Here is a 137,124-nt window from a genome sequence, read left to right as displayed (position 1 = left end):
TGACCATTTTGGGGCTTTTTAAGAATTTGGGAATTTTTGATCTCAGAAGAAACTTAGACAGATTTTTTTTTTTTACATATAAACGTAGTCTATTCTTACTTAAGATGACCTCATCGCTTTCCTGACATCACCTTGACTTACAAGTTTAATTTGTTCCGTGACAACTACAATTACTCATATCTGCTATTTTTCTTTTCCAGCCTCCCCCCCCCAAAAAACACCACTCTTGTTTCATTATGTTTTGAATCAAGAAAAATAGCCCAGTATTGTAAGATATAAATAGTAAAACATAATAAATGCTAAAGTAAAGAAGTACCGTAAATGGGTTTCTGACTTTTATCACTTGCGACTCTCTCTCCCCGCCGTGTACGTCAGCTGCTGTCTGCCTTTTTTTAGTGGAGGTTATGTTCCAAAAACTTCAGCTTCTTAATAGCACAATCATTTACACTTTTCACTGTCTCGTGAGCATTACTGAGTGCTAATTTACAGGTTAAAAAAAACCCAAAGCTATACCTTAAATACGTGGCACGCAGAGCAAATGACGTGTATGTCGTGAAGCACAACTGAGCGTTTTGCGTGGATGTCAGGAAGCATAAATCGTGAACCCAAGCAATGTTTGTCCAAAAAAATGTGTTTGTAACCAACGAGCAGAAGTTCCACCTCAGCTCACTGCTTGCAACTCGAGGCCATAAATCGGACGAACGAAGGCTTGTACCACAAAAACCCGTAAGTCGGGTTACAACTGTTCTTTGGTTTTAAGGTGACGGTTGGGTTCGCGTTGGGAACAGTAAGGGAATAAAACATTTACAAATTGAACATTCAGAGAGATTCAAAGCGTTTATTATCTGAGACATGGAAAAGAATGGTTGCATATCTTGCAGCAGTCTACACTTTTAATTATTACTTAAAGAAGAAATGTTATGACATCTTGTAACAGTAAACAAAAACAATGTAAAAGGGTAATTTAAAAAAATACATCTTTTAAAATTATTTTTAATTTAAAAGTTGTGTGATGTCTTATAACAGTATATTATAAAAATCCATGAAAAAGTCCCCACTAACAGATTTTGAAACATTTGTGAACAAAGTTTGAGAGAAATAGGCCTTCGAGTCTGAGTTCAGCTCATGATGCTGCTTTTAGATGCTTTTATGTTCTAAAAGCATCTATATTTTTGATCAGTATATTTTAAACATTGAACATTTCACTTTTTCCTTATAAACCGTCTGAGCATGTAACTTTACTTACTTACTTTAACTTTACTGACCTTGAATGGCTGTTAGAAATATGTCAAATATCAAAACTATGTCAAGGATATGAATGCCACAAGTTCCAACCTTCTCTGACTGTTTTCCCTCCACTCGTCCCTGACGGAGCTTTAAAAAGGGGAACATTTCCATTCCATGTTGATTCATGAGTTTGTTCCAGGAGCCAAGCTGCCACATGTGCAGGAAGTGAAACCATGGCGACGGAGGCCTTGTGTAACATGTGACGCACTTCCATTCAGCATCACCCCAGCAACCCTCAGCATGTCTTGCTTGTCTTCTTTGAGGCTTTCAGTTTTAAACACAACATTGGCCAAAGCTGAATATTTCTATTGGACATCATTAGATTGTGTACCTAATGCACTGTCTTGCTCACATCATCTTGCGTATTTTGACAGGTGGCGTCTCTCCTCTGTCGCCACAGTAACCAGGGATAACCATCGCTCCCGTTAGCTGTCTTGACTGAAGCGTGTGCGTCATGGCGATAATGCTTGACAAGCTCCCAAAAAAATGGACCTGTTTTTGCCTCTTAGTTTTTTGTTTTTTTAGGTTTTTTTTTTGTAGGACTTTTACAAACTGCGCAAAAGTCATAGGCCACCATAAAATGTGTTATTTTAGCAATGCTATAGTGACCATGGTGAACTCAAACTCAACATATTAGTTTAGGGTGTAACTGTGAGTGCCTCGCCGATACAACATTTTCATAAAAGTATTTGTGTGTGTGTGTGTGCGTGCGTGTGTGTAATTAACTAAGAAAGTGAGTGTATGTTAGAGTGTGTGTTTGTGTGAGTGTGGAACTCTACAAGTGTGTGTGTGTAAGTACTTAAGAAAGTGAGTGTTTGTGTGTGTAAGTGTGTGTGTACGCATGTACGCACGTGTTGCGCATGTGTGTGTAAGGTAATGAGTGTGTTTTAGTAACAAAGTTTGTGTGTGTATGTGTCCCTGTGTAAGTAAGCATACGTGTGTGTGTGTGTATGCATGTGTGTGCTATTTAACAAACCGGCGGCTATGAGGGGCCGTTAGGGACATTATTCAGGATTAGCTCTCATACTTACTAATGAAATGTTTTCACACTCACACAAACTACTGAAAGGCTCTCATAAGGACTACTCAAACACTCTCATGCACACGAGTCTTGCTCTCATTAACACTACTCAAATGCTCTCATTGACTACTCAAATGCTCTCATTGGTACTACTCAAATGCTCTCATTGGTACTACTCAAATGCTCTCATTGGTACTACTCAAATGCTCTCATTGACACTACTCAAATGCTCTCATTTACACTAGTCAAATGCTCTCATTTCGCTACTCAAATGCTCTCATTCACACGAGCCATGCTCTCATTGATTACTCAAATGCTCTCATTTACACTAGTCGAATGCTCTCATTTACACTTGTCAAATGCTGTCATTTACACTACTCAAATGCTCTCATTTACACTAGTCAAATGCTCTCATTTACAATACTCAAATGCTCTCATTTACACTAATCAAATACTCTCATACGCACGAGTCTTGCTCTCATCAACACTACTCAAATGCTCTCATACACACGCCCCTTGCTCTCATCAACACTACTCAAATGCGTTCACGCGAGCACATCAATCACATTCTCGCACGCATCACTATCTTTCACACGTGTAAATGAGAGCATTTGACTAGTGACAATGAGAGCTTTTGAGTAGTTTAAATGAGCATTTGAGTAGTCTCAATGAGAGCATTTGACTAATGTAAATGAGAGCATTTGAGTAGTGTCAATGACAGGATTTGAGTAGTGTCAATGAGAGCATTTGAGCAGGCAATGATAGCATTTGAGTAGTGTTAATGAGACTCGTGCGTATGAGCGTGTTTGAGTAGTCCTTATGACAGCTTTTCAGTAGTTTGTGTGTGTGTGTGTGTGTGTGAAAGCGTTTGAATAGTAATTGTGAGAGCTAATCCTGAATAATGTCCCTAATGGCCTCTCATAGGCGGCTCGTGTTCATCCATGTTGGGAAGCACGGTTGGACATACTGTATGTTGTTTGTGTACGCCTGACGCTGACTCACTTTTTCTCCATGGAATCATTCATGAAGCCCCATTTTACCCCCACCCCTCATGACTCATGATCCCACCATATTCCCAAAATGGAGAGAATGAGGAGGGGGAGGGGTGACCGATTCAGGTGGCTGCTCAACTGCTTTAGTGGCCGAGAAAAGCGTCCCATCCTTGTCACCCCCTTTCGCTTTGCATGAAGCGCCAGTCGTGTTTGATCAGCTGCCACCTTTCTCCAAGTTTGACTCTCGTCTATTCAGTATTAGCTAGGCTACGTATGGCCTTCAGGTCACTGTAAAGTGAAAATATGTCTTCTCAATGTGACACACCATAGAGAAGAGTGTTGTTAACAACCATGCCAAATTTGAATGGTTAAAAAAAAAATAATCGACACATACCGATATATAAAATTAGGCTTCAAAATTGTGAAAAATCAAGCCGTTGTCTCCACTCTCAAATGTGTATTACGTGTCTTTTCACTCGTGCAGGATGGCACTTAATTCCCAAGACGCTGAGTTACACTTGCTAATCAGTTTAACGGATCCTTACATGTGGCACTGCAGCGGACACGTTGTTAAGAAACAAAGAAACATTCCACGTCGACACCTTCACCAAAATATTTGAGTATGTGTCGCTCATCAGAGGCTAATGCTAATCTGTGCTAAAACCGCACGTCGGTTGACCTTACCCAGCCAGCCGAACTGCCGAGTAAAAAATGGGTGTGGGGGCGGTATTCTGTTGCCCGATTTTGACATCAACGTTTTGGCAAATAGGCAGTTCCACAGTCTCCACTTTCTTGCTCTTTGCCCACAGTCTCAGCTTGGATAAAATGCTTGATTCCTTACCGTGGCCGACACTAAATAACAGAAGACCCTCGTTCCGCTTGACTTTATATCATAATATTATGACTTCATTTTAATATTATGATATTAATCTGCACCTTCAAGGCCATCAATAACCGCGGCCTGCCATATCTTGCTACCCTCCTTCATTTTGCCTTACTCTCAGATCTTCATCCTCCATTCTACCTCACCGTCGCTTCTGCCTGTCTGTCCACCGTGGGGGACAAAGGCAGAGCTTTCAGCCGCTCTGCCGCCCGTCTTTGGACCTCACTACCACTTGATCTCTGAAACACAGACTCATGAACCCTCTTCAAATCCAAACTCAAGACACACACCTCTTCCGGACTGCCTACTCACTTTAACATTTCCCATATCATTTGCTATTTCAATGGATATTTTATGTTCTGTTATTTTTATTGGATTGCTTGATTTCTTTTTACTGTTTGTACGGTGACCTTCAGTGGCTTGAAAGGCGCCGATAAAGAAAATGAATTATTATTATTCATTCATTCATTTTCCGTACCGCTTATCCTCACTAGGGTCGCAGGTATGCTGGAGCCTATCCCAGATAACTGCAGGCAGGAGGCAGGGTACACCCTGAACTGGTCGCTGGCCAAACGCAGGGCACATAGAAACAAGCAATCATTCGCCCTCACATTCACACCTACGGGCAATTTCGAGTCCTCAATTAACCTACCAGGCATGTTTTTGGGATGTGGGAGGAAACCGGAGTACCCGGAGTAAAACCCATGGAGGCTTGGGGAGAACATGCAAACTGCACACAGGTGAGGCCGGGATTTGAACCCCGGTCCTCAGAACTGAGAGGCAGATATGCTAACCAGTCGCCCACCGTGCCACTTCCAGGTATTATTATTATTATTATTTTGTGGAAACTTTATTGTTGTTAGATTATACTTTTTTTTTTTTTTTTTTTTTTTTTTACAACTTTTTGGCAACTTTTCAATCCGACAAAATACGTCTTTTGTTGTCGAGATTGCGACATTTTTTCTCGGGAAATTCAACTTTACTCTGAGAACATTAATTTATCATATCATTGTGACTTTTTTCTTGAAAAAAGTTGAGTTTTTAATTCCTATGGCATTTCAGGGTTGTACCCCGAAATGTAATTATTTTAAAAAATATATATTATTATTGTTATTATGTTATTATTACTTTTATGAGGGGGTCCATGGAAAAATGTCTCCCCTGGATCCCCAAAGTCTGAGAAACCCTGATTTAGGTACAATTAATCCTGGCCGATTCACTAATCGTAATTATTATTATTTTATAATAGTGTAGCATGTCCTTCCACTTCCAGTGCCATTTATATTTTTAAGGGTAATGTAGGATGAGTATGAAATTATATTTTGGGGATATATTTAGGGTTTAAAACTATTAATACAGGCAATTATATTTTTTTTATTTTAGGATAGGCTGCGAATAGGTGAGTTTTTCAGCAAATAGTTGTAAGTTAATTTCTACAGAAAAAATTGTGAATGGTAAATCACAAATTGTCATTTCTGCTGTACGAAGTTATAACTCGCCAGTCCCAAATGAGACGCATATTTTGTTGTGTGGTTGAGTTGGAATCCAAAATGTACAAAATTTGGCATTGGCATTTGGAATTGGTGGTGGTTACGCACATGCCGGCCAACAAAAAAAAACGACAAATGGTTGCCGGCCACTCACTCAAAGACCGAGAAGGGAAATCAGCCTGTGGTCCTGCGGGTCTGACGTCAGAAGAGTTGCAGATGTGTTTCGATTTTACCCTCAAGACCTTAAAAAGAACTTCTCGAAAGTGCTGCGGTTTCATTTGAGTCACCTCAAAAACACAACAGAGAGGTCCTACTAGTCTGTACTTTTACAAGACATTAACCCAGTATAAAATTTGGCAAAGTTTCATGTACAGAAGACATTTTTAAAACATGCAAAACAAATGTAGCGTGCATGCCAGGCCACAAGCTGGGGATGCCACAATTCACAGGTGTCTAATAATTCAAAATACCCCTTGGATCAAGAACGGCAGCACTCCTTTCACTCTTTTTTTAAGCCTTGTTTTAAGGGGGCGGTCCTGTCTCATGCAAATGAGCTACAGCTCACCACGCCCAGCTCTACTGTGCGGCCAACACAGGGTAAGGCTTTCGTTATTATGACGATCTGGAACAGAGCTAGGGGGTTGTAACCAGGCAAGTGGTTACTACTAGCCCTGAATGTAAAGACCAATCAAACGAATGCACATAAAGACAATAAAAGCGTGGATTGTATTTTCACTGATGGAGGCAGAACTTAATCACCAGCTGCTGTGTTTCACTTGTCAATTACTGTAGGAGGTAGTACGCTGATTTAGTGATTAACACATCTGCCTCACAGTTCTAAGGTTCTGGGTTCGAATCTCGGCTTTGGCCTCGAGCTCACCCATGACCTAATGTGCACCTATATATTGACCACAGGTGTGAATGGTTGTTTGTCTTTATGTGCCCTGCAAATGACCAGTGACCAATCCAGGGTGTACCCCACTTCTCTCACCAAAACGTCAGCTAAGATAGGTTCCAGCTCACCTGAAAGTGCAACCTTTTTAAAAATATGGGGTATAGAAAACGGACGGACAGATGCCGTTTCCCTGTAGTCGGGTGTCTGCTTGAAAATGGCGGATCTTCACTAAGTCTAGTTGCCAACTCGGGCAGCGAAACTTGTGTTGGCAGGAATATGTAAATTAGATCAGCTCGCTCACAGATATCAGAAATTGTCAGCTCACAAAAGGTTTACTTGGTTGTGTAGTGGGTGGTCTTGTATACAACTATTTGTATGCAAGACAAATAAGTCATTTTTAGTGGGTGGTCTTGTATACAACTATTTGTATACAAGACAAGTCATTTTTTTGCATAATATGTCCCCTTTAAAATGAGCTATAGCGTGCTAACGTGAGATATTGGTCGCCACTTTTAGCAGATGAAGGAAGACAAGCAAGCGGATCAATGACATGAGAAAATGATGTAATCAGTTGAAACCGGCAGTGAGCTTGTAAACGTTTTTTGTTCCCCGGGGTCTGGTTGCAGCATGCAGTCTCCGAAAAAAATGAAATGTATGAATCTCCTTAAGGTTCAAGAAAGTTGAAATTCTTAAGTCACAATACTGGATCTGACCCCTTTTTTCCCCCGTTCCTTTTCAACTTCGAAGCATCTCATGTCTCGTGTAATTTTAGCTGTGTTATGTAACACAAGCAACCCTCCTTCCCAGAAGTGACTGACGCAAGATGGCCAACACAAACTGCACCACAAGCATTTTTTCTTCTGACCGCTTTCTCTGTCACTGTTGCAATCACTAATATTGTGCACTTCTGAATAAAGCTCTATTTTATCAGTATTTATATTTGCAGAGACCACTTTTTAAACATACAGCTGACGTCATTTTTTGGTTGCGAGAACAGAAGTCCTTGTCAACAATTTCTTTTAAAAGTTACCTGTGTATTGTCGTTTATTAGCATATTTACAAGGTCTTCTATACCTTTTATATAAAGTTAAGGCAATTTCACTTATGTTAAGAAAAACAAAAATACTATTTATATTAGAGGTATTTGATGTCCAAGGTCATACATTTTATCAGATATACTGAGAGAGTGTATGCCAATTTACATAAATGTAGCTCAAATGTTTTTGGAATAACTTTTTACAAAAATGTGATACTTGTTTATAGTATGAAAAGATAACATTTTCCGTTAATGAATTCCTGAACTTAAAAGTATGAATTTCAATGTACTTTGTGGCACAATGAGACAAAAACTGCAAAGCAAAGTTTTTTTTAATGCAGTAATTAAGACTACAAGGAGAGCAGCTAACATTTAGAAGCTTGTTTACGTACACGCGGACATACAGCGACCCAGAAGCACAATACACAAATAATATTTCAAATTTAAATGATATTCCCTCTCTTCTCCCTTCCCCCCTTTTTCAATACTGTATTTGCAATCTTGACGTGAACTCCATCTCCCTTGAGGCATTGGAGCATGGCAAGCACTACAGACCTGCTGTAAAGTGAAAAGGAGATCGTGTGCTTAGCCAGTGTGAAAAAAAAAAAAAATATATATATATATATATATATATATATATATATTAAAAAAAAAAAAGCTGTGAGCTTGTTCAGACACTAATGAGCTGGGGGAAGAGTTCGCTGGCAAACATGTCGTCCCAGGCGTTCTCGGAGCACAGTGGGGACGACATGTCACTGAAGGGGGATGGGGAGCCCTCGTATCCAGAGTCGCTGTAGTTGTCCGCCAGGCAGGCTTCCTTGTCCAGGCCGCTGATGGTGGGCAAAGTGGAAGAGGTGGCGGCGGCTATGCAGAGGAAGTCATCCATCTTTGTGGGGATGACCACTTCCTCCGGCTCATCTTTAACACAGACATCCTCCTCATCTTCCTCGACCACCACCTCGGCGACAGGGAAGGAAGCCATCACGCTGTCGTCGTCGTCGCTGCTCTCCTCGCAGTCTTCCATGGCCACCTCTGCTGGCTTGGTGTAAATGTGATCCAAGTGGATCAGTCCATTAAGGGCCTCCAGCTTAATTGATGGGGTCCCCAGAGGTGCAGGGGCGGCGGCAGGTACTGGGTCCCCTCCGCTGACAAGAAGCACCGGTGGCTCCTTGCACTCCTGCTCGCAAGACTTAAGGAAAAGCTCCGGGTCAAGGATGTCCAGAATGCCCAAGAGCAGATCAGACTGGAGAAGGGGCAAGAAGAGAGGAGATTAGGCTGGTGAACTCTCGCTCCATTGCAGAGCTTTCTTGGTTAAGCCTCATTTCAGCATGTATTGCAAAACGGAAGAGAAAGACAAGTTTACCACATACACTAGTGGCTGTGGCGCACTACGTTTCCACCAAGGGCGTGCTACTTTACAAGTATGGCTAACATTACTCGTAAATTACCTTTATCTGGCATAATAGATATTTGACAAGGGGGGAAAACGACCTACAGCCATACCTTGGCTTGCAAGTAGGCTTTACACGATCAGGATTTTTGGGACAGATCACAGAGTTGAAAACACCGATAACAAGATGGAGGAATGTGTATTTAAATGACCTGTTCATTTACTGGTGTACTTAATTGCTCAAAAATTTATATTTACAATAAATAATGTATCTTTGGTCATCTATTTATGCCAGTGAGGCATAGTGATAGAACAAATGGTCTTCTATTAGATGGCAGGAAGTAAATACAGTAATGTATCCACGCGCGGAAAGGCTAAAAGTAAACTAGCGTTTGGATTCAAATATACTGTGCATGATGGCGACGCGGAGTAAATGACTTTTGCAGAGCCGATCAATGACATCATTGATTGTGGCCTAAAAACATCAGTACAAAATTCTTGTACTTTTTTCCATGGGCCAAAAACACCAGTACAAATTTATTGTAAATATAATTAATAATCAATAATAAATTATTGACAGCTTAAATAATCATTAGTTGCAGCCCTACTTTTAAAGAAACTCATGACTGAATCAATAGCGCCTCTGCTGGTCATTACCTAGTACTGCACTCCTTTAAGCCATTTTTAACAGCTAACTTTTAATCCATCCCTCGCATGTGCAACCAATATGAGACATTTTAACAAAGACACTCGTTATTTGAAAAAGAAGAGTTGACTTGCCAATAACGTTAGGACGACGTTATTAGCAGGTGATTATTTTTCCCTGAGAATTTGAATGTGCCGCCATGATTGGTTAAATTTCTTCTTCGGCTACTTGGCATTAAGATGTGAAGATGTATGTTTTTTTTACAGGGATCCCATTGTAAGAGGTGCCAAAATTGTAACCTTTCACAGTGACGTATAAAGTGCTTTGCACGCCTACCTCATTGTCTGCAGCGTCAGGACTATCTGTATCCATTGAGAAGTCTTCAGGTTTTGGAATTGCTGGGTCTGCACCTGCTGCAGAGGCACACGTAGCCTGAGTGCTGCGGACTCAGAAGACCCGATTCCCAAACCTGCTTCATTCCCACCGGACACCATCACCTGAACCTGGGAAGGGAAAAAAAGAGGGAATACATTTGTGTTCAGAATGCGAGGCTGCCAAGATGCCTTTTTTTTTTTTTTTTTTTTTTTCCCCCTCTCCCCGAATCACACCTCCTTTGTGTCGAGGGTGTGCAAACCAAGTCTTTCCTTTAGTTCAACGTTTTCTGTCAGCAGTCCTTTGTTTTTTTCCCAGAGGAGGCGGTTCTCGATATGAAGTTTTTGGTTCTGGTAAAATGCAGACAATACAAGTTTATCCTGCTTGCTGTGATGACAGTTAACACTTAAAAGTGGGTAATTAAACTGAATGGAGGCTGCAGCATTCCAGTCACCGCAAAAAGCAAATACCTCTAGTTCCAACTCCAGGACCTGCTGTTCCAGTTCACCCATTTTGGCTTTTTTTCTGTCTCGAGCAGTCTGGGCTGCAACTCTGTTTTTCAGTTTCCTGCAAGGAGGAAGAGGGCGAGGAGGCGGGTGAACAAATGAGGATAACTGAGGACATTCTTTCCGTGATGCTGCGTAGTCATCTCTACCGGCCATGTTCCTGCCACGCAGGCATGTCAAAGTCCTGCCGGGCAAGTCCACTTTGGCCAGATAAACAAGTTTTAAAGTCCAATTGATACAACCAATCGTGTCGGGTTTATAAGCAGTTCAATTAGCTAGCGTAGTAACAAATCATTCGAGTCATTCTTTATTCATTACGGTGTAATTAACTTCAGAATAACAACCACAGCTGAAACGTGGTGCTACACATACATAAAACAATTAAAAAACAAACAAATGCAACGTAATCAAAGCACAAAGGAGAAGCTGAAAGCCAAGGAATAAAACTGGCTTCAAAACTACTTTTAGAAATGATTGAGACATAAGGAAATTAAATCTTTAAAAAAAAAAAAAGTTTTACAACACAATTCTACAAAATGCAAGAAACGCGAGGGACCACTTTATTACGCTTTGGGGAAACGTCACCGCCATTTTGTGCGTTTTAATCGATAATGTATCCCTGCGCGTGACCCACTTCACAGGAAAGTGTCTTCAAAGGGAAACGTCATTTTCACACGTACAAAGCCAAACAAATATTCAAAGCGAACCTTCTTAAGGCTTTCTCCTCGGGGCTCAAGTGTGTGAGCCGCTGCCTTTTGCGCACCGGCGGCCCCGCCGAGCTGCTCGACTCCGAGTCGGACGACGCCTGGCTGGAGGCGGACGGTAGGACGACCGAGATGGGGCGGCCGCTGCTCTGCTTCCCGGAGATCAGGAGCAGTTTGTGGGCGCCCCCGCTCGCTGCTGCTACCACCACCATGTTTGTTAGGATATTCTCCTCGGTTTCCAATTTTTTAAAAATAAAATAAAAAATTATAAACAACCGCGTATACTGCCTGCGGCCGGGGTGAGTCTCTCCTTCTGACAGCCAAGAAAGGCAGCGTTGGCGAGTTTTCTACTATCGTGTTGACACCTGATTGGCTGGAAAGGCCGGGGACGTCACGGCGTTACGGCTTGTGATTGGATAAGGCTCTGACTTAATTTGCATTTCAAGTTTCATCCTCTTGCAGTAGAGGAAAGCCCCCAAACCTTATCTCCATACCGAACAAAAAGTCCATAAATCAGATTTAAAATTCATTACTCTTGTATGCGTTCTATTGCGTAAGAATCAATTTGTCAATGTAGTGTCGGAGATTTATTGAGAAGAAAGTATCAAAGCTATTTGAGTCCATTTCAATGTAAACCAAAGGTGTTGCATCATATTTGATGTGGACTTTCCTGGACTATGCAAACACGCTTGGAAAATTGTAGTGGATTAAAAAATATATAAACATGTAATAATAATAAAAATGTAAAAAAATGAAGCATTTCACATAATACACAAACACAACAAAATAAAATGGTTAAAAGAATAAATCTATATCTGCACATGCCTGAACTTACATACAGGAATCATATCAAGATATTTTGATGTGTGTCCCAACCTGCTAGTAGGAGAACAACAAAGTATGAAACATGTTATTTCCTCTTGCCAGTAGGTGGCGCTATGACTAAGCCCCCCCATAGATGCTTTTAGGTCTAGACTTGTCTTCAGGCTGTGACTCTTATCAAACAGGAAGTTGGGGATATTTTTTGGAGCATGGGTGGGTTCATACAAAATGTGATCTATCCTGAGGTGTTTAACATATCTAGATGTAAATAACATGACATAAAAGCTGGAATTCTGAACGTTTGGCTCATACTCCTCTTTTGATCTGAAACCCAAATGTATTCAGTATACAACAAAAACAAAGACATTGACCTTGCTGCTCCAATACGTTTAGACGGGAATGTATATTTGCAAATCATTGTGTACATTGTTGTATTGTCATACAATCAGTATCGTGATACCACTGGAATGCAAAGTTGTAAAGAAAACATTAGCTAATCATAATGTATCATCCGTCCCTGTATCGTGATACTATCTGAATGGTAAAACGGTATCACAAAATCGCAAAAAAACATAATTTATATTGGCAGATTGTGACATTCCTGTATTGTGATACTCTCCTTATCATACGATCTGTGTTGCGATACTATCAATAGCCCTGGACAAAGCTTGTGATCATGATCCATATCATAAACTCTTTGAAACTGGAACCAAAAAAGAATGTTGTTCTGTGTGATTAGTTTATATCAACACTTATGTCAACGTTGGACAATCAAGGTTAGTGTTCGGGAAAGCCTGCAATAAACACCTGACCACTTATGTAGTTTCCTCCTTCTTTTATGACCCTTGTTTGTTTCCTGACTTCCTGTTGTTTATTTGCAGAAATTAGCTCACAAACCAATGTAAAGTAAGTCAAGTCAATATAGCTTTGACCTTTTTGTAGGAATCCAGTAGAGCAGTGACGGTGTTTGAGCCTGTCAACAAGGACGTGTCTGTCGCCTCAGATAAAAAGCATACCATAATAGTCAGACCCCGTTAGAAAAGAAACGTGTAAAATTAGTTCGCAAGTATATGTTGCCCTGGAGAGGACTCTGCATTTTCCCAACCCGGCAGGAGCAAACATTTGCCGAGCTTTGGATTCAATCCACTTCTACAACACGGAACATTCAACAGGGAAGTGAGCACTTCGGCACTTAGGGTGAAGTGTTTGCTCCTTTCGTAATGTCGCTCGAGTGCAGCGAAATGAATACGCCGCCAAAGTCCTTCAGTCATATTGTGAAACAGCTGCTGCAGGATCAAACATCTGAAGGCTGAAGAGGAACCATTTTTGGTCACTGAATTGAACGTTCTCACAAGCGATCAACGGAGACAGAATAAAAAAAAAAAAAAAAAAAACATTTTAAAAATCTGTCAGAAGACAATTTCACAAAACATTCAAATAAAAATAGTACAAAATTAATCCAAAAGTTTTAGTATATATAGGAAAATAGTAACACATTCATGATGGTATATAAAATGTATACATACAAATTTCCAAAATATATAACAAATGAAAATAAAAATAGTTACAAATAATACATAAAAGTTGTGAAACCTCAAAAATGTAGAAACATATATGAAAACAATACATAAGAAATACAATTTAAATTGTAAAAAAAATATTCTAAACAAAAAAACAAAATCTAATACACACAAATAAAATAGTAAAACAAGAATATAAAAGTGTACAACCTAAAAGAGATAAGAGTAAAATGCAATAAATCAAAATATTAAATTCAAAGTTAAAATAAATTGACAAAAACTAAAACATATGGAATATGTATAATTAATACAATAAGTAAAAAAATAGACAATATAATAATAAATACAAATAAAATAGTTAAAACAATTTGCGAGGCGGCACGGTGTACGACTGGTTAGAGCGTCTGCCTCACAGTCTGAGGACCGGGGGTTCAAACCCCGGCTCCGCCTGTGGAGTGTTTTCCCCGTGCCTGCGTGGGTTTTCTCCGGGCACTCCGGTTTCCTCCCACATCCCAATAACATGTATGGTAGGTTAATTGACAACTCTATATTGCCCGTCGGTGTGCATGCGAGTGCGAATGGTTTGTTTGTTTGTATGTGCCCTGCGATTGGCTGGCGACCAGTTCAGGGTATACCCCGCCTCTCACCCGAGGTTAGCTGGGATAGGCTCCAGCACGCCCGCGACCCTAGTGAGGAGAAGCGGCTCAGAAAATGGATGGATGGGAAAGAATTTCCATGCAAAATGATAATACTCCACTCAGAAAAAATATTAATAATCTAATGTGTTTATTTTCCAGTTTTCACTACTAACAATGCCGCGACGCAACTTTTTAAAAGCCGCACGTGAAGTACACACACACACACACACACACACACACTAGCTGCTAGTTTAACTGCAAACAAGTTCATATGTGAGGAGGCACTTGCAAGAGCATGACACAAATGTGACATGACACAAAGTCCACAAAGCTTTCAAAGCCTTGCAAAATTGTTGGGAGAGCGATTAACAGCTAGAGCATGACCGCCTGCTACTGTTCTTTGCAGTCTGACCGGTTCTTTTAAATACATTTACGTGCAAGCCAAACTTGAAGCACTGATGCAGGTGTTTTCTTATTTTATGACGTCAGTGATGTCTTATTCAGTGTTCTGTGACACACTTAAAACACACTACAACTTCTCTTTCGTTCAGCTTATTATGTCTCTGGTGAACTTCTGTTCTCCCCCCCTCATCAGTAGCACCAGCAACTTCACATTTAAAGGAGAAAAAGTTTGTTTCACATATTAATGCAATAATAAAAGACAATGGAGATATTTACCTTTATGGGTCTTACTTACACAAAATTTGGACATTTTAGGATTCATTTTGTTTCATTCCATGGGGTCACATGCAGCATATGACAAATTTTAAATTGCATTTCTATGGCCTTATTAGTGGTAAAAGGTCCTCTTAAATTCAGCCACAAATCATCCCACTACCCATCATAAATTTCAAGTCCGAAGTCTTTTTCCCATACTGTTTTGACCTTGCTTGTGTTCGGCCCCGCCCCCTAGTAAAATATTTGGGAAAAATCCAAAATAGTAAAAATAAAAATAAATTAATGTTTTCTACTGAAAAAAAAAAAACTATAGTAATAATGCATGAATAAGATATGTAATAATTCAATTTGGAAAAAGCCACAAAACTAGAAAAACTGAGTACAGTCCTTACTATTTAAAGTTGTAGAATTGTAATTAAAAATAATTGTATTTATTTACAATGCTAGTATTAATAAATAACATAAATAATCATGAAGATTATTATTATCATCCATCCATCCATTTTCCTTACCGCTTATCCTCCCTAGGGTCGCGGGCTGCTGGAGCCTATCCCAGCCATCTTCGGGCGGGAGGTGGGGTACACCCTGAACCGGTCACCAGCCAATCGCAGGGCACATATAGACAAACAACCATTCGCACTCACATTCACACCTACGGGCAATTTAGAGTCTTCAATCAACCTACCAAGCCACGAAGCTATAAAAAAAATACTGTAATGTATATACTATTTAGGGTTAAAACAATTTGGATTCCACCACAAAGCTGTTGAGTGAATAAAGAAGCATTAAACGCAGAGCCTCCCCCTCAGTAAACAACAGTGAGGCGGGGGCCGTAAAACTATACGGTGGTCCCGCCCTGGGACAGCACCCAGCTGGAAAAAGTAGGGGGTGGGGGTTGAGTTGGAGGGGCATTTTGTTTACTCTACTCCTCCCAAAATGACACATTTGGCTCCCGACCCACAGTGCACTGAGGTCTTGTTTGCTGGGCCTGCGGGCTTCCCACAGCCTGTATCGACATTCTCCAGTAACTCTAGCACTACACTTTATTGGGTCTCAGTAACATGACCATGATGGAACAAATGGCTTTAAAAGGAAGCTTTTAAGATAGGATTACAGTTTTTAAAATAGGGGTTCTAGCCAGTGTTTTTAAGTCTGGACATGGGTTTGTGTGTGTGTTGATTTGCTGGAGACCGTGAAAGTGGCAGTGAGCTCCTTCCTTCCATCCATCCATCCTACATAACTATCTTCATAGAATTCATGTTTCCTTCTACTTCCTTTTCCTACCATCCATCCATCCATCCTTTGTTAATTAAAGGCTGCAGGCGTAATGCCAAGTTCTCTGCCCTGATGCCCCCTGGTGTTTAAAGCTTGCAACTGGTTCTTCATTTGGTCATTTGAACTGGTCGCCAACCAATTGCAGGGCACATAGAAACAAACAAGCATTCGCACTCACATTCACACCTACGGTCAATTTAGAGTCTTCAAATAACCTACTTTTAGGATGTGGGAGGAAACCAGAGTGCCCACAGAAAACCCAAGCAGGCACAGGGAGAACATGCAAACTCCTACAGGCAGCCCGGATACACACACACACACACACACACACACAAAGTGGAACCCCAATTAAACGGACTAATAGGGGTGTGTGTGTGTGTGTGGGGGGGGGGGGGGGGGGGGTCGACACATTGAACCAGTTTTTCTTTTTTTTTGAACCAGTTTTTCTTTTTTTTTTTTTTGGCCATATGCACCCATATTACTGTGCAGAAATAAATTAGTGTTTTCTACTTTTTTTTCGTAGCCTAAAAATTGCAAAACATTATAGGAACATCGACTAATTTGATGGTTTTAGGCCTGGGGCCTTTTTGGAAAGTCCAATCTCCTAACCTCTATGCCACCTGTCCTTGAATACATGACGGGGTCACGGAGACATGAAAAGGGGCCTCCTGTCGTCCAGAGGAAAAAAGGATAGCCTTGTTTCAAATGAATCCGACTCCACTTTTCCAAGCTGACCTTATCGCGCGACGGCGAGTATTGCTGATGAAGTCACTAGCTTGCTGACCTCACTTGAATTATTATTTTTTTAACTCAACAATAACATGAAAGGCGCATCTTTTAAAATAATTCACAGATTCTACCTTTGTACAATATCTGTTCAAAGATGAAGACATAAATAAACCATAGCAGACTTCTTTGTTTTTATTTCATACAAATGTGATACATGTTTGGGATCGTTATCTCACTATATCTGCAAAGCCTGCCTGCCCTTCCCGCGACGCAGGAGCCAATCGTTTTGCAGCGGGGCATGTCTTGCCTGGAAACAATGTGGGAAAACGTGGCAGTTAGCTTAGCTTAACATTATTAATGGACCAGATAGTGAGAGCTAGCTGACAGTTAGCAAGAATGGTAAAGCAAAGCAAATGTATTTATATAGCACATTTCTTACAAAAGGTAGCTCGATGTGCTTTACATGATTAAAAGCATTTAAAAACAAAGAAACAAAAAACATATGCTATTGATTTATGATGTCATAGAAAGAATCCTTTTGAATTTGAGCAGCCAACTTTCAAAGTGATATTTTTCCTTTCTGTCATCGCTCGCAGTTATCAACTTAAGTTCATTGAACTTTGGGATTTTAAATGCTGTCTAACGGGTGTATCTTGTCACACATGAATTGTTCTTGTCCCCTTAGTCGAAAAATTTCAACCAATGTCTATCAAACTCGAAAGGGTTATTTTCTTATATCATGGCAAGAACCCTACTGATTTATGTAATCGCACGAATCCTTTTAACTTCGAATGATACCTGGGGGGGTTCTGATATCAAACGTCACCGTCTTCATCAAAAAATGTTGACCAATCAAACGTCGAAAGGATTATCTCACTGTGTCACAGCAAGAAATGGCGCCCCTCGAAAGATGACGTGAGATACTTTTCCCATGATGACAGACAATATGGCGTGTTGCATGTTTACCATGATGTCACCGCTCTGACTCCCCGAGCAATGTGTCATGACATCAGTAATGCGAGGCACTGGAGACAGCCAGTGACCATGACAGTTCGCTTAGTCGAGCAACGGCACCGTGAGCCGAAGGTCAGTGGTTTCCACACAGTATTGGTGAGTGTGCCAGTTAGCTTAGCTTAGCATTGATGATAGGAACAAATAGTTGTAATCATCTTAGCACTGATAATAGACACAGACAGTGACATTTGGATTAGCTTACCGTCTATATTAGAAGCAACCTCGTTTTTTAAATTAGCTCTCGGCGTGGTCCGGAATGAGATGATTTGAGCATACGCCGCCGTTTCAAAATCTGAAAATGACCTGTTTAAACAGCACATTTTCGTCTCAACTAATAAGAAACATGTGGACGGGCATTTTCCTACAAAGAGTCAAAGGTTTCGGTCACAAATTTCCTACTGATTTAGATTGATTTCTGGACAAATCAATTTGGGCCGATTTATGAAATACAAACTGCCATAATATCCTTAATCCTTATCTGATTCTTACAAACTAGGGCTCATTTTATTCGTGTTTCAAATCTCTGTCCAATGATATCCTCTAGTTTTATATACAGGTGGTTTGAAATTTTTAGTCACATACCCACTTGTTGTCAATATTGAAAGCCAAAAGTGTGTGGGTTTACTTTAGCTTAGCATTAATGATGGAAACAGGCATAGCTTAGCCCTGAGGCGAGAAACAGTGAGAGTTGGCGTAGCTTACAGTCGATACTGGAAGACAAAAGTTTGTGGTTTTAGCTTAGCTTAGCTTAGCACTGATAATGGAAATAGACCGTGAGAGTTGGCTTACACTAGAAACACAGAGTGAGAGCTTACACAGTCATTCGTCAAAAATGTCATGCTAGTTAGCATAATACTAATACTACTTCTATTACTACTACTAATAATAATATAAGCATAGATATGTAAGATAATAAAAATAAGCAGGTAGTGGCGATAGCAAATGGATGGATGTGTGGTGGCAGTTAGCTTAGCATTAGCATTGATACTAGAAACAGATCATGAGAAATTAGCTTAATTTAGCATCAACGCTAGAATCAGCTGTAGTGACAGCTAGAGGCTGACACGGGAGTGGATTTTTACTCCCACTCCCACAGAAATTGTTCCGACTCCAAAGAATCCTCCTCCCTCACACTCCTACAGAGATTGATCCCACTCCCTCCAAATCCCAAACCCAAATTTTACAGCACAAAACTCGCAACGCTCCCCAACTTTTTTACTTCCAAAATATGCAGTACATGGGTCACACCGTGTCCACCTTAGTCACCATTGAAAATACATTGAATTACCAGTTCAATCAAGAAACAAAACATAACTTTAAACTTGTCGACTCATCAGCCCATTCAAACTTGAACACTGCTCAGAACTGCCTCTTACAGGCACATATCTAACACACAGACACCACAATATTTACAGTATTTTCTATATTTATGGGGTGTTCAGATATGTTCAAAATGTGTTTTAATATGTTTAAAGCATGTGTGATGTGTGAGGGGGTAAAACTATATTTAAAACACATTTGGATATGGTCTGCCTTCATCACAGATTTCCACCTGTTGCGTATCCCCGCGATAAACGGGAGTCTACTGGAGTGGCAATTAAGCCAAGTCAGCATTTTCACGACTAATAGTTACTACTTGCTGTGCCATATCAAATCATCCAGCAGAGGGCAGCGTTATCCAAAAAGTGGGATCGTCTGCGCCTTTGTGAACTTTTCGACTGTCCGTGCCGCTCACAGAGAGATTATTCATAAACAATTTTTTATTATTGTGAAAAAATAACCGAATTAAGTCAAATGTTTTTCATTTTTGACGGCCTAATTGAGGAGTGCCTCCTTGCCTCCTTGCTGCCGCCTACACTTTTGTAATGTGACTGAAAAATTCGCACTCTGGTCATTTGGTTTACGGTGGAACAGCAGCTAAAGATGAAAAGCGAACACAGAAAAGTTTTTATTTTTTTCTTCATCTATAAATTACTATAATTCATTTTCCAAAAACTGTTATTATTACGAAAAAGAGGTGAAGTAAAGATGGGCATAGTTACATGCCAACTGAGGAGTGCCTCCTTCACTCTTCACTACCGTAAATGTGATTGAAAAACTGAACAGCAGGTAAAAGTGACAGCCAAACTAAGAAAAAACCCCAATGAATTATAAAAGAAGGGATTTAAGTGAAAATGTTGGCACGATAGTAACGTGATTAAAAACTAACATGGCAGGAAAGGTGCCAACCCAATTCAGAAGACCGAACTACACTGTTAGACATTCCTGTAAATTCTACAGTGGTATACCAAATACCATACAGCAAAATACTTTGAAGCGATTATACAGTAATTAATGAGTTTCCACTGCATCATGGGATTTTGGTTGACGTCACACAGCGAGTTACTGTATTTTGCAGTAAAAGCCGTGCAGCTCCAAGCATGCATTGCACTATGAAATTCTGAACTGTTGTCGCCATAAAAATGTTAATCTTCAGTGTTCATGAATGATCAGGATTAACGTAACATGAATAATGTGCTTTGTTGAATGTGTGTCTTATTTAACTCTTGCGTTACATTTATGTTGCACTTTATTTGTTTTCATAAAACCCTGACTGTGTGTTGTGTGCGATACAGTGACATCCCAGTCAGTTCAGCTCTCTGCTAAAATCACCGTTACCAGATGATTTATCAACTGCAATAGATAGAAGTAGGAACTTCCTTATGTTTACTTAATCTGGCCTACTTCTGGAAACTGAAAGAAAGGTCCCATTTAACTTGTGTGACATAACAGCACCACAATGAATAAAAACATTGATTTAAAAAAATACATAGTAATTCTCTGTTTATACTGTTTGATGTTAAACAAAATCACACAATGCTGTGGAAACTATATTTAATGAAAGCATAATCACTTTAGAGTATTTTACTGCACGGTATGTGGTAAATAACTGTCGAATTTACAGCAATGTCTCAGTGTACTGGAATATATGTTTTTTTTTTTTTTTACAGGAACTTACAATTACTTTAAAAACCGTATGAAATGTCTAACAGTGTATTGACATAATAGCACAGTGCAAACCATTCCTATTATTGGGAAGTGAGTTAAGTCATTTTTTGGCACGATGATGTCCCAGCAGAGGAGTGCTTAGTCAAGTCTTCACTAATAGTAGCCGAATGGAATTGAAAATGAGCCCTGTTCAGTGGTTGTCTATTTTGTCCTTCATTTACTTACACAATTTATTTCCATGCTATGCATATTTTTACAAAAAAATAAGTGAATAGGTTTTGGCATAGTGACATTCCAACTACATGAGTGCCTCTTTCACACTTCTCTAACCTGCAGTAATTAGCCCTGTTTGGTGGAGTTGGAACGGCAGGTAAAGCTGACAATCGAGCTGAGGAGAAAGTTTATACCATTGACAAAATAGCATAGTTTATATGTAAACGACTCCTTTATTATTGGGCAAAGAAGTCATTCATTCATTCATTTTCAGTATTGCTTATCCTTATTTGGGTGGCGGGCGTGCCGGAGCCTATCCCAACTATCTTCGGGCGAGAGGCGGGCTTCACCCCGAACTGGTCCCCAGCCCATTGCAGGGCACATAGAAACAAATAACCATTCACACTTACATTCACGGCGGCCGACTGGTTAGAGTGTCAGCCTCACAGTTCTGAGGTGCGGGGTTCAATCCCCGGCCCCGCCTGTGTGGAGTTTGCATGTTCTCCCCGTGCCTGCGTGGGTTTTCTCCGGGCACTGCGGTTTCCTCCCACATCCCAAAAACACGCAGTAATTGGGGACTCTAAATTGCCCGTAGGTGTGAATGTGAGTGCAAATGGTTGTTTGTTTGTATGTGCCCTGCGATTGGCTGGCAACCAGTTCAGGGTGCACCCCGCCTCCTGCCCGATGATAGCTGGGATAGGCTCCAGCACGCCCGCGACCCTGGTGAGGAGAAGCGGCTCAGAAAATGGATGGATGGATGGACTTACATTCACACCTATGGGCAATTTAGAGTCTTCAATTAACCTACCATGCATGTTTTTGGGATGTGGGATGAAACCGGAGTACCCGGAGAAAACCCACGGAGGAACGGGGACAACATGGAAACTCCACACAGGCAAAGCCGGATTTGAACCCGGGTCTTCAGAACTGTGAGGCAGATGTGCCAACCAGTCTTCCACTGTGCCAGGAAAATAAGTGATTTAAGTACTATTTATTTTGCATGTTGATGTCCCAACGGAGGAGCGCCGCCTCAATTGGTTTGATTGAGTGTTTGATCAGGTCGAACGGCAGGTAAAGGTGACAATCAAGCTGAGGAGAAAGTTTATACTGAACATTTTATCGAATATATTAACTTGTGTAAACTATTGTTGTTATTCCTAAAACAATTGAATGAAGTTAACTTTTGTGACAGTGACTTAAATTAATCCTAAAATGAATTAGATCGATCCTTTAAAATTCTAAAGTTAATTTTACCTAATCTTAAAATTTAATCATTTAAATCTAACAGTAATTTGAAAAAAACAAACAAAAAAAACAAAACAAAAGCCCTGTTTACGTTTTTGTTTTTATTTAATTTTTTTACGATGGAATGGCAGGTAAGAGTGCCAATCGAGCTAGCAGAAAGTTTTTGCTGTGATAATTTTATAAAATATTACATTTGAGCTCCGAACTATTGTCGTTATCAAGCAGCTGATTAAGCCAAACTTGGAGGAGTGCTGAGTGCGTCCTTAACAAACCGAGTGCTGGCACTTGAGCGTGAAAGGGGGCGGGGCCAGAAGCCTTTTGGGAGGGAGAGAAGAAAAAAGTAAAAAAAAAAAAAAAAAAGACCAAAAAACAATCACGTGTTTGAGATCAAAGGAGATCCGCTTTGTAGAGAAGGGCGGGGGCGAGGGGGAGGGACGGACGGGGAGGGGGAGGGGGCTTGAGCAGCAGCCAGCCAGTGTCATTGACAGACGCTCAGTGGTGAACTAAACACGCTCCCCCGGTGTGTTCCGCACATTTTCGCTCCTTATCCCCCCCCCCTCCCCTTAAAAAGAAAAGATTCATTTCCCCCCGCATCCGCACTAGGGTCCCGCCGCGTCGGACATGCCGTTCCGCTCGGCGCCGCAGACCCCGCCGGCGAGATGATAACGACGACTACCGCGACTACCAGGACGACTACCAGGATGCTGATGCCGACGATGGTGGCGCCGTGGCGGGGCGGCTCGGAGCGGGACCACCCCCACTCCCAGCACCACCACCACCACCACCACCATCCCGGCTCCTCCGCGGCGGCGGCGCTGCTGCTCCTCGCCGCCGTGCTTGCCGCCGAGCCCCGCGTCGCCCTCGCCAAGGATACGGCCTATGTGGAGGTGGTCTTGTTCGAGTCCAGCGCCAACGGGGATTACACCACGTACACGACGGGCTTGCAGGGTCGCTTCTCCAAGGCTGGAGCCACCATCAGCGCCGAGGGGGACATCGTCCAAGTACGTGTCAAGTGTCTCCAAACACGCTGCTTTCTAACTTTTCCCTGGCGGAGGTTGACAGCAGTGAGCGTGCGTGCGTGCGTGTGCGTGCACGTGTGCGTGCGTGCGTGCGTGTGTGGGTGTGTGAGGATGGTCCGACTTTGCAGCCCCAATGCGGTCACAAGATGGCTCCTATCTGGTGGAATTCATTCACGCTGGCAACTTTTTTTTTTCCCGTTTTGTTATCCAACAAAAAGTTTGTCAAGTTTATTTTTGTGGTTTGTGCACGTGAAGATGCACACGCACGGTGTTTTGGTTTTGCGTGCTGAAAAAAAGTTTGTTGGTGGAGTTTTTTTTTTAACGTGGGGGGGGGGGGGGGATCTTCTTCCGGCGTTGCACACAGAAAACACGATGGTGCGTTCAGGTGCGCAACGTTTAATATTAATTAGAAGTTTTTTTTATGCTGCTTGCTTTATCAATTTGACTGCCTTTGCGTTGAGAGTGTCTCAAATCTCGGATGCGACAACTTTTTGTTTCAAACATTTGATCAGAGGCCTGACAAGTGTTGCAGTGTTTGTTGTAATGTTGACGGCTCTAGTGTAGCATATTGACATAATATTTAACGCCTAGACCTCAAATCAGCCATATTTTCATATTTAATGTTGATGTAACATATTAACAACAGATTTTAGTGTCTACAACTGTACCTAATTATATTTACATAATATTTAACATCTTTGTCTAGACACCTCTAACATACCATATTTATGATATTTAATGCCAATGCACCTTTAACATATTTACATCAATTTTAATGATAATGTGGCATGTTGACATCCTACTTATTGTCTAGACAACTGTAATGTAACATTTTCATATTTGAATGTTTCTATACCATAGTTACATCATCTTTAATGTCTTTACACCTTTAATGTACCATATTTGCATTATATTTAATGTCTATACCTCAAGTTCACCTATCATTTCTAGCACATGAAAACACTGGTGCGTTCAGTGGTCAACATTTGTTGCAAGTTTGATTTTAGTTTATTTTTATTTTTTTTTAAACTGCTTCCTCTTCTTGGCTGCCTTGTCTATCTCAGATTTTAAATTTGTTTCCCCCCAGCAAATATTTGATCGGAAGCCTGATTGTGAAGCTGATCAGGCTTTGAAATGGTTGTCATGTTTGTCGTAAAGCTTTGCTCGTTGACTGGGGCGCACACATTCATGACATACCTGTAGAGTTTTGTCACAGTTTTCTAAATGTATGTCAGGAAGTGCTAAGAAACAGTAAAACAAAAAAATAACCTAGAAACTTTAAAAAAAAAACCCACAAAAAAAACAATAATGACACATTGAATGCATCGGCAGATGCAAACAAACAAACAACTATAATATAAAAGAATGAAGGTATGTGTATGTACAGCACTTCTCGAATGTTTTGCTTTGCTTAACTTTGCATATCAGGCACACTGCAGGTGCTTAATTAAGTGGCAATGTTGGAATAGTTTGGTCCGTTTACATCGCTGCACAGATGTAAACCAACATCATGTTAAACTACTAGTTACTTATTGCCTGTGTCAAATTGGCACCATATTTAATATCTCTACACCAGGGAGCTTCAATTGAAATTGGGAGGAGTGAATTTCTCACAGCAAAGGTCGGGACATCAAAATGTTTAGATTTGCGTCGTCGACCCATCCATACATTTTCTGTACCGCTTCTTCTGACAAGGTCGCAGGTTTGCTGGAGTCTATTCCAGCTAACTTTGGGCGAGAGGTGGGTTACACACTGAACTGGTCACCAGCCAATTGGAGGGAACATATAGGCAAGCAACTATTCACACTCGCATCTAATATACCATATTTACAGTCGTGCTCACCGTTATTGGCACCCATGAAGTTGAAGTTCTAAATGTGGACTATCTCCTGAAGAAAAAGAATCAAGTGGAACAACATTTTTCTATAGAGAACTTGTAATTAATACAAAACAGCAAATGGTAAACAATATTTTATGGACAGCTGAAACAAAAATAGAGCTTTTTAGCAATGCACACAAACAGTATGTTTACAGATGGCGCAATGAAGCCTTTAAGGAAACGAACACCTGCCAACAGTCAAGCGTGGTGGAGGATCCATAATGCTTTGGGGCTGCTTCATGACATCTGGTACTGGGGGCCTTGACTGTATCACAGGCATCATGAAATCAGAAAATTATCAACAGATTTCACCGTGAAAGAAAACTTGGTTTGAGGCAAAGATCACGGGTCCTCCAGCAAGACAAAGACATAAAGCACACACGAATGGTTGAAAAGGTTGTTTTAAAATGGCCAGCAATGAGTCGTGATCTCAATCCAGTTGAAAATCTTTGGGAAAATAACCCTCCAAATGTTCAAAGTGCAAAGGAAGAGTGGGAGAAAGATGGATTCAAGAAACGTCATATCTGCCAAAAGGGCGTGCAACCAAATATTCAAGAGGGGTGCCAATATGCTGTTTTCTGTTCTTTTTAAATTACTTTGATCGCAAATTAAAAGATCCTGATATGTTTTCCATTTCATTCTGAAGCTATTATACAGGTTATGCAAAAAATGAAAGGTTGCCTGCCAATACTGGTGAGCAGGACTGTGCATTAGATTTAATGGTTGTTACATATTCAGCGGTCTGTGCGCCTCAATTGTACCATATTTACATCCTATTTAATATCTGTCGCATATTTACTTCATATCTGATGTCTCTTCACCTCTAATGTAGCCTATTTACATCACATTTAATGTCTATACTGCTAATGTACCATATTTGCATCAGCTTTAATATCTATGTAGCATATTTCCATCATATTCAGTGTACCTCATATTTAACATCCATGCCTCCCTAAAACTGCATAATTTGTATGCATCCATAGAGTTCATCGCTGTCGCTTGAGTGACATGCAGCAAGATGAAAAACGTCTCTCGGTCGTGTTTATCCTCCTCCGTGGCCATTTTGGCGCCGTCCGGCGACCACGCGCGAGCGCCGGACGTCGGCTTTACGTCGGGAAACCGCATGCAGTCTATTTAGGTTTGCCGTAGCGTAGCCGGTGACCGCTTGTGTTTGCTCCCCGCTATAATGGCTACAATTTGTTTTTCCGTGCGTGTGTATGATTGATGCATGTGACGACCTGAAGAGTATAGTTAGCTACGCTGTTGTTGTAGCACGCGGCTTGAGGGAAAATATTTGGGTTGTCCGGAGTGACCTCTCGGGGTTGTTTTTGCACACGTTGGTCTGGGGGGAAACTGTGCAAAACAGGCTGCATCGAACGCATCGGCATCTCAGTTTCCTGTATTTACTATGCTGTTTGTACTCATTTGATCCCACAGGAGACTGAGGGCAGTAGCAGCATCGCAGAGAGACTAGGGGGACTTCTCAATGGGGTGGTTCCCTTGTTCTCTTAATTTCATGCCATGGATTAGTTTTTTGACTGTGGATTATTTCTAGTTGTTTATTTCGAGTGGGGAAGGTGATGATAATCATGAATACCCGGCAAAAGGAACCGTCACAGTAATCATGTGATTGTACGTGGCACGGACAATTTTTTTGACTCTGGGGATTATTCGTAGTTGTTGTGGTTATTTCTACTTTGTAAGGTGGCAGTTATCACGAATAACTGCCAAGAGGAGCCGTCGCGTTAATCACGATGCTTAGGTTGCATGCGCATATGTCTTTCCATGGACTGTTATTTGACTCTAGATTATTTCTAGTTGTGTTTATTTCTATTGTGCAAAGTGGTGATTGTTACCAATAAATGGCGAGAGGTGCGATCACATAGTTAATATGACACATACATTTCATGCGTACATATGACTGTACATGCCATGGATTATTTTATTTATTGATTCTGTAGATTATTTCTAGTTGTTCTGTTGTGCAAGGTGGCAGTTATCATGAATAACTGGCAAGAGGAGCTATCACATTAATCACATTACGATTACATTGCATGCGCACATATAGTATGACAGTACAATCCATGGATTATTTTCTTTATTGACTCTGTCGATTTATTTCTCGTGCTTGTTATTTCAAATGTGTAAGTGGTAGCTATCATAAATAACTGGCGAGAGGAGCCATTACAACAGTCACATAAAGATTACGTTGCATGTGCACGTATCTCACGGACTGTTTTTTGACTGTGGATTATTTCTAGTTGTTGTATTGATTTCTATTGTGCAAGGTGGCAGTTATCATGAATAACTTGCGAGAGGAGCCATCACATTAATCACATGACACTTACATTACAACTGCTTTGCAGGTGCACAAAATGTCTGCACATGCCATGGACTGATTTTTGACTCTGGATTATTTGTATTTATTTTGAACTCTCTAGGTTCTTTCTAGTTTTTCCTCTTTATTTCTTTTGTGCAAGTTGGTGGTTGTCATCAATAACTGTCGAGAAAAGCCATTGCATAATTCCTATGACACATTCATTGTATGCATTTATGACTGTACATGCCATGTTTCTTTTGTTTTTTTTTAACTGGATTATTTGTAGTTGTGTTGATTTCAGTTGGATGGAATGTCATTGTGGCGTTGTTTAATTGACTTCCATTGTGCAATGTGGCTGCCATTGTTAATAACTGCCGAGAAGAGCAAACACATTAATCATGAAACACTTGTTGTGGAGGTTTTCTTTTTTTTTTTTTCTTTTTTTTTTATAAACTCCATGGTTTAATTCAGTTGGTGTTCATTTCAATTGTGCAGGGTGGGACCTATCATTAGTACCTGGTAACTGTGTTAGGGCTGGAACTCGCGTTCGTTTTAAAAATGGATAAGTCTTTCAAATGTCTTTTCGCCGAATTGAGTAAATTTTTTTTTTGTAAATTGCCAACCTTTTATTAAAAAAATATTTCAAATTGGCTGTGCAGAAATTACACAAACATAAATTGATTATGATTCACTTACTGGTTGGGTCCATAACATGTCAGAAAATAGGCAAAAATGTTGATCATTCTTTTCCAAAGTAAAAGCAGATTTTTTGCAAATGTCTTATTTTGATTGAACACAACAATAATCAGTTTTGCTGTCATAGAGGTCTACAGATATCGGAGAATATTTACTGATGAGAGGCTGAAATTCTGAGGATTTGGACAATCTCTAAACGATTATCAGAGTAATTGCAGATTATTTTGATAATCGATTAGCTGTCAATTAATTAATAAATTGTTGCCCTGCTCGTAATTAGTCATTTTGGGGCTCCAGGAAAACCCAGTCATGAATCTCACATGCTCTTTTTGTTGTTTAATAATGCAAAATAATTTTTTAGCCGATTACTCGATTAATCAGTGGTCTAATCAATTCTAAAAGTTTGTGATAGCTGCAGCCCTAGTGACAACCTTTGACTGCAACCAAAATCATTGGGGGTTATTATATTGGATCCCCATCAAAATCAACAGGATTCTAGCTTTTGACCTGTAAAAGTCAGTCGCGAGACTCTAACGAGGTTCATCTAAACTGCGGTGCTGCCGCTCGTATACCTTTAGGGGCTGGCAGGACTTATGTCGTGCTGCATTTAGACTATAATGACAGCTCTGGTGGTTTTAAGAGGCATCCAGCGCTCCTTCTCCCGCCCGCCGTATGCTGGAAAGGCCAAAAGCAGGGCCGTAATAGGCCCGTCCCAGACGGGAGGTGCCAGGGAGCGGACAACTCCTAGTAGCGGCGGCGGCGGCAGCAGCGGTGGTACGAGAGAGAAAGTCTGGAGCTAGCTCTCCATTTCGCAGCTGGATTTGACTTTCATCTCCAGGCCAAAGTCAGTCCCCGACATCCCCCGCCCCCACCCCCTCGCCATCATCACTGCTTTTGATGCCGCCGCAAATTTGTCAGCGCATGACCTCAGCTGATGCTTTCCACTACTTCATTACTTGCATGCAGTGATGACTTGACACTAAAACGCTGGGGTGCCCAGCAGAGAGGAGAGGGAGGGACTCAGGGCCTGGATTTGTACTGGAATGCATCCTCGCTTGAATAAGCATCCTCTTGTTGAGGGTTGGCTTTTTAAAGTGATGCAAAACGTGACATAAGCCGGTTGACAGGCGCTTTTGAGTAACTCAACTCATTTAATGTCTATAGAAGACAACATGACGTCAGCGGTATGCGACTTGTTCTGCTCCATATGATGTGGGTATGGAAACGGGAGTTGGCAAAAATTGGCCATCTTGTTAAAAATATATTGAAAATGAATAGAATACTTGGTAATTTGTCTTTGTTCCTCTTTTAAAGTTCCATCCCAGCAAGCATATTCACGGTTCGCCCGCCCCCATTCCTAATATTTGGATCTCTTTCAGCTAATATTTTTGAGAAATTTGCATTTTATATTTTTGTATTTTGTTGTCTAATATTTGTGTATTTCCTTTTTTTTTTTTTTTTGTAGCTATTTTAAAAATTCTGGGCAAGTTATATTGTATTTTTAAGAATGATTTATTTCGATATAATGTTTTTGTGTGTCTATATTTTTCTCCAGATTTATTTTGCTAATATTTCTTTTGTATGTTTTAGCATTTTTGCTAATATTTTAGTAGTTTTTCAGCAAATATGTTTCAATTTTTGTGTCTGTATTTTCGATGTATGCTTTTGTATTTCTCATCTGACAAATTTCATCTCGTTTATTTTTGTCCAATTTATTTCTGTATTTTTGTAAACTTTATGTCTAATATTTGTGTATTTTTCCTAATATTGGTGCTTTTATCCTTTTGAATGTAATGGTCTATTTTTATGCTAATACTTTAGTATTCTTGGTGTAGCATTTTCCACCTAATATATTTGTATTAAAGTGTTTCTATTTTTGGTATAGTATCATCATAGATCATTTAGTCTCTTATTTGTTGTGTAGTTTTCCTTAATATTTTTGTTTTTTTAAGCAAATATATTTCCTAATAGTTTAGTTTTTTCACCAAATATGTCTATTTTTCAGGTAGTATTTTTGATGCATTTTTCAGAATATTTGTGTATTTTTCCGTTACATTTTAAAAAAAATTCCATTTTGTGTGAGTCCCGACTTTAAAATGGAAATTTCAAAAAAATTATTATTACACGTGTGTGTCAATTTTTTGTATTTTTCATGTTGTATTTTTGTGTTACATTTTCAACAGCCCAGGACCATAAAACCCTATTACTACTACAACTACTACAGACAATGCTGGTAATGATAATTGACGGCTGACATTGTGTTCTTTTCCAAGCGTTGTAGTTGTTTTGAACATCGCCCGTCTCTGACTGCGCTTGTTTGGGAGCCACTTGACTTTTGGAGTCTCTCTGTGTTTAATGAAACATCGCAGAAAGGTCGTTTCATCCCTGCTGCCCACATTTCTATCCCGGCGACGGTGAGGGGCCTCAAAAACAAAGGGTTGAGGGTCACGCCGCGACAATGCACGTCGGCGGCTCGGCGCGCTTTGTTGTGGGCCGGGAATGTGCTGACTAACAGTGACACCGGCCTCCTCCATTGTTGTGCTTTTTTATTTGGGGGGGGGGGGAGCAGAGGGACAGTCCTGCGTTTGCCTTATCTCACGTCGACTCGCTCCTGAAGTTCAAGAACACGCGGTGCAAAGTTATTTTCTTTTGTGTACGTCATTGCATCATTATCAGCCTCTTTTGTCTTATGGAGGAAAAAAGTAGCTTTTTTTTAGTGGATAACATACACATTGTGCCCTCTTGTGTTGGGCATTTATAAGGCCGCGGCTTGTTTGAGTGCTGGACAGTGACTGGAAGGCAATGATTACCGGTACCTTGCACAACAGAAATTAACAGAAGGACTAGATAACATGCACAAGGATGGTTCCCATGGCCTAGTTTGTGTGCTTAAGGCCACCTTAATTCATCATATTCATGCACACATGTTTTCATGCCTCCTTGGAGATGCTTCCAGAGCCTTCCGGCCTGGAATGCACGAGGCGACAGGGTTGATGGATCGTATGTGTTTGGTCGGCAGGGAATACGGCGCCAGGTTAACCGGCGTCCTAATCCATCATTGGGATGTAGTTGTACGCTGTAAATCTCTTTCACACTGACCGATCTAAACCGGCTTTTGCCAGGCTGCTGTCTTGTGTGTAACCAAAATATTACATGCTAAATGCAACAAAAAAAAGGTGGAAAAATAGCTAAATATTAGAAAAAATACAAAAGTATAAGATGGAAAAATTATACAAATATTATGTACGAAATACAAAATGAGGTTAAAATACCAAAATATTAGACTAAAAGAACTTTACCCAAAAAGGACAAAATTATGAGACAAAGATGTGAAAAGAAAATTCTGAAAAATATAGGTATATTTGACAAAAATGGGAAACATATTAGAAAGATTCACTCATATTTATACTGTTTAGTAAAATAATAATAAAAAAAACATTAGAGGGAAAATTTACAAAATTATTTTATTTGGAAAAAAAAATATTTGAGGAAAAGTACAAAAATGTCAGCCAAACTAAACTCCCAAAGTATTAGAATGTTTTTAAATTTATCCATCCATCCATTTTCTACCGCTTATCCGAGGTCGGGTCGCGGGGGCAGTGGCTTTAGCAGGGACGCCCAGACTTCCCTCTCCCCAGCCACTTCATCCAGCTCATCCGGGGGGATCCCGAGGCCTTCCCAGGCCAGCCGAAAGACGTAGTCTCTCCAGCGTGTCTTGGGTCGTCCCCGGGGTCTCCTCCCGGAAGGACGTGCCCGGAACATCTCACCAGGGAGTCGACCGGGAGGCATCCGAATCAGATGCCCCAGCCACCTCATCTGGCTCCTCTCGATGTGGAGGAGCAGCGGCTCTACTCTGAGGTCCTCCCGGATGACCGTGCTTCTTACCCTATCTCTATGGGAGAGCCCGGACACCCTGCGGAGGAAACTCATTTCGGCCACTTCTATCCGGGATCTTGTTCTTTCGGTCCCGACCCACAGCTCGTGACCATGGGTGAGGGTAGGAACGTCGATCGACCGGTAAATCGAGAGCTTCGCCTTTCGGCTTAGCTCCTACTTTACCACAACGGATCGATACGAAGTCGGCATCACTGCAGACGCTGCACCGATCCGCCTGTCGATTCTTCCCTCACTCGTGAGCAAGACCCCAAGATGCTTGAACTCCTCCACTTGGGGCAGGATCTCATTCCCGACCTGGAGAGGGCACGCCACCCTTTTCCGCCTGAGGACCATGGTCTCAGATTTGGAGGTGCCGATTCTCATCCCAGCCGCTTCACACTCAGCTGCGAACCGCTCCAGTGAGAGTTGGAGGTCACGGCTCGATGAAGCCAACAGAACCACATCATCTGCTAATAGCAGAGATGCAATACTGAGGCCACCAAACCGGACCCCCTCTATGTCTCGGCTGCGCCTAGAAATTCTGTCCATAAAAGTTATGAACAGAATCGGTGACAAAGGGCAGCCTTGGCGGAGTCCAATCCCTCACCGGAAACTCAGATGAAAATACGAAAATCTTTGACCAAAAAAGTATGAACATATCTTACAGAAAAAAAACAAAATATTGTGGGGAAAAAAAAGCAATTGACTACAAAAAATATTGGCTAACAAATACAGTAATTTCAGGTGACAAAAAAATGTAATAAAAATTAGGCCAAAATAAGACTATTCAACAACAAAAAAATGCAACATTTTCTGATGAGAAATAGGGAAAGAAAAAAAACCCTAAAGTATTGTGACACTGTGCAGATATTTGCAATATATATATATATTAGCTGAAAAGCACAAAAATATTAGGAAATATACAAAGAATGTAAGGAACAAAATACAGTTATTAGCTGAAACTTTTATTTGTACTTCTATCTGAAAAAAGTTGTCAGTCGTAAGTGGAATTGGTGCTTATGTTGGACCATTGACTGGACGACCAAACAGCCTCTGGCTCAAGTCCCGGTGTCGCCCTCTCCCCTGTCGGAGGTTCCGGCCTTCCTCCCAGCCCCTGAACCCTGAACTGGGCGGGGGCGCAGGGGTGAATAGCTGCCAGGAGTCGCGCTGCGGGTGTAAACCACATGAATGTGCCGCCTGAGCAGATAGGATCAGGCGAGGCAGTGGCGGGGAGGGAAGGCCCCGCGAGGCTGTGACGCTCGGCATTGCTCCACGCGCTAACTTCAAAGCGGGTGCCCCAGCGGGGGCGGCAGGGAGCAGCGAAAGGGCGGCGTCAAACTCTTCAAAGTCTTCTGTGAGTAACGCCGATCCTGATATGCTGTGCTGCGAAACTGGCCCGTGTCATGACAGGCCTTCCATGTTGAGCCTCCAGACAAATGAAGGTGAAAGTGCTTCTTTGCGCGCAAAGATACTTAAAAGCCTGGTGACTTTCTTCTAGGATACCTTTCTACGACTATGTCGCTTCCTCAGAAATGGCTCTATGTTCGATACTGTGACTGCGATCTTGCCTTAATTCCTCTTATTCCGATGCATGCAAGTAAACAGTCGACAAAGTATTCAATAAAAAATATTAGGGGGAAAAAAAAAAAAAATATATATATATATATATATATATATATATATATATATGTTTTTATTGAAACCCCCTAAAATATTGACAGAAAGAAATACAACAATATGAGACCGAAAAGTTAGATAAAGCATCCAAAAATATTTGGAAAAGGTACAAAAAACATTCGACATAATTACTGAATATCAAAACAACACAAATATGAGATGAAAAATACAAATATATAAGGGTAAAAAAATGAAACAGCGTAATATTAATAAATACCCAAAATGCAAAAAATATGTTATATATATATATATATATATATATTAAATGCAGAAATATTAGAAACAAATATGATGAAAAATGTACAATATAAGTGGTATACATTTCTTCTTCTTCTTCCATCTATCCTTCCATCCATTTTCTGTACCGCTTTTCCTCACTAGGGTCGCGGGCATGCAAGACCCTACCCCAGCTATCCTTGAGCAAGAGGCGGGGTACACCCTGATCTGGTCGCCAGCCGATCGCAGGGCACATATAAACAAATAACCATTCACACTCACTTTCCCACCTACGGGCAATTTAGAGTCTTCAATTAACCTACCACGCATGTTTTTGTGATTTGGAAGGAAACCGGAGTACTCGGAGAAAACCCACGCAGACACAGGGAGAATTATTATTATTATTAAAAAGACCATAATACTAGAAAATAATACAAAGAAATATTTGATGAAAAATACAAAAACATGAGATGAAAATACATAAATATTGAAATACAAAAATAGTAATAGAAAAACACCCACCAAACTATTTATAACATAACCAGACAAAAAAGGAAAACACCACACAAATATCAAAGGACAAAGTACAAAATATTGTGATAGAAATATCTGATGAAAAATGGCCAGAATGGTCCAAAATAATACAGAACAAGTTGCAATGAAAAATACCCAAATATTATTTGAAAAATACAAAAATCTGAGATGGAAAATTCATAAATATTGAGGGGAAAGAAATCTTAACAGAAAAAAATACAAAAATATTAGAAAATAGTACACAAATATTACATGCAAATTACAAATATGTTGCAGAACAAATTACGCTACTATTAAGAAAAATACACATACAAAATGAAAATAAGCATATTTGATGAAAATAAAAAAGGATTGCGTTGCCATCTAAAATCATCTTCTGTCCGAGTTGCGTCCTCTTCTTTTCCTTTGTTGTCTTCCTCTTCATCTTTTCCAGTTTGCATCTTCTGCTTTCTCTGTTAGATGTCGTGGTGTACGTTGACTGGGACAAGCTGAAAAACAACTACAACTCTCACGAAGGCACAACATTTAGTAGTAACGATCATCGCGCTGAATGCTACCCCTCTGAAATTTAAACACTGTTTATTAGTAAACTGTCAACCGTTTCACGTAATACCGACTACAAATCCTTCAAAAAACCCAAAAAAAATCACCCAGAATTATCCATCTGATAACAAATCGACACCTCTCATGACGGATTCGCTCGATCAAAGGCTATTTGAAGCGACCGGCCGCCCCACCCGCTCTACGCTTGGTGATCGCCGTCCGTCCTTGGTGCTAAATAAGCACCAAACAGCTGTGTTCGTATTTATTCAGAGTTCACACAGAGGTCAGCCTTTTTAGTCCCGGCGTTGCGACTCGGGGGCCAGGAAGTCAGGAGGCCTGCGTCACAAAGCGTTTGTTGGTCACAGGACCGCTCCTGGCGTGTAGATGCGGACAGAACACATTTCATAGCGCCAATTAGCATGCTCGGCATCGGGAAAATAGCAGTGCTTATTTTTAGTAGCGTTTCATCTCGTTTTTTTTCGTCTCAAGCTGTGAAACGCCTGCGGTTCAAACCTGGGGGAATCCACTTGCTGACACGCCTGACTGCTAAAAGCGCAAATGTCCCGATCCAAAATGAGTCGTTGCTTTGTTTTTATTGGGTCTTTAGTTGTCAATGCAAGTCTTCTCAACCTCATTTATGATGATGACCAGAAATACTAATGTTAGCATCAGAATCGGATGTTTACCCCTCGTACGATTCAACTTAAAACACTTTGTGTGCATCGTGGTCGTGTTTCCGTTATTTCATTTGCGAAGTTCTTATGTTAGTGGTGTTAATTCTTCAATTTTCCCAAAAGAATTGGCTTTGTTCATAGTTTTATAGCACCTTATTTTCGTTTGTCTCAGTATTTTGTCGACTTGTTGGAAATGTTTTGCGTGATTGTTCCTCTCTTAGGTTTATTACAGGTTGTCGTTCAATGTTGAAAATATTTTTTTCTCGGGTGCAGTGCAATGGAAACAGGCTAACGACGACTTGTCAAAAAGTGCATGCTGGGAAGACTACAGGAAGGACAGAAAAAGCCGGGGGCCAATGCAGCCCTTTGCTGCATCCCACAGGCATGTGACACGGCCAAGTTGTCACGCCGAGGGCGACGCTTTGCATCCCGCAAAAGCATCTGGAAGTAAACACGCGGCGGAATGCGACATTTGGACTGCGGCCTGGCTTTGAAGCGCACAAAAGATCAAAGGAGTGCGGCGGGAATCTTTCATTTGCACGTCGCCTGATTAAACGCTGGCCATGATGCTCAAATATAGTTCTCCTCTCGGCGTATGTGGAGGAATTTTTAGAAATAGTCCTTTTGTTCTTGGGCTGCTTATCTTCTTTGCTTCGCTAAAAACGGTGAAATAGACAGTGGTGGGAAGTAACAAAGTGCAAATACTATGTTACTGCACATAAGTAGATGTTTCAGGTGTCTGTACTTTATTTTTCTGAGCACTTTTGACTTTTTCCTCCTACATTTGAAAAGAAATAGCCGATCATAAGTTACCGCAAAGCTCTTTTTGCTCTTTGGCTTCCCAGCTTCCTTGTCCCAAGGCACATGTTTTATATTAGAACAATCTCACAGGACACCACCAAACAAAAACGATGTCCCATAAAGTATACTGAAATAATGATAATCATGTCTCATTTTACTCACAAATTTACTTCTGGGCCTGTTTGCTTGAACGCAAAGCAAGTAAAGTGGCTAGGCCGATTTCCTTTCATTTTTTTTTTATTTGTATTTTTATTTTATTTTTTTTTGCAAGGAAAATTTCGAGAGCACTAGATTGTTGACCAGTTGAAGTTTACTATCAAACTAAACATAAAATGAAGAGAATTACACATTATCTAACTGAAACAGACCACAAAACCTTTCACAATGCAAAATGCCATAGAACAGCTAACTAAAAGCATTATGTTATAACCCTTTCAGCAACAGAAATTTAAACACAAATAGTGTAGCATAAAATGTACACAGACACAAAAACAATACTTATAGATGTATCCTGTTGTCTTTGTCCTCTGCAAAACAAGACTAACATGACTGCAGCTTACTGAGTAATGGTGAGCGTAATCTTCATTTTATTTGTACATCTGTATTATACTGCCCTCTGTTGGAGCATAGTGTGTTACTGAGACAGATTAACGGTTTTATTAATTACAACAATGAAAAATGATTTGACATATGAGTGGTTTGAGTTACAAGCGTGGTCACGGAACAAATGAAACTCATACTTTTTGTATGACTGGCAACAGGTGATACATAGGTGAATTAGACCTACTGCCATTTATTGTGAGACTATTGTTCTTCCTGTCACTATACGTCACTGGCATAGATAGGAGAACAAAAATTGGCACTATATTTTTGAAACCTGGGCGTCCCCTGACACCAATTTGAGAACGACTGCCTCACATACTGGACGGCTGGAGGGGGGAAAAGTCGATTTGGATTCTGCGCATCTTCTTCAGTGGCAAAACGCCCCAACCTCCCCTTTTTTTCACACCGTGCCCACCCCAGCCAGCCCAACACATGGCCCCGGCTTAGAGGGTCCTGTTTTAACGAGAGGATATCCGGGCCGCTGCGGTATCCAAAGAGCCTGCGGATTCCTGACACAAGTGGCTCGCCTCAAAGGTGACATTCAGGCGAGCCAGACAACTGTTGGATTAGCCGGGGACACTCGCTCGGCTTTGACCATCGGCCAGCGGGAGGGATCCCAGCCAAAGGCTCCACCCAAATAGATCCGATTTAGATGTATTTTTGATTACACTCCTGCTAAGTAAACACACGTTTGTTTGAGAAGAGCAGATCGGGGGGGGGGTATGAGGGTATGAGGGGGTGCTCTGCTCCTGCTGCGCACAAGCCGGACCAACTGGTTTGTCCCTATCTTGAAAGGGGACACCGCTATGGGATGCATACGTCCCGAGAGACGGAAGGTCGTGACGGCACCTGTCCCCTCCACTCTGGGCCCGCGTCAACAGCTCCCATATATTTATTTTCATGCTTTAGTTACCCCCCCCCCCAGCCCCCCCCCCCTTTAGTTTTCAGGGTGGCAAAAATGCTTCCATTAGGTGACTTAACTCCCCCCCAAATCACTCGGTAGCCCACCGGAAAGGAGAAAAACAAAGATCAGCCCAGTACCCCAGTTTGAATGATCGACACGAAATTTGGTGGACATGTCTATCATAACAGAACACACAAAAAAGTCTCAAGGACCCATGCCTGAAATTGCAGCCATGGCTGCTTTAAACCAGCCATTTTGGTTCAAAGCAGCCAATTGTGGAGCAAAAAATCAAGGCTCTTGCTTTGGCCAACTTCTTATCAGGAGTTTGCCAAAATGAGCTCCAATCGGAAGAAGGTGTACTAGACAGATAGAAATTACCAAGCTTTTTTGGCTATGCCATCTAACGTGGGTGGAGTGGGGCACTAAAATTGTCATTTCGAGGATTCGCCAGGGACCCCCTGAAAGGTTAGAGAAAATTTGCCCCAGACAGCGGTTCACGAATTGACACAAAATTGGGTGGATATGTCCGTCATTACAGGACCCACGGCCGAAATTGAACGGCCATTTTGGTTTAAATCGGCCATTTTGGGGCAAATTTCAAGGCTCATGCTTTGGTCAACCACTACTGGAGCTATAATCGTTGTTAGTGTTAAAGTAAGATCAACTTGAATACTGGTCAGACAACATGCGATATGACTTTAATTTACGTGAAAGACTGTTTACGTGCAGCGGTAGGCTGCTGTTTCGGTTGGCAACATAGTTTAAATGGGCTATGTCTTTAATATGCGTCTATGAACTGAGATAATTACAGTTACTACACTTAATTCCCGATGGGCATAAGAGAGGCGTAAAGTGGATGCCTATTTGGGGGCACGGCATGTTAGTGGGACAAGGAAATACAGGATTTCAACCGTATTTGCCTTCAGGTACACTTCTTTTCTTGCTCTTGTGGGGGTTTCTTTTGTTGGAGCCTCTCGACAACCCCCTCTCTACTTCGTAATCATTTTCAGACTCTTACTTCAAAAGTCCTTCCTTCATCTTATTGCTGCTTGGCTGATGTTCTCATTTGCTGCTGCCTCTTCTCCTGGCGTCAATGTGTTCCTCATGGCAGCTTGTGTTTCCTCTTATCTGCATTGCTGTTATCAGCGGCCACCGCACTGGGCCCTGGGCCCTGGGCCCTGGGACGAGGGGCGGGGGATGAGGGGATGCATTTGATGCTATCAACCGGTGGGAGATTTCACCGGCATGTTCAGGGGTTTCCAGAGAAGAGATGCAACAGAATTGTCATTTTCAGTTTTCCCGTCTTTTGTCGCACTTGTGTTGACAAAAACAACATAAAAAGTACGTTGACATTTAGACTATGTCGCCCCAAAAATGTACATGGTGCATGGCTTTTCCTGGCTCAAATTGAGGCAGGGGTGGTGGCATTCTGATCACAAGTTATGGTGACTTTAACGTCACATAACCAATGCTGGCTTCATGTTTATTTGAAAAATCAGACCTGCTTTGTTACAAAAGAAATACAATGCTCAGCGGTTTCCAAATTCACAAACTTGTCCGACGCATTTGCATTAGGAAAGAACATTCGTCATTCCTGTCTTCTTTGTAGAAGCAACATGCAAGTCTTTCTGATTCTGCGCCACCCCCGTAACTGTGGTGTAATATTGCAATTGCAGTTAAAAATGACACCCAACTTAGTGCAAAGCTGGTCAAATAAGAGCTTTCACGATGCAAGACGTTTTAGAGCCGGAGGCGGCCAGAAATTAGGTGGAGGCCATCGTGAGGCTTCGAGTAGGATGTTGTTCAGGCGAAGTGGAACTGAGCTTAGAGTGTAACAGGGTGTCATCAGATAGGGTGTGATACAGGGCATTGGAAGAGTCACAGAAACGCAACCAAGTGGACAATCCTTGGAAATGTTTGTGGATCAAACAACTTTCGGGAATTTGGTCTTTCAGCTCCTTGTTAGAGAACAGGAAGTTGTGCAAACATTTGGTCAAATGAAGTTCCTCTGTAAAGATGATAGTCCATTTTAGGTTCGTCCTGAAATTTCACCTGAAAGCCCAATATCCCTAACTCTTTGTAAGTTTGGTATAAACCTTTTGTGACATTTCTGTTAGTTTGCTGGTGCGCCGTGAGATTTTCCCATGCACAATATGTGCCTCGGCTCGATCAAGGTTTGGAAACACTGTTCCAACATAGCCGTCTCAGCCTGGGGTTTTTGTTTATTCAGCATTCAGTTCTGCCGACTGGTTTCACACGCTTGGGCTGGGGACGCTCATTTTGAATCCATTACCGTAGACACCGAGCTTTTCAAAGGGCCTGGACACTTCACAGCTGGCAGAAAGGACTTTGTTACAAAACCGTTGCACCACGTTAACCCCTGTTGCTCGTACGGTTGTGTGCCCTTGCTTCATCATGCCACGCCGGATTACTGCAATTTTCACAACTCTGGATTATTTCAATTCTTATTGTATATGTTCGTTTCTATAGTGTGCAAAGCGCCGGTTGTTATGAGTAACTGGTGAGAGGAGTGATCATAAACTTCTGCCAAGTGAAAATAAATTGTCTTCTAAATTTGACACACACCAGAGAGGAGTGCTGTAAATTCAATTACATTTCAATAATCGGCTAGTATGTAAAACAAGGCTTCAGAACGATGACAAATCAAGCTATTGTCTCCGCTCTCGAACCCTGTGGAAACCATGCCCCGCTGAAAAACGGACGCTACCTCATCGAGCAACTTTTTATGACTACATATTCCTACATGTTTGAGCCATGAAAATACTGTGGCGCCTTGAGATACGAGTGACCCAACTTGTGAGTTTTTCGAGATACACGCCAGTTGATCGGACAATGTTTTCGCTTTGACTTGCGAGTCCAAACTTGGTAAACGAGTGTTGTATGTCGGCAGGTGACATTAGTTAATATTCTTCAAAGCTGAAGATTATTGTCAAACGAAACATAAACCAGAGGCACTTACACCTTGCATATTGAAAACAACTACATAGACTCTGCTAGCTAAATACTAACATAGAATGGGAAATGCTGTAGACACACAGGCTAACAGTTAGCATCTATGTGGTGTTGTTGTTACACTGTAAGCAACGGCTATTTGAACACAAACGGTGAACCAACACATGTAGAAAGATAATATAGCAAATACTCACAGACATATATTCTTTATCCTCTGTAAAGAACGACTGCCATTCAGTGAAACTGAAAGAGGAGCTGAGACTCCAGTCCAATATATCCATAAGTCTCTTTTATACTGAGCAGAATGAGCAACACAATGTTGATTGAAGGAAAAAGTGTGATTAAAAACCTTCTTATTTCTATTTGTCATTAGTGCATGTTTTTTTAAAAAGTATAATATTACAGAGTGCTATTTTTCTCCTGCGGCATGGTTAGCACATCTGCCTCACAGTTCTGAGGACCCAGGTTCAAATCCGGCCTCGCCTGTGTGGAGTTTGCATGTTCTCCCCGTGCCTGCGTGGGTTTTCTCCGGGCACTCGGGTTTCCTCCCACATCCCAAAAACACGCATGGTAGGTTAATTGGAAACTCTAAAATTGCCTGTAGGTTGAATGTGAGCGAGAATGGTCGTTTGTTTATATGTACTCTGCGGCTGGCGACCAGTACAGAGTGTACCCCACCTCTCGCCCAGAGTCAGCTGGGATAGGCTCCAGCACCCCCGCAACCTGAGTCAGGATAAGCGGTATGGGAAATGAATGAATATTTTTCTCCTTAATAAACATCCATCCATCCATTTGTTCAGGCATCCATTTTGTTCTGCTTCTCTGGAGTCTTGTCGCTGTCGCAGCAGTTTAAGGTGGCAAGCCTAGACGTCCAGCTTATCCGGGGGGGATCCCGAGGCGTTCCCAGGCCAGTCGGGAGACATAGTCTCTCCAGCGCGTCCCGGGTTGTTTTCGCGTCCTCCTCCCGGTGGGACATGCTCCGAAAACCTCACCAGGGATCCGTCCGGTGGGCATCCTAACATGATGCCCGAGCCTCCTCATCTGGCTCCTCTCGTACTCCGAGGAGAAGCGGCTCGACTCTGAGCCCCTCTGAGATGACCGAGCTTCTCACCCGAGAGCCCGGAGACCCTGCGGAAGAAGCTCATTTCGGCCGCTTGTAGATTGACATTTCCATTCATTTCAAAGGGAAAAGATGATTTGAGATACAAGCGTAGTCACGGAATGAATTAAACTCATATCTCAAGGCACTATTGTATATTCACTTAAAGCCTCCGCTGGCTGGGATATATCCCACTGGGTCGTCGCGGAGGCGTCATGGCGTGAAAAGTCACGCCATGACGAGAGGTGCTAGCCACCAGCTGGCTTGGGAATGGAATTGTCACTGAGCTGTTCTGTAAATCGTGACATCCAGGGAAGATGCGACGGATGTTGCATTTTGAGCAACCTGACAAAATCTCAGCGGCGGCGGCATCAGAGAGCGGCAAAGACGGACGGGAAAGACAAAGCGCAGACGTGCAAAAAGGGGAAAAATGATATCGCATGTTTGATAAGTGGCTTCTTGGAATGCCTCGGATTGGCCGCTGTGTGCTTTTGGTCTTTGTCTCGGTCGAGAATGAATAGAGAACTCTGTGGCAGTGATGACAGGCATCCTTCTCTCTTTCTCTGGTTATCCTGACAAAAGCGGCCCTGTTGTCCGGCACAAGCATCATCCCAGTCCATTAACATACATGGTTATTCTTCACTATTTTAATATTAAAATAAATCGGAATCCAAACTGACTGGCCACAAACCTTTGTATTTCCAGCAATGATGTCACTGTTTCAGTTGTTTACATCACATTATTGACTCCATTACCAATCAGTTTAGTCAATAAATCAAATCCAATTAATTTTTATTGTCGTTTTGTTTGTGCCAGAGTAAAAACAAAATGAAAGGGCCTTGCGCCAGGATCATATAAGCGACATAATTCATTCTGCAAACAGCAACCCCTTTTTAATGTGCAAATTAAAATCAGCAAAGATGAAAAAAAAAAAAAAAAAAAAAAAACACACTTCAGTAATAGTCAGTGAATAAAAACAGAATAAAGTGCAGCTTTCAAAGTTCAATATGAATGCCATGCGGATGATTGCCTTTTCCATAAAAATGCATATTTAGACTTAATTAATTTTTTTATAAATTTGATACAATTTCAAATACACGGCTTTTACATGGCATTGATTTTTATTTGATTTGATTTTTTTTGCAATTTTATTTTGCGGGTACATTGCTGGGGAGATCATGTTGAAAAACACGAGACAACTCTGTTCTAGGTCAAATTGCCCCATCAACTTCAAATCATGAGGATTCGTATGAACAAGCTTACAACCGTGACACCTTGACTTAGGAGTTTAATTTGTTCCGTAACCAAGCTCTTAACTCAATTTACTCATGTCAAATCAATTTTCCCCATTGAAATGAATTGAAATAACATTAATCCGTCCGTTCCAGTCCACCGAAATGAAGAAAACCCGCACTGTATTGGATAAAAGCGGAATCAAACATAATAAAAGAGAATTTAAAACATAAATAATAAAACAAAAACAAAAAAATGTTCAATTACTGTATGTACTGCACGATTCGTGTATTGGATGTGTGCCTTTAAGGGGTGTGGCCTCATAAGTGATGTCAGGAACTGGAGGTGGATTGGCCAGCTCTTTGCAAGTGTTCTCTTGGTGTGTTTGACCGTTTGTCCCATTCAGTAAACAACTGGAAGAACGTGCATCAGCGACTGTTGCTCTCCTTGCCCACAGGTGAGGGCATTACAGCTCCTCCCATGCATCACATTTTGGCTCGCGACCTAAAGCCAAAAATCGACCAAGCGGTGGCATGTAACTCAAGAGCTCTGGGCAGTCTTAATTCTAGGTACTGCTATAAAACTTATTTAAAATGGGTCAGTCTAAACTGCAACATAACAGGAGGGTTTAGCTATTGAAGGAGCCGCCATGGCTGCTACAAAAACGTTCCGACACTCCCTCGAGCCGGCCAAGGAAAATATCAACTGCTCACTGGACCGTGTGAGTCACTTGCTAACATGTTAGCGCCGCGCCCCCAGGGGACCCTAATAGCCTGAGGCGAGTAGCTGTGGTCTCCTTTCATGTTTAATTTTTTTTTTTTTGAATTATTAACCAAAAGAAGTTGGAGAAGCAGTAAATGGTCCAAACAGGCGATGGGGCTTCCACACACAATGGATGATGAGCGCATGTATTCTGCCCACACACACACACACACACACGCACACGAGTGCTATCCCCGATCGCTTCCTTTTTCCAAAAGATTCACAGACCCTCTTTGATCCGCGCCCAGTCCTCCCACCAGAGAGACCGCGGGATGTGAGCGTAGATTCCATTTTCAAGTCGCACACGGGTTCCTCTGGGGAAGTACTGACCCTTCATTACATCGGAATTCCTCATGCAGAAATAGACCAGATGGACTACATGAAGTGCCAATCAGACTGAGATCCTCACAATGACATTAGCATCAAAGAGTAAAAAAAAAAAAAAAAAATCAAAAAGTATCTATGTACATGTTGACCTCATGTTAATGTGACTGGCAAACTGAACATGAATACAGACTATTTAATTTGAAAGTGGCAAGATTAGTCAGCAGCAATGTGTGTAGCACCAACTATAGCTGTATCAATTGTCTCCATATAAACAGAATACTCGATTGTACATACTCTGTAGCAGATGAACAGCAATAGTCATCAGCATTGTACTGTATGTAGCAAACAACTATACCCATGTGTCAAGTCTGCAGTATATGTTAACAAAATACGATACTATGAATACTTTCTATGCAGATGTGAATGTGAACATAAGCAGCAAGAATAGTCAGCAGCACTGCATGTAGCTAAAACATTATTCATGTATCAATAAGTAGTCTATATATAAACACGATACAACACTACGGTTACTTTAAATGCAGCAGCAAGAATAGTCAGCAGGATTATATGCAGCAGAAAAACTATACACGTTTCAATGGTATCTATGGAAACGGAATACTATACCACAGTATGTATACTATACCGACATCAGCATTGTAAAGTATGTCGCAAAAACTGTGTCCTATAAACTGAACACTGTACTATGACGACAGTAAATGCAGATGTGCACGTGTGCATAGTCTGCAGCATTGTACGTAGCAACAAAAACTATAAATGTATCAGTAAATAGTCAATACCGGTATATAAACAGAATACTATACTATACTGTATATGGAGATGTGAATGTGCAAAGCAGCAAGAATAGTCAGCAGCATTGTATGTATTTAAAAAAAACTTCGTATCGACAGTCTACATATAAGCCGAATACAATACTTTGCAGACTAATGTGCAAGTTATATGTCGATATAAACTCCTAATTGAGTCTCAAATATGGAAGTGTGTCGGCGAGGACCGCGAAGGTCGTATCGAGCTCTCGAAAAGCTCCACCGAAACCTCTCCTCTCTCCGATCGGCCCGCTTTGCATAGTTGTCCCAGCTTGTTTTTGCATCTCCGGAGGGGTGGGGGTGCTGGGTGGGCGTGGTGTGTGTTTGCCATGGCTGTCCCTCCTCAGAGGAGCGCTCGCAACCTGCGGCCCCCTCAGAAGTGGAGCCAAATGCCCCCGGAGGTTAGAAGCAGCTAAGTGGTTTGCTTGTCTCCTAAAAACAAATCAAATAACGCGGATCCCTCAGGGGCGTTTAAAGACGCGTCGAGAAGAGCTGCTTTGCTTTGGGTTGTATAATTAGTTTGGCCTCCAAACCACCCCTCCCACCCCCCCCAGCCCCCACCCCCACCCCCACCCCATGGTGATCTAATCCAGGGATGGGCAATCTTTGGTGCTCAAGGGCCACATTGGAAATGTTAAAACAGACCGATGCGCCAATTTATTCGTGGATGAAGTTGAAAAAAAGAAAACATTGAAATGTGTATGGAAAAGCATTATTTTAAATAATGGTTAAAATGTTTTACAAATATTTTGTTAATGTATATTATATTAAGTTAAACACATTTGAATAAATTAAAGTTTAAAGTTTTCACATATTTATGTAACATTTGTGTAATTATTCGGTAATTATGCAATTACAAAGGCTGGATAAAACAATACACATTTGTAAAATATGTAAAAACTATTTTTAAATGATAAATTATATAAGTATATTGTGTATTTTTTGTTAAAAAAAAAGTATATTTTATATATATTATTTTTCTATCAAATTAATTTTTTTAATGAATAAAATCATTTTAATTCTATTGCACAGTTGATTTTATGATACTAAGATCCCCTTATATTTTTCACTCTGTTATATTGCAGGCATTTGTTAAAATCATTTCAGTTCATTTTCCCCCCTCATTAATGTATACACAGCACCCCATATTGACAGAAAAAAAACGTAATTGTTGAAATTTTCGCTGATTTATTAAAAAAAGAAAAACTGAAATATCACACAGCCATAAGTATTCAGACCCTTTGCTGTGACACTCCTCTATTTAACTCGGGTGCTGTCCATTTCTTCTGAGCATCCTTGAGATGGTTCTCGACCTTCATTGGAGTCCAGCTGTGTTTGATTATACTTATTGGACTTGACTTGACAAACAAAACGAATGCTAACTATATTTTCATCATCCAATTTTAGTAAAAAAAATAAATACAAATACAGCAAATGCAACAAATATTATTGGACTCTTGATAATGTAAATGCTCGGTGAGGGAGGGGGGCGGGGGTGGGGTGGGGGGGTATACTTTGCCCACCCCTACAAAATCTATACCAAGTTGTCCGTTACCTTTTGTACGACGTGTGCAGGACGTGCTGGCGTGTAAAGCGGGTTTGATGTTTAACTCCTCGGGGGCTTATTCCTCCATGTCCTCAGGCCCACCGTTTCGTCTCATTCTCTATGGCCAGAGAGAGAACCGGGGGAGGAACAATGAAACGTTTGTGTAGCGCTTCGCACTGGGCCTGCCGCTAAACAAATGTTCCGAAGAATCCTGGTGGTGGGCCTCGCCCTCGGACCACAATGACTTCATAAATAGTCGTCAGCAGAGGGGTGACCCGAGGAACAGATCGCCACTGTATGCGCTCGGTGGACGATTTCATGCCGACTGGTTATGTTCTGTCACCGGGTCCACGAAAGTGCTTTTTGTGGCGGTGATGTGTTAAGGACACATAATGTGGAATATGACGAATAGGAAGGTCATCCTCCCTCGCGGGCGGAATGTAGAACAATCCGAAGCTTCTGTCCGCAGGCGCTGGTGTGCCTTGACAGAGCCGAGGGGGGGGATTGAATGGCCGGGGTACACGGATCCACACCCAGACCTCGAGGCTCTGGCGTCCCTCCTGTGATTGGTTGAAAAATACCGGATACACTTGCAGATCCTCTTCTTCAACCAAAGAATAAACAAATGCAAATTTAGTGGTCCCTTAACTTACGAGTGCTCCAAAACATGAGGTGGTAAAACATTTGACTTATGACCGAGGTTCAGATACGCTGCCGCTCGAGTGAAGTGGGGAAAAAAAGGAAGCACTTAAATTACTGTAATGCCCTCGCTTGTGGGCAAGGAGAGACACTGTCGACCGTGCACTCTCTGCCATTTATTGAATGGGACAAGCAGCCACCCCCCCAAAAAATGAAGACACTCACAAGGAGCATGGAGTATGCACTAATACAGAATCAGCATTATTGGCCAAGTATGTTACAAAACACACAAGAAATTTGTCTCCAGTAGTTGGAGACAACAAACAGCCACTATGGCAAAATATACATTTAGGACACAAAAACCATGTATGGCGAGTCATCGAGCAATGAAAGTGTACCACTAGTGTGGTGATGCTGATATAATGGCAGTTGTGCAAATGATGCAGAGTACTCAAGCAATTTAGAGCAAGTTAAAGTGACTAATAGTGCAATGCTCTGGTACAGTGACGACTGGAATACGGAATAATCACGTGGAAGATGGCCAATCAGAGCTGGAGTCAGAGCTCCTGACGTCACTCACTCTGCCACGCCCCTTAAAGACGACACAATTTCGTGTTAGTGTGTGAGTGTTGTGCATGTGTGTGTTACTGTGAGTAACTGAGTGTGTGTTGTGTGTAAGTAAGTGTGTGAGTGGATACTTAAAGTACATTATATAATTGTCTGTATAAGTGTGTGTGACTTTCGGCTTAATTACACTTCATTAAAGCAGTTTATTTCTTTATATTCTCTTTCGTTGTGTTTCCATTTTTTATAGTTACATTGTGTTAGCCTAGCATAAATGCCTATGTTTTTAAAAATGTTTTTAAATAAAAAAATCAATAAACAACAAAAGTCCACTTGCCTCGGTTTAACGTTTGCCGATCACCATGCCCCGGATAACGGACAATCTACACAGACTTAAAGAAAAAAAGCAATTTTTACCCAGCACGTTTTGTTTTTTTATTGTGACAGGATGCACAAAAAAGCCTCAAGGACTCATGCTCGAAAATGAACAGGAAGTCAGCCATTTTGGTCTGACGCTGCCCTTTTGGGCTAATTCCAGGACCTCTTACTTTGAGTTTGATGATCGATTGAACTTTTCTCACCACAGTCTGGGTTGATTTTGATAGCTGATGTCAGACGTTATATGGTCCTTGTGCACTCTCAGCTACCCACAACTTGCATCTGACTTTGTTCAAACCCTCAATGCGAGAACCTGGCCTGAATCCTAGTCAGGACGCACACTAAACCATCCTCCCAAGCGCTTCCTGGCACCTCGGCGAGGCCTCAACTTGGCCCGCCACCTTGCCTTGCCTTTTCTCTCCGCCCGCCGATGGAGCCGCTGCTGCACCCTCGCCCCTCCCCAACCTTTCTCTGTGGCACAATGGCTTCCCTCGGCAGAGTTCCAAGAGAACAGTGTTTGTCCGTTGTCCGATGGTCGCCGCAGCCTGGCCTCCCTGCCCCAACACCCATTTTTTTTTTCTATCTACTGGGGCTCTACAGGGACAGTGAGCAAAAAGGTGCGGCTTGTAATTCCCCCAAAACTAAATTTCAAAGGGAGAGAGGTGGTGGTGGTGGTGGTCCACATATGGGTCAGGAACCAATTGAGGTGCAGGCTGGTAGCTGTTTCTGTTTTATTCCTAGTAAAACCTTTCAAATGTGGCGGCAGCACTGCAAAAGCTTGGCCCCAAATAAACGAGAAAAAAAGAAACCAAATGAGAACTATGCCACTTACCGAATTTTCACGACCGTAGGGCGAGCCGTATTAAAAGGCACAGTCTCAGTTACGGGGTCTATTTCTGTATTTAACACATACATATGGCGCACCGTATTATTGGGCGCAGGCATGGTAAAACATATGCTGTCTTAAAACATATGCTATCATGCATGCACGCTAAAACAATGGCTTTAAAAAGGCAGCGGGAGCAAAACTGAGTTCGGTTGTACTTTATTGAAGTATTTAACAATGTACTCACGTTATTTTTTTGATCAATCCTCATCCACAAATCCATCAAAGTTCTCCAACAAACATGCCGGGTTCCCTCTCGTCATTGTCAGAGTCAGTCTCGTTGCCGGGGGGCTGTTCAGCAATGGTGCCTGCTTTCGCGAAAGCTCGGACAACAGTCAAAGCAGACACGTTGGCCCGAGCATCCGCAATCCATTCACAAATTGTGGCGTAACTCGCCCGGCGCTGCCTCCTAGTCTTAGTAAAGCTGTGTTCGCCATCTGTCATCCATGGCTCCCACGTCGCTCGCAACTTCACTTTGAACGCCCCGTTTACACGGATGCCCAGCGGTTCGTCAAGCCTCCCGGAATGATGGCAAGCTCCGAGTTATTGCACTCAGTCGAATGGTGACTGTAGAGAGGCTTCTCCCGGCTGTTCTTTGCTCATTAATCCATTGCTCGAGTTGGTCTTCCAACTCGGGACACCTCGCCTTTTTTCCGCATTTTGTTTGTCTTTTTTTCCCAGCGGAAACTCACCTTTGTCTTCTTGACTTGGCGAAGCTTGTTTTCCTGCTTCCTCCACTTGCGAACCACGGATTCGCCGATCTTGAATTCTCTCGCGGCTGCTCGATTCCCATGTTCCTCCGCGTAACCGAGAGCTTGCAGTTTAAACTGTGCTTCGTAAGCGTGTCTCTTCGTAGGTGACATTTTCGGGGGTCCTTAGCCAAAGCGATGTTGTTTTGCACAATGCACACCCCGGAAATGCTACCTGTCAGTCAAGCGGTTAAAAAACACCAAAACAAACAAAAAACACCCCAGCACTATATAGCGTGTCGGCAGGAAATGCTTAAAAAAAAAAAAGTCAAGCGGAGCGCTCATTTTATAGATGTTGGAACTCGGTGCACACATAAGGCGCGCCGCATGATAAGGCGCCCCATGTCCATTTTGGAGAAAATTGAAGACTTTTAAGTGCGCCTTATGGTCGTTAAAATACGGTATTTCAAGCAAAATAATCTGCTGTAACAGGACATATTTTACCTTGATTTGAGATATTCAATCTTGGTTAGTTTAGAATTTTTGAAGGGTTCGTTTTCCTCCAAGTTTGGAGCTCATGCGTCCACTATGGAATGTCCTCATCCATGCTAAATCTTTTTCTTTGCCAGCTTAGGGCTTTTCCTTTCCCTTTTGTCCACACGGCTAACCCTCCAAGCCCACAGGGAGCGCACCTCAGCGGGGCCTGGCCCGTGGCCGGACGCTTGATGTGGACATTGTTGGAGCAGCGGGTCCCCCTCACCCGGGCAACCAGGCCCCTTTTGAACCCTTACCCCTCGCTGTTTGCCCAGCTCGCTCTTTTCCCCGTCCTAAGCCCACTCCTCCGTTATCCCCTGCCCCCTCACCGTGGGACTGGAGTTTTGAGAGACTGCGTGTTGTTTTGTGCTCGCTTGTGCCGCTGGCGCACCTACGGCGCACCAAAGCTGGCCATTCACTTCGTTTAGCCCCGCTCTCTCGCTTCCTTTGACCGCCAACGGTGAACGCAACCCTGTTTGATCACATTAGGAGGAGCTCAGTGCTTTGACATTCCCGCTCACTCACTGTCCACCTTCACCCAAAAACTTAAAATGCTTTAAAATGGTCACCTTAACGTGCCTTAAGATGTCCACCTTAAGGTGCCAAGCTGCCCACTGTAATGGGCAGAGATTAATATGCCTTGAGATGGCCATTTTAACATGTCAAGATACAACTGACTCACATCTGACCGTGAGCCAATTTACATTCACAGAGGGACTCAAATATGCCAATTGCCTTATAGAGACGCCTAGAATTTTGATTTATGTATGGGGGAAAAAAAAATGCGTGACCACAATTTAGCCAACCACGATCACCTCGAGTGTCAATTCAGGTCATTATATACCCTCACAAAAGGGCCCTGAAGTAGAAAAAAGATGATGTAATGGGTTTAAGAAAATCTCCGAGGGGAGTCAATCCCCCCGCCACCCCCACACACACTCTCCAATGATACCCCCTGCCCGTCTCCAACTTCACCCCCAAATAAGGTGACTCGAATCGCCTCCTAAACACGTCCGAGTTGAGTTTGCACGAAGAGGTTGAGCGATCTTTGAAATTCAAACTGCTGTGGTGGCCCGAAAAAAATAAAATAAAAAAAACAAAGGACAAAAGGTTTATAATTCGCTGATTTATTGTTTTGGCTGGGGGAAGGGGAGCCGGAGATGAAGGCAGCAGAGAAAGAGGGGAGGGCGCTTTTTAGAGAAAAGAAATCCCAGCCTGGCTGCGCGCACGCACACACACTGTGCGGAACACAAAAGAAACCTGTAACGCCTCCAGATTCCTTCTCGTCGGGTATCAAAGACATGCTTTGCTTTAGAACAAGAGACTAGTGGGTAAGATAGCACCGAGCGAGCCAGTGAACCCAGCGCTGGCCTGGCTGGGTGCTGCCAGTTAATCTCTCAGATAGGATTTTACCTCCCTCCCTCCCTTCTTCTTCCTCTTCTTCTCCTCCTCTGCCTCCTCCTTCCCTTTTCTCTCTCTCAGTGGGGATATCGCTATTACGGTGAGGCCCTGAATGGAGGGACTTGTCTAACCTGATCACTTGTCAGAATGAGCACAGGGAGAGGCTCCCCAAACACGCAGGGATGGAACTTGCTTGCACAATGAGGGAAGTTGCTGTGTTTTACCTCGTGCGGATCCAAGACCACAGACCACCTAAAAAGTTCCCAAATATCATTGGGGTGTCCTTGGATGACTTCCACAAATTCTGTCAAACTCAACCCTGATAGTCTTCGAGTAATCCTTATCAATTTCAGAATCAGAATCAGAATCATCTTTACTTGCCAAGTATGTCCAAAACACACAAGGAATTTGTCTCCGGTAGTTGGAGCCGCTCTAGTACAACAGACAGTCAATTTACAGAACACTTTGGAGACATAAAGACATTGACAAAAAACAATTGTGCAAAAAGATGCAGAGTCCTCTAGCACTTAGAGCAGTTCGAATGACTAATATTGCAGTAGTCCGGTGCAATGACCATTGTGCAAAGGGTGCCGAGACTTCAAGGAGTGTATGCGGTTTAAAGTGACGAGTAGTGCGATCATCTGGGACAATGTCGGTTGTGCAAATGTTACAGATACTCCTCAATCAGTGTGCAAATGGAGCAGATGCTACTCTGGCATGAGTGGCCAGTATATGCAAATAGTGCAGCATGGCGAGACCACTACAGTGAGTGCACGAGTAATACATAATTGGCCCCACAGAAATGTGAACTCAAGTCAAAAAATTGCCAGCTTGTTGTAATGGAATTATAGGTTAGGTGTTTAAGAAGTTGATCGCCAGAGGGAAGAAGCTGTTGGAATGTCTACTAGTTCTAGTTTGCGTTGATCTGTAGCGCCTACCTGAGGGAAGGAGCTGGAAGAGCTGGTGACCGGGGTGCAGACGGTCCGAGAGGATTTTGCACGCCCTTGTCTTAGTTCTGGCAGCGTGCAAGTCCTCAATGGTGGGTAGGGGGGTACCGACAATCCTTTCAGCAGTTTTGATTGTCCGTTGCAGTCGGAGTTTGTCCTTTTTTGTAGCAGCACCGAACCAGACTGTGATGGAAGAACACAGGACTGATTCGATGACCGCTGTGTAGAACTGTCTCAGCAGCTCCGGTGGCAAGCCGTGCTTTCTCAGAAGCCGCAGGAAGTACATCTTCTGCTGGGCCTTTTTGAGGACGGAGTTGATGTTGGTCGCCCACTTCAGGTCCTGAGAGATTGTAATTCCCAGGAACTTGAAGGTCTCGACGGTTGACACAAGGCAGCTGGACAACGTGAGGGGCAGCTGTGGCGAAGGATGCCTCCTGAAGTCCACGATCATCTCTACCGTCTTGAGCGTGTTCAGCTCCAGGTTGTGTCGGCCGCACCACAGCTCCGGCCGCTCCGCTTCCTGTCGATATGCAGACTCGTCACCGTCCTCGATGAGGGCGATGACAGTGGTGTCATCTGCAAACTTCAGGAGCTTGACAGTCGGGTTTGCTGAGGTGCAGTCGTTCGTGTAGAGAGAGAAGAGCAGCGGAGAGAGGACACAACCTTGGGGCGCCCCAGTGCTGATGCTGCGTGTGGATGAGGTGGCCTCCCCCAGCCTGACCTGCTGTGTCCTGCCCGTCAGAAAGCTGTAAATCCACTGGCAGATGGCAGGTGAGACGCTGAGCTGGAGAAGCTTGGTTGAAAGGAGTTCAGGGATGATGGTGTTGAACGCTGAGCTGAAGTCCACGAACAGGATCCTCGCGTAGGTCCCTGCACTGTCGAGGTGTTCTAGGATGAAGTGCAGTCCCATGTTGACTGCATCATCCGCAGACCTGTTCGCTTGGTAGGCAAACTGCAGGGGGTCCAGCAGGGGACCTGTGACACTCTTGAGGTGGTCCAGCACGAGACGTTCAAAGGACTTCATGACCACAGATGTCAAAGCGACAGGCCTGTAGTCATTCAGACCAGAGATTGCAGGTTTCTTGGGGACTGGAATGATGGTGGAGCGTTTGAAACGGGATGGAACTTCGCACATTTCCAAAGATCTGTTGAAGATCTGAGTGAAGACTGGAGCGAGCTGGTCCGCGCAGACTTTGAGGCAGGATGGGGACACATGGTCCGGTCCTGCCGCTTTGTTAATCTTCTGTTGTTTGAAGATGCGTCTCACATCCTGTTCATGGATGGTTAACGCAGAAGTCAGAGGTGTGGTTGTGGTCGCGAGTGCGGCCGGGTGGGTGTGTGGAGTGAAACTGTCCTTTTCAAATCTGCAGTAGAAGGTATTCAAGTCGTTGGCTAGTGTGCTATTGTTCTCAGCTTGGGGGGATCGTCGCTTGTAATTAGTCAGCGATTGGAATGCATGCCAGACTGATTTTGAGTCGTTCGCGCTAAACTGTTTTTCCAACTTTGCTGCATAGATCCTCTTTGCAATGTTAATTTCTTTAGTCAGCTGGTTTCTAGCTCGATTATACAGGGCCCTGTCCCCGCTCTGATATGCATCTTCCTTAGCTTGGCGAAGCTGCTTAAGTTTAGGAGTGAACCACGGCTTGTGGTTGTTGAATGTCCGAAATGATTTTGTTGGTACACAAACCTCTTCACAGAAACTGATATAGGATGTGACAGTCCAATCCAAACAAGCTCTACATATTTTGGTTCTACCTTGGCGTACAATTCTTCTCCAAGTTCCCGCAAAATCGGCTCTCGTAGGCTAATCATCCTCACCCCCATTGGTTCTACCTTGCCCCATCCTACCGAGTTTCATGGAAATCGATCCCGGGATTGGTCTTATTTTTGTCATGTTTAGTTCTTCCTTAGTCTATGTTACGCATCTTCCCCGAGTTTGGTCAGAATCGGTGGTACTGGTAGGCTCAAGAGTTATCCTCATCCACTTTCAGTTCAGAAAATGCCCACAAATTTTCTTAAGTGACGATTAGTAAAAATTGGCTCAAGGTATTCTTCGTCCTCATTTGTATCTAAATGATTTGGTTCTTCCATGACCCTAGCAGATCATTAGGTAGCTAATGGTCTGCACTGGTCGTCATCAAATAGGCCCCATCCACTTTCAGTCCCCTCCCCAAAAAAGCCCCAAATATATATTTTTTTCCTGAGCCTAATGCTCCATATCTTAAGTTCAGTTGAGTTCGGTATTCCTGATATTCTTCATCCGTGTTCGGACCCAGCATGCTACATACATCCTTTCTCCGAGATTAGAGGAAATGCATGCACAAATTTCTTTGTCCTCAGATCCAATTAATTTGTTCCTCCTTGGCACATGCTACGTATATTCTCCAAATTTGGTCAAAAGCAGTAATCCTGGTTGTCTTAGTTAACTTTATACACTTTTAGTTCAAATGCTCCCAAATTTTGGTTCTACTTTGCGTTCTCATTTGCATTCTGTCCAAAAGAAAAGTCTTAAAATATTCGGTCCTACGTTGGTCTAATACTGCACTCTCCTCCAGTTTGGGCTTCTTGTACGACCCTTCTCATCCTTAAGACTTCACAACAAAGACAAGACGGGACAATCGGCGGATTGGAGCGCATCCAAATAGCTTCCGCTTGCTCCTGTTCTTTGCCACTGAAGCTTTTTTCTCCTTTCTGGAGTTCAGGATCTTGCCCCCATCCCATCCTGGAAAATGTCCCTTAGCTTTGTCATTTCCTCTAGAATATCATTAGCTCCTCGGAGGCTCCTCAGTGGAGTGTTCCTGCCATTTCCCCCCTCCAGGTTGTCCTGAAAGGTGATCATGCAGCCATTCACAGGCATAGAAAACGAGGGGGGAGCGGAACAAGGGAGTCAGATCTTGAACAAGGACTCAAACTATTCTTGGGTTTTATGTATTCTTTAAAGCAGCGGGCTCCAACCTTTTTTGCGCTATTGACCAGTTTCACGTAAAGCAATAGTTTGACCGATTTGCAGAGAAACAAATTCAAAAAAGGATTAAAAGAACAACTCCTCATGACGCTGAATGTAGTTGTTGTAATAAGTGGGGAGCCCTGTGCTTGTTTCTCTTCAACAAGCTCGTCCCGTTTTGGCGTAATGGGAGACAATGACACCCAAATTCCGTTACTTGACCACTCTATTCCGTAATTTTGTTTTGGTTGCTGTCATTGCAAAAAAAAAAAAAAAAAAAAATCAGGTGTTTTGGCAGTTTTGGAAGCTTCATTGACTCATTTGCAAGCTTGTTGCCACTTACTGTATTATACAGAGCAGCTTTAGAGCGTGGGAAACACCTGTAGGGATGAACCAGCGTAGGCTGCTCTTCTTCTGTTTCATCATTTGGCCGTCTCCCTTTTCCCATGACACTCTCCAAAGCTGTTTTTGATTCATTTTTGCAATTTTTTTCCGAGAGTATCACATGACCGAGATGATCTGTTTGACGTGTACTGGGGCTGTCATTATCAAATCTTTTTAGAATCGATTAGCCTATCGAGTACTGGCGTACTCTCTGCCCCCTCGCCCCCACAGGTGGATCCACCACATTTGAAAAATTTCAACTTCTATTTTTTGTATTTTTTGTTGAGTCTTTCAGTGCGGCTCGGTACCAAGTGTCCTAGGGACCGGTTTGAAGGCCACTACAATTGCAAAGGGCTTAACTGCGGTTCCACGTTGTTTCAGCTCCTTATCTTCTCTGAGGTAACCCCCCCGCCCATCATTACTCCAACCTGGAAGTGGTGTAGGTGAGCGCTTACTGCAGTGTGGGTTTGGGGCCCCAGTTGGTGTTCTTCAAAGAAAATAAAGTCAGAAGCACGTGAAACCTGAAACCGGTGCTAATGCCGGCTAGCTTCACCGTGGCTTCCCTCCTTGCCTAAACACTTGGTGATGCTGAATTTCGAAACTTTTAGCTTTAGCGTTTAGCTGGACCATGGCATCAAAGTTTGAGAATCATTTCAAGGATTCTCCGAAAGTAGGTCATTGGACGAAATTTACAAGCTTTATTAAGGGAAAATGACCAATTACCAGAAAGTTTTATAATTATATTTTGCTCTCTCTGAACCTTCTCTACTCCCTGTACGTCAATAAGCCTGCCTCCGTGGTTGTTTCTCAGTAGTTGACATCATGTTTCCCATACTTACTTAGCAAACTCCTTAAGTGAAAGAATCGAGCCAATTTTATTTTCGCAGTTCGAAAACATCGAAAATGACAACTTTGTGACTTCAGAACCATTCCGGGGAAAATATCAATTAGCGTTGGCATGGACTTTAAAGGCAAACTTGCTGCCATGTTGTCCAGCTCCGAGGGGGGAAGGAGGAGGGGGCCCATCCTCTTATCCCACTCCAGCAGCCGAGTAGCAGCAGCTTGCGCCACATTCCACAACTGTGGGGGCTTTTCGGGAGGGGGGTCGGAGTGGGGTGATGGTGTTTTGGGGGTGGGGTGGTGGGTTGAGTGAGTGAGCGACATTCCTCCACGGCTGGGGCCATCAAAGAAGCAGCGGTACTTCAAAGGCCTGTCAGAGCCTAGGTGTTGATGACTGCAATCCTCCCCCCTGCCCCCCAGTGTCTACTTTTAGCTCAGCCCTCCAACGCACGTACAGGCTGAGCCAGGTATGTGCCGCCGGCCGCCTGCTGGGGGCTTAATGCGGCCATTAATCATAGCTCATTAACAAGTGACTCAGACAATTTATTTTTATTTTTTTTATGGGGAGGACTGAAGAAGAGCTGACCTGAGATGCTACACTGCAACAATTGGGCTTAAAAAAGCATGACAAAAAAGATTGAAACGAGGAATTGACTGATTTTAAACGAAGTAAACATCGCCAGTCTCAAACCCCCCACCAATGTCTTAAAAGTAGTGATGTCCCGATTACAGTTTGAGTAATCGTGAGTCGGGTTGCTTGATTTTGATTATTGGACGCTACCGAGTCGGTCGGATCTGATTTCCTCGGCAATGTATTAAGGCTTCTTTACACTCGCGCGGGCGGCAAATGCGCTGACGTCACTGTGGCTATCCCGCGCACAGTTTGCCTTTATACTCGAGCGCAAGACACGCACGCTGTTTTGAAAATGTGCTGCAGTTCTCCTCCAAGTCGGGGGTGTCGCTACAGCTGGTATTGGCTAGGACACCACAGGGTGGAGTTTTATGGCCATTTCCGGTAGCCGTTTTTACTTTGCTTTCCGGAACAAGGAACACAGCAACGAAGCAACAACAATGGCGACCGTGGAACAGTGTCTGCTAGAACAAATGGACCTAGATGACCAGATGATACGTTAATTTATACCGCAAAATTGATCAAAGCGGCGTCGTAGGTGGTATGTGGAACCAAGGGGAAAGCCGAGCACGTCATCACAGCATGTGACTAAAATGGACCAATCACGAGAGATGATGTCTGCGGCATTCTGCGCGTGGTGACAATGTGTGCCGTTTGTGCGTCAAGTGATGCATGGGTGCCGTGCGGCCCAATGCGTTGGTCACGTGATGCAATGCAGGCGTTGTCGTATAAAGAGGCCTTTAAGGATTTGATTTGAGCACATTTGATTTCTTCCATAGTCAACAATACATTTACATTGTTAATTGGAAGCATCTGTCTTAATTAAACGTATGACTCAATGGCGCTGCGTAGTTTTTGGCTAAGTGCTTGACTCCCTGATTGACAAACAACACTATTGATTAATACTGTATCTTAATCTGCAGGCAAACGTGGGGCACACATTTGCTTCTCACATAATAATTCACATTCGTTAGACTTCTGTTTGAAAATTAAGTTGATTAAATTAGTCACTTTCGCTAACCTGTCAGTCTTTGAACTTTCCACGGGCAAGTGCTGGCTTCTAAGGCTGAAAATATATTTTTTTAATTCTTATTTATAAAAGTGAGGTTAAATTGACTGACATTTTGAAAAACTTTGTTGACGAAGAAGCGAAAACACAATATGCTTGTGAGTCTCAGTAGTTTTGTGCCGCGTTGTTGTTTATTAATGAGGTCGCTCCCCGAATACTTGTCGTATTGTTAGTCATGCTAATGAATGCACTGTGGCTCCTTGATGCTGACAAATGTATGCGTGCGTTCTCCTACTTTGCTAATTGTCCTTGTACATGTTCGACGTGAAGTACATTTTTTTTTACTCACCTGAGAATCATGACGCCCTAGCGGACACCGCCATATCATATCTGTCTGGATGGACTTTGGGTCAAGGATGGTGTAGTACGTTGTTGCAACGCATCTACTTATTTCCTTCATATCTGGTAAATTGCCGCTTAATTTCCACCGCAACACAGTTTCTAGTTGGGTACCATTGAGACGTTTCACTCCGAACCAATTCCTTCTTGGATCGCTACTCTTCGTTGCTACGTAAGATAGCTAGCGCCTTCTGCTAGCTCCCGTGGCTAGCTCCTGTAGCTGCTAGCTGCCTGCTAGCATCTCTAGACTTTTAACAAAACAATAGCTGGTGGGAAACAAATAAAATAAAATGCCCGGTGGACTATACATCAACTATTAACCAACTACTTCAGTCATCCAATGCTATGAACTCCGAGGGGCGGGCTTGACTACTTTGTATCTGTCCAGTCATCGCAGGACACAGCCGACCGACATGGCACCCAGTCACAACACACCCAGTAAGACTAACATACTATTAAAAAAATCAGAATTACATCAGCGCATGCACACCCACCCATCCATCCATTTTCAACACCGCTTATCCTGGTTAGGGTCGCGCGGTGCATGCACACAGAGCAAAATATTTATTTGAAAAGCCTAATAAAATACAGAGAACACTTCATTTTGAGCATGGATAGCAGCAAATTGATCGTGTGCATTGTACATAGGTAGAGGGGTTTTCCTGATTTTTGGGGTCGATTTTGGGGGTGCACAAGAACGAGAGCATATTACAAGAAATTAAGTACTTTTGCTACCTCTGCTGGGGAGGGAGGGTTTGTGGTGCCTTTATTTCGTCTTCTCTATTCCTCTCCTTACCAGAATTTTGGCATTCCGCCCAATATTGACCTCTGAACTTTGTCGGGCTGTCATTTGTTCGCGTCACTCTGGATTTGAAAGCCTGAAGAGCTGAAAGTGACACTGGAGCGACTTCAGCGAGTGTGCATGTGTGAGTGCGTGCACACACACACACACACACACACAACACACACAACACACACACACGTGCACACACACACACAACACACGCACACACACCATTGACAGTTTCGGGATGCCCTGACGTTACAAGCCAAGGCGTCGTGCGCGGTGTTCAAGCTGTCAAGCCTTTAGCCTTGTGCCACATATCAGGACATTGACATGATATTAAATGTCCTCACTTGTTTGCTTTGTGTGTCACCACGACGACCGTGTCCCGCCAAAGTGTTTTTTGTTTTGCAGATGATGATGAGTGTTCACCTTCGGGAGATTAACTGAAAAGGGATTGAAAACTAGACCATTATCGAGGGTAGTGTATCGAGTTATCGAGGCACATACTTTACATGGGAAAAATCTCACACCACCAAACAAATATATGTGAAATATATATATATGAAATATATATGGTCATTGCACCGGACTATTGCAATATTAGTCATTCGAACTGCTCTAAGTGCTAGAGGACTCTGCATCTTTTTGCACAATTGTTTTTTGTCAATGTCTTTATGTCTCCAAAGTGTTCTGTAAATTGACTGTCTGTTGTACTGGAGCGGCTCCAACTACCGGAGACAAATTCCTTGTGCGTTTTGGACATACTTGGCAAGTAAAGATGATTCTGATTCTGATATATATGTATATATGTGATATATATGTATCATATATATGATATATATATATATATATATATATATATATATATATATATATATATATATATATGATATACATACATATATATATATATATATATATATATATATATATATATATGATATACATACATATATATGTATGTATGTATGTATGTGTGTGTGTATGTGTGTGTATATATATATATATATATATATATATATGATATACATACATATATATGTATGTATGTATGTATGTGTGTGTGTATGTGTGTGTATATATATATATATATATATATATATATATATATATATATATATATATAAACACACGCACACACACATATATACAGTGGGTACAGAAAGTATTCAGATCCCCTTACATTTTTCACTCTTTGTTATATTGCGGCCATTTGCTAAAATCATTTAAATATTTTTTTCCCCCTCAATGTACACACAGCACCCTATATTGACAGAAAAAAAACCGTATTGTTGAAATGTTTGCAGATTTATTAAAAAAGAAAAACTGAAATATCACACGGCCATAAGTATGCAGACCCTTTGCTGTGACACTCATATATTTAACACGGGTGCTGTCCATTTCTTCTGATCATCCTTGAGATGGTTCTACACCTTCATTGGAGTCCAGCTGTGTTTGATTATACTCATTGGACTTGATTAGGAAATCCACACACCTGTCTATATAAGACCTTACCGCTCACAGTGCATGTCAGAGCAAATGAGAATCATGAGGTCAAAGGAACTGCCTGAAGAGCTCAGAGACAGAATTTTGGCAAGGCACGGATCCTGCCAAGGTTACTAAAAAAATGATGCTGCACTTAAGGTTCCTAAGAGCACAGTGGCCTCCATAATCCTTAAATGGAAGACGTTTGGGATGATCAAAACCCTTCCTAGAGCTGGCCGTCCGGCCAAACTGAGCAACTGGGGGGAGAAGAGCGTTGGTGAGAGAGGTAAAGAAGAACCCAAAGATCACTGTGGCTGAGCTCCAAAGATGCAGTCGGGAGATGGGAAAAAGTTCTAGAAAGTCAACCATCACTGCAGCGCTCACCAGTCGGGGCTTTATGGCAGAGTGGCCCGACGGAAGCCTCTCCTCAGTGCAAGACACATGAAAGCCCTCATGGAGTTTGCTAAAAAAAACACCTGAAGGACTCCAAGATGGTGAGAAATAAGATTCTCTGGTCTGATGAGACCAAGATGGTCCATCCATCTTCCATCCATCCATCCATTTTCTTTACCACTTCTCCTCACTAGGGTCGCGGGCTGATGGAGCCTATCACAGCTATCTTCGGGCGGGATGCGGGATACACCCTGAACCGGTCGCCAGCCAATTGCAGCGCAAATAGAAACAAACAACCATTCGCACTCATATTCACACCTTCGGGCAATTTAGAGTCTTCAATCAACCTACTACGCATGTTTTGGGGATGTGGGAGGAAACCGGAGTGCCCGGACAATACCCACCCAGGTACGGGAAGAACATGCAAACTCCACACAGGTGGGGCCAGGATTTGAACCCCGGTCCCCAGAACTGTGAGGCAGATGTACTAACCAGTCGTCCACCGTGCCGACCAAGACGGAACTTTTTGGCCTTAATTCTAAGCGGTATGTGTGGATCAAACCAGGCACTGCTCATCACCTGCCCAATACAGTCCCAACAGTGAAGCATGGTGGTGGCAGCATCATGCCGTGGGTTTGTTTTTCAGCTGCAGGGACAGGACGGCCGGTTGCAATCGAAGGAAAGATGAATGCGGCCAAGTACAGGGGTATCCTGGCCGAAAACATTATCCAGAGTGCTCAGGACCTCAGACTGGGCCGAAGGTTCACCTTCTAAAAAGACAATAACCCTAAGCACACTGCTAAAATAACGAAGGAGTGGCATCAGAACAAGTCAGTGACTGTTCTTGAATGGCCCAGACAGAGCCCTGACTTCAACCCAATTGAGCATCTCTGGAGAGACCTGAAAATGGCTGCCCACCAACGTTCACCATCCAACTTGACAGAACTGGAGAGGATCTGCAAGGAGGAATGGCAGAGGATCCCCAATCCAGGTGTGAAAAACCTGTTGCATCATTCCCCAAAAGACTCATGGCTGTATTAGCTCAAAAGGGTGCGTCAACTAAATACTGAGCAAAGGCTCTGAATACTTATGGCTGTGTGATATTTCAGTTTTTCTTTTGTAATAAATCTGCAAAACATTTCAACAATTCTGTTTTTTTTCTGTCAATATGGGGTGTTGTGTGTACATTAATGAGGGGAAAAAAAGAACTTTTGATTGATTGATTTGAACAAATGGCTGCAATATAGTGAAAGATTTAAGATTTATCCACACACCCACACACACACACACACACACACACACACGCACACACAAAGACAGTGGGTATGGAAAGTACTTTTGCTTTGAATTGATTGACAAACATTTTAAGAGAGGAGCGCTCTATAGTGGCACTGAGTGAACTCCGCTCAAGTCACTTCACACCAAGCATCAGTTTGGCAGACAGTGAACAATTCTTCAAAACAGGGACTTCAAACACTTTATTGATCGTTTTTCACACACACCCTTTTCGTCAGGGATGTCTATTGTAAAAACCTGTGCTTTTCCCAGTGAAAACATTTGACTTGACTTGGCGAAAGGATTAAACGGCCACAGACAGTATTCGATGCACCTGCAGGGTACGTGGGTGTGTCGTCACACATATTTTCCCGTGTGCAACACTAGCATGCTCACTGTAGCATTTGTGGTCATATTCACAGATTTGGTATCGTTTTTTTTACCTGCCCTTGAGCCAAGAACAAACTTGTTTACCTCACTCCCTAAATGACAAAGTGTACTCGCTCAACTATATTTGCTTAATGACACCTCCCCCCCATGCCCACCCTTTGAACACACGAACTGCCAAAATAAACAGTGGACATGGCGCTAGCGTTGCTAATTGGCCCCTCAGTCGTCAAGAGGACAAAAGAGAGGAAGTGCTCATTCTTCGCCAGAAGCCCAGGGATCCCTTTACAACGCTAGTGTTACAGGAGGAGGAGGAGCGAGGGCCCCACCTGTAGGGCCCTCCCAGCTGCTCCCGTGAAATTGGATCCCCCAGCTGCGCTTCTCCAGGCTTCCCGCTCGCACTTTGAAATTATTTCCAGTGCTGGGAAAAGGAGTAGAGGCAGAGGGGTTGTGCATATGTAGTACGTTGCGGATCGGACTTCGGTTTGCAAGTGACATCCAGGAAGGGGATCATGGCCAACTTCCTCATTGTCCCGCAAATGTGACAATTTAGAGCAGGGTTGTCTAAAAACATACCACACACAGAAAAATGGAAAGATGCCACTTTGAAATTCTTCATCTTTCATGCTAAAACCAATCCGTCAAACAATTCGAACTGTATATTGTTTTTATATAGTATCGCTGTCAGGCGGAATCCTTGCATCTCCAATCACCACACGGTTGAAGTTGGTATTATACCTTATATTGCTATCCTATACCGTTGCGCACCATCATACGCAACAACACCCCAAAATCATTAGAGTTTAGTGTTTTATGATGAGTCACCAAACTTCACTACCATGCCTAGCCCACACGCAATAGCGAAAACGCAAGCGGTTTGTAATTTAGCATCAGCCATATACTCTAGCTAGTTTACGTAGTTCAAACTCCAGGTGCTATTCACTTTTGAAAGACCCCTGGAAATCTCCCAAATTATGGTAAAATGGCCACTTCAAAAGAAAACTGCTGACCGCCTCTGTGTTTTCAGGCATGGCTTCATAAGACTCTTTTGTTGCTCTTTTCAAGATAGACACGTCCACCAAATGTTATGTTTCGAAGTAAAATGAGCTTCAAGAGCCAAGCCAATTATTGCCTTAAACCAAAATAACAGACTTCCTGTCTTTTTGGGCATGGCTCCTTGAGACCTTTTTTTTTTTTTTGGAGGCCTGCTCTTGATAGATATGTCTACCAAATTTCATTTTGCTCAGTGAAACAGGTTTCGAGGGCTAAATTTTAAAAACAATTATGATTATAGGATGGAAGAAAACCCAATCAATTCCAGGCTAGCAGACGACAAGAAGAAAACGTCACCTTTATTCAGTGATTTGTGTGTTTTCGCAGCCATCATCAATATAAATTGTGTGTCCATTTTCACATTTTTCTTTTTTTTTGCCCTTCAGTAAATCATCGGCCATCATCTTTTTGGCGCCCAAAGGGTCACACGGGTAAGCCTCTTTACATATCAGGTTTAAAACTTCCCCCACGAGTCTTTTATGTTCAGATTCTTGTTTGCGCCACAGTCACTTCACCTCACGTTAACACGTATCTGTACGCACGTCTTTTCCGTATGCACTTGAATGGGTTAAGCCACCGCTCCTTTAAGCTGAACTTTGTTATTGGGTGGAAAGTCACCGATTGCGTTTGATGAAGGTTAATTGGCCTTCCAATTATATCATTAAGCCTCGATGCCGGGCTCCACTGAGCACTTTCGATTATTTGGCATCATTGTGATCCTTAATTCTGCGAACAGACGGTGTGGCTTTTTTTTTTTTTACCGTGTGCTTTAAATCTTAACATTTATCTTGTGGACATTCTTACCACCTCTGCCAATGGAGGAGGTTCAGTCAGTTACAGTATTCCCTTTCATGACTTCAAAGCTAAGATAGCGCCTGTGTGCAAGGTGATGCCAGGACGGGGCAATTTAACATGTGACGCTCCTTTCTCTCCATTGTCTCGAAAACAATTGTCGCTGTCTGACTTCGGAGATACACCGTGTTCCAAAATTTTAAGCCAATCATATTTTTCTCAGATTTTCCTAAATAAGTGATACAAATGACAGTCGGCAGGATATAATTCAAACGTTTTTGAACAAACCTCCCAATGGTCACAGTAATATTTTGGAAAATGACAAAACTTAGCATCTCAAAGAAATTCAAGCAGAAACTTTCCAAAGCCTCACAAGTTTAATGGATGTACAAATTGTGAAGCTGCTACCAAATAAGGGATCCTATGTCAAACTGTAACTTGACTTGTTATGATGTTTTTGTTTGCGATAGCTTTTGATTTCATTACATATGACCTCCTAATCCTGCAAATTTATTGACTATTTTCAGTTCTTCAAAACCTGTCAAATGTCTTGAAACTGTTGTATGTAATAATTTGGATGAGTGCATTTTAATTTTTTTAAAAATTGTTTCCAATACTATCATTACATTACATTCTGACGGTTGATGACTTGAAAATTATGCCGCCTGTCATTTGTATTAGCTATGTCGGAAATTCTGAGAAAAATATCATTTGCATCATAATTTGGAACGCAGTGTAGTGTCAGCCCTTTGCATGTATTCAGTGAACTCCTGACACTCACGTCTCATTGGGCTGCAGAATGCCTCAATGGTTTTTTCAAGTTCATTGTACTCTGTACAGATTCACGACACTCTGTGCCGGATGAAGCAAAGCAACCCTACAACATAGCCGAGCCTCCTCCATGCTGCGAGGTTTTAAGCATTCTTGCTTCATAATCATAGAAAAGCAGCCCCAGAAACTTAAGCAAGCCTCCCTTGTCCATGTGTTGAGGGAGCGCACGCGGGGGGTGGGGGGTGGGGGTCGAGGGAGCTCAGAAGAGGTCAGCTGGGGGTCTTCTTCGCAGGCCACACGGTCACCTGCGGGTCAGCAGTGGGGCGTTCGTAGACGGGCACTCCGCGCGCGCACCCTGCACTCAAACACGGCGCCGGAGAGGCAGGTGGGTGCGAGGACTGGCGCCGGGCCCAGGTTTGTCTTCCTCGAGGTTCTTGTGTGCATGTGATCAACAACACTTTGGTTCAGTTGACTTTGTCCGCCAGGACATCTTGCAAAACCTGCTCAGGAGGCGAGGCGGTAAAAAAGAAGAGGAAATCTGCTGCCCGTCTCTCTCTCTCTCTCTCTCTCTCTCTCTCTCTCTCTCTCTCTCATTTATTCTTTTTCTCTCCTTCTCTCTCGTTCTTTCTTTTCCTTCGAGACTGTGTGCTGCCGTATTAGAACGTTACACGACACGCTTCGGCAAGAGCCACGGTGGAAATAGATGTGCCATTCAGCAAGTTGTTTTTCTGAAGTTTTTGGCTTTTGTAGCCTGCAAGCATCCTACTCCAACCCCCCAAAACCCCAAGTTCAAAGGATCTTCTGGCTGGTGGTGAAAGAAGAGGAATTCATCTTCACTATACGTTACTGTCCAGAAGTTTAGGGTCACTTCGATATGTGCTTATTTTTAAAAGAAAAGCACTTGTGTAAAGGTATATATGAATTAATCAATGAATTAATAGAACTTTATTGAACATATATGAACAATTCAACACAAGAATATATTAATAAAAATGGTTAAAACTCAAAACAAAATGAAAATAAAAAAAATACAAGAAGGCAGCAGTAGATTGTCTCGTTTGATAGCAATGTACATGTTCAATAGGAGTAGGAAGAAGTAAAAAAAACACGTATTGTGTCCTACCCCTAAACCTGAGTACAAATTTGACTTTAACAATAATAATGAAATTGGAAGCTATTTATACACAATATACTCGAGGTATTGAGAAATAACTTCTCCTTGTAAGAGAATTACAACAGTCAAGATAACATAGCCAAGATTCACCATCATCAAAGTTTTGTTAATACCTAATTTAGATATATTTTGCTTTTAAACCATTTTAAACAGAATAGGGGAACTGTATGTTTTCAGTTCATTATATAGTCATTCCACAAGTTAACTCCTCTAACCGAGACACTTCTCTATTTTATATTTGTTCTTGTCTTTGATTTTTTTTAAATACACCTCAGTATGTCGTAAAATTTGAGTGTAAGTTAATAACTAGTGGGTTGGTTGGTTCTATGTAGCCCCCTTGACAAATAATTCTATTGGCTTATTTTTGTAACATAAAGACTGAGTGTGTTGTCGGTTTTGTACATGTTGCCTTATATTTCCACACAATAAAGTCAGTAATAGTGAGCAGTAAAGTGTGTATCGTGACTTCTTATTGAAGAAATCCTTAGTTTTATGACAAATAGCTATGGTTATTGACATCTTGGATTTCACGTTATCTGTATGAGATTTCCAACTACAAGGAATTCATTTTCATGGACTATTGATCTATTTCAATGGTATTGATCATGATTTGTGCCTCTGCTTTTGTTATCAGCCTAGTGCAAAAAATGATAAACTGTTTTGTTTAAATGAGGTGATAGTTTATTAATATCAAACCCATTTGTTAATTCATTTTTCACGGTAGTCAGAAACTGTTCTAGTTTTTTCCCCCTGACCTAAAGAGAGTCGTTTCATCAGCAAATAAGACCCATTTGAAGACTTTGGAGATATTGTAGATATCATTAATATATAGTATGAATAATTTGGGGCCAACCACAGATCCTTGGGGAACCCCATAAGTGATCTTTAACTGATTTGAATATTCAGTATTAAATTGCACATATTGAAATCTGTCATCCAAGTAAGTTATCTTCCACTTGCATGCCATATCTCTCTAATTTGTTCATTGATATACTATGATCAATAGTGTGAAATGGTTTTTACATGTCGATTAAAACCTGAAATGATTTTTTATTTTTTTTTTAAATTGTGTATGTTAGTTGATATTCTCTCCACGAGCTCCATGCCCTCAAGGTGGACCTTTTTGCTCTGAAACCAAAAATGGGTTTGAATTTTCCATAGATTTGTCAAATCTTTGTTAAAAAAATGTTTTTCCAAGATTTTGGAGAACTGTAGAAGCAGTGATATTGGTCTGTAGTTCATGAATCAATGTTTGTCCCCAATTTTGTAGATCGGTATTATTTTATCTATTTTCATTTTTAATTGGAAAATAGCAGTATGTAAGGACTGGTTATGAATGTACAGTATGTGAAAGGTTGTAACTATGTAGTTTTTAATTTACATTTTTGTAGTTTATGGACAATGTGCACATACATTAATCAATATCAATAGGTGCGAAAAGATGCTTCCACCAGATTTAGCAGAAAGCTAATTTACATCTGTGAACATAAAATATGACAAACAAATACAAGTAAAACCTGCAAAAAAAAAATAAAAAAGGGGTAGACAAATAACTAACACAGACTCATAAAATATCCAATAAAAATGCATTATAGATAAAACTATCTAACCATACAGTCAGTGCAAGGAAAGGGACAATGTAAAAAGGCCACTGCAAAATTCAATTTCTCTGATTTTGTATAAAATGGACATTGTTTTTATTGTATAAACTACCGACAACATAACTCCCAAATTCTATACACAGTGGAGCCTTGAGATAGGAGTTCAATTTGTTACATGACCATGCTCGTAACTCTAAACTCGTTTTGGAAATGAACTGAAATGCAATTAATCTGATCCAGCCTCCCCTCCAAAAAAACAACAAAAATGTTTGTAATACTGTTTCTTATTAAGAAAAAAATAACAGTATTATTGTACTTTATAAAAACATACAGTTATGACATAATTAGATAGAATGTAACAATATTAAACCATTTTTGACTTATTTTTTTATACTGCATATACATATAAGAATTGATTATATTACTCGGAGAAATATTTGAACTTCATGAGAGTAGTTATACACTTACCATGCAGTAATTTTATGAGAACAATTTTGAAAAAAAGACCTGAGTTTTGCGAAATTACAAGTCAGAACTGATCATTTTCCGAGAATGAAGTGGAGACAAAACTGGCAATCTTCCAAGACTAATGTCTTAAGTAATTAAAATCAGGTGTGTGCCAATAAAACAAACATAATAAACCACTTACTCCTCCCTTCCTTAGCTTTGGGCCAATTAAAAGCTTTGATATGATTGTGACATATTATCACATAAATCTGACTGACATGCCTCCATTAATAATCACTTTTTTTTCAGAACCAAAGGCAATTTATTACAGGAATAAAGTCAAATTATTTTCCAGAACAACAGTCATATTTTTTTCATGAATACATTTGTTAGAGCACAAATGAATCTTTTCCAGCATAAAAAGGCAGGATATTACGAGAATAAAGTTGTATTTGTGAAATTCCCTTACAATATAACTTTCTTCCATCATTAAACCCTCCATCCATCCATCCATTTTCTGAGCCGCTTCTCCTCACAAGGGTCGCGGGGGTGCTGGAGCCTATCCCAGCTATCTTCGGGCAGGAGGCGGGGTACACCCTGAACTGGTTGACAGCCAATCGCAGGGCACATACAAACAAACAACCATTCACACGCACATTCACACCTAGGGGCAATTTTAGAGTCTTCGATTAACACTACCATGCATGTTTTTGGGATGTGGGAGGAAACCGGAGTGCCCGGAGAAAACCCACGCAGGCACGGGGAGAACATGCAAACTCCACACAGGCGGGGCCGGGGATCGAACCCTGGTCCTCAAAATTGTGAGGCAGACGCTCTAACCAGTCGTTCACTGTGCCGCCCATCATTAAACCTTGATCATAATATTACGACTTCGTCTTGGAAAAATACGACTTTATTCTTGTAAGATTACAGTTTTCATGCTGACAAAAAATGTCTTTGGTCTTTGGATGATTACTTTTGTTATTGGAAAAAATGCCACTTTATTCTCATAACTTTACAACTGAGAATGGGCTAATGGGCTGAACTCACTATTCTTCTCTCATTTGTATTGTGATTATTAGGGCTGTCACGATTGAATATTTTAGAATAGATTATTCTATCAATTAATCGAATAATTGGATGATAATTGGTATTTTGTAAAAAAAGTTTACTGCAAAATAATTTTTTTCCAATTACTGTTTGTTAACTTATTATTGTTGTTTATTTGGAATTGTTTAATGATCAAACAAAACCAAACCTTCTTCTTCTCTTCCTTTCGGGTTGTCCCGTTAGGGGTCGCCACAGCATGTCGTCCTTTTCCATGTAAGCCTAGATCTCCTGCATCCTCCTGCATCCTCCTCTCGAACACCAACTGCCCTCATGTCTTCCCTCACGACATCCATCCACCTTCTCTTTGGTCTTCCTCTCGCTCTCTGGCCTGGCAGCTCCATCATCATCATCCTTCCACCAATATACTCACTCTCTCTCCCCTCTGGACATGTCCAAACCATCAAAGTCTGCTCTCTCTAACCTTGTCTCCAAAACTTCAAACCCAGAATATTTAAAGTCCTCTACCCTTGCTATCTCTTCTCCCTGTAGCCTCTCTCTTCCTCCCCCCCTCTCATTCATGCACATATATTCTGTTTTACTTCGGCTAATCTTCAGTCCTCTCCTTTCCAGTGCATGCCTCCATCTTTCTAACTGTTCCTCCCCCTGCTCCCTGATTTCATTGCAGATCACACAATATCATCTGCGAACGTCATTGTTCATGGGGACTCCAGTCTAAACCTTATCTGTCAGCCTATCCATCACCACTGCAAACAGGAAGGGGCTCAGGGTTGATTCCTGATGCAGTCCCACCTAAACGCCTCAGTGACACCTCCAGCACATCTCACCACTGTTCTGCTGCCCTCATACATGTCCTGTACTATTCTAACATACTTCTGTGCCATTCCAGACTTCCGCATGCAGTATCACAGTTCTTCTCTAGTTACTCTGTCATATGCTTTCTCTAGATCTGCAATAGCTCCTTCTGACCTTGTCTGTACTTTTCCATCAACACCCTCAAGGCAAATAATGCATCTGTGGTGTTCTTTCTAGGCATGAAACCATACTGTTGCTCGCAAATAAATCTGTCCTTAGTCTAGCCTCTACTACTCTTTCCATAACTTCATTGTGTGGCTCATAAACTTTATTCCGCTACAATTCCCGCAGCTTTGCACATCACCCTTATTCTTAAAATTGGGCACCAGCACACTTTTCCTCCATTCCTCAGGCATCTTCTCACCCGCTAGAATTCTGTTGAACAAGCTGGTCAAACACTCCACAGCCACCTCTCTGAGATGCTTCCATACCTCCACAGGAATGTCATCAGGACCAACTGCCTTTCCATTTTCCATCCTCTTTAGTACCTTTGTCACTTCCCCTTTATTAAACATTGCTACTTCCTGGTCCACCACCATTTCCTCTTCTACTCTTCCTTCTCTCTCATTTTCCTTCTTCAACTCCTTCCGTCCAGCACCTACTGGTACCAGTCAACACATTTCCATCTCTAACCTTCATCACCCTAACCCGTTGCACATCCTTCCCATCTCTATCCCTCTGCCTGGCCAACCTGTATAGATCCTTTTCTCCTTCTTTAGTGTCCAACCATGTCATCATATGCCTCGTTTGGCCTTTGCCACCTCTACCTTTGCCCTGGGTCGCATCTCCATGTATTGCTTTCTCCGCTCCTCAGTCCTTTCAGTGTTCCACTTCTTCTTAGCGGACCTCTTTCCTTGTATGATTTCCTGTACTGTGAGGTTCCACCACCAAGTCTCCTTTTCCCCTTTCCCACCGGAAGATACACCAAGTACTCTCCAGCCTTTCTCTCTGATTACCTTGGCTGTAGTGGTCCAGTCTTCTGGACCACCACGAGCCTGTCGCACCTCTTCTCGAAAAGCCGCACAACACTCTTCCTTTCTCATCTTCCACCTCATGGTTCTCGGCTCTGCCTTTGTCTTCTTAATCTTCTTCCCCCACCAGAGTCATCTTACACCCACCATAAAACAACCATAACCTCTTTCAGATTACATCGTCTGCACAAGATGTAATCCACCTGCGTGCTTCTACCTCCGCTCTTGAAGCAAAGCAAAGCAAAGCTAATTTATTTATGTAGCACATTTAATACAGGAGGTAACTCAATGTGCTTTACATGATTAAAAAAATTCAAAAACAAAGAATAAAACAGATTATCAACAATTAAAACAAAGAAGAAAAATAAAAAAATAAAAATATAAAAAATGTAATTAAAAAATAATTAAGAGTACAATTAAAATAGCGTACAGTGCAAGAAATATCATTTAAAAGTGGAAATGCTCTAAAAAGCATGAGAAAAAAGAAGGGTTTTTAACCTGAATTTAAAAACATTCACACTTGGGACTGATGTCACATCTGTTGGCAACTTATTCCATTTGTGTGCAACATAATAGCTAAATGCTGCTTCACCATGTTTGCTTTGGACTCTGTGCTCCACTATTTGACCTGAGTCTGTCGATCTCACAGCCCTACTGTGTAAATATGCAATTAGCATTTCTTTCATGTATTCAGGACCTAAACCATTTAGTGATTTATAGACCAGTGGCACAACATTAAAATCTATTCTAAAGATGACTGGCAGCCAGTTTTTCTAGTAATTTCTTTTAACTGTGGATTATTTCTAGTCATCATGTTTATTTCTATTGTGCAAGGTGCCAGTTATTAAGATGAACTGCCAAGGAAGGATCGCATGTTTTTGAGCTGAAAATGATCCATTGTGTTGCTGCAATGCAGCAGGTGGATTCTTTATACAATGATGTTGGGGTGAGGGGTTCTGGCTGAAGGAGGCGGGGGACCTGTCAATGATTTAGTGGGGGAGGGGGGGGGGGTGTTAGTAGTGCGGGGTCGCTACATGATCAAACGCTCGACGAATTGTGTCACAGCCGGACAGAATAATAGCCGGGATAGTGTGACTTGCATTTTCATGTCCCATGAGACCCCCACCCCCCACCCCCCCATGAAGAGGGGAGGGGATGAGAAGCAAGGCCCCCTTAACAACTCTTAGGTCATGCGGGGATAGTCCTTAGAGGAGCACCAGAGTGACCCACTACCTCGAAAGTTGCGAACGTTGGCCAGCGTGTTACAGGTGCTTGGCAGGCCAGGTGGAGTTCAAGTACCAGCCAGGATTTCATTGAGAGAGTGGCCAGCGTAACGGGATACTCATGTGAAAGGCTGCCCTCGCCCCACTCTTCTATCTACCCCCCAGGGGCCTTGCAACAGGCAGGGCAGGACAAAAGCTGCCCCCTTGTGGTGGTTGGATTAGGAGGCACAACCGACATCCTCCCAGATGGATGGATGCCAGCCTTCTGCTTATTTCTATTGGGCCAAGTAGAGGTTATCATAATTAGCTGGCGAGATACAGTCATTACAGTGTTTTACAAACCTGAATTTCACAGACAAGTTGGGTGAGACCCTCTTCCAGATTGCCTACCCGTTGAGAAATGTACTTGACGAATGTGTAAGTCGGGGCAGTAAATGGTTGGATCCCATTTGACGAATATTAACATCCACAGCCGTGGGTGAGTTAAACACGTCACAGACGTTGCACACGGGTAGGTTTAAAAAAAAAAAAAAAAAAAAAAAAAATAGTCTCTCGATATCGCGGCTCGCTGGTGCTTCTGGAATGTAGCTGCCACGGTATTCCCTAGAACACACGAGGAGACCATTTTTGCTTGTGCCACCATCTTCTGTGGTCTACACCCATCCGAAAGTAGAGATAATGGCTGCAATGGTCACCCGCTAAAATAACAACAAGGTGCACAAACAACAATACTGGCCCATTTTGGAGCGCAAAAAGCCTCCCGATCCCGTGCACAATGGTCTAGTGTTCAGGATGCGGGGGCGCGGGCAGGGCTCCCCCACTGCCATCTTGTTTGAAAAGCGCTTGGGTTGGAAGTGTTACCTTTGTTGACTGGGATTCGCGGTATGCGCTGTAGGAGGGTTTGAGAGGTTACAGGTCAGGATATGCAGGCTTGCTGTTTGATCTTCACCTTTCCCTTCAATTTTGTCATCCTCCTCGGGAGAGCGCTCTGAAATTATCATACCAAATGTGTATGTAATGTATACCTGTGCGCTCTCTCACCCCCCTCGGCTTATATCTCCATTCCCCCAAAGAAAGCAGCTTGCATCCTGATCCTCCCACGTATTCTTGTGAAAAATCACTTTGAGACCATTCTCTGGAAATGTAAAGGTATTGCGTGGCATTATTTTTGTGCCAGTGTCTCGTGGGTTCTCATCCACACAACTAAATAGATAACAAATAACCAGGTATGAAATTGGGTAAAATGCTCCTTCCAAATAATGTTTTTGAGAATTTTACAGTGCAAGTTACATTATTTTTGTGCCATGTCCTGTCTCCTGGATTCTCTTCCACTAGACTATAGAGATAATAGATCATTTCCAGATGTGAATTTGTGTAAAAGGGGGTTTCTAAACAATGATTTCAGAATTTTAGTGCAAATTGCAGCCTTCTTGTGCCATGTACTGTTTCCTATATTGTCTTCCACACAACTCATAATTTACAAGTGTATATTCTTGTGGAAGGGTACTGACAAATGGGGTTTTTGAAAATTTGGGAGGCCCAAGTATGACGTGAGATGTCCTGTCTCCAGGATTATCTTCCACTTGGCTATGTAGATAGGGGATCTTTTCCAGGTGTCAATTTTTGTGTGTGAAAAGTTACTCCCAAAATGTTTTTTTCAGTTTTTTTTTTAACATTTTTATTCTTCTCTGCTAACATTTGTCTGCATGTGGGAGGCCTGAGTATGACCAAACAGATAATAAATAACTTCCAGATGTGAATTTGTGTGAAAGGGTACTTCCAAAAGATATTTTATTGTTTTCTTTTCTGCTAACGTTTGTGGGAGGCTCGAGTGTGACGTGACATGTCCTATCTCTTAGATTCGCTTCCACTCTACTTTTTTGCAAATTATACAAGCTTATCTTCTTGTGGGAGGCCTGAGTAGGATGTGACGAGTTTGTCGGCAAGCGAAGGCCCCGCGGGCTTCAAGCTTTGTTCAGCGCACCGCAATGCAGCGTCTTCATAATCACAAGTGACGGTGTGAGAAATTCCCGTCAGCTTTTATCCCAAAAGGCGGGACAAAATGGTAGACAGTAGAACTGCGCAACACATTCCTTCTCTTTGACTCCTCTGCCGTCGACCTGATTTGAATTTGACCCTTCCCAAAGTCTTCGACTCCAAGAACCCCAAAACCCTTCAGGTCAGGTTCTTCATCCCTCAGATTTGGCGTCAATTGCCTCGCCGGACTGCTAACCTGCACTAGGTTCATAGGTTAGGGGTCACTCGAGGGAGTAAGGGTATCTGGGGTCATCAGCAATGGCCTGGGGGGCTGAGTGGGCCGCGAGGGGGCACGGCCCCGCAATGCTGACTGATTGGAGGGGGTGTGGTCGTCGGGTTAATAGGATAAGTGGCCCTGCAGGTCAGTTAGGAGCGCTTCTGATGCTAATAGTGTCTTTACACCCTTGGTCGGGAGGTGAGGGGATCCTGCGTTTTGGTTCTTGCCAAGCGGCAATCCAAACTTGTCTCTCAGGGGTTTTGGATGTCGCAGATTTCGGAAGTTGATGTGAGATGACAGATATCGGATTGGGGATCAAACGTACTTCCGAGTACAAAGTGTGTTCATCTTGGGTGGATGTGTAAATAGAGGACGTCGTTATCAGCAGTCCGCCAAGCGTATTGATGTTTTGACTACAGTGACAAGAGTAAAATGCTAATATTTGAAGTTGTAGAGGAAGCAACAAAATTGCCCACTTTCGGAGAAAACAAAATTCCAGACCTGCTGTGGCTTTATTTTTGTGTCATGACCAGTCTCTTGCGTTCTATTCCGTTCGCCTAAATCGGGTTTATCATTTCCGTGTGTGAATCTGTGTTAAAGGGGGATCTCCAATATATATTTTGCGGGGATTTTGTGAAATTAAGACGCATTTATTCGCCTCTTATTTTGTATTGTCTCCTGCATTCTTTTTCGCTCGCCTCAATTGATTACATAATTTCCTTGTTAGAATCTGTGTGAGAGGGGCATCTCGAAATTCTGTTTTGGGCAGGTTTGTGTCATTAAGAAGTCACTAAACCAGCATTTATTCACCTCTTGCCTTCCCTGTCTCCTGCATTATAGTCCACTTGCCTCAGCTGAGTACATAATTTCCATCTGTGAGTCCGTGTAAGATGTCATCTCTAACTTCTGTTTCATTTCATTTTGTGAAACTAAAATGTTGGTGAGCAAGCATGTATTAACCTCTCATATTGTACTGGGTCCTGCATTCTCTTCTACTCAATCTTTTTGGGGATTTGGGGAGTGGTCTTGTGAAACGGGTAAGCCAGGAAGAGTCGTATTTTCATTTTTAAATTTATTTTTTTTTTTTTTAATCATACTTGAAGACAACTTTGGGGAGTTTGTTTCTCTAATAATGTTGGCTTTATCAACACTTCTACAGCACCGGAATTGCTAACCTTCCTGCTTTTCAGAATTCACAGACACGATTATTCTCTGAAATTGGGTAACAAGCAGATCAATACACGTTCCCCTGCTTCACGAGGGGGAAACCCAGCTGGGATCACTCCAATTCTGAGGAGAGTAAACTAATTCATCTTTTCCCTCCCTTCCAGATGCATCCTTTGGGATTATGTAACAACAACGACGAGGAGGACCTGTACGAGTACGGCTGGGTCGGGGTAGTGAAGCTGGAGAAACCAGAGCTGGACCCCAGTTGTCTCACCGTGCTGGGAAAGGTAAACAAGAGCAGCCATGTACACGTTGCCGCATGGGCGGCCGACACGTCCCGAAATACGGGATTACCGTAAATGTGCCGTGTTCTTGAAGACTGGGTTTGTGGTTTTTAAGGTAGGCCTAAACCACCTGCTGTGGCTCCCGCATGTGTTATGTTATCATGCTTTTAATTGAGTGTTTCTCTTCATGGTGGAATGGAATAGTGACATTTCCTGGCGGTGTGGGGGGGGTTGATGGAGGGATTGGCTCTCATTTATCCTGTGACAGAAAGCGAGCAGCTACTCATAAATTAAGGAGCACGATCAAAGTGATGACACGGTATGAACGTTTCAATGCAATTCAATTGTAGTGACCGCGATTAACAGTATTCACACCATATCGCTTTAAGAAATACGCCAGGGATTTGTGGGAGTGCCACAAGTTGAACTATTAGGTACACTTGCACACTTGCGCCAGAGCCAAAACATCCATCCGATTTTCTGTGCCACTTATCCTCACTAGGGTCACGGGCGTGCTAGAGACTATCCCAGGTGACTCTGGGCGAGAGGCGGGGTACACCCGGTCACCAGGGTACATACAGTATAAACAAACAGCGATTCACACTCACATTCACACCTATGGACAATTTAGAGTCCTCAATTAACCTACCATGCATGTTTTTGGAATGTGGGAGGAAACCCACACGGGCACGGGGAGAGAGCATGCAAACGCCACACAGGCGAGGCCAGATTTGAACTGTGAGGCAGATGTGCTAACCATTCGTCCACCGTGCCGCCAGAGCCCCCACCACCAGAAATATTAGGGGGAAAAAAATACAGACATGAAAAAAAATATATATTAGGAAAAAGAAACTTATTAGGCATAATAATACAAAATATTAGATGAGAAATACAGATCTGTTGGAATTTTTGTTGAAATACTTAGAAAAACAAATGTATAAGGAATCAAATATTAGTCAAAAATACAACATTTTAAAACAAAAATGCAGATGAAATATAGAAACTGTAAAAATAACAGCAAATACTCAATATTAGAAGAACCACAAATATTAGAAACATTTCTTAAAAATATGAGGGCAAAAATATTAGACAACAAAACAATTTTAAAACAAAAATGCAGATGATAATAAACTAAATATACACAAATACCAGAAGCAAAAATATTGGAAAATATATAAAACAACTATTAGATTAGTAATTGTAGGATATGTTTGTAATTATCACCAAAACTGGAAAAATAAAAATAAAAAAAGTTCACCAAACATAGTACAAAAAATAAGATGTTAGATGTTTTAGATGTTATTTCTTGTAATATTTCAACTTCATCTCGTAAAATGATGAATTCATGAAAAAAAGAAGCTGGCTTAGATAGCCTGTGTGATTGTGGAAGAACCTGATCTAGGATGCTCTGATGCGATTTGACCCACAGTGCTTTATGACATGTTCGTGACCTTGGTCTGTGACCTCTTGTCCTCCTTCCAACATGTCGACCATCCTACACATTTAATTAGTGGAGGGTGGGGGGGAACTTGCCAGACCCTCGCCCAGGGCCCGGACGCAGCTGGCCGCTTTGTGCCGGCCCCCGTTGCCATCGCCAGGCCAGACAGTACGGTGTCGACCCCCTGCCGGCAACCACCGTGCCCGACCTCGCTTCCGGATACCAGGCCCGCTCCCAAACGTTCACGTCGGCCCCTCCCCGGCCCCGCCGCTCGCCCTCCTCAGACTGGGCCACTTTGCCTCCAACAGAGCTGGAATCTTTTCTGCTCAACTTAGATTCAATTCAATCACAAAAAATTCTCGTGAATGCACAAAACGTAGTTGACGGGAAAAAGGGGGGGGGGGGGAGATGCTGTTTCCTCACAGCCGTGTCTAAAAATAAAAAGTGGCTGGGAACACAAGGCCCCCCAGCTGTGCTTGGCATAGCAACGGACACGTTGTTCTCTATTTAAAGTTGGTTGCGCACGAGGACGAGGCTCGCCTTTATTTGAAGTGGACGTGGCCATTTGGCCGATGCGGATGGTCAGTGCGCTTCTGCTTGAAAGGGACGACAACCCACCTCAAGCAAGGCGCTTTGATTGTCCCGTTTGAATCTCAATATGTCTCGGGGATTGTCAAGGGTGGTCTCCTTGGAAAGCTGGAGGTCCAAAAGGGACCTTTCGGGGCTGCTCCTTCTATACCCAATCATGACACTCACCTCAATAACTTCTTGAAAATAGGACCCTAAGCGTGGGTGTTTCAGCATGGGAGACATTTAACCGTATGAAACCAAGGCGGCATTAAAACAAATTGTGTCTTCACCGTTGTTGATCGAATTATATGAAAATGACCCATATGCCTCTGAGTATTGCAATATTGTCTGTCTACATGTGATACAGATATATTTAAATATATGCTGCTCAAAGGGTTATAACAACTGTAACATCGCTGCTAGTTTTGCTAGCTTGTCTATGGTGTATTACGTTGTGTGTTAGCATTAAGCTAGCGGACTTTCATAAGTTATGTGGTTGAATTAAATACGCAACGAGAAATTCTCTTTGTTTTATGTTTAATCTTCAACAGAGAACGACAGTAAACTGCTTGAAGGAAGCACTTGGCCTCTTTTTGAAAAGTTGTTGACTTATTTGTCAAACTGCTGCTTGTTGTGAAGTTTGCTGCCACCACGTAGTGCTCGTAACTCAAATTTCTGCTCGCAACTCAAGACAGAAAATCAGCCGAGCATCTCGTATCTAGAATAACACATAAGTCAGGTCGCTCGTGAGTGGAAGAACCACTGTACTTTTTAAATGGTTCCAAGCTAGTATTTGTCCTCTCAATTAAATGCATAACCAATCCAGTCCCATCCAAGCAAGTCCCAAGTCCTAAAATCGGCCAGTTAAGTCTGACTGGAGTCAAGTCATGTGACGCGAATCTCCCACCTCTCTCTGACAATCCCAGACCAATGAGCAGGAGGTGCAAGTGGAGGAAACGACCAGGGGCTTCAGGAGGGGGCATTTCGCTCTGTGAAGTCGGCGGGCCAAGCTGACAAAAGTGCTGGCGTGTCACATATCTGTACACAGTTCTTTCCTGCCTTTCCTGTCTGCTTTGTGTGCCGCACGGGTACCCTGAGCCTCCCGTCTGCTGGAGGAGCAGCAGCAGCGCTCGTCGTTTCCTACTTTGGCTTTGAGAGGAACACTTCGACGTATAGAATAAGCCTCAAGGTCCAGTACGTCGTTTGGTTCTCTGCATGCGCAACATGCTCGGATCCGCTACTCTTATGTACTGTATATGTACAACTCCCAAAAAGTTTGGGATGTTGGGCTTTGGGTGAAATTGCACGATAAACTACCATATCTACCATAACCTTAACAGGTCAATGTAATTTGACCTTCTACAAACTTTTGAATGCACATTCAGCTGCAGTGACGGTGTCTGGCATGTGTGTTATGTGCGGCCAACTGTTCAATATTTTAGTACTTTTTTGCACGACTTGCTGTTCTCTAACAAGGAGCTGAATGGCCAAATTCACAAGGTGTTTGATCCATGACAGTTTCCACTTCAATGCCTTTCTGTGACTCTTTCAGTCTTTCTGTATTGTGTTGGAACCTGCTGATGACACTTTGTCACCCTACCTTGCAACGGCGAGGTACTGTTGAATGAATGATAGGTGTTGTCTTGGTCTCATGATGTCAAAATGTGAACGGCATGAAGAGGACTGTTTGAATACCAATTCTACAACCGCAATACCAATGAAGTTGGGACATTGTGTTAAACATACATAAAAACAGAATACAATGATTTGCAAATCATGTTCAACCTACATCCAATTGAATACACTACACAGACAAGATATTTAATGTTCAAACTGATCAACTTTATTGTTTTTAGCAAATAATCATTAACTTAGCATTTTATGGCTGCAACACGTTCCAAAAAAGCTGGGACAGGGTCATGTTTACCACTGTGTCACATCACCTTTTCTTTTAACAACATTCAATAAACATTCTTTCCCATTCTTGCTTGATGTACACTTTCAGCTGTTCAACAGTCCGGTGTCTCCGTTGTCATATTTTACGCTTCATAATGCGCCACACATTTTCAATGGGAGACAGGTCTGGACTGCAGACAGGCCAGTCTAGTACCCGCACTCTTTCACTACGAAGCCACGCTGTTGTAACACGTGCAGAATTTGGTTTGGCATTGTCTTGTGATGAAATGATCGAGGTAAAGTGTGTCTGCTTTGGTTAGCTGGTGCAGCACACCAGCAGCTGTCGCTCAGCCTGTCTGGCTGGCGTAACGCGTCATAGCGAGCTGGTATTTGCTGGTTGTCTGTGGCGTGGCACTGCCCCTCACCAGCTCCTGCGTCAAGCACCATCGGTTCCACCTTAAATGCGTGCCAAGACAACATTTCATAGCGCAGCCGGAGCCCACTACAAAGTGTTTAAAAATAACCCCAGAAAGCAGGGTGGAGAACAGTGGAAGAAAAAATTATCCTGGTGTCATCTCCTCCCTGAAATAAAGCGAACTGCTTTCAAGTTTTGGCCAGAGGCGGCAAGCAACCGTAAAATGTGTATCCTGTATGGGAAGAGTCCTAAAAACCGCAGTTGGACAATGTGTGTGGCCAAATCGAGAGGGTCTCTTCCTGCCATTTCGCCCAATGAGCCTGACTTGACTCGATTTGCTTTTCGGCCTGCAAGCGTCTTTGAAGACTTGCCGTCTCTTAAAATCTCAGACTTTAAAGACTTCTCGCTAGACATTTGACATATATGCCCTGCTTCGGTCTTATGGAGGAATGTCGGCAATTGTGAAGAGGCACATTTTATCCAAGAGGAGACTGAGGGCAATGAGAAAACAAGAGTAGAAACTGTGGATTGTTTCAAGGAAACCTCCGCTTTTCATAGGGGATAGGGGGCCAAACCCTGCTGCAAATATCAAAAGTTATAAAGTAATTGTTGTTCCCCCCCCAAAGACATCGCCTAAAGATGCCACAAGACTGTGCCAAAGCACTACTTCTCTATTAGATAGGCCTTTGGCACTAAAGGTGGCCTCTTAGGGATTTTCAGAAAGACCCCAACAACAATCAAAAGGGGGTTTTAAGCAAATAACAGAGGATAGGTTAAAAAAACAAAAAATCTGACAGTATGCAAATATTTCAGGAGTGAATCGCAAATAGGCGGGGGAACACTGTAACTGGTGTCTTCTGTGAAAATGTTTGGAATTGCCTATGTCGACTTTTATATTCGTCAACTGTAATCCAAGCGTTTACTGCCACCGATGTGTGCGTGGGTGCGTATGTCAAGTATTTCAACAGGTAGGCCTGAAAGAGGATCTCGCCTAGTTTGTATGTGAATTTCAGGTTTGTTAACCACTTTAATGACTAACATCCCTGGAGATGGTGGCGTTGCAGAGGTTTGGATTTGAGATCAGCACTGCTTTTGAGTTGAAGATGAATGTTTGGGGGTGAATCTCTGCTTGGCACATAATGATGGAGGATTATGAGGGAGAGAAATAGCAACATGTTGGAAGTTGGACAAGTTTAACGTCAGAGTTACTGTTCTACATGACATTTGTATTCGCGAAAAGCACGTAAACAAAACAAAAACATGCGTTTATTTTGTAGCAGTCCTGGCAACAAATGATGAATTACAGCAACGCCTTGGTGTCAAGTCCGTCTTTGGGATGAACTACAAGAAACTGCTGGGGAGACAAAAAATCCCCAAAACGCCCATGAAAGTTTTTCCGGTAGACTTCCCAGCTTCAAGTTTTCTCACACGTTAATTTCTTGCAGGCGAAATAACCCTGTGACCCAGGACTCGTGTCCTCAGCTTACATTTGTAAACAGGTTTGGTGTGCGTGTGGGCGCATACCAAACGTCTGTTAGTCAAAAAAGAACTGGCACGGATTGGTGCGTTTTTCGTCCCTAAACATTTGGCAAGAGGTTCGCAGACATAACAATGGCTATGGCGATTCGTCTCACAAAGCGAGTTGTGGGTGTGTTTTAATTATTTGTGTGGCTGACAAAAGAGATAACATCTTGAAAGTGGAAAAGTCCCGAAGTATCTTTCGAACTGGCATGTTGTGGGTGAAATATTTTTGGAGTTACAGTAATCCTCCAATAACTCAGAACCGGAAGGATGAAGGGGCCACTTTGCTATTTGGCACTTTTTGTTTGTTAAATATGTTAAAAACCACTGAATAACAGAGCTCTGTTGCAAATAGCGAAAAACTGCGAGTAATGTTTATAATTAGCTATATTAATAATTTAAACCAAAAATATATACCAGAATCAATTATCTCAAAATACTTCAATATCATTTCAAAGTCATCTCACAATGCATACGTTTACTCTTAAAAACATAGTAAATGCCTTAAAAAAAAATCTGATTTTGAAAAAAAGCACCCGAAAGGGCATGTGGAAAAGATTCTCGTGACTTCTTCTGTTAACAACCCAGGCTAAACTTAGATCCTTCCCAACATCTCTATTTGTGTATTTTGTACATGTATCGCAGAAGCATACTGTGGTGCCTTGACTTCCGAGTTTAATTCATACTGTGACCACGCTCATAACTCAAAACACTTGTATCTGAAATCATATTTTCCCAATGGAATACATGGTCATGATAATTCAATGGACATTTTGCTGCTAATTCTGGTCTGCGCACCTTGGCCAACAAGAAGCAGTCAAATAAAACAAATCTTACATGCATACATTCGCACATATGTACATTTCATGATGAAACACAGAAGACTGTCTCAATTAAAGTGCAATAATAATTGTTCATTATCTGCCAAGTGTGAATTTCGCTGGCAAGTGTAATTAAATGAATTTTTCACTGACATCTCAAAACACTCTATCTAAAAAAAAAAAAAAAAAAAAAAAAAAAAAGTTATTGGGTTACTTGTAAGTCGAGGTACCGCTATACGTCTTTGTCCGACTTTCCTATTAGAAAGGGCCTTGGCATCGTCATGTGGCGTCTTAGGGCGTTTCACGAAACCGTGACTGGGTGAGTTTTTTTAGCAAATCGTGAATTTATAAATAGTGAGCCGCAAATTGGCATGAGATTACCGTATGACGAATACAGATAGGATGGCGTAAATGAAAATCAGTTTGATCTTTCCATTTGCAATTGTCAATCAAAACAAAAAAATAAAATCCTGACAGAAAATAATTCAATGGCAAAATATCATTGAATGTTTTTTTTTCTTATTCAACATAAAAAAGTGAATAAATGACTGACAGCTTTACATTTTTTGGCTTAGATACAAAATCCAAAATGGAAAAACGAGTCACCGGACTGAATTTGATTTGCTTGAATTATTTAATCGATCAGGTTTACATGACCTGGAAATTAGGTAACGAGTTAGCCTTTTTTTGTCAGATCATGACGCTGATTACCAGAACAACACTTTTGCTCCTGATATGAAATGACTGATGGATCACTTTAAGGGTTTTGGTGGACTATGGTGGCAAACAAGATAACATATCTTTACTTATGCTGCTTATCAAACTTCCGGGTCATGTAAATACGACCAATATTTAAAAAAAAAAAAAATGTTTTACCATTTTGTAGTTTTGATCTGATCCTAAGATCAAAATCTTGTTACTTTTTCCATTTTTTGATCGCCAATTGAAAATGGAAATAACGACTGACACGCGGATTTCTGAAGACGGCAGAAGAAAAAAAAAAGGGAATGGCAGCAGACAGCCGAGTGTGATATGGAGGGCAACTGGCTCCCAGCCTGTGGCAAAGTTATGTCCTGCACACTCAGGTGTAGTGTTGGAGGTCGTCTGCAGGCCACGGCAGCGCCACGGGAGTGTCATTCGGCGGCGCTGCTTGTCAAAACACTCGCGTCGGCCTCGTCCTGACCTTGTTCTCGAGACGCCGTTCCATCGCGCCTTGTTTGTTTCGCCGCTGTCTGGTCGGTGGGCGTATTTGTGCATGTGCACATGCATTAGCTCGTCTGCTGTTTGTCAGCCTGCACGAGGCCAGCTCGGAGCCTGGCAGATGGCTTTGTTCGGGATGCAGGTGGCAGATTGAGTCACAGTGTCTCGTCGTCCTCGCTCACTCCACTCAAGTAAGAGTAGCTTGCAATAATGCTCTCAAAACTACAAACAGTTCAGTAATCGATCTGACTTTATTGTTGTAGGGCTACCTTAACTTAGGAGCGCCTCAACTTAAGGACTTTGTTAAATACTAGCCGTCGCTTGGCGATTATTTTTTTATTTAGGCTTTGCTTTGTGTTGCAATCCAAAATTTGAAGTACGAGCGATGTACGGGCAGTGAACTCTACTCACTTTTGTTTGGCAGTTGATGAACAGTTCTTCAAAAAAGAGGCTATGAGCTGTTTATTCCCATTGCCAGTTGAAGTTTACTGTACGACTAAACATAAAACCAAAAATTATATTCTATTTGTTATCTTCTGCGAAAAATGACAAATATTACTGCATTTTACTGAGTCACTTTAAGTAGTTAGTTTTCCTCAATTGTCTTCATGACTATTTTACTACCCCTAGTGGCCAAGTCGCACACATCAGAAGGAGTCACATTAAATTGATCTTGATGCACAAACTGTTGAATTCTCTACATTCGATTTATGTTATTACTTTATGTTTGATTAAGTACATAATATAGAGGGCTATTTTACTCATCAAAAAACACATAAGAAAATGTTTTGTTGTTTTTGGTGGGATGCTGAATTAATGGCAAATGCCATTATCCGAGATATAAGTATTTTGAGTTACGAGCGTGGTCACGGCGCAAATTTAACTCATATCTCAAGGCACCACAGTAGGTGAATTCATGAATAGTGAACCGCGAATAGGTAGGGGTTCACGCTGCTGTTGTTTTGACGATGTTAACAGAGGCAGTCTGTCCACGTGGTTTGGCATGGACCAACGCAAACAAACTTTGTATGCCCCCTAAATGCTCCACTCATGCCCCCCTCAGGGTGCTGGCGGGAGGGCTTGCAATTGATGAAGAGAAGCAGCAGGAGGTCCGGGGGCGGAGAAAGGTTTACGAAGCTCTGAGCTCCCCGGGCGCCTCTTTTCATGTCGGTGTGCGCCGATATTATCTCGCCACGACTCTTCCTGGCGGGGTGTCGGTGGAGGCGCCTCCCGCCCCTTCCCCTTTGTCGATCCCTCTCCTAAATCAGCGCTTTTTCTGGAGGATCCCGCCGTTCCCGTTTCCATGGTCACTGGGAAGCTTCTTGTGTCGTGTGGCTCCGAGTGAGCCGTCCCCGGCCCGAATTACCCGGCTTTCAATGGGAGGCCAAATGAGCATTATTAGCCTTCGTGGGTCAGGCCCTTTTTAACCTTGGGAGGAAGGAATGTTGATAAGAAAGTCATTTTGGTAACATTTAGACTGTGATCCAAATGGTTATCAAGAAAATCATTCTGATAAAGGAAAGTGCCTGTCATGTATAAGGGTAAAGGGAGAAGAAAAGCCCATACATAGTGTGGCCACCATCGTCCCCTGACCTCAACCCTATCGAAAACCTGTGGAGCAAAGGTGCATAAATTGGAACACTTGAATTGGAACACTTGGAAAAAAAACAAAAAAACTGGAGAGAACTGAAGCAGAACTACAGTGATGCCTTGAGATACCAGAGTTTTTGGAGATAGGCCCCATTGTTTGGACGATTTTTGTTGTTGTTGCTTTGACTTGTGAGCAACAATGTGAGCGCTAGATGGTGGCTACGAACTCGGCTCACTTCACAACTTGCGGCTTCAGGCTGTTTAATGCCGCTCCAAGTTGAAGTTTCGTGTCGAACTAAACATAAACCAACGAGAATTACACGTGGTGTATTTAACACAACCACATATCTTCACCTTAGAAGAGTCTGGTTAGCTTAATGCTAACAAACAATGGAGAACTTCATAGACAAGCTAACAAATCATATGTGTCACTGTGTTATAACCCTTTAAGCAACGCATATTTGAGTACAAATGGTGCAGTGTGAAGTGAGGGAGAAAAAAAAACTGTGTGTCCGCTATCATCCCCTGACCTCAACTCTAATGCTCCTATACTAACATGTAATTTGAATGGTGGAAATAAGTCAAAGCAGAAATGTGACAGATTTTTTCATTTATTATAATTGTTTTTACGACATATATTAAACTGTTTTGCATAATTTGGCAAAAACAACAACTGAATTTCAACACAAACATATGGAACAATTTGTAACACAACCAGAAGGGAGAAAAACTTAGGGTGTGGTTGGCATCATCCCCTGACCTTAACCCTACTGAGAACCTGTAGACCATTCTTAAAAAGAAGAGCTATGAGGATGTATTATTGGATGTATTCGTCCTATTGTGGGAACACAGTGTGAAGGTAGGAAAAAGTCATGGTGCGGCCACCGCTTTTCCCTGACCTCAACTCAATTGAGAACATATTGAGCATACTTTAAAGACAGCATGCCTTATTATAGAAGCTAATATTGTTGAGGATCAAAACATTGTAATCACATTGATTCTTAATGGAAATGGAAAAAAAGCAGCATATGTCTAATAATTTGGAACAAAATGTATTGTTTCATGAGAGTTAAATCTCATCAGCACCGGGAATGTCGCAGCAGTGCCGGATCAAAAGCAGGAGGCGGACATCCAGCCGGCTCCGCCAAATCCTCGGCCCTCCCCTCCCCTTCATCTCCGCCGAAGCTTTTGTCGGGGAATGTGTGCGTGAGAATCCTCGTGGCCCGCGTGCCCCGCTGCGTCCGGCCCGGGCGTGGAATCTCCGAGATGGGCCCCCGCGCTGCTAATCTGAGGCCGCCTCCTATCTGGAGATGCCTCCAGAGCTCAAGGATTAGCGGGGGCGAGAATGCCATCCTGTGGTCTTGGGCTGCTTTTATGCTTGGCCAGCGAGCCCACGATTGCCCAGCAACAGGTGATGAGGAGGAGGAGGAGGAGGAGGAGGAAGGGTGGCTTGCTTCATTGAGTCCATGCCGTCAATTGACTCGTGGGCCGTAACATTAGGTTAGCACGGAGTTGTTGTTTTTTTAATTCCAACAAGGGCGGCTCGCTACGAAAATGATAAGTCAGCGTTGGTATGGAATTGAAAAGGGTGTGTTTATATTTTTCCACCAGATGGCGCTACTCCCTCCCATTCACAGCATGCTGAAACATTTCACGTTTTACTGAAATGCCCACCCTCATTGAATTTAATTTCCATCATCCTCGTAGATGGCAGCAGATTTTTGTCAAGAATGTCTCGGTACATTTGCCCATTCATCCTTCCTTCAATAATGTGAAGTTTACCAGTACCATTTGCTGAAAATCAGCCCCCCACCATCATGTTCCCACCTCCGAACTTCACTGTTGGTATGGTGTTTTTAGGATGCTGTGCAATGCCATTTCTCCTCCAAACGTGGTGTGCATTATGACATCCAAACAGTTCAATTTTGCTCTCATCCCACCAGATTATATTCTCCCAGTATTTAACTGGCTTGTCCAAATGTTGTTGAGCAAATTTAAACGAGCTTTGACATTCTTTTTGTTTCCAGCAATGAGGTCTTGCGTGGTGAGCGTGCATGCAGGCCATGGCAGCGGAGTGCATTACTCACTGTTTTCCTTGTGACAACAGTACCTGCTAATTCCAGGTCTTTTTGAAGCTCTCCACAGGTGGTCCTTGGCTCTTGGACAATTCTTCTGATTATTCTATGCACTCCTCTGTCAGAAATCTTGCGAGGAGCACCTGATCGAGGCAAATGTATGGTGGTATGATTGGCTTTCCACTTACATTTTAAGGCCCCAACCGCGCTCACTGGAACATTCAGAAGCTTAGTTATGCGCCTGTAACCAATACAATCATTATGTTTTGCAACAATTACTTTGCAATGGTCTTGAGACAGCTCTCTGCTCTTACCCATCATGAGATGTGTCTTGACTCATACCTTGGCAATGAGACCTTTTTTTTTAGGCCATCAATTACGACTGAACCAGCTGATATTCATTTGCACTGACAAGGGGTTGGATTGTTGTTTGATTATTGATAGATTTTAGGTGTTGTCTTGGCTTTCCATGCCTTTTTGCACCTCCCTTTCTTCATGTGTTCACTACTTTTTTCCAGTGTCATTTCACATGATTACACATGACTTAATTTTGTATCTTATTTGTTCTACTTTCGTTGTATATATGGATTACTTGGGTTGTTCCCAACATCTGGTAAAAATTTCATGTCAACAACACCTTTGGAAATATATTTAGTGAGAAAAATGTATGTATGAATATATATATTTATGTCTATATATATGTATATATATGTTTGAATATATATATATAAATATATATATATATATGTATGTATATATAGGTATGTATATATATCCATCCATCCATTTTCTGAGCCGCTTCTCCTCACTAGGGTCGCGGGCGTGCTGGAGCCTATCCCTGCTGTCATCGGGCAGGAGGCGGGGTACACCCTGAACTGGTTGCCAGCCAATCGCAGGGCACATACAAACAAACAACCATTCGCACTCAGATTCACACCTACGGGCAATTTAGAGTCTTCAATTAACCTCGCATGCATGTTTTTGGCATGTGGGAGTGCCCGGAGAAAACCCACGCAGGCAAGGGGAGAACATGCAAACTCCACACAGGCGGGACCGGGGATTGAACCCCTGGTCCTCAGAACTGTGAGGCAGACGCTCTAACCAGCCGTCCACCGTGCCGCGTATAATGTGTGTGTGTGTGTGTGTGTGTGTGTGTGTGTGTGTGTGTGTGTGTGTGTGTGTGTGTGTGTGTGTGTGTGTGTGTGTGTGTGTGTGTGTGTGTGTGTGTGTGTGTGTGTGTGTGTGTGTGTGTGTGTGTGTGTGTGTGTGTGTGTGTGTGTGTGTGTGTGTGTGTGTGTGTGTGTGTGTGTGTGTGTGTGTGTGTGTGTGTGTGTGTGTGTGTGTGTGTGTGTGTGTGTGTGTGTGTGTGTGTGTGTGTGTGTGTGTGTGTGTGTGTGTGTGTGTGTGTGTGTGTGTGTGTGTGTGTGTGTGTGTGTGTGTGTGTGTGTGTGTGTGTGTGTGTGTGTGTGTGTGTGTGTGTGTGTGTGTGTGTGTGTGTGTGTGTGTGTGTGTGTGTGTGTGTGTGTGTGTGTGTGTGTGTGTGTGTGTGTGTGTGTGTGTGTGTGTGTGTGTGTGTGTGTGTGTGTGTGTGTGTGTGTGTGTGTGTGTGTGTGTGTGTGTGTGTGTGTGTGTGTGTGTGTGTGTGTGTGTGTGTGTGTGTGTACGTGTACATATAATATCTGTTGGTGTTTATATGTGTCCAGTGTTATTATCTTAGTAAAGGCAGAATATTCTGCTCTGGTCAATGCACGTCATCAGTTTAATTGTTGACTGACTGCCAGGGTACACACACTGTGAGATAAGACAACAATGGAGAGGTTTGTTGAAGTTCTTGCGGCAGGTAAATGTTACGCCATCTCGCTTTTTGCATGCCGCTCGAGGCCACTTTACAGCCGTGCTGTGGTTGTCTTTATTGGGACCAGAACAAAAAAATAAATAAATGAAAGCTGTGCTTTCTTCAGCGTTTGTTGATAAAATCTTTTTGATCACTTTGTTCTCACTGTGAGCACTTCGAGACATTTTGTGCCTTTGTTTGTTTTGTTTTTTTTGCATGCCATTTTTGGTATGTTGAATGAATTTTCCAGAGGATATATATTTTTAATGATTAGAATTCAAAGCATGCAGCAACTTTTCACACCTTGCACTCATTCCTGCAAAGGTGCCTCCCTCCTAAAATGATAAGCATGTGTGGCTATCGGTGTTGGATAATGTTAAGTTTATATTTTCCCACTAGATGGCATTACTTTACTCCATTCTAAGCATGCAGCAAAATCTTTGCATTTTTAATGTTTCAACAAGGGTGCCTCACTACTGAAATGATAAGCATGTGCGGCTATTAATGTGGATTAACAAAATTAAATGTATCCACCAAATGCCACTACTTTTCAAAGCATGCAACATTTTTAAACATTTGTAACATTTCTTGTAACTTTGGCCTGCTACTGTAATTACAAGCGTGTAGCTACTGGTGTTGGATAATGACGTGTTTATATTTGTCCACTGCATGGTGCTATTTTTTCCGCATTTAATGCATGCAGCAACATTTGACTGTTTTTACTGTTTCCTGCAAGGTTGCCTCGCCACTGTAATGGTAAGCATGTGTGACCATTGATGTTGGATAACAGTGTGTTCATATTTGTCCACCAGACAATGCTAGTTTTCCCCCATTTAAAGCATGCAGCAACGTTTTTCACTTTTTCCTGCAAGTTTGCCGCACTACTGAAATGATCAGTGTTTGTTGCTATTGGTTGTTGGCTAATAGTGTGGATGTAAAAAGTGGGAGTGCTTGATAAAGTGATAAAATCCCCCAAATTTCAATGTGAAATAGTTGTGTTCAAGGTGCAAATCCCTATTCCAACTTGCTAAAATGATGGGGTGCTGCACATTGGGAGTGGTGTAATTTTACATGGTAGGAATACTGCCTGTTGTCTGGGCTACGGAGCGAGCTAAATAGGTTAAGGAACTTGGTGTGTGTGTGTGTGGGTGTGCGTAGGGCGGGCTTAATTGGGGCCCGCAGCTCATTTTGCCCTGTGACCTCGTAACACAACCGTTAAGGCCTCGTGTGGTCCCCCCCACCGCCCACTGTCTCCAAATGGAAGCGTCCTCATGTGTCTGTGTCAAGGCTGTAGAGTCACTCAATAACTGTTTTTTTTTTGTTTTTTTTTTATTAGGTGATGCTGGCACAAGCTATCGTTATCTGATAACAGGCTCAGGATCTCGTATTACATCACCAATACGTTTTGTACACAAAAACTAGGGACTACTTATCTCCTGCACTTTAGAACGAGAGATCCAGTCGCTCTCATCCAAACATCCTCTGGGTTTAAAAAGTGGTATTCTTGTCTTGGCCCACGGAAAGCTCGTTTGTTTTCCTGCGAATCGCAAAGGGCTGCAGTCCTCAAGCGGTAAGAAAACAGCATGGAAGGCACGCTGAGGAAATTTAATTAGTTGCTCGTCCTGCTCCTGTGGAGGGTGGCCCGAGTCAGACCGCTGCCTCTTAAAATCAAGATTAATACTGTAGTAACGTTGTGGTCAGTGATGTTGGTAATGTTATAACGTACAAAGTAGCGTGTTACTCCAGAATGACCGCCATTTTGACTCACGAGCAATGGCTGTTATTGTATCCAGGAGAGATTACAGTTAATTCATCAAACCAATAATAGTTACTTTTGAGTCAACAATGCTTCTTAACAAGCAATCATTTGAGGTTAATGACTTGGAGAAGAAGCCGCGCATCTGACCGACAGCATTTTGAGAATTAGGCAGACTGGTTCCTTTCTAACGTTTTGAGGAAAATGACTGGGAGGTCATTGTTTGTCACTCAATCCACAATGAAGGTGCGGTAAATACAAAAGCGCAAAGAAATGCACGGGTTTACTGTCGCCACTGTATTTTTGTTCTTTTCCTTAGTAAAACGTGCATGTGACTGTTGTTACGTTTTTATTGACACATTAAGACAAGATGTTAAGCGCACAATGCGTTGTGGGTTAATTATTCATACTCAAGTGTGCGGTCAGAAATCGTCATGGATGGAAGGACTTAGAATTCTTAGCTTAAATAATATTTACAATGAAAAATGAGAGCTTTCAACATCGTCTGGAGTCCAGGCTGCTCGAGAGCTGGTTTAACGCGCGGGCTGACGTTCACGTAAGTAAGTGCTTCTCCCCCCGTCAATCACCCCCAGCATTGCTAGTTAAACAGCTTGGAACTAAAAAAGTTTTCCCGCTCTTCGCATCGAAATTTTGATGGTAAGAGCAAGTGTGTGTGTGTGTGTTGTTGGGGGACAGAATCAGGAAAAGGTGCAAACAAAATGAGTACTGTTGGCCGCAATCACGCTTTTAAAACAACATTAAGTGCAGTCTTGTCTGTTTCCCCTAAGCCCAACATCGAAGCGCCACTCTCTCATGTTTTACATACACGAGAATATAATGAATTGCACTCACACACACAGTTGCCTTCAGGGACCCCACAAAACCGTAAACGACAGAACTTGAACAGTATGCAGGGTTGCTACAGTCTATCTGTCTGTCATTGAAGAGTCTTTAGTGTACTTGAGAATGGCGTACTTGTTTACATGTTTAGGTACTTACTGTATTTGGCATGTCAAGTCTGCACTAAGTAGCTCATCGAATGTGGCTTCAACTATACTAACATTTCAGTTATTGGTTCATGTTGATGACATCATTCTGGAACTCGTGCGGCAAGTAATGGGTACGGTTAAGCAAATGCTCTTTTTGCTGCTGAAAGTAACTAAAAAGTTACTTGTAATCTAACTTAGTTCCTTTCGAAATCAATTAATTTGTAAAGTAACTAGGAAAATCAACACGTTAGAAGCCGGACAAGATGAGGAACCTGGCAGAGTATGTACAGTATATGAATGGTATAAACAGAGTATTTGTCGCGGTAGGTAGTAGAACGTGTGTGTCACAAGCGTAAGAAAAGATGACACAGTTTATGGAGTGAATGGCTAACAGCATGTAAAAAAAAAAAGATGGTCAACTCGAGCCATGCGGTGAGTCAGCATCGCTCACGTTGTGCTTGCTATTGTATATGTGTAAATAAATTGTAGTTTTGCAGTCGAAAGCCCTTTATCAGTCTTGTTTTATAGTTTGAGGTGTCACAGCGTCAAAGGCACTGTTCTTTGGTTGACATGTTCCTTTTTGCAAAAAGCTTGTTTTCTCCGCCTTCTGGTCGGAAACCGCTGGTTTTGCTGAAACCAGCCTACGTTCTACTGTTGATTACGAAAGAACAGAAAACGCTTGAAACAAACGTTGTGTCTACGCTTTCTTTTGGTAGGTTTGGGGCTTCTATTGTCACAAAACACAATATTCTGTGTGTCTTGAAAGATCAGTGAAAATGTCCTATAACGCCTGGCTATATGCAGAACTCTGCTTTGAAAACGGCTGGCAGTGAATAAGTGAAATACAGTTAATTGATTTATTGTAAATAAAGCCCATCTGTCGCTTTTTGGCATGTATAGATTCTGATTCTTGTGCTTCCCATCTTTCCCAACCTTCTTCTGAATGCGACATAGGAGCCTCTCAAAACACACACACACACACAGTGTTTGATAGCACAGGATAATTGTGGTTGCGCAATGGCTGGTGAATGGCCGCCCCACATTGTGTGCTGTTGCAGGCAGGACTGGGGGGGGGGGATGGGTGGATGGATAGAGGGAGGGTGGGTTCCTGCTGGTCGGGAAAAAGAGGAAATGACACGGAAATAAGCGGTGTTTTTGGAGTAACTTCAGACAGAAAGCGCTGAATGGAACATGTGATGACGTGATTTATTTCTTTTTTTCTTTTCTTGTTTTGTTGTGATCCCATCTGATGAAGGCAATGAAGGCCTTGTGAGCTGCTGCCCATGCCCATGCCCGCGTCCAGGAAGCCGCTGACCCTGCCAGTCGGGCGGCTTATGTTAGCAGTTGGTTGACTCGATTCGAACACAGTCGTATGCAGTCAGTCCGTGATTCCCTTTTTCATATTGATGCCATCCACTTCGCTCCAGAAGTACCTCAAGTGACTCCTTTCCCAAGCACAGTGTTGGGAAGATTACTTTGGAAATGTAGTTGGTTACCATGACAAGTTACCCTGTTGAAAATGCATACGGAGTGTAATTATTTCAATTACTTTCTCAAAATAATAGAACTAATTACAGTTGCAATTACTTTTGGATTGCTTTTCTTTCTTTACAAAGAATGCATCAACGGGACCGTTGGATTTTTCCTCGACAAAAAGCGGATTCAAACCACAGATCATTATTTTGGAATCAACCATATATTTGTTCTTTACACAAATGATACACTGATGACAAACCATGATGAAATGTAAATATGTACTGTAAATGTAAATGTTTGTTGTATTAAATGTGCACAGCATGTGGAAAACATGATATCATGCTGAGCTAGTGACAGATGCGCACAATTTAAACAATATTGCTTCATATGACAACACAGATAAGTGAATGTTCCTTAAAACAGTCCAACATGATCAAGATGAAACTGTTTAAAAGTCAATGTTCTTTTTTGTATTCAAAAGTGTAAATATGAGTCTAACCTTTTCAAAATCTCAGACAAACTAATACATTGCCCAAGGAAGGTGGCGCTTCAAGGTCATATTTTGAAAAATATGTCATGTTTGAGACTATTGCAGAATGGCACATGACCAGAGAGAGCCAATTACAAGTGTCGGCTTTAAAAAAAGGAAGTGATATGAAAAGAAATCGGAGCTTTTGCAGCTATTGTTCAAATGTCACTACAATTGTAATCATGGAAATTTCCAAAAGCAACTCTTACTTAATTACACATTTTCTCCCAGTAAAGTAATGGATTACAATTATGTAAATTGTGTTCTTAAATTACATACTCGCATGTCATTAGTTCCTCCCTAACACTGCCCATGCATGTTTACGTTGGCGCAACTCTGTGCTCTTTACATTCAAATTTACCATCCAAGCCTTCCAAATCGAGCGTCACCTATCTGTGTAGTATACGTGGTTCAAACTTTGTTCTAAATGGACAAAGATTAGCTTCGGAAGGACCCCTAAAAACTGCAGAAATGACCTTAAAATGGCTGCTTCAGTCATAAAAGGCAGACTTTCTGCGGGTTTTCAGGCATTGCTTCTTGAGGATTTGTGGTGGGTCTTCTATAGTAGTCATGTCTACCAAATGTCATGTTGCTAAGTGAAATGCTATGTCAAGGTCTGACCTTGGTGATTGGAGTTGTTAGTTTTGGGTTTGTGGCAAGTCGTCAAACTTCCCACTGTCTGGCCACACACAAAGACAAAAGTTAAAAATGATCAGAATGTAGCTTTGCTCGTCTATCTAGTATATGTGGTTCAAATTTGGTCGCAATTGGACAAGTTCATCTTTGAAGGACTCACCAAAATGACCCGAAAATGGCTTCTTCAACCCAAAATGGTGGATTTCCTGCGTTTTTGCGGTATAGCTTCTTGAGGATATTTTGTGGGTGTAGTCATGATGGACATGTCTACCAAATTTCACCTTGCTAAGTGAAAGGTTTGGTCAAGATCTGACCTTGAGGAGTTGAGTTGTTAAAGTGGTGGCGAGTCATCAAACATCACTGGTGTGCTCCAACCACAGTGGCAAAAACTTAGCTTTGCTTGTCTCTCCTAGTATTTGTGGTTTATATTTGGTAGCAATCAGACATCATCTCTTGGCATAGTTCACTTTTGAAAGACCAAATGGCCAAATGTATGTTAAAATGGCTGCTTGAAACCTAAATGGCAGACTTCCTGTGTCTTTTTGGGCATGGCTCCTTGAGACTTTTTTTATAGCTCTACTCATGATGGACATGCCAACCATATTTCATGTTCAGGGGCTGATTATTTGTTTTCCCCTTCCTCCTCGTCTTTTTGATCCAGGGTGCGCTACCAAGACAATGTCTGGCTAAAATGGCTGCTTCAAAGCAAAAGGACGGACTTCCCGTTATCCTGCGTCTTTTCAGCCATGGCTTTTTGAGACTTTACTGTGGCTCGACTCGTGCCTACTAAATTTCATGTAGCTACATGAACTTGGTTTCAGGGGTTGAATTATTCAAACATTGTTGGGGTCGCTACTGAGCCAGTTTTGCTGTGGCACTCCTGCGAGTCCGACCAAACAATAATTTTCACCAGGATGAATGTGTGTGCAAAATTTGCTCCGTTTTTGAGCGTGGGAAAGCCCCTTGCCAAACTTTTTCAGGTTCTTCCACAGTCCGATAAGGCAACAAACACGAGAATATAAGGTTACTGGTCGGGAGCTTGCCAGGGTTGCACTTGCGGGAACTCGGAAACTGGCGCTGAGCCACGGCTCGGCTCATCGATTGACAATAAGTCAGGTGTTTTTAAACCGTGCCAACGTACTGTGTGTTTACCAAGCCGCTGCGGCTTCACGCCTTCACCTAATTAGATGGGTGGCGACATTAGCATGATAATGAAAAAGTTCAAAGTGCTTCCACGGATGATGCCAAATTCCCGGGGTGACTTCAGAACTCATGAGAGCGACGTTGCCGTGTCCAAAGTGCGCTTTCGCACAGCCTTTGCGGCGTTGCGCATTTAGATGTTTCCACCTCTGAAACTAATTCTGAAGCCAGCAAATTTGTGGGTCAACTGTGACTCCCCCACCCTGTAATTGTACTATGCACAGAGAAGTTCTCTTATTACGTTGTTTTCCTGAAATAGGCTATATTTGTATGCAATTAAAACAAAAAAAAAGAATCTTAAAACTCTTTTTTTTTTTTCGTTTTGTCCATAATATTGCGTCTTGTAAAAATCACGTACATTTATTCTCGCAGTTTGCGAGCTTTTGTCTCGTAAAACGGACATTTTCAGTTATTACTGTGGCTTGTTTTCCATTTCGTTACAACTTAATTCTCAGACAAATGACAGATTTTAATTAATTTCAATTGATGCATTTGTAACTGTATGGTCCGCTTGGTGAAATTGATTTATGTATGTCGTTACCAATTAGTTATATTGTCCGTACTGCACTGTGGCCATCATGCCACCAGGTGGTGGCGTTCTCTCAGCTGGCCGAACGCCGAATAGATGGCATGACGTATTGCTATGTTTGCTTTTATTTGGGGGGGAACTGTGGCCGAGCAAGCGAGAGAGAGAGGGGGAGAAGGACGGCGACCACATATGAGCAGATCCATGGGAGAAAAGTATGCCTTTATCTTTTAATAAAGCCAGAAGGCAACATGGAACTACGATATAATAGCAGTGTGCAGTCCTCTGAAGACTTAATTGCCTTAATTATAGCAGTAGCAGGAGGGAGCAAGCGGCAGGCGGAACAAGAAGAAGAAAGTAGGAGCAAAAAGTCAGGGAGTGATAGCAGAAACAGGCGCAGTGCGGGTGTGCAAACGTGCATACATTTGATATCGGTTCAATGCATATATGTAGATGTGGGGGCATTGGGGGCGGGGGAAGACGCATGAAAGCATCTCAAGCTGGCAGCCCGGTGTGGGGACGCTAAAGATAGCCTCCGTTTCCATTGCTGTCTAGACTCCAGAGCGGGCCGCGCTTTTTGTGGCTGCGGTTTTCGTCGTCTCGGCCGGGGGAAGATTGCGCGCTCGGGCCGTCGAGCCAGCGGGGAAATTGCCGTACCGTACCCGACTCAGCACAGCCCCGATCCATACACGTCATCGCGCGTTGAGGATAAATGAAAGAGCCAACTTCAAAGTTTTGACAAAAATGATGAGCAAGCGTGACAAACTTTCCCAATCGGGCAGTTAAGAATCAGCCCCTGTGAACTCTACCTAGCAACAAGTGAACAAGAACAAAAAACGGAATCAATGCCGTTGTTGCATGGGCGGAGCAGCGAACATTCAAAATGTTATCCTGTTTAATCAGTACAGTGGTGCCTTGAGATACGAGTTACCCGACCTCCGTGTTTTTCAAGATACAATACTGTCATTTGGACGAGTTATTTATTTATTTTTTTGCTTTGAGCAAAAATCAGCGATACGAGCGCTTGTATGGTGTTTCTTCAAAAAATAGTCTTCAACCTGTGTATTGCTTCTCCCAGTTGAGGTTTACTGTCAACATAAAAGAAGATATGTTTATTTAAAAGAACCGCACGTTTATTTCGGCGAAGTCCGCTCGCCTAATACTATCGAACAATGCAAAACGCCTTTAAGTAATTTGAACACATTGTAAAGTGCTATTTTTCAACAAAAGTTAAGTGACGAGCTAAAGTCATAACATTGCGAGAAAGAAGTCCTACTCTTACCGGAAAAAAAAAAAAAAAACATTTTATGGGAATGAAGTCACAATATTATAAGGGTAAAAGCTCTAATTTTATAAACGTAATACCGTAACATTAGGAACAGCTGTCACACTTGTCCACTTGTTGTCCACTTGTTTCCTGCAACTTAATAGCACTCTTCAGTTCTCTTCCTGCTCGCTTTCTCGCACTTGGAAAGTTCAAAAGCGGCTGCTTCTGTTCCCTCTCACCCAGTTTCCCTCCACACGCGCATACACACACACAAACACACAAACTTGATTCCTCACTAGTCTGCCGCTTTGATGTCAACTCTCCCAGTTAATAATTAATAGCTGTGGCTGAGACACTTTGAAAAGACGAAGACGAGCTCCCCCCTCAAGAATCTGCAGTGCATCGACTTGCCTGACGACAACAAAAATGCCTCCGCAGGCAAACGAGCTGGCTTTCAAAAAAAAAACTAAAGAAAAAAAACAAACAAAACAAAAAAACAAAAACATGACGGCTCAGTCAGAAAACCTGAAATTGTGACTTGTTTCTACCGTTGTCACCAAGCTAAGAAAAAGGGTAAAATAGTATTACAAGCTTGCGGAATTAAAGAAGTGAAATGCCTCAAAATTCTTCTATTGTTCAATATTAATCAAATGTCCACAATATACCCAAATAAATTTTTTACCAAGCAGATTTTGTGTCATGAAATTACAACTTTACTCCGTAAAACATAATTTTTTTTCCCCATGTTAAATCACGACTGTATTCTCCTTAAATAAAGTTTTTTTTAATTGTAATTTTATTACCGTGTTATTATTTTGTAATGTGACATTTATTCTCGTAAAATTAAGATTTTTTTTCATATCGCTTTATTCTGGCAAAACGTATATATTTTTTCTCCCTTAGTACTATTACAACCGTAGTTTCCCCAATTTAAGATTTTTTTTTTTCCTCGTAAAATTCTGGCTTTGCTTCTCTTGTAAAATTACATTTTTCTTTTGGGAATATTCCAACATTATTCTCATAAAATTAAGACGTTTTTACTTTTACTCTGATAAAATGTGTATATTTTTTACCTAGTAAATATTATGACTATTCTAAAAAGGTTTTCTCGTAAAAATACATAATTTTTTTCCTTGTGAAATTGCGACCTGTTTTTTATATGACAGTGCTCTTGTGGTCAAATGTATATATTTTTCCACCTTAGTAATATTACGACTTTACTAAAATTAATATTGTTTCTTGTAAAATAACCACTTTTTTACTCTTGTAAAATTATGTTTTTCTTTCATATTATTCTTGTAAAATTAAGACTTTTTTGTCTCATAATATTACAACTTTACTCTGATCAAACGTTTTCCCCCCAAGGAATATTATGACTTAATTCCCCTTAAATTAAGCTTTTTGTCCTCGTAAAACTTGTTCCTGTCTCGTGGAATTACATTTTTCTCTCGTAATAGTCTGACCTTACTCTTTTTTTGTCTCATGCTTTTGCAGCTTTATTTTGGTAGACAGTTTATTGTTGTCCTCGTAACATTCGGACATTATTCAGCTGCGTGTGAGAAAATGTGGCAGCAAGCGAGCAAGTGACTGACTGGTGGTCTACCAGGGCACGACCATGGCGACGGGAACCGACCGCGTCTCTGCGGTCGCATTCCTCTTCCTCCCATGTGACCTGCAAGCGGCCACTTTGATCCCCCCAACCCCTTTCTGTGTGCCCGTCCGGCCTCCTTGCGGCGACTCTAAAGCGAGGCTGGCATGCGCCCAAGGGCACACCATAATGCCAGGATATGATCTCCTTCACATCAAAACATTGTCGAAATAGGGCAGCACATAGCAACATTATCTATCCATCCATCCATTTTCTTCCACTTATCTGAGGTCGGGTTACGGGGGCAGTAGCTTTAGCAGGGACGCCCAGACTTACCTCTCCCCAGCCACTTCGTCCATTTCTTCCGGAGGGATCCCGAAGCGCTCCCTGGCCAGCCGGGAGACATAGTCTCTCCAGCGTGTCCTGGGTCGTCCCCGGGGTCTCCGGAGGCGTCCGGGAGGCATCCGAATCAGATGCCCGAGCCACCTCATCTGGCTCCTCTACTCTGAGCACCTCCCGGATGACCGAGCTTCTCACCTTATCTCTAAGGGAGACACCCTGCGGAGGAAACTCATTTCGGCCGCTTGTAGCCTGGATCTTGTTCTTTCGGTCACGGCCCACAGCTCGTGACCATAGGTAAGGGTAGGTAAATCGAGAGCTTCGCCTTTCGGCTTAGCTCCTTTTCATCACAATGGACTGATACAAAGTCCGCATCACTGCAGACGTTGCGCCGATCTGCTTGGTTCGGTACCCCAGACTCCCGAAGTACCCCCCACAGGACTCCCCGAGGGACACGGTCAAACACCTTCTCCAAGTCCACAAAACACATGTAGACTGGTTGAGCGCACTCCCACGCACCCTCGAAGAACCTGCCGAGGGTGTAGAGCTGGTCCACTGTACCATGGCCAGGACGAAAACCACACTGCTCCTCCTGAATCTGTGATTCGACTTGTGATGGACCCTCCTCTCCAGAAGCCCTAAATGGCTCTTACCAGGGAGGGTGAGGAATGTGATCCCCCTATAGTTGGAACCAACCTTCCGGTCCCCCTTCTTAAACAGGGTGACCACCACCCCGGTTTGCCAATCTGGAGGTGATGTTCCAGCTGTCCATGCAATGTTGCAGAGGCGTGTCAACCAAGACAGCACTACAACACCCAGAGCCTTTCGGGACTCTGGGCGGATCTCATCCACCCCCGGGGCCCTGCCACCAAGGAGCGTTTTAACCACCTCTGTGACTTCAACCCCAGAGATAGGGGAACCCACCTCAAGAGTTTCCAGACTCTGCTTCGTCCTGGGAAGGCGTGTTGGTCGAATTGAGGAGGTATTCAACGTATTCGGCTCACCGACTCACAACATCCCGAGGTAAGCAGCGCCCCATCCCCACTAGTACACAGTGTTGATGGTGCACTGTTTCCCCCTCCTGAGCCCCCAGATGGTAGACCAGAATTTCCTCGAAACTCTCCGAAAGTTGTTTTCCATGGCCTCACCGAACTCCTTCGACGCCCGGGTTTTGGCCTCAGCGACCACCAAAGCTGTGTTCCTCTTGGCCAGCCAGTGGGCATCAGCTGCCTCTGGAGTCCCACAGGCCAAAAAGGCCCAATAGGACTCCTTCCTCAGCTTGACGGCATCCCTTACCGCTGGTGTCCACCAGGGGGTCTAGGGATTGCCGCCACGACTGGCACCGACTGCTTTACGGCCACAACTCCGGTTGGCCGCCTCAATAATAGAGGTGCGGAACATGGTCCACTCTGACTCAAATGTCCCCCTCCTACCCCGGGACGTGGGCGAAGTTCTGCTGAAGGTGGTAGTTGAAGCTCCTTCTGACAAGAGACTCTGCCAGACATTCACAGAAGAACCTCACAATACATTTGGGTCTGCCAGGTCGGACCGGCATTTTCCCCCACCATCGGAGCCATCTCACCACCAGGTGGGGCTTGGCTCTTCACCCGAGTGTCCAAGACATGCGCCCGCAAGTCCGATGAGACGACCACAGAGTCGATCATTGAACTGAGACCTAGGGTGTCCTGGTGCCAAGTGCGCAGGCGGACACCCTTATGTCTAAACATGGTATTTGTTATGGACAATCCATGACGAGCACATACGTCCAATAACAGAACACTGCTCGGGTTGTGATTGGGGGGATGTCACTGTCATTGCCCATGTGATTGTAGAAGTTCACCAACAGAACAAGGGAGTCTCCCAGTAGGAGCGCTCTCCAGCACCCACTGCCAAGGACTCCAAAAAGGGTGGATACTCTGAGCTGCTGTTTGGTGCATAGTCGCAAACAACATTCGGGACCCGTCCCCCCACCCGAAGGTGGAGGGAGGCTACCCTCTCGTGTACCGGGGTAAACCCCAACGTACAGACACCGAGACGGGGGGGGGGGGGGAATCAGTCTGCCCACAACTACTCTGTGCCTCTCACCTTGGCAACTCCAGAGTGGAAGAGAGTCCAACCCCTCTCAAGAAGACTGGTACCAGAGCCCAAGCTGTGTGTTGAGGTGAGCCTGACTATGTCCAGTCGGAATTTCATGACCTCACACATCGGCTGAGGCTCTTTCCCTGCCAGAGAGGTGATGTTCCACGTCCCTAGAGCCAGCTTCTGTAGCCGAGAATCGGACCGCCAAGGTACCCGCCTTCGGGCACCGCCCAGCTCACACAGCACCCGACCCCCTTTTTCCCCTCCCTCAGGTGGTGAGCCTATGGAAAGCAGAACCCACGTTGCCTTTTCGGGCTGTGCCCCATGGGTGCAGGCCTGGCCGCCAGGCACTTGTCATTGAGCTCTACCTCTTGGCTCGGCTCCAGAGGGGCGCCTCCGTGACCCGCGTCCAAACAAGGACAAACCTGGCTCAATCATTTTACTTGTCATAGAGGGTCTTTTAGTCGTGCTTGGTCTGGTCTCGCACCTAGGACCTGTTTGCCGTGGGTGACTCTGTGAGGGCTATAACGCCCCAGACAACTTAGCTCCTAGGATCATTGGGACACGCAAACGTGTCCCAATGATAAAAAAAAAACAAAACACAAAAATTGTGGTGGAGACCACAATAAGGTGACAGCTTAAGGAGGGGTAACCCGATCTAATGATGTCTTGTTTAACATCGACGTTGACTTCACAGGCATTGCTCACATCCAAGCTTTTCTTTTTGCTTTGATTTTTTTGGTTAGAGGAAATTGTTCAATTCACGGCTGCTGATAGGTTGTCTTATCCACAATTGACTTTCTTCAGCCTCCTGATTGGCTAAAACCACCTCGTAGTTCAAGATCACGCATTATTTTTTTGAGTAAAATATCTTAGTTTCTGTATCTTAAAATGTTTCTTCAATTTAACAGTTTTTTTCCTTATATTGTGACTTTATGCCCTAAAATTTCTTTTCTTGACTTGGGGCATCTGCCTCACAATTCTGAGGTCCCGCGTTCAAATCCGGTCTCACCTGTGTGGAGTTTTCATGTTCTCCTTGTCCCTCCCGCATCCCAAAAACATGCATGGTAGGCTAATTGAAGACTCTAAATTGCCCGTAGGTGTGAATGTGAGTGCGAATGGTTGTTTGTTTGTGTGTGCCCTGCGATTGGCTGGCGACCAGTCCAGGGTTTACCCCACCTCTCGCCCAGAGTCAGCTGGGATAGGCTCCAGCACTCCCGCGACCCTACTGAGGAGAAGCGATACAGAGGATGGATGAATGGATCGTTCGCGACTTAATTCTGGTACAATTATGAATTATTTTCATAATATTACAACTTTCTTCACATAGAATCAATCATTTTACTTTTAATGTTATTTCTACTTTACTTTCTAGACTTTTTCTCCTTCATGTTATGACTTTATGCTCTTAAAATCCTGACTTTTTTGCTCTAATATTATGACTGTTATTATATAATGTATATTATATTTTATAATATAATAATAATATGACTATTATGACTCATAAAATAGTTTTCATATATTACTACTTTAACCTTATGAAATGACTGTTTTTTGTTGTCATATTCTGTGTTTTTAGTCTCTAAAATTATGACACTTTTTTCTCAGAATATTCCAACTTTACTCTTGTAATATTGTTAATTTAATCGTACAAATTGTTTTATTTTTTTGTAAAATCGCAACATGTTTTTTTCCTCGTAGTGTTGCAACTTTATTATTGTAAAATCCCGTCTTTTTTTCTTGTGATATTATGACTTTAATTGAGTCAAATGAAAACTTAAATTGAAAACTATTGGAATATTACAACTTAAATATTATTAAAATGAACACTTTTTCTTTTTGTGTTTTCTGTCTTCAACTTTGTTATTCCCTCCAAGCCAAATAAACCTAAGAAAAATGAGCATTATTAGCTTTACAGAGGAGCTCTTATCTCTACTACATTGTGCAGGTGTACCTAATGTTATGCCCTGTGTCCGTGCGTGTGTGCGTGTGTGTTTTCAGGCCAAAAGAGCGGTCCAGCGGGGAGCCACCGCCGTCATCTTCGATGTGTCGGAAAACCCGGATGCCATTGACCAGGTTGGTTTGTACACACGACGTGATAAATTTCAAAATGATTGGCAGGTTGACCCTGTAACAGATTATTTTGATTATTTCCTTTGGGGATAATAATGGAAATTGGTTACAGTTTGACCCTGAAACAAATCGTTTCTATTATTTCCTATCAGGAGGCGAAGCCAAAAATCTTCTATGAGTTTTCACCCTGAAGCACGATATTTTTTTATGGGATTTTTTTTTTGCCGCAGCGTGACCTTGGAACAGATTATTTCTGAAAATCTTGACACTTGAAAGGCAACCAGCATCCCGAAACAGATTTTGTTCCACTTTTCGCCGACATTTTGTTCACTTTTTGTTCGTGGCTTTTCTAGAGCCAGGACTTGCTTTGGTCAAATGAGCACAAGTAATCTCGCATCCGTACAGAAGCTAAACCGGAACATCAAGTATTTTGTCAGGCTGCAATAAAGGAAAATTATTTATATTTTGTTGTTGTTGCTTTGGTTTTTACAAATTGTAAATTCCCCCAAGGAGCGTGAACGTCGTTAGCTTCCTCGTCCCCTTTCCTGCCAAAACCAAATTTTCAGCTTTTCTGCTTTGACGACTTGGAGCCACGAAGGGATTAATCAATTACAAGACACCAAGTGGAATCTGCTAATAAATTTAGATTCATTGTGGGGAAAAAAAAGAAAATTATAGCAAAACAAATGTCCATATTTTCAGGAGAATTAAGTTGTATTTCAATAAAAATGTCCCTCACTGGATATGACGACGGTTGTTGGGAATTTCGTTTTTTTTTGTAATACTGAGACTTCATTTTCATGAAAAAAAAATACCCACTTTTTTCGTTATATTAGAACTTGGGTCTTTTTTTCTTGTAAACTTATGCCTTTATTATCACAATGTTACATCTGTATTTCCCTAAATTTACACACAAAAAAAAAATCTTATAATTTTTTTTAATTCAGTCTTTTAAAATTATGGCGATATCCTCGTAAAATTAGATCGATTTTTCTTGTAATATTACAACTTTTCTTTTTCTTGCAATATAACATTTTTAATACTCCTCCTCCAAGTCGGGGGTGTCGCTACGGCTGCTACGGGCTAGGACGCCACAGGGTGGAGTTTCTGCTGCATTTTTTTGGGCCATTTCCGGTAGCCGTTTTTTCCTTTCCTTTTCCGAATACGGAACAAAGCAACAACAATGGCGACCGTGGAACGGTGTCTGCTAGAACAAATGGACCTAGATGACCAGATGATACGTTTAATTATACTGCAAAATCAGTCAAGAAGGCAGCAGCGTAGGTGGTATGTGGAACCAAGGGAAAAGCTGAGTACGTCTGATAGTATAAACATTATGAAATGTTTTCTTGTCAAATGTACCTTAAAGGTTTAGTCCGGTTTCAGTAGTAAGTTCCTCGTTTGGATGGGTGTACCTAATGGAGTGTCCAATCCTCGTGCAAACCGGGTACCTAACGCGCTCTCCTCGTTCTCTCTCCGTCTCAGCTCAACCAGGTGGGCGACGACCCCCTGAAGCGTCCGGTGGTCTACGTGAAGGGCAACGACGCCGTCAAGTTGATGAACATCGTCAATAAGCAGAAAGTGGCGCGCGCAAGGATACAACACAGACCCCCCAGGGTAAGCTTGTCCCCAAATAAAAGAAAAACAAAAAACAAATATTGTGTATACGCCGCAGGTACATTGTATGTCAAACGTGGGATATTTCCGAGTTACAGGCCGTTCTTCAATTCGGCCCACCGAGCATTTACATGAAAGACAGTCCTGGAATATTTGCTGCATTAATTTCTACATATGTTTCCTAAAATGGGTTAAAAAAGCTCCAAATCTAAAAAAAAGTTTTGAGTAAAAAAAAAAAAACATTAAGAAATGTTAACATCTTAAACAATGAACATCTCCAAACATTCTCCAGCTCAAAGCAGTCAGTGTAAAACAATCAACAGCTCAAAAAGTCAATGTTAAAAAAAAAAATCAGTGTGAAGAAGTTAAACATCTCCCAAATCCAGTGTAAATAATTCAACATCTCCAAAAATGAAATGTAAGAAAATGTAACATCTTCAAAAGTCATTGTAAAAGAATCTCTCAAACCATCTCTCAATATTCCATGTTAAAGACTTAAACATCAATACAAATAAAAAAAATCAGTTAAAAATAAAAATAAGTGTTAAAAAACTTCAATCGCTCAGTTCTGTGTAAAACAAACAAAACATAATTTGAACAATATTCAGAGTAAAAAAAAACCTTCAACATCTCCGGGAAAAAATAATTCTCAATTCCAACTCAGATGGCACAAAAATATAATCTGAGGTGAACATCCAATCAGGCAAAAGCCTGGGAGAAGCGAGCTAACCGATTTGCCCTTTGAATTTTTGGAGCTGTTGAATTTTGAAGAAAACAAAACAAAAAACGTGAATTGAAATTGCAAAGTCAGATGGCACACACACGCTTACTACCATTTATTTGCACGCTCTTATTTGTTGTTGCGCTTGTTGGTGGATGATAGCAGCCCACCGAGTACTTCGACATGGGCATCTTCCTGGCCTTCTTCGTGGTCGTGTCGCTCGTCTGCCTCATTCTGCTCGTCAAGATCAAGCTCAAGCAGAGGAGGAGTCAGGTAAGCAAACACACGCACGTATCCACTCGTTTTTAACACTGCCTTTAATTTACAAGCGAACATACCGCAAAATTGTAAATAGAACATTTTCTTCCTTTCATGAATGTATCGTTACTGCCAAACAAATCATGCAGTTGCAACACCGAATGGGACAAACCAAAAGTAGCAACAACTTGACCTCGCGTTCTCCCTTTTGCCCTCTATTTTTTTTTCTTCTCCTCCTGTGTTCTGGTCATTTTGACACGTTTCTGAAGTTCTCTGGGGTCACATCAATACATTTGAATATCTGCCATTATTATTTGTAATAATATTAATTGGACATTTCTTTCAATTTGAATTTGTTTTCCATGTTAAAAGTTAGTTGTCAAGTTATTGCAAAAACGGTATGTGCAGCCTTTAATATTGTAACAAACTATTATGGGCGTTTATTGTTGTTTGGGTGGTTGTGAGAGCAAGGAGTGTTCTGTTGTGCTTAGTGCTGTTAATTCTGAGGGGCTTTGAATGCGTCGCTCTGCACATTGTGGGGAAAACGGGAAAGAGAGAAAAAGAGCCTTGAGGCGAGCTGATTTTAAAGTACAGCGGAACCTCAGATTGCAAACTTAATTTCTTCCGTGAGCCGGTTCGTAACCCGAAAGGTTCTTAAACCGAGGTAATGTTTGCCATTGAAATGAACGGAAATGCAAATAATCCGTTCCAGCCCGAAAATGAACTTGTACTGTACTTGATTATTTTTTTTTTAAATCCATGTGTGGTTAAAAATAAATATAGTGCACTCTAGAAATAAGTGAAAACATACTATTATAAAGACATAAAACATTATTATTATTCTCATTCACTTTAACTGAGGAGGGAAAGGGGAGGGGAAGAAGAGCCTTCTTCTATAATACGTCTGAAATTCTGATTCAGGTGTTTTTTCTTTTGTCTGTTTCTTTTCTAATTCATTGATTGATTTTGCCACGACAAACCGATCCAGCGAAAGTTGTCTTTTTCTGTTCAGAAAAAAAATCTGAAAGTGGGACATCACATTGTCATTTGAAAGATGAATTGCTCTGTGGGCCAGTTTGCTGCACATTTCTTTGAATCATTTTGGTCATTTTTTGATGGTTATTATTCAAATGTTGTGTATTGATACCATACGCTTCGGAGTTGACAACACGGTAACCCACGTGGAAATTGGTTAAGAAATGAGCAAGTTACGACTTAATTTCAATGTCCATGCAGCGCCTTCTATGGGAACATCGCCCCCTGCCATTAGGGCTTGCATGTAGGCTGCCATGAAGGCTCATCGTTCAATGCTACAGCGGGCGGTCGTGTCTAGTGTTCATATCTATCGACGTGGACAGCTATTTCGACGTGATTATGCCGACATTAACTGTCTTAATTGAGGAGACGGTACAATTCAATGAATAACATCCATACTGTCAATAGTATTTTTTGACGAAAACCAAGCCCGTCACCAACGCTATTGGATTTGTGATTGGATGATCGAGGATGTGGAGGCGAAAACAGATTTTTGCCTTACGCCGTGGAGCAGACAACTAGTTTTCATCTTAACCTGAATTGCTCGTAATCTGGGTTGTTTGTAACCCGAGGTTCCACTGTACTGTACATAGTTCACCTTGCTTCTCTTCTTATTGAAGATAAATTCCCTCCTTATATTTTTCTTCTACCTGCATTTTGGCACCCCCTTGAGGCCAGGGCGACTTTAGCATTTGACAAATGCACACACAGACACGCTCTGTAACACACACACACACACACACACACACACATATACATACATAAATACACACACGTTATTGACAAGTGATGCCGAAACACACGTACACACCTAAGTGGCATAACACACACACACACACACACAGACAGACACACCCACTCACACTCACGCGAACAAAAATACAATGCTAAGCTGTCATTGGTGCCAATGACATCAATGAATGAAAATATGACATGAATGAGAATGATGGAAAGAATGACACAGCAGTACTTGGAAATGGGCGACACGGCGACGCCGCCCAAAAGTGAAAAACAAAAACAACACACTACCACACGCACTAACTCTGAATGTGTGTGTGTGTGTGTGTGTTTAATGAGGATCAACAACTGGGAGAAGTGGATTTAATGACATCATTACCAACTCCCAATTTGTCTGCGCTTTTTTTTTTATTTGCAAACATAAAAAAATAATAGTACTACATGGTAATACATTATGATAATAAAAATTATTTTCTCAAATAAAAAAGTTGTTAGTCATCAAATTAGTTTAGTTAGACTGCAGTAAATTCTGTCTCCCATTTTCAATGGGAGACAGGTCCGGAGTCAGGTCTAGTACCCGCACTCTTTCACTACGAAGCCACGCTGTTGTAACACATGCAGAATGTGGTTTGGCATTGGCTTGCTGAAATAAGCAGGGGCGTCCATGAAAAAGACATTGCTTGGATGGCAGCATATGTTTCTCCAAAACCTGTATGTACCTTTCAGTAGTCATGGTGCCGTCAAAGAAGTGTAAGTTACCCATGCCTTTGGCACTTGTCTTTGTAGTGTATACAATTAAATATAGGTTGAACATGATTTGCAAATCATTGTATTCTGTTTTTATTTGTTTAACACAACGTCCCAACTTCATTGGAATTGGGGCTGTTGATATATTCATGTATATAATTGTGTTCTGCTGTATGCATTTGCTATATATATATAATACATAAAATACATATTTAAGTATATATATCAAAATATATATGATTTTTTTATACATATATAATGTAAGATATACAGTATATAGAAAATCACACTTCGCTACGAACTATCAAGAAGTCATTAAAAAAATGTTTTATGTTGTGTGTACATATGTATTTATAGAAATGGAATTAATAAGAATACATACAAATACTAAATAAATAAATACACACAATCCTAATATATTTGTTATGTTGTTAATTGTATATTTTGCATTTATATTATTTGTGGTGCCTTTACAATTACAGTATGTTTATACTTATACTTTGTGAGATATATGTACAGGATACAAGCAGACTTACTGTAGCAGTCAAGAAGTCCCTAAAATTTTCATTGGATGTTTTGTATAATATTTATTTAATATATGTAATTATTTTAATGCTAAATCTAATGAATTAATCTTCAGCACTTTTCTTATTAAATATAATGGCAATTAATGTAACCAATACAGAAACTGAATGCGGTCAGAAATGTGTCAGACAATTTGGGATTCTGATATCATTTAGCGCATTCTTCCTTGTTTGTGTGCGCAGAGCTCCATGAACAGGATGGCGAGTCAGGCGCTGGACAAGATGGAGACGCGCAAGTTCAAGGCCAAAGGTGGCAAAGTGGCGCGCGAAAGCAGCTGCGGGGCGTCCGACTCGCTGAGCAGCAGCTCCACGTCCGACTGCGCCATCTGCCTGGAGAAGTACATCGACGGAGAGGTACGCGACGAGCATAGTAGGCCTAAGCGTTCAATATTATTGTAGACCACTGTAACATGATGCACAGTTTGAACCTTTAATTCAGTTTCCCCCCCCCCCCCACATACCACTAGAGGGAGCCAGTGTACCACTCCTGGCCCACATTAAGAACGTGTTGACGAGCGTCAAGTAACGGGGATTTGTTTGTGTTGAATAATTAAACTACTGAACACAGTCATTTATGTAACATGGGTACATGATCGTGTACTTCCAGACGCATGGTGATGATGCTTCATGAGCCTCTCCGTTTGAAGCGCGTTGTCTCCAGCTTGTGGCATCTATACGTAATTACACACCACTTTTGGGGGGTGTGGCAATTTTTCGTGACATTTCGCTACTTGTGGCCAGCCGGGAGCGTTTATTTACTCAATTGCAGATGGAATAAGGCATCTATTCGGAAAGTCCGAATCTTTTATTTTTGTACTTTTTTTTCAAACTGTGATAGAAATTCTGCAAAATATTGCACAATTTACAAATATTATATGGGGACCAATCATACACTTTTTAAACATGTTTTCTTTTTTACATTTACTTACATTTCTTATTCAATTAAGTAGGACTCGATCATACACATTTTTTTCCCAACATTTGTTTTATTCATGAATTTAGTAAATTAATTATTTAGGGATTTATTTGTTTATATTTTCTATTCAGTTGATTCATTAGGGCTAGTTCATACATTCTTTTTATTATTTTTGTTTTTATTTAGTTATCCTAATTGATTATTTTATTCGGAGAGTTCATTAGGGATTTGAGTGATACATTTTAGTTTAGTTACACACATTTAGTTTTATTTGTATAATTTTTTTTTAGTCTATGGATTAATTAGAGATGGCTCATATACACATTTTGTAAAAATATTTTTTATGCACTGGATTAATTAAGGGTATCATAATCTCCATGTACCTGATAGGCACAGTGTACAGAGAGGCTAAATTTCTGACAAAAATGTTTAATACAACTTGGCTGTGTAGATATTTTGTAACTTATTTATATATTTTTAATTCAATTGATTGTTAGGGGCGGCACGGTGGACAACTGGTCCGCATATCTGCCTCGCAGTTCCGAGGAGAGGCTTCAAATCCCCGCCTGTGTGGAGTTTGCATGTTCTCCTGCGTGGGTTTTCCTCCCACATCCCAAAAACATGCACGGTAGGTCAATTGAAGACTCTAAATTGCCAGGTGTAAATGTGAGTGCGAATGGTACACTGTAAAAAATGATTTTGGACTGTGGTAAATATAACCCATGAAAATCATCTAAAATTGCCATTACTATTTTAGATGGGTAAAATGAGGGTACATTTTACTTACACCACATATTTGACAACGGTAAAAAGTGTTACCAAGAAAAGGTGAGTAGAATCCACCTAAAAGCCATTGGTACTACAATATGGATCACGTGACGCATTCGTGCCGCACTAATTGACGTGTTATCGGCTCATCAGCACAAAATGGCGTCGCCCACGGAGAAAACTGGTCACTCTGATTGGTTGTTAACGAGCGAATCGGCACAAAAGCAAACGAAACGACAAAGAAAAATGTACTATATGGTCAAATAAGCTTAGCTAAACGTTGATTATTACTTAGATTTGTTCCTGCTTGTGTTATGAGTGTGTCAGGTAAGGTTAGCAGGCTATATTTCATAAAATCGTGTCTGGGGATTGTATGGAAAAGAATGATTTCTCGGCCATGCTCACGAAATTGTGGAAGATTTCAGTGTAGGCGTACCGCTGCTCGGTCAATTGAGGCTTTCCATAAGTCGATTGGCCAAATACTTCCATTGAACAGCTTGATACTGCCACAATAGGCAGACAGACCTGCGTTAGTGGAGTAAATATGTAAAGAGAGAACACAGATATTGAGGAACACAAAGTATAGTAGCCCCCCAACTCAACTCAGGGACCGTGTTTGAAATGTTACCAGAAATGTGTGGTAAACTTTATCCACGTTTTGTAAGTATTTTATCGCTATTGAATTAAGGTATTCTTCCCGCCAAATATGTGATTTAAATTGACCAAATCAAAGTGGCTGCAAATTGTTACGCTACATTTATTGGGTAACAATTCTATGGGTTTTTTTTTTTTTTTTTTTTTTTTTTTTTTTTTAACATTGCATGTGCCCTGCAATTGGCTGGTGACCAGTTCAGGGTGTACCCCCGCCTCTCGCCCAAAGATAGTTGGGATAGGCTCCAGCACCCCGTGACCCTTGTGAGGATAAGCGCTTAAAACAAAATGGATGGCTAATTGATCCTCCACATTTTTGCTTTTGTTTTTATTGTTTTGTGGTTATTTTTTTTATTTACTTTATCCTGTGGTCCTTGCCAAGATCCAAACTATCCGTTTATGTATTTGTATATATTTTTCAAAACAAGCTAGCAAAATGGCCCTTATTGTACAATGCAACTCTCTGAAGTTTTCTGTTCCGTTTGTTTTCTTTGTCATTGTCACATTCTGTCGCTATGACACCTAAAAAAAAAACAAATACGATGATGCAAGCTCTGTAGCTCAAGGAACCGCAGGGCTAGTTTATTATTTGATATATATATATATATATATATATATACAGTCTTTTCAGTGCACCTGCTGCAAGATAGATAACAAGCCAGCAGTGTTTTGAGGATGTGATCACACACTTCCTGTTTTCCCGCGCGTGCTTAAAAAAAAAAAAGAAGACTTTCATCGTGTGTCCTCATCTTCCTCTCTTGAGGGTTTTACTGTAAGTCATAAAAGCGTCCCTGAATGGTCACCAGCACAACAAAGTGCGGCGGCGCCAGTTGTTGTGCGCAGGAAGTGGGGCCGTAAAAAGACATCAAAGGCCAAACTCCTGAGTCACGAGTATTTATTGGCTTGAATGATGCCGGTTATTTGGACTTTCCCAGCAACACGGCGCTTTCGCGGGTATGTGCACTAACTGTCGGTCCCCAGTGTGTCTCGAGGCATTCCTGTCGTAGCCGGTCCTCCCGCAACTGTTCGTTTATTTGTTTTTTCACGCGGCATCACATTTTTTCTTTTAATGTGCTGTGACATCTCTTAATCGTCAAGGGATGGGCAAACTTCTCGTGCTCATGCTAGTGGTACGCAGGCTCCCTCTATGCCGAGACTTACCGAATTGATATAGTCGAGCTTTTTTTTTTCAATCCAGTAGTTTTTTTTAAGTACAGTTCATTTTTTTGATGAACAATAAATTTGCAATAACCTCTTTAGAACAGCTAGTTTTTAAACATGTATTCAGGTAGAATTTGTATTTCACTTTAATGCGCTATGCATTTTAATGGAATCATTAAGGACAGTTTTTTTTATTTCAGTATGTTTAAGCGCAGTCTTGATGTTCAAATTGTGGCTTAACCTTTTTTATAATCCAGTACAGTGCAATTTTGTTGATTATTATAGACAGCATTTTCTTTTTACTTTTCAAGTACAGTACATTTTTAAGTAAAGTTAAATTGTATTTAACAAGGCAACAGCAATTAATCTGAAAGAACAGAGTGAGGGAAGAGCCAGTTTTACAAAACTTCTCACACAGTCGAGAATTCAAGAGCTGCATTATTGTGTTATTAGTAATTAATTCAATTATAATGAATTAGCCAACTAGTTAACAAAATGTCAAAGTTGTTTATTTGAAGAAAAGTTTTTCCATTCTATATAAAATTGTGTATTTTAATAATAATATTCCAGGTCCATAATTATCATCATAATTGCCATTATCATTAATTAGCTAATAAGAAAAAGATTTGTTTTCTTTTGTTGAAAAAAATGCTTTTAATAAAACAAGAATTCATGCATTTCTATTTTATTAGTAATCAATTATAGTTTTTAGCCAACTAATAAAATAATAATATAATTTGATTTGTAATGTAAAATTGACAATAATAATAATCTAACGATACTTAACTAACCAATTAATTCAACATGTTAAATGTACTGTAAATGTTAGTTTATTGCACTACTATTTATTAATTGTTCAGAATTAATCAATTAACTGATTATCGATTATCTACTTAGATAAATGTAATACAAAAACAATGAATACATACATTTGAATGAACCAAATTTAATGAAAAGAAGCATTCAAGAAGGACTCAAATGGAATCTTAATCGAGCCAGCGGTAGCTAAGATAAATTCGAAGTCTTTCTTACGCACAAGCAGATGCACGACGTCGATCAGAGACAAAAAACTTTGTGTTTGCAGATCTCCCCAAATGAAAGCGGTACCAGCGCTAATATTTACACACGGATTATCTATTAGAGGCTTTTTTTTCTCGCCCCCCTGCAGGAGTTGCGGGTCATCCCTTGTGCTCACCGCTTCCATAAGAAATGTGTGGATCCCTGGTTGCTCCAGCATCACACCTGCCCCCACTGCAGACACAACATCATCGGTAAGTTCCTCAAGCAGTTCCTTAGGAAGAATCAGAATTGAAAACAGTTCCCAGATATCTCGACAAAGAAACAAAACTGACTAGCAACAAATCTCGCGGCTTTTTGTCGTGTTATGGAAACTTCAGGACACTCTGAGATAGCAGAGAGATGTTTAACCCTCTGCAAATAATAGACTCCCTCCCCCCCCTAATAATCTTCCAAAGACCAATGACCTAGTCCCGATGTAGGAAATGGCGGATCGTCGCCCTGCCTAGCTGCTAAATCACAGGCGTAGAAACTTGGGGAAAGTGGAGTTGCTATGATATAAATTAGCTGAATTGTGACGACAGAATTCGCAAAATTCAGAAAGGTTTGCTGACAGATAAGATTTCTGGAATAGAGGAATAGGGAGTGCTGCAAGTAACCAAAAACTGAGAGTAATTGACTTTCCCTCCTAAAAAGTTTCTCAATGCCGTTGAGCCGTCGTCAGCATTTTTCCATCCCCTGGTTGGTTGGAGCAAAATCTCTTACAGCCAACTTCAAAACACATCTTTCGCAATCATCACACATTAATATGTATTTTTATTAGACTTCACGCCGATTTGATCGGTGTTATCGGAATCGGCCGATAATTTGCATTTCGGCTGATATGTGTGTGTATATCCACCCATCCATCCATTTTCTGAGCCGCTTCTCCTCACTAGGGTCGCGGGCGTGCTGGAGCCTCTCCCAGCTGTCGTCGGGCAGGAGGCGGGGTACACCCTGAACTGGTTGCCAGCCAATCGCAGGGCACATAGGAACAAACAACCATTCGCACTCACAGTCATGCCTACGGGCAATTTAGAGTCTCCAATTCATGCATGTTTTTGGGATGTGGGAGGAAACCGGAGAGCCCGGAGAAAACCCACGCAGGCACGGGAGAACATGCAAACTCCACACAGGCGGGGCCGGGGATTGAACCCGGGTCCTCAGACCTGTGAGGCTGACGCTCTAACCAGTCGGCCACCGTGCCTGTGCGTGCGTGCGTGCGTGCGTGCGTGCGTGCGTGCGTGCGTGCGAATGAATGAATGAATGAATGAATGAAGGAAGGAAGGAAGGAATGAAGGAAGGAAGGAAGGAAGGAAGGAAGGAAGGAAGGAAGGAAGGCCCAGATACCAAATGCACCACCCGCTATGGTTTCACATATGGTTTTAAATGTAATGTAAGTGGCTAAAAAGTCTGGTTTGTTTTTGTCCGCAGAGCAAAAGAAGGGAAATCCGGGCCACGGATGCATGGACCCCGGCAACCCGCTTCACGGGCGCCAGCAGAGGGTGGTCCTGCCAGTCCACTACCCCGGCAGAGTGCACCGGGCCGGCCAGGTGACGGCCTACCCCACCCGGACCAGCATGGACCCTCATGGCAACGCCATAACCGTGCTCACAGTGGACCAGCACCCCGACCCTCAAGGCCTGTACCCGCCCCAAGCCGCGTCTTCCTTCCTGCGGAGCTACCACCCTGCCCTTCACCTGGACCGCTCCCTCAACCCCCACCACTGCGGACTGGAGCACCGCGGTCCCCCTGCCTACCAAGCGCAGCCGCCTCCGCACCACCCTGCTTTTAAACGCCCCAAATTCCACGGGCGCAACTTTTCACGGGCGGCGTGTTTCTCTCAGTACGAAACCATGTACCAGCACTACTACTTCCAGGGCTTGACTTTCCCCCAGCAGCCTTCCGAGGGGGGCCAGGGCCCCACGGGTCTAGGTCACAAGGCTCACCACGGCAGGTCCTTCCAGCAAGGACTCTTGTACCCCACCGTGGTGCACATGGCTCCGGCCTCCTCCTCGAGGGTGGGCGACGGGGGCAGCGCTTCGGGCCTGAGCTGCTACCACGGTCACCGCTCGGTGTGCAGCGGCTACCTGGCCGATTGCCCCGGGAGCGACAGTAGCAGCAGCAGCTCAGGCCCGTGCCACTGCTCCTCCAGCGATTCCATGTTAGACTGCACAGAGGTCAGCAACCAGGGGGTGTACGGGAGCTGCTCCACCTTCCGGAGCTCTTTGAGTAGCGACTATGATCCCTACGTCTATCGGAGTAAGAGCCCGTGTCGGAGTTCTGCTGGGGAGGCCACGACCGCGGTGTGCCCCTCAGCCCCTGAGGAGTCGTCGTCATCCGCGGGACCCTCGGGATTCGACTGTCTCCAGCTTCCCTACAACTCGGGGGACCACCTGTCCAACTGCAGCTTGGAGCCCAACTATAGCAGTCGCTCATCACTGGAACCCAGGGAGACCGGTGCCCCCGAGGCCCCCGGAGCAGACACCAGGGCCGAGGCGGGTGAGCTCGGGGCGGGAACGGGGGCGGCGTGCACTTGCTGCTTCGAGGTGCTTCCCCAGAACGCCGAGGCCAAGGCCCAGGACTTGGAGCAGGCGTCCGGACGTTGTACCAGGGGCTCCAAGAACTACTCGTGCCCTTCCTCGGACCCCTATGAAGGACTACCTTGCTGTTTCTACAAGGAGATGAAGGTCCACAGGGGACACTATGCGGAGGACTACGCTGTCAACGTGCAGTACGCTGAATCGGAGGCCTGCCCGGCGCAGGGCTGCTACGAACTCAACCAGAGGATACCCATCATCCCCGAGGACACCAATTGTGAAAGCAGCCTTTTACCCGACTCGGTCACTGATGGAGGCGGAGGCGCGAAACGATGACTTCTCCACCCGAGGTTGCTCGTACCCTCAGCAGGAAGAGACCAGGGCTTTGTTTCCGCCTCAGCGCTCGGAAAACGCTTTGAGTCGAAGTACTGAGGGCTGTCTGGGTGTGTGACTTCTGGAAAAACAAAATTGCTTTTGGTACCGCAGCAGTTGGTCGGTGGTTCGAAACCCTCAGTTGCCTTGCTTTCTGGTCAGTGCGGTCACGTAGAAACGTAGGGGTGTTTACCGAAATGCTCATTTTTGCTGACTGTCATCGTACAGGAACGTGGGGCTTTCTACCGAAATTTCTCACGTTCATTCCTGTGGGCCACGATTGTGTCAAAGTGGCTCTGCGCCATGCTTCCATCCAGGGTTTGACATCTGCGTCTTCTACGTACACTCACTGCCTTTAGAGCTTCAACGTAGTTTGTACGGTCGTAACTATACCAAAACGAACAAGATGTGATTGTGTTGTCACTAGAGCAGGGTACCATGTCTCTCTGGAGGGTCATACAAGAGAAATATATTTTATATACTGTATGTGTATGTTTTTCTATATTTATATACTGTATATATATATATATATATATATATATATATATATATATATATATCAGTGTTTCCCAACCTTTATTGAGCCAAGGCACATATTGTAGAAACATCTCACAGCACACCACCCAACAAACACAAAACAAAAAGCCATCTTGCTTGAGTTACCAAACACCACATTGTTAAAGTTGGTATTATACCTTACTTTTCTTTCGCCTGCTATTGTGCACCGACATCAACAATTGCTAATTTATTACGCTGTCATTGATTAGATGGTTATGGACACATCAAAGTCAAAGTCTGTGCTTGCATCGAGCGATCGAGAAGAGAAAAGGCTTTAATACTTAACAAGACCTAGCGACTGTGGTTATATCATCTGGCCAAACACGTTTTCAAAGGTCTAAGAGTCATGAGCGATGCAATAATATAACAATGGCATGACTAGACAGTTTAATAGACGGAAATGAATCTGTACACAATGACCGACATAGCTGACCACTTCCTTCTGCACCGAAGCATGACATCTATTTTTAACAAAGACACTCGCTCAAATGTATATCACCTAAATATTTGTAATTGTTATTGTCTAAAATCCAGACTTTCAATCTTGAGATGACAAAACACCCCACAGCTCCTGCTAAGTGAGGGAAGAGGCACTTTTACAAAACTTCAGCAGAGTTAATACATTTGTTTTCGACACTTTAAATTGATTAATAATGCATTAAAATAACAGACGTGGGGAGTGACCATTAGTGTGAATTTGTGGGAAGAAATTCAAATTGACCATATTTGGACATACGAGGTCTCTGCTTGACACGGACAATATACTGAAATAATAATGATCTAGTCCCAGGTTAATTGTAACTTCTGCCATCTAGCGGCCGGCATAGATAGATGAACAAAGATAACTATTGGTTGTTAAACGAATAACAATTTTCCGACCAATGAAATGAAATTGGATCATTTCATACGCCACAGTGGTTGGGAATCACTGATTTATACTGTATGTGTATATAACAAGAAAATGTGTATAAACAAGAAATGTGAATGCACAATATCCCCTGAGCACCGAGAGGTTTGCCTGAGTTAAGCGCGTTTCCATCCTAAAAATATTATGACCCATCTTCAAGCACAGTGCTACTGATCCGTATGCGTGGTCACCATAGAGCAGTGGTTGTCAAACATTTGGGGTCATTGGACAACATTTCTAGGACCAGTTGGTTTTTTAACTTAAGGACCACCGGAAATGGGCAAGATGTGGTAGACTTCCCTTGTCTTTTCGGGTATGGCTTCTTGAGACTTTTTCGTGGGTCTCCTCCTGATAGAAATGCCTACCAAATTTTATGTTGCTGAGCTTCGGAGGCTGAGTTTTTAAACAGTGCAGAGTCAACTTTTGAGGGATCGTCCCTAAATGCTTCTTACCTGGATTAAAAAAAAATAACAAATACACACACACACACATATATATATATATATATATATATATATATATATATAAAATAAACATATTTCCTCATGACTTTAGGAGACTTTAAGTTAACCCCCACCCACCCATGCCTTAAAGAGCCCCAGTCAGAGTTCTTCCAGGAGACATGCTAACTCAGATAAAAAGCCGTTTCAGCATTTATTCAGTATTCCTCTATCCAGCTTAAGGTCCGTGTGCTGGTACAGTCTTGGTCCTCACTAGTATGACAATTCAAAGCCGTTTCAGCATTTATTTCATATCCATGATGAGGAGTGTGTACTGACGGGTGACACATGCTTACTATTTGGGCCGAGTACTGTTACTAGTGCAGGACAGTATTTTATTAGTAAGGTTTAATTGCGTCGTCGTAGGGTCAAAGTGGCACCGCTCAAAGTAGCGAAACAAATGTTACTAGAAAAAGTACTAGTTCACCCTAGTTATTCTACTACTGCCCTGACTTATTTACTTACCTATTTTTGTCTTAAGATAATACATTTTTGAGAGAAGAAAAATTCCCACCCAAAAAAATAAAATTCTCAAAAAATACTTTTGAAAAATCTGAAGAATTTTTTTTTTCTCAAACTATGGCGTTTGTCTCCTAAAAAGATTATTTTTCCAAGAACTTGTTGAGGGAAAAACTCATATTCTTGTAAAAAAAAAAAAAAAAAAAAACTTTTTATTATTGGGAATAAGATTGTTTGTATTATTATTATTATTCGATTATCTGTTGGAGGTGGGAGTTGAAGCTTTTTCTGACAGGAGACTGCCAGACGTTCCCAGCAGACCCTCGACAATACGTTTGGGCCTGCCAGGTCCCCAACCATCGGAGCCAACTCATCACCAGGTGGTAACCAGTTGACAGCTCCCCCCTTCACTCCACCGGAGTGTCCAAGACATGCGGCCGCAAGTCCGATGACACGACCACAAAGTCGATCGTCGGACTGGGGCCTACGGTGTCCTGGTGCCAAGTGCACGTGTGGACACACTTATGCTTGAACATGGTGTTCGATATGGACAATCCGTGATGAGCACAGAAGTCCAATAACAGAACTCCGCTCGGGTTCTGACCGGGGGGGGGGGGGGGCGTTCCTCCCAATCACGCCCTTCCAGGTCTCACCGTCATTGCCCACGTGAGCATTGAAGTCCCCCAGCAGAACGATGGAGTCCCCAGTGGTAGCGCTCACCGGCACTCCCTCCAAGGACTCCAAAAAGGGTGCGTACTCTCAACTGCTGTTTGGTGCATAGGCACAAACAACAGTCAGGACCCATCCCCCCACCCGAAGGCGCAGGGAGGGTAACCTCTCGTCCACCAGGGTGAACACCAATATAGAGGCAATAAGTATACCCACACCTGCTCGGCGCCTCTCACCGTGAGCTCCTTGGTCACGTTCTGGTGGACACCAGCGGTAAGGGATGGCGTCAAGCTGGTGAAGGAATCCTATCGGGCATTTTTGGCCTATGGGACTCCTGAGGCAGCTGATGGGTACCGGCTGGCCAAGCGGAATGCAGCTTTGGTGTTCGCTGAGGCAAAAACTTGGGTGTGGGAGGAGTTCAGTGAGGGCATGGAGAACAACTTCCGGAAGGCTTCGAGGAAATTCTGGTCCACCATCAGGCGTCTCAGGAGGGGGAAGTAGTGCCCCGTCAACACTGTGTATAGTGGGGATGGGGCGCCGGTGACCTCGACTCGGGACGTTGTGAGCCGGTGGGGAGAATACTTCGAAGACCTCCTCAGTTCCACCGACACGCCTTCCCATGAGGAAGCAGAGCCTGGGATCTCTGATCAGGGCTTTCCTATCTCTGGGGTTGAGGTCACCGAGGTGGTTAAAAAGCTCCTCGGTGGCAAGGCCCCGGGGGTGGATGAGATTCACCTGGAGTTCCCAAAGGCTCTGGATGTTGTGAGGCTGTCCTGGTTGACACGCTTCTGCAACATCGCATGTACATCGGGGGCAGTGCCTTCTGGGCACGTCCCACCGGGAGGAGACCCTGACGTGCTGGAGAGACTCTCCTGAATGAAGTGGCTGGGGAGAGGGAAGTCTGGGCTTCCCTGCTAAAGCTACTGCGGCCGCGATCCGACCTCGGATAAGTGGAAGAAAATGGATGGATTGTTAGAAAAACATTTGTTTTGCTCTGGGAAAAAAAAATTCTTAAAGAATAATTTTTTTCTCCTGAAAAACATTTTTATTTATTGAAAAATAAATGTGATAAACAAAAAAACTACGTCATTTGTTTCCAAAAAATAAGTCTATTTTTCAAAAAGAAATATATATTTTGAGAATCCATCTCCTGAATTGTCTTACTAGTGAGGACAAAGAGTGTACAAGTAGCTTGATATTAAGACTGTGGACTAAATGCAGGAAGGGCTTTTGCCATGAATTGGGATGTACCAAAAGGCCAAAGCAAGAGTCTACGTCAAAAGGCTTCCTTATTGTACTGTGACTATTTTGAAACAAAACAAACAAAACAAACAATGCAGTTGTAACATAATACATACATCCATGCCTTTCTGTTTGTCCTGCAGACTGTTTCCAAAATATTGTTTCTATGAAATACACACACACTCACACTCACTTTCTACATTGAGGACAAGCTTCCCCAAATGTTGCCTTTTTGCATAGATTCAGTATGCGAGCATAACATGTTGTTTTTTGGGGTACGTGAGTCACTATTTAATTTTTGTTATTGTTTCTAGCACTTAAGATGAAAATGTGTACAAATGAAAATATTTTGTAATTTTCTTTTAAGGGGGAAAAACAAAAAGAATATATTTGTCAGTCAGTACCATTTACAAATGTTTTACAAGAAAGGCTAGACATCAATCTTGTGTATATTTGTGGATGTGTGTAGCAAAAGGCATTTCATGAATGGAAAGATGTTCTCTGAATATTTATTGACTAATATATTTATCTTGAAGCCATGTCTTATGTTCAGTTTATGAGCGTTTGCTTGCTTTTGACAACGGAAATCACTTTGAGACTTTGTATATACATGCTGATTCAGAATTGCACACGAGACGATTCAATCTTCTGACCAAAAAACATTTGAAAACTTTAGTACCGTACAGTTTTGTAATTACAAATGTACAAAGATGTGTCAAATATACACTTTTATTCAAGTAACTGTTGTCCTGTCTTCCTCTTCACTGCTAAAATTGGACAGAAAGTGGCCTGTTTTCCAAGTGGAAGTCTTTTTTTTTTTCAACTGAAACGTTTTTCAGAGAAACAGATTTTTTTGATAAGAGTGTGTTTTTCAAGAGGCCATTGTCCTTTTTTGTGGGGGGAAAAAAAAGCTTTTGTATTTGCTGAAGTTACAAGACATTTTCTTGAATTTTTTTCAAGAAGTCTTTAGATTTTTTTTAATAATGGGGAAAATGTAGAACAAATTTAAAAAAAAAAAACTTTTAAAGTATTTTTGAAACGCATATTTTTGATTTTTCTAGAAAGTTGCATTTTTCGAGCAAGAAAAAGAAAAAGTTGATTTTTTTTCCAAAGTAACATTTTTGGGAAAAACACTTCAATAAAAATATTTTTATTAACAGAACAGTTTGATTTAAAAAAAGGTGTAGAGGTGTCAGTTTGTCCAAGAATTTGTCATTTTACATCGAAATGTATTTTTTTTTAAATGTTTTATGTGAAAACAGTTTGAAGTTTTAAATATTTTTTTTAAGGCAAAAAGTATTTTTAACGAGTCTCATCGTGTATTTTCGCAAAATAGAAGTCAGTTACTCAGTTATGAGATCTTTTTTTGAGTTCTTTGAGTGGTTCATTTTAAAAATATGTATTTTTGGGAGAATTATTTTTAAATGTCATTACTTCTATACATCTTATTTAACTTTTGTAGAAAAAAAGCAAAAACAAAATTGTTTTGTGAAATATCGCCATATATTATAAGAATAAAGTTATAGATTGTTGCCATGTCCTTTCTGATATGAAAGGGTAACTCTGGAGAAAGACCATTTATTAAAAGTTACAAGACACATGAATCAAACATAATTTCATCATTTCATTGTCACAACCCAATCCTAACCTTGGACGTCCATCCATCCATCCACTTTCTTTAGCGCTTCTCCTCAGTGGGCTGCTGGAGCCTATCCCAGCTATCTTCGGGCGAGAGGCGGGGTATACCCTGAACCGGTCGCCAGCCAATCGCAGGGCACATAGGAACAAACAACCATTCGCACTCACATCCACACCTACGGGCAATTTAGAGTCTTCGTGTTTTTGGCTAAATGATAGCGGGAATGATCCAGAGATGTTTTCCATTTCTCAAAGGTTGAGACTTTATGCCTAAACCTAAATACCGATTGTACAGAGTAAAGGTCAGTTCTTAGACCGTGGCAAATGAGACTTGAGGTGCCATCACGTGATGCTTTGAACACTTGACGTAGGTGGAAGGAGTCAGCGAGACGCCGTTACAGTTGGTCGGTCACAGCTTGAAACCCGAGTGAAGCGAGACCACGCCGCCTGTCAAGTTGTGGTAGTGCACGCACGAGAAACCCGCATCCTCCATCATTTCCTTAAACTCCTCCTGCACACCAAAACACAAAACCACACATTTGCAGTGAAGAAAATGATGCATCTAAGAGAAAAATAGCCCAATCTTATGAGAATTAACTCATATAACGGGGGTGGGGGGGGCAACATTTTACCTGAGAAAAAACTGCTATCCTCTTTTTACCTTGGAAAAAAAAAAGTCAGGAAAAAAGGTCTGATTTTTAGAGGGGAAGGGTTTGATGTTTCCCAATATAGAAAAGATGTGTATTTTTGAAGAGTTTAAGTAGTAAATCTAAGAGGAATAGTAGCAATTTTTCAAGACGAAAAGTGCATTGATGAGAAAAATAAAGTCAACATTTTACCCAATGAAGAAATAGTGATTTCTTTTCGGAAAAACAATCTTTTTTTTTCCATCAAGGAATTTTCTAGGGGGGAGTCAAATTTTTAGAGCGAAAAAGATTATGCTGTCCAATTTTGACAAGTTGTGTATTTTTTAAAAGTACTTTTTCAAGACAAAAGTGCATTTATGAGAATATGTCTTCCCATATCAAAACAAATTCCAGAGAAAAAAAAAGAGGGACTAGGTAATATTTTTTTCAAAACAGTCATTTTTAAAGAATAAGTTATATTAGGCTGACGAATATATTGTTATTTTTTAAAAATAATTATCTTACAACAAAACAGCGGAACGGTGGTCGACTGGTTAGAGCGTCTGCCTCACAGTTCTGAGGACCAGGGTTCAAGCCCCGGCCCCGCCTGTGTGGAGTTTGCATGTTCTCCCCGTGCCTGCGTGGGTTTTCTCCGGGCACTCCGGTTTCCTCCCACATCCCAAAAACATGCGAGGTAGGTTTCTGGAAGACTCTAAATTGCCCGTAGGTGTGAATGTGAGTGCAAATGGTTTATGTGTGCCCTGCGATTGGCTGGCAACCAGTTCAGTGTGGATGGATGGGATGGATGTTACAACAATTACGAGACAAGAAGAGCGTCAAAACCTTTTGAAAGTTGTATTTGTTCAAAGAAAAACATTTTGTATTTAAAAAATAAAATAAAAATAACATTTAAAAAAAGTCATAAAAATGTTTTATGTTTTCCCCAAGAAAATTTTTTTTGAATTATATTAATTGTATAATAAACACTGATGGTCTATTTGTTTGTCGTCACCTGAGCGGGAAACTTGCGGATGCTTTCCACCAAGTACTGATACGACTTCCAGTCTCCCGCAATCACTTCCCCCAAAACCGGGATCACCTGGAAGCTATAAGCATCGTAAAGCCTAAAACAGAACATTCACAAAAGAATAAAACAAACAAAAACAAAAACCATGTCGTTAAATTGCAGCGTCAATGATTATCTTTGTCAAGTCCCCTGAATAACTAGGTGTACCTAATGTTATGACCTGTGAGTTTTGAGTAGGGGGCTAATTTACCTGGCCAAGACAGGATTGGTCACCTTGCTGAACTCCAAACACATGAACCTGCCGCCAGGTTTCAGGACACGCAGCGCCTCCTGCAGGGCCTAAATATAAACGACACACAACACACACACACACAGTATACATTAAAACAACACAAGCACACGCCATAAAAGTGTTCTCCATTGTATTTTTTCAAAAGCGGAGAATAAAAGAAAATAGTCATGATTTTCAATGTAAAATTTTGCAATCTCTTAAGAATAAAATGTTATTGGTTCCCAAGGAAAAATACAATAAATTCATGGTGTTTTTTTTTTAAAGATCAGGATTTTACGACAATTTGTTTTTCTCAAGCGAAAGTTGTAATAGGAGATTAAAAAAAGATTTGTTTTTATGAGAGAAAAAACGGTTTATTTTTCTTTAGAAAAGGTCTTATTGGTAATGTAATTTGACAATAGACATATTTTTCAAGCAAAAACAAAGGAATATTTTATCAAGAAAAAGCTCACATTTTTCCCAAGACAAAAAGTATAAAGTATGAACCATATTTTTGAGGGGAAATCTTAGGAGAATAGTTGTATTCCCCCAAAGACAAAGTCTTAATCATACAATCATAAAGTTGTATTTCATTTAAGAAAAACATTTAAATTAGATTTTTTTTTTGGGGGGGGGGGGGGGGGGGGGGGGGGGGGCTTGTATTTTTCCTAAAAAAATGTTTTTATGAAAAAGCATTTTCTTCTTACAAAAGTATTTTTTTTCTTTAGAAAAAAAGTAATAATTTCAACAAACTATTGTAATCTTCCAAGAATAAAGTTGGTTTCTTTTTCAGAAATAAGAGTTGTATTTTAGAATGTTTTAAATTACATTTGTCCATTATAAAGTAATATTTTCTTACTACTTTAAAAAGTAATACAAATAAAGTCATGTAATTTATTTTAGGAAAAGATTGTTTTTAAAGAAAAACATTAAGTACTCAATAAGTTTTTGTTTTTTTTGGAAAAGTCATACTTTTTTTTAGGAAAGAGGGTAGTTTTTTTATTTTTTTAAAAGGAAAACAAAACCTGTTGTATAATTTAAAGAAACGACTCACAAGAATGGACTTGTTGACGACATCCATGCTATGAGCAGTCCAACAGAACTGACAGCAGAAATTCAGATCAATACAACAATGGCATGGAAACGGGCGTTCAGAACATTCAGAGAGATTTTTCCCATCCTGTTAACTCTATAAATAACAAACGCTCACCAGCTCAACGTGCGTGACATTCCGAATGCCAAAGGCGATGGTGTAGATGTCAAATTGCTGGTCATCGAACGGCAACTCCTCCCCGTCACCCACCACCCACGACACACCTGGCACGCACACACACACACACACACACACACACATACGTTGTCTGTTTAATATCAACCCCATGAACAAGTTAGATGTCTATTAGGCCTGCACGATATTGGGAAAAAAAATGACATTGCAATTTTCTTTAACCCTGCAATATATATTGTGATGTTAAAATATACAGGATAACACGCACATAACATGAAAACCAGCACACATCTCTTTTTCCCTCTCGAGAAAAACTATGCTCAGTAGAAAACAAAAGCATACGGCGTCATTTTAATGAAGTCTACCTGTATTTAATTGCACTGTGGTATTGCGCAATAGTCCAGCCAGTTAAAATCTTTTATTTTCACGCCCAGTTGTACTGGTGAGTCATTAGCACATTTCTAACACTATTCATTTGTTTTTAATCAATCTGTTATTTTACATCGATGTTTTGACATATGCATTAGTATTTCTATATTTGAGCGCATGAGTTGAAGCAATAATGCCAACATTATTGTGTACACCTTAAGTCCATCCCTTCAATAATGCTGTGGCTCTCCCCCCTCCCCACAAATGTCATCTGTTGCAATTTGTTCATCACATTCTGAAGAGAGATACAGCAAATGCAGGTGTGTACAGTGCCGTGAAGAAGTATTGGCCCCCTTCTCAAATTCTTGCATTTTTGCAGTTTTGCCTCTTGAGTGTTTAAGATCATCAAACAAATGTAAATATCAGACAAATATATAGAACCCAGGTGAACTTCAAATGCTGTTTTTAGATGATTTCATTTATTAAGGAGAAAAAAAACTATTCAAAGTTACCTGGCCCTGTGTGAAAAAGTAATTAACCCCCCTTTTGAAATCCTGAATTAATTGTGGCTAAATCACAATTTTTGGTTAATTTTCACAGATCACACCCGAGCCTGATTACCTCCAGACCTGTTCAATCAAGAAATCCCTTAAACAGAATATGTCCCGACAAAATAAAGTCAGACAAAAGATCGGAAAAAAAAAGCTTCGGAAGCTCCAAAGCTTGTCGGAAGGCGTGTGTCTCGTTACATCTGGCGTCAATGTAGCACAGCATTTCAGAAAAAGAATATCGTACCAACAGTAAAACAAGGTGGTGGTAAGTGTGATGGTCTTTGGCTGCTTTGCTTGTTCAGGAACTGGACAATTTGCTGTGATTGATGGAAGCGTGAATTCTGTTCTTTATCCGAAAATCCTGAAAGAGAATGAGGATTTTCAGCCATCAGTTTGTGACCTCAAGCTGAAGTGAAGAAGAATTTGAGAAGGGGGCCAATACTTTTTCACAGCACTGTAATTGTTTCCAGTGTCTTCATTACCAGGACGTAACCGGGGGGCTATAAATAGTTTTCAAAGATTCAAATTAGATTTAGTGATAGTGAGCTATGGCCTACAGCAGCTCCTTGTGAGTGTTCTCATTACGTATTTGTGTGTTTCGCTGTTTGTCCCGTTCAATAAACAGCCCAAAGGTCATCAGCGACTGACTTGCCTGCAAATATGAGGAAGAGCACGAGGAAGAGCACGACAATACCATGCGTGTTATTTCTACACTGTAGCCGCAAGGACAGTTTTTCTCCATGTTATGTCCTGAGCTCCGTCCGTACTCACCAGCACTGACGCCCGTGTGGCGGGCTTTCTCCTTTCCCACTTTCAGCATCTCCTTGTTTATGTCACAGACCACCGCCCTGGATTCCCGGAGTCTGCGTTTCTCACCCTCCTCCTCCTCATTGCCGGAGTATTTGTCCGAGATGTCCTGCCACGACGGCGTCCGCATAGAGTGCGCCGTCCGCCTAGCCTGGCGTTCTTTTTGAGAGGCGACGTACTCCAGGAAACGGAAGGCGATGTCGCCTGCAGAAAGAAGACAAGATTTGGTACGCCTGACTCATGAAATCTTAGGGATTTTTTTGCATATAAAATTTGGAGGTGGCCAAACGTATTTTGTAAAATAAAAAATAAAATCATCAGATTTTTTCCAAAAGAATGTTTTCGGGAAAATATTTTCTCAAGGAAAAATGGGGATATTTTCAGGAATGTTTTTTATTTTTACAGAAAAAAAAGTTAACATTTTCATTTGAGAACATATTTTAGTGCAAGAAAATATATTAAATTCTGTCATATTCATATAGGAAAAAAAATATTTTTGGGGGAGCAATTATATATATATATATATATATATATATATATATATAGTCGTACATTTCCGAGACAACTCATATATTTTTTTTGGGTGGGAGGCATTTTTTCATAAAAAGAAAAAAAAATTCTTCCTAATTGTTGTGAGAAAGTTACATCGACTTTTACATTAATTTTTCCAAAACTTTCCAAAACTCCAGATTTTCCCAAAAAACAGCAACTACACTCAGAACAAAGTACTGGCTGGATACCTTAAACCAGTGATTTTCAAGTCTCTGTCTCGTGGTATGAAGGCTCCCTCTAGTGGTATAAAAAAGAATCACTGCCGCAGTACGGTTCAGTTGTATTTAACTTTCAAGCTTGTAATACAGCCGGCGCGGTGGACGACTGGTTAGCACATCCGCCTCACAGTTCTGGGGACCGGGGTTCAAATCCCGGCCCCGGCTGTGTGGAGTTTGCATGTTGTCCCCGTGCCTGGGTGGGTTTTCTCCAGGCACTCCGGTTTCCTCCCACATCCCCAAAACATGCGTGGTAGGTTGATTGAAGACTCCAAATTGCCCGTAGGTGTGAATGTGAGTGCGAATGGTTGTTTGTTTCTATGTGCCCTGCGATTGGCTGGCGACCGGTTCAGGGTGTACCCCGCCTCCTCCCCGACGATAGCTGGGATAGGCTCCAGCAGCCCGCGACCCCAGTGAGGATAAGCGGTAAAGAAAATGGATGGGTGGATGGACTCGTAATACATTTGGATGACATTTTTTAAATGTATTGTTATTAAACATTTAGGTGAAATTGTTTTCAACTTAATTGAAGAATTCTTTAAGTCCAGTTTTGTGTGACTGCTCCGAATGGTACCACCTCTGCCTCAGTTTGAGCCAGGAAAACCCCTGCTTTTGTATTATGAATAAGACCAATAGGCGCACCTGTTCCACCGGCTACATCCAGGAGGCACGCCCCAGGCTGGGGGTGCATGGCGTGCAGCAACGCGTCTTTCCACAGGCGATGGATGCCCAGACTCATGGCGTCGTTCATCAAGTCGTACTTCTGAGCCACGTTCTCAAACACTTTGTACACTAGAAAATGGAGACAATGTTTCAATTGCACTTTGTACGTCACAGGTGTTCAAAAAAAGAGATATCCCACTTTGTTCTACCTGACTCCATTTTAAAAGCTGCCTAATCATATTTCCTTGAAATGAAGACCACACAAAACGCATGAACATGTTTTTTCCCACTCATCTCAAAATTTAATCCTGCCTAAAAATTATGCATTATAAATGTTTACATTTTTGGAGAGATTAATACTTCTTTACAGAGATATGTTCAACGGCTGGTAATAAACTACAAAACCGATGTATCGCAGGATTCCTGGCGGATTTTGTATCAATAACGGAGTCTGCTACAGATACAGTCGTATCTCTCGCCTTTACGAATGGATATCCGGTCGCGTCAGTTTATGGTTCCCAACCCTAATAGATTAGATAGACACAGTGGGACAAAACAATTAAAAACAGTTCTCCCACTTAAAAAGATGAGAGAGGCCTGAAATTTTCATCATGGGTATACCTCAACTATGAGAGACAAAATGAAAAGAGAGAAAAAAAACCCAGAAAATGACTGTCTGATTTTTAAAGACCTTAATAGCAAATTATAGTGGAAAATAAGTATTTGGTCAATAACAAAAGTTCATCTCAATACCTTGTTATATACCCTTTGTTGGCAATGACAGAGGTCAAATGTTTTCTGGAAGTCTTCACAAGGTGTTCACACACTGTTGCTGGTATTTTGGCCAATCCTCCATGCAGATCTCCTCTAGAGCAGTGATGTTTTGGGGCTGTCGTTGGGCAACACACTTTCAACTCCCTCCAAAGATTTTCCATGGGGTTGAGATCTGGAGACTGGCTAGGCCACCCCAGGACCTTGAAATGCTTCTTACGAAGCCACTCCTTCGCTGCCCGGGCGGTCTATTTGGGATCATTGTCATGCTGAATGACCCAGCCACGTTTCATCTTCAATGCCCTTGCTGAAGGAAGGAGGGTTTCACTCAAAATCTCACGATACAACGCCTCATTCATTCTTTCCGTTACATGGATCAGTCGTCCTGGTCCCGTTGCATAAAAACAGCCCCAAAGCATGATGTTTCCACCCCCATGCTTCACAGTACGTATGGTGTTCTTTGGATGCAACTCAGCATTCTTTCTCCTCCAAACACAACAAGTAGTATTTTTACCAAAAAGGTCTATTTTGGTTTCATCTGATCATATGATATTCTCCCAATCCTCTTCTGGATCCTCCAAATGCTCTCTAGCATACTTCAGACGGCCCTGGACATGTACTGGCTTAAGCAGGGGGACACGCCTGGCACTGCAGGATTTGAGTGCCTGGCAACCTAGTGTGTTACTGATGGTGGTAGCCTTTGTTACTTTGATCCCATCTCTCTGAAGGTCTCTGAAGGTCATTCAATAGGTCCCTCCCCACAGAGTTTAGGAAACACAGTTCCCTTTAAATTGAAACAATGTAAACATTTAAGTAACATACTTTTTATCTGTGTTTCAAATTAATTAAATAACAAAAATACACAGGGGGGAAAAATAAACATTACTTTGTAACACGTAACCAGCATTACTGCATATTTTGCAAAGTTTATGCGTCCATTAATTTTCAATTAATAGGAATCACACTAGAAAACAGGAAACTGGTTTAAATGTCAATTCCTTGCACTGTTTATGTCACAAATGTTCAAGATAGAATCTAAAAATCGATATTATTAAGTCCCACTGTTTTACCACAGTCAATTCAAAGAAATTCCACACCGCATTTCCTTATTCTGAAGATAACAAAACAGCATGAACATGTTTTAGTTTGCTAGACTCAAAAGCAAATCCTGCCTAAAAATTCGGCATAGTAAACTGGCCCAAACACGTCACATTATTGCAGCAAGTTCTACTTGTTTACCTATTTTCAATGGGTAGGAATCGCCTATAAACCTAACAGGGATGTCCGTTGAGTAAAAAAAAAAAAAAAAAAAAAAAAGGTCAGTTCCACTACCAGGTATGATGCAGAATTTTTCGCCAGAATTCCCCAGGTCAGATCTATCTAATCAAACATTCCAGAGGGAATGTACACAATTTAAGAGGACAGTCATTGTTAAAACAACGAGATTGCTCAAATAAGTTCGCCTTCGACTCACCTTTCTTCGCCTTCTCTGCCTCCGGGACAGTTTCGAAGCCGAAATGGGTGTTTTTCTCTGCCACTTCATCGCTAAAACTTCGGCAGGACGGCGGCGCCCAGCAGCGGGTCGACAGGCGCAATTCGCCGGCCGCGGAAGTTCGACGCAGAACCCTCCCGACCAACAGGCTCACGGGGGCCGCCATCTTGACCGCACGACTCATTTGTGCGTCAGATTACGTCATGAAGAGGCGACGGTCACCGCGAGATCAAAGCAACAACATACATACAAAATACACGCTCACAAAAAAAAAGAAAAAAAAAGAAAAGCAAATCCAAAAACAGACCCCCAATTTTGCGTAATTTGTTAACTCTTTTCGGCCACCGTGATGAGTACACATTTAGACTCTGATTACTGGTATATATTCAATTTACTTTTTTAGGGGGAGGGTTACAACAGCTAATTTTAAAAACACATTAAAGAAAGCAGAATAAGTGACACTTTACAACTAAATAAAGAGGTAAATGGCGATAATTGATTTTATCCAAAAGTGTAAGTGTCATATTAGTCGGGAGGGAAAATGAAGTAGTTTCACCCTACTTGTAAGATGCAGTTGTCCTACTAGGAGGTCTATGCAAAAGTTTTACTCCCATTGATCACGAAGAGCGTACCCGTAAATGGGCCTTAAGATGGAAATCAAATATATCGAATAAATGCTCAAATGGCTTTCTATAGTGAGAGTAGGGAAGAGAATGCAAGGTTTTTGACAGGCTGATGCACGTTGACAAACTAGTGCCTTAAGCTGGTCACACATAATGACGGACAAGTTCCTGCAAAAACTCTTCCACTTAATAGGGTGCTGTGAACATTCTCATTCATCCAGGTCATTTCCTTCTTTCGGGCATTGGAATCGATCACAACTGCAACGGTCCAGTTCATTGAAGACTCTAAATTGCTCGGAGGTGTGAATGTGAGTGCGAATGGTTGTTTGGCAGGCGACCGGTTCAGGGTGTACCCCGCCTCCCGCCCGAAGATAGCTGGGATAGCCCGCGACCCTAATGAGGAGAAGCAGGAAAGAAAATGGAAGTTTGGAGAGTTCGCATGTCAAATAAACGCTCACCCCAAAAGAAAAGAAAAAATAAAACTTCATATTTACATGTCCTGGTGAACGAGAAGCTCCAAGCCCACATGTGGCTGTTTTGGCTGAGGTATTTCGTCACTTAAAATGAAAGCGTTGCACAATGTCATTATGAGCCACAAGCGTGAATGTCAACAACATAAATAAACGCACATTTTCCAGTCATGATCAGAGATGTAATTGACACTGCCAGCCACCAGAGGACAGTATTACCCCATACGTTTTATTGACCACTTTATTTAGTATAAAAGTGAACATGAAATTCCTCAACTCGCACTTTTGTCTCAATCTGCATTCAAAAAGTCAGCCGGGGGAGCCACTAAACTATCGCTAATGAGAGGTGGGCAAAGGGTGGGGGGCGGGCGAACGAGGCGGTGGCAGCTGGGGGGAGTGACCAAAAGGGTCAGGGTGGGCATCGATTTCCCCCATTTTCATACTTCTTTTCGCCCGGGGCAGCACCGGAGCTCCTGCAAGCCTCTGTCGCTTACAAAATGGAAATCTCACAGGAATAATCTTTTTTTTCCCCCCTAGGGGTAAAACATAAATGTACAATTTTAATTTATAGTAATGACATATTTTGTGGGGGAGATTGGAATTTCATAATAAAGTATTTAAAATAATAACAAGATCATGATCAGGTTTAGTTTTTGTAAGAATTATTTTTATAATCGTACAAAATGAAATGTATTTTTGGGGAGAAACAATCTCATGAGAAACAAGTAAAAACATATTTTTTATTATGCTTTTTTTTAATGCAGCAATATTTTAGGGTAAGCATTTTAATTTTAGAAGAAGAAAGACATACTTTTTTTCTGGGTATTTCTTTAATTCCACTAGAAGAAAGTTTGGAGGAAATATATGGGTGCACCCCCAAAAATGCGTTTTCCTCCAAACTTGAAAAGGACAATTTCACATTTTTGTCAGAAAAAAAGGTAATTTTACAATAAAGTATTGCTTCTGTAAAAAAAAAAAAATCTAACTGGAAAAGGATCAAGCCTGGTTGTTATATGATTTTTAAAATATTTGTTCAAGAATCATTTTTAGGGAGAAAAAGCCATGATCTTACACTAAACAAAGTTTGAAAAAAAGTTCTATTTTTCTTTTTTGTATTTCAAGAATGATTTTTTAACACAGCGGTATATTTTAATGAAGTCGTATTTAGTATTTATTTAAATCAATGTACAGTAGAAACCTCATTTAACGGACTAATAGGGGTAGTGGTCATCCGTTAAAACTGTTTGTCTGTTGATTTGAAGCAGTTTTCTTTCGTGGCATGAAAACACCAGGTACAGTGCAAAACGATTATAAATAAGTGTAAAAAAGTATTTGATATTTGAAGTTTTAAAGTTGACCTAAACTTACCTTTAAACATTGCTGTAACTGTATAATACTGCTGTGAAAGTGCCACGATCGCTGGTGCTTGGAAGTGGTGATAAGGGAGTGCAGCTGGTGCAAGACATTTTTTGTGCCTCGGTAGCCACACGAGAGTCGCGTTCATGAGCTGCGACGTTACCACGCATCCTTTTTTTCACCTCCGTTACGATTGGATGCCATAGAGAAGGGCTTGAGAAACAAAAAAACTGTACATTGCACCAAAGTCAGTACAGCATGTTCAAGAGATGAAGACAAAACGAGTGCCCGAGTAAACAACAGCGGCACAACCTGGAAATACGGGTGCCAGTCTCTGTTTGTTGATTGCGCCAGTGAACAACAGCGGACAGTTCTGGAACAACAGACCTTGTCTGCTACAAATGGGCATTTTGAGTTCCAGCCAGATGCTATTCTCTGTCTGTTAAATCTAATGTCTGTTGGTTCCGGGTCCGTTAAATCAAGGTTCCACTAAAAGTCATATTTATTTACTCGAGAAATTATTATTTTACCAGAATAAAGTCGTATATTTCCAAGGGGAAAAAATGAGTCTTACAAGAAGAAGAGAGGTCTTTTTTCGGGGAAAAAAACTAAACTTAACTTCACAAAAATAAAACAAATATTGTCTTATGCAGATCAAATGTAATTTCAGGCGGTATGGGGTGAAATAAAAATTTCTGAGAATAAATGTTGAAGTCATTTTTTCAAAGACTTTTAAAGAAAGAAGAAAAAAATTAGCTAATGAAAAACAAAGTGAAAAAATGTGACAAAAAAATATAGTAGGAACAAATTAGATTTTTTTTCTGAAAACAAAACACATTCTTCCAAGCCTTGGGGGGGGGGGAATAATCATAATTTTAATGAAATTAGAAAAACAAAATATTTTCAGTTCAGGCCAACAAATTAAATGAAAAAAAAAAGGAAAAAAATGTTAGTATTGCGAGAATAAATTTGATTTGTTTTTCTAAAAATAAATAAATAAATAAATCTTCTCAATGTAACTTTCCCCAAACAATTAAATTCACATCATCTCTTATGCAAATGATAAACATTCACTCATTAAAATCTTCTTATTTTTGTGACATCCATCCATCCATTTTCTGAGCCGCTTCTCCTCACTAGGGTCGCGGGCGTGCTGGAGCCTATCCCGGCTGTCATCGGGCAGGAGGCGGGGTACACCCTGAACTGGTCGCCAGCCAATCGCAGGGCACATACAAACAAACAACCATTCGCACTCACATTCACACCTACGGGCAATTTAGAGTCTCCAATTAATGCGTGTTTTGGGGATGTGGGAGGAAACCGGAGTGCCCGGAGAAAACACACATCAGAACGGCGAGAACATGCAAACTCCACACAGGCGGGGCCGGGGATTGAACCCCGGTCCTCAGAACTGTGAGGCTGACGCTCTAGCCAGTCGTCCACCGTGCCGCCCATTTTTGTGACAGTGCAACTCTTTTTTTCCCTCAAAAAAGGACTTTATTCTGGTCTCATTTTTATCCTAACATAATTCTCCTTCACACTAATCAGACAGCGATATTCCATGTACCGTTCTCCATATGTCAGGATGGAGACGAATGCGTCAGCCAGTTTAGTTAAATGAAATGTACAGACATCTGCATCCACCCACTCAGCCTGCCGGCTCTGGGGACCCACAGCACCGCTGCAGACTCGGAGTATGGAAGCTGAATCTCATCACGGCGACATCCTTATCTCGCGTGTTCTGCATATTCATAAAGTGCTGCCACAGCGTCTGCATGCGAAATGAGCCAGTGTCATGTACCATCGAGCCACTTTGACTTTGCAGAAAGACTTTCTGAATGGAAAAAAATGGACTCGCAAATGACACAAACCCAAGATGCAGCATTTTGTATTTCACCTGGAAAAACGATGCAAGCAATCGTGATTTCACAAGAATAAATTCCGATCTTCTGAGACAAACGATCCTTTCAGAAGGATAAAATGTGATTTTGGTCAGCTGAAAAATGTAATGACATGGTGGACGACTGGTTGGCACATCTGCCTCAGAGTTCTGAGGACCGGGGTTC

The 137,124-nt window shown here is 42.0% G+C and overlaps 3 protein-coding genes across 9 annotated transcripts; 1 reads left to right on the top strand and 2 right to left on the bottom strand.

Annotated features, from left to right (window-relative positions):
* Nucleotides 1–7,918: 7,918 nt before the first annotated feature.
* xbp1 (X-box binding protein 1) lies at nucleotides 7,919–11,566 on the bottom strand. Its single transcript, XM_061672621.1, is given in 6 exon segments — nucleotides 7,919–8,847; nucleotides 9,977–10,084; nucleotides 10,087–10,143; nucleotides 10,249–10,362; nucleotides 10,483–10,579; nucleotides 11,226–11,566. Coding segments are annotated over 6 exon segments (1,158 nt in total). The 5' UTR covers nucleotides 11,435–11,566; the 3' UTR covers nucleotides 7,919–8,274.
* Nucleotides 11,567–22,906: 11,340 nt separating this feature from the next.
* On the top strand, nucleotides 22,907–122,485 carry znrf3 (zinc and ring finger 3). Of its 2 annotated transcripts, none has more exons than XM_061672471.1 (8): nucleotides 22,907–23,345; nucleotides 76,963–77,085; nucleotides 104,829–104,903; nucleotides 106,386–106,517; nucleotides 107,404–107,511; nucleotides 110,784–110,954; nucleotides 115,265–115,367; nucleotides 116,587–122,485. In XM_061672471.1, the coding sequence occupies exons 1-8, from the start codon at nucleotides 23,004–23,006 to the stop codon at nucleotides 118,026–118,028; spliced, it is 2,496 nt and encodes an 831-aa protein (XP_061528455.1). In that variant the 5' UTR covers nucleotides 22,907–23,003; the 3' UTR covers nucleotides 118,029–122,485. The 2 variants fall into 2 exon arrangements, with proteins under 2 accessions (XP_061528455.1, XP_061528454.1); XM_061672470.1 differs by having other exon boundaries at nucleotides 107,401–107,511.
* A 1,476-nt stretch (nucleotides 122,486–123,961) lies between these two features.
* On the bottom strand, nucleotides 123,962–135,401 carry coq5 (coenzyme Q5, methyltransferase). 6 transcript variants are annotated; one of them, XM_061672614.1, is made up of 12 exons: nucleotides 135,371–135,401; nucleotides 135,071–135,288; nucleotides 133,727–133,789; nucleotides 132,592–133,625; nucleotides 130,326–130,475; nucleotides 128,881–129,120; nucleotides 128,354–128,470; nucleotides 127,172–127,278; nucleotides 127,016–127,063; nucleotides 125,941–126,029; nucleotides 125,676–125,787; nucleotides 123,962–124,548 (listed from the first exon to the last, which is right to left on the bottom strand). In XM_061672614.1, the coding sequence occupies exons 4-12, from the start codon at nucleotides 132,791–132,793 to the stop codon at nucleotides 124,447–124,449; spliced, it is 1,167 nt and encodes a 388-aa protein (XP_061528598.1). In that variant the 5' UTR covers nucleotides 132,794–133,625; nucleotides 133,727–133,789; nucleotides 135,071–135,288; nucleotides 135,371–135,401; the 3' UTR covers nucleotides 123,962–124,446. The 6 variants fall into 6 exon arrangements, with proteins under 6 accessions (XP_061528598.1, XP_061528597.1, XP_061528599.1 ...); XM_061672613.1 differs by having other exon boundaries at nucleotides 135,071–135,393; XM_061672615.1 differs by lacking the exon at nucleotides 127,016–127,063 and having other exon boundaries at nucleotides 135,071–135,393.
* Between the last annotated feature and the right edge of the window lie 1,723 nt (nucleotides 135,402–137,124).

This window comes from Phycodurus eques, chromosome 3 (assembly GCF_024500275.1).
Source record: "Phycodurus eques isolate BA_2022a chromosome 3, UOR_Pequ_1.1, whole genome shotgun sequence".
NCBI classification, from domain to species: Eukaryota; Metazoa; Chordata; class Actinopteri; order Syngnathiformes; family Syngnathidae; genus Phycodurus; species Phycodurus eques.
The sequence above is the reverse complement of the archived record's forward strand: the minus strand, read 5'-3'. Positions and strand labels throughout refer to the sequence as shown.

Coding starts and splice junctions, on each gene's coding strand:
- coq5 (XM_061672614.1), bottom strand. CDS start 132,793: ATGAGTCGTGCGGTCAAGATGGCGGCCCCCGTGAGCCTGTTGGTCGGG. Junction 129,121..130,325: donor GGATGTAGCCGGTGGAACAG/GTGCGCCTATTG, acceptor TTCTTTCTGCAG/GCGACATCGCCTTCCGTTTC. Junction 127,064..127,171: donor ATGTCACGCACGTTGAGCTG/GTGAGCGTTTGT, acceptor TTCTGCTGTCAG/TTCTGTTGGACTGCTCATAG.
- znrf3 (XM_061672470.1), top strand. CDS start 23,004: ATGATAACGACGACTACCGCGACTACCAGGACGACTACCAGGATGCTG. Junction 104,904..106,385: donor ACCCGGATGCCATTGACCAG/GTTGGTTTGTAC, acceptor TCTCCGTCTCAG/CTCAACCAGGTGGGCGACGA. Junction 107,512..110,783: donor TCAAGCAGAGGAGGAGTCAG/GTAAGCAAACAC, acceptor TTGTGTGCGCAG/AGCTCCATGAACAGGATGGC.